This window comes from Sciurus carolinensis, chromosome 3, assembly GCF_902686445.1.
Source record: "Sciurus carolinensis chromosome 3, mSciCar1.2, whole genome shotgun sequence".
Lineage (NCBI taxonomy): Eukaryota > Metazoa > Chordata > Mammalia > Rodentia > Sciuridae > Sciurus > Sciurus carolinensis.
The window spans coordinates 128,605,675-128,749,853 of record NC_062215.1 but is presented as its reverse complement, the minus strand read 5'-3'; the positions used below and the strand labels follow the sequence as shown (position 1 = coordinate 128,749,853).

The window sequence follows — 144,179 nt, the reverse complement described above, 5'->3', positions numbered from 1 at the left end:
ACTTTCAAAACATCCCATCAGTTAACATGTTAGCAACCATCGAAAGTGATCATGCTCACAAGCACAGGCTGAGAAAGGGGAATTCAGAACAGACCATACAAGTTGGACAGGAAACCTCCATGGAATCATGAAAGAGGAATCATTTGGGAAGAAGTTAAAGTCATTCTAGAAAGTTTACAGTTTTGAATAGGTTCCAAAGCTTTTTTTCAAATCTAATAATTGCAACCTATCTGCTGAATTTTCTCCTAAATTTGTTTATAAAATCCTTCAGTATTGTTTAAACTAGTTCAGATTTCTATACCATCCTCCAGCATTAGGAGAAAGAACAAGACAAAAATAAAAAATATACATAGGAACAAAGGAAAAACAAGAAAAACTCAAAGGTGCTACCCTCAGATTTTTAACCCTCTACTTTAATCTCTCTCCACTATATTGCTCTGTATTTTGCTACTCTGATAATGGAAAAATAAACAAATGGCATGTCATTGCCTTCTGAGGTCTATCAACCACTGTACTTGGCTTTCAAGCACCTTCATTTTATCTTGCTCCTGGCTGAATCACTGTAGTGCATTTCAATGTTCTGTTAATACTAAGGTGCATGTACCACGCTTAATCAATTGACTCTGAATTTTAAAACATGATGGTTTCAGGTGACAGATACAGAGAATGAATGAAATAGTTATGTAAGCCCCATTATATGGTACTAATTGATTTTTAGTACCTCTTCTAAGCTAAAGAAATTTAAATGGGTTAATTTGAGATAGCTGTTAGCAACACTTAATCTTTTCATGCCTGAAATTCATACTTTATCTATGGCTAAAATTAAGAAATCTCTTTGAAATACTTAATATCAAATAGAATTTAAAAAGATAAGCTGGACTTTGTTTTAAATAGCTAATTCTCTAATGGTGATTTGAATCTTTTTGCTAATAAAAAGGCAAGATAATTAGTTCACAAATATAAGATCTATGAGAGCTGGCATTAGTATCTGATGAGTTCACTGCTGCATCCTCAATGATGAGAAGAGTGCCCAGCCAGTCATACAATTAATGTGCACTGCATAATGAATGGATACTTAAAGCTCAACATAAGACAATGGAACAATTTAAATATTAAAAATATGGTCAACTTATTGAAGGTACTAAAAGGCAAAATAATATCAAAATAACAATAAATTATTATTGTTTTTAATATTTTCCCTTTGCCATCCCAAGTTGGGTGTTTTATTCATCATACCTCATTGAACACTTACAAAGCACTCAATTCTTCTATAAAATATATCATAAGAATTCCATTCTCTATTTGAAAAATCTGAGACTTTTTGGGACTTCAACTTGGTGAACCTAGGATTCACATCCACATCTATCTGTCTCCAAAGTCCAACCACTTAACAAAACTATACCTGCCACTTGTAACATTTCACCTGGAATCCAAGACATCCTTTTTGCATCAGAAAACCTCTGATGATGGGCTCAGGCAGGTCTGAATTTTAACATCTGCTAGTCTACTTTCCTCTGGGTAATGAAGTCATTTAACATATCTTAGTTTCAATTTCTTTATCTGCTAGATGTATTTAATTATCCTACCTCATAAGGATTGTTGTAATAGAATTAGATGGGACATTTTTATGAAGGTTGCCTCATGTATAACCAATGGTTATTTGGGGGATTCTGTGACCCTACCCACAAAAGCAGGTAGGAATTAAATTAATAAATTGTGAACACAAATGTGTAGAATTGTGACCTAAGTATTTTCAACACAGAAATCACTTATTGTTACTCCATACTTTTTTTCTTTTGTTAGGTGGGGCGGAAAAGGTGTTTCATTCCAAGAATTCTAGTATAAACTCTCTGTGTCATTTTGAGAATACAGAAAACTATCTATTAAATCTTCAAGTTCTCGGGAAATACTAGCCACTGTTGGCGATTGATCAAAGAAATTTGAGAGGGCAGACTGACATTAAAATAAAATCATCCTTATTTCATTATTTATAGCTTTATGTTCAGGGTCCAAGGAGAGCATAAGAAAAGCAAAGAAGAGAACATTGCCTGCTAATTACTTTTTACTAACTCCTAATTACTAGCTGTATTTGTTTATTAAACTTCCCACTTTCTTCATAAGATCACAGACATTTTCATTAATTGTTTAATTTTTCCAAATTACAGGTGAGTATGAGGCATCCTCTGGGATCATTCTCCCTGCACTGTTTGTACTGAAGGGCATTTTTAATTACTTAAGCCTTTTCATCTTTCTGAGAATTATTACATATAAAAGTAGAACATCATCTTAAAATGAATATAATATTTAAGCCAATGTTTGTCTGAGTTACTCATTTCCTTGAGGTCTTCCCCTAAAGGAGGGCAAGCCACAATGGGCAGGAAAAACAAGATCAAGAGGAAGATCAAAAGGAACAAAGAGTAGGTGCAGGAACAAGAAGGTAACAGAGTAAAACATTTCAGTGATCATCTCCCCAGAGAGACATCAATTTGAACAGCCAGTCACAAACCAAACCTCCTTCACAAGAACTAAGGAAGCTAGATGAGAGGTCACAATCCCCGGATATAGTGTAACAAGAAAAGAAGCATGGATAAAGGTAGAAAGGAAAGAGTTGCCTGTACTGTTCCTCATCCAACTCAAAGCAGCCCAGAATTGAAAAGATAACTCCCACTTTGTAGAGAGAGAAGGAATTTACTCAAGACCTTAGCCTTGACACCCAGTACTAGACCCATCATGGTGGCAACTAGTGACGGCGAGAGTCCCATGATCCCGGCCCTAGTCTAGTACCTTCAGACTGAGCCTCTAGCCCTCCTAGGACAGACAGCCAAGAAAATGCCTCCAACATCCTTTCACCAAAGTTAGACAGCCCAGTAGGAGCAAGACTCCATTCAACAGGGAATAGGAAGACAGATCAACATAGAACTTTGCCTTGGAGTTCAGTGCTGAGCTTGCCATGGTAAGACCCAGTATCAGGTAGAGACCACAGGCTCCTAACTCCAGGACAATGCATCTGTATGGAGCCTGTATTCCTGCCCTAGCTCTAAGTGGAGCCCTGTACACTAGTGGGACAAATTTATGCTTTGGCCTACATCACTATTAGCCACAATGCAACATGCAACACCAAGACTGTGAAAGTCTTTTGGCTGTGAGACTTAAGTGGAACCCAGGCTTAGGATCATCTTGGACAGAAAAGGGAGTGCCTTAATCACCACTGACCAATTTCAGGTAGCACAGTGAGGAGCAAGATTTCTCCAAGTGGGGGAATAGAGTAGGAAAGTGAGCATACGATTGTGTCTTAGAGTTCACTGCCAGGTTAAAAAAGCAATACTGTACAGATCTTAGCAGTCCCTGTCTCCAAGCTGGTGCCAACAGTTGAAATCTCTGGATTTGAGAGTTTATAGATATCAATTCCTATATGGTCAGTTTCTGGTGCCTTATTATTTCCATTAAGTGAGGTGATGGTTCCCTGAAAGTTTTGGATACATATTGGCATATGACATTATTTGTACATTGGAGGATTTATCTCAGCCTTTGCAATCTAACTTTGTTTTTACAACTGTCCTTCCAGAAATTCAAAGCCATCTGTTGGTTTTCTCTGACCCTGTGGACACTTCCATTATTTCAAATGTATGTTGCAGGCAAGAAACTCACTCCATCTGTAAGGAAACAAGGAATGGAATAAAATATTCCATGCAAATGAAAGAAAGCAGGAGTTGCCATACTTATATCCGACAAAATAGACTTTAAATCAAAAACAACAAAATATACAAGGAAGGTCATTATATAATGATAAAGTGGTCAACAGCAAGAGGAAATCATTCTTAATATTTATGTACCTGATATTGGACCACCTAAATAAATAAAGTATTAACAGATGAAATGGAGAGATAGAATCAAATGCAATAAAAGTAGATAACTTTAACACCCCATGTTCTGCATGGGACAGACCATCCAGGCCAAGAAAAAAAAAATCAACAAATAAATAGGAAATTTAAACTGCACCCTAAATGAAATTAACCTATCTGAGATCTAGAGAACATCCTAGCCTACAGTTTCAGAATACACATTTTTCTTAACAACGCATGGAATGTTTTCCAGGATAGATAATATGGTAGGTCACAAAATAAATTTCAACAAGTTCTTAGGTTTGGTATTATATCAAGTATCCTTTATGACCACAGTGCAATAAAATTAGAAATCAAGGACAAAAACCCACACCTACATCAAAAAAGCAGAAAGAACTCAAATGAAAAAAAAAAAAAAACTTATTACTACTAAAGGAGCTAGAAAACCAAGAACAAAGTCAACTCAAAATTAGTGATAGAAAAGAAATAGTAAAGATAAGACCAAAAATAAATGAAATAAAAAGCTAAAAATAAAAAAATCAATGAAACAAAATAGTTCTTTGAAAAAAATAAAATTGAAAAATCTTTTGCTAGACTAAGAAAAACGAGAGAAGATTCAAATAAAATCAGATATAAAATGGAGACATTATAATTGACACTGAAAATATAAAGGACCATTAGAGATTAATATGAATAATTACATGACAATAAATTTGATAAATCTAGGAGTAGTGGATGGATTTCTAGACACATTCACTTTAACAAGATTGAATTATGAAGAAATAGAAAACCTGAATACAGCAACTGAGAAACCAGATTCAATTGGTAATGAGAAAAAAAGAAAGAAAGAAAAAGCCTAGGACCAAATTACTTCACTGATGAATTCTAATAAACATTGAAAGAAGACCTAGTACCAATTCTTCATAAATAATTCCAAAAACTTGAAAATGAGGGAATTTTTTGAAACTCTTTTTATGAAGCCAGCATAAAATGTGAACACAAAAGAGTAGGAAGACACCCCTTTTAATGTATTAGAATTAAGATTGTTAAAATGTCCATACTACCCAAAACACCCACAGAATTAATGCAATCTCCATCGAAATGCCAATGATATTCAAAATTAGATAATCATAAAATTGGTTTGGTATCACAAAAATCCCAATATAGCCAAGTCTTGCACACAAAGAGTAAAGCAAGAGGCAACCTACCTCATTTCAAAATATACTACAAAGTTAGTAGTTAAAGTAGCATGGTATTGTCATAAAAGCCTACACAAAGAGCACTGTAAACCCACACACCTATAGCCAACTGATCCTCAACAAAGTGAATGAGAACGTTGGATACAGGAGAATCTTTTTAGTAATTGATGCTAGGAGTATCGGGCATCTGCATGCAGAAGAATGAAACTAGAACATGTACATCAAGCAACTCAAAAAGGTTTAAAGATTTATATGTAAGACCTGACGCTATAAAACTACTAGAAGAAATATGGGAGAAAAGCTTTGGGACATTGGAATGGACAAGGAGTTTTTGGATACAACCCCCAAAGCACAGCTAGCAAAAGCAAAAGTAGACAAATAGGATTGCATCAAACAGAAGGCTCTGTACAACAGAGGAAACAGTAAAGAGCCGCCTAAAGAATGGGAGGAGATATTCGCAAACTATGCATATGACAGGGGTTAAGAACCAGACTATACATGAAATTCAAACAACTCAATAGCAACAAAACAAAACAAACAAATAATCTAAATTTAAAATGAGCAATAGACCTCAATGGTCATTTTTCAAAGGAAGACACAGACATGGCCAATAGGTGTATGAAAAAAGGTTCAACATCACTAATCATAGAGAAAAGAAAATCAAAACCACCATGAGAGGTCACCTGCAGTTAAAATGGCTATTATAAAAAAACCACAAAAGAACAAATGCTTGCAAGGGTACGGAGAAAAGAGAACCCTTGTATAGTTAGTAGGAATGTAAATTAGTATGGCCATTGTGGAAAATAGTAAGGAGTTTCCTCAAAACAATTGAAAATAGAACTGCCATATAATCCAGCAATATTACTACTGGGTTCATGTCAAAAAAAAAATGAAATCAATCTTTCAAAGGGACATATGCACTCCCATGTTTATTGCAGCATTATTCTCAATAGCCAAGAAATGGAAATAATTGTGTCATTAACTGATAAAAGGATAAAGAAAGTATGGTACATATATATGATGAAATAATATTCAACCCTTAAAAATAAAACCCTGTTATTTACAACAACATGGATGGAACTATAGGTGATTATGTTATGTGAAATAAGACAAAAAACAAATACTGCATGATCTAACTCATATGTGGAATCTAATCTAGTTGATCCCATTAAAGTTGAGTAGAATAGTGTTTACCAGAGTTGAGGGAAGGGGGAAATGATTAAGCTTAATTAATGAGGGCTAAGTTATATGTTGACAGGAGCAAGAAGTTCTGGTGTGCTATTGCATAGTAGGGTAACTACAGATGATGACAATGTAATTTAGAAAGCCGGGAGAAGAATTTTTAATGTTTTGCCATAAAGAAACAATAAATGTTTGGGGAGACAGGTTTACTCTGGTTTGAACATTATACAATGCATTTGTGTGTCAAAACATCCCATGGTATCCTCTATATATGTACGAGTTTTATGTCTCAATTAAGAATGCATAAAACAAACAAATAGGAAAGAAGATGAAAATTCGGCATAACCCCTTACTCTGTTGATTTTGGGAATCATTAGTTTCTTAAAAATCTCTGGCAGAGATCTGGCCATAAAAAAAAGGAAAAAAGAAAGTGATGACTTCAGAGAGGGATTTGAAAATGAAATTCTAATGAGGAAGAGATGGCATAACATAAGCTCCATAAGCTGCAAGGTGACAATTTTAGAATAGTATTTGGTGATGAACCAAGCAAGTGAAAAGACAAGAGAATAGTTTTCAGACAAACTTCTCAGACATTTTCAGAAAGCGAGTGGAATAATGCAGTGATTCTCATTTTTGATTGGCCATGACAATCAACTGGGAAGTTTTTTAACATCCTATTGTCTGTGCTGCCCCCACCCCACCAGACCATCAAAATCAGAATCTCAGAGTAATGTTTGGGCATTTATATTTGTGTAAGCTTTCAGTGATTCCAGTGAGTAGCCAAGGCAGAGGACTAAACAGGTAGATTTAGTTGCTGATTGCCCCTCACCACTTTGAACTACACAGAAGTCTTTTTATTGACAAGCCTTGTATATCATTAGCCCAGGAAGTGACAGAACTATGGGGAAGGATTGAACTAAAGCTCTGATTGAATGTCCTGGATGGCAAACTTTAAAACAAGGGGCTGCTGGATCTCTGCCCTTCTGTACAGCTGTTAGGAATCCAGAAAGACCTCTGCAACAGCTGTCGGTAGAGCCTGTACTCTTTCCAGCAGCCCAAAGAAACACTTGCCACTCCAAGCAACTGCCCAAGGCATGAATGAATTAGCCTCTGTCAGGGATCACAAGCAGCTGCTGAAATCAGCTGTGGCGCAAGGTGAAGGAGAGGACAGAAAAATCACTTCCACACCCTCTGTCAGCTCCTTGTTGAACCCCAGGATCACCCCCAATGTGATGTGGGTGGCATGAAACACAAAAGGGTGGAAGCTTACAAAACACAAACAATTATCTGCAAAAGGAAATGACTAACACACATACACTTTGACAAGAACCTATTAATAACTTTTCACTTCATTGGAAACTTAAATATGCTGCATGTTAAAAATGTCTTGAAATGCTAAAATATACTTAAAATTCGGAGAACTACCATATTGTTTCCTCATCCATTGTTCCCTCTCCCGTCTTTTTTTTTTAAACGATGCATTAATAACTTTCTTCTTTTATTTGTCAGGTTTTACAACTTGACCTAAAGTTATTGTTTTGTTTCTAAAGTCATTTTAAATGAATGAATTCTTCCTTCATTCCAAACAGCAGTAGTTTACATATTTTCAAAATGTATTTTTAGTGAATTGGAAAGTACATTTAAAGGTGTTAATAAATTATGGAGTCTACAACATATATTTTGATTTCTCTGGCATCTAGGGAATGTTGCTAAACAGTAGGAGTAAGCTGCACTCCAGAAAGCAAGGTCCTGTGCCCATTTTAACACTTAATTTTCACCCGTTACTCCTTTGCTCTCTTAAATAACTATGCCTCAAATGACTTTTGACCTGAGTTAGGTTTTTTTGTTTGTTCGTTTGTTTAGATCACAAAAATATGGTAGGTTATCCAACAGTGGTATATAGTAAAGGAGACTTTTGAAGCAATCACATAATAATTTCATGTAATTTTATAGTTTAGCATCTATAGATTTAACCTGATACCAATTGAGTCTTTCTATCTTAAAGCCTCAGATGTATCCATATGGTTGCAAATATAGCATTTTAATACCATCATCAAAGTCTTTTTTAAATCAACAATTTTCCTCAGGGTAAAATATATGTTCTATACAGTTTTTATAAGCATGCTCAAGAGGGAATATATACATTCAAATATACCTATGGAGTTGAGAAAGACAGATTTAGGAAGGATGTGGAGAGTTGGAGAAAGTTCAAAGGAGCACTGTGCAGATAGTCAAAAGGTGAACACTGAAACATGCTATGTTAGTCAGTTTTTCATTGTGTCACCAAAGTACCCAACAAGAACAACAGAGAGGAGAAAAAAATTATTTTAGATCATGACTTCAAAGGTCTCAGTCTATGATCAGCAAAATCCATTGCTCTTGACTGAAGAGGAGGCAGAATATCACGGCAGAAGGGCATGATGGAGCTGCTCAACTCACACAGTCAGAGGGGGCTCAGGGAGCCAGGGTCAAAATATATAATCCCCAAGACACACCCACAGTCACCCATTTCCTCCTGCCATGCCCCACTTACTTACAGTTGCCACTCAGTAAACCATTATTAACCCATCAAACTGATTAATCCACTAATTAGGTTATGGCTCTCATACTCTAATCATTTTGCCTCCTGTGTTAACACAGGAGCTTTGGGGAGACACCTCATATCCAAACCATAACACATATAGAGAAAAGGGGAGGAGAAGATAATATATTAGATGAAGTAACAGTCTCTGTTACAAATCACAGAATTCAGCTCAAAATAATTTAAGCAAAATAAATATTAATGTATAGAAGTAACCATTTTCAGTTGAATCCATGGTTTTGAAAGACTTCTTTAGGAATCTGTTTCTCATCTTTTATTTCTGTTTCCATTTTCAGGCTGTCACTCCTTGGCAGGATCTCTTAAGCAATGATAAAGGTCACAGGAAGATCCATGCTTATGTAGTACCAATTTTGTACCAATTTGTAAGAGAATTCCTCTTTCAAATGGATCTAGTCTGTGGACTGAGTTTCACTGAACCAAATAAGATCAAAAGAACTTCTCTGAACTGAACTGTGTTCAGGGAATATATCAATATACTTGAGTCCTTTGCCCAATCCTGGGTATGGAGAATGATAGTCATTGGTACCTACATCACACAGACTGAGAGTAGAAGAATTGTCACTCAAAAGAAAATCCGTGAGATGTGAACAGGAACACAAATACATATTCCTGCAAGCAAGCACACACATGTGCAAACCTTCTATCACTCAGCATCCTAGGTGATATCTTCATACCAGCATAATTCAAAGACTTGATAAAAGACTCTCACTTAATAAAGGTGTGATCATAAAATGGAAAAGACTCAAAGAATAGAAGTAAAAGGATATAGCAGTTTTCAGAATCTGAAAGCACAGAGTCTTTTAGAAATGGTCATTTTGAGAGCATCATTGGCCTTTTGTTAGGGGAAGAAGTCAGGAGAACATACTTCAGCCTCATTTTCTTCTTTCCTTCTGAAGCCCACCAGGGATCCCCACTAACCAAATCCAGTGGGAAGCCAAGGTGAAGTATCTCTCAGGGAATGTTAAAAATGAGGACTGTAGATCTACTAGACCAAATAGAAGGCATTCAGGACAAAACCATTGCACAAAGGTAGCTTATATAGTGCTCAATTACAAATGAATGACAAAACCAACTCTATTGCAATAAATGTATATTTTTGTAATAGCAGTTCAACAAACCCTCTACTGTCTCTTAGTCCATTCGCTACACAATTGCAAGTTAGCTTTTTCCCTCAACACTATATTACCAGTTTTCCAAATGTGGTTCCCCAGACCAGCAGAAACAACATTACTTGGGAACTTGTTAGACATGCAAATTCAACTAGCCCCAACTAAGCTCTTCTGCATAGAAAACTCTGAGAAGTTGGAGACCAGCAATCCGTGGCTTAGCAAGACCTCCCAGTGATTCTGAAGCATAACAAAATTTGAGAACCATTGTACTACAGAAACTATTAATTCTAAGATTATAAATGAACTCCACCAAACTAGACTCTCTGAAGTTTTCTGTCCTCATATTTTTTTAAAGTTTACTTTGACCTTTCTGTGGGGCATATGACATTGTCATCTCTTCTGTAGGAAGAATCATCTTCTGTCATCCCATATACTTGTTGTAGTTCATAAAACAGGAGTATCCATTCTCTTGGACATATTGGGAAGGAAAACTACAGTTCATGTATCCGCTCATCACATCCAAAGCTTCTTAATACTGATGAGCATCTGATTGATAATAAGCAGATTTAACAAAGTAAAGATCCCTGTTCTTATGTGAACTACCTCTTATTTTGTTGAGTTTATTGTGTACAAGCATCATTGGCTATTTTTCACTAGGGCACTGTGAGAAAGTGAAACTTACAGTTCACCAGTCATTGTATCTACTATTGAGAAAGGCAATATAATTTAGTGAGAAAATAAGGAATCATTTTTGCTTCAAGTCTGAGTCAAATTTTCCAGTCCACTTTAATCAACAAAACAATGCTAATATTTTCATCTTTATTTGACTCCTAAGTATAGTTTTCAATTCATAATGCATGAAATGAGTGGGCAAAGTGTGGTCACTTATCCTAAATCCCCAATACAAGATGTGCTGTCTAGAAAACTATCAGAATAAATCCAGGACTTATCAGTTTTGGATCAAAATGTGGTGTGGACAGATTGAATCTTCTAATATAGCTAAAATTAACAGCTATAACAACTGGTGCCTTCTGGGTTCTTTGAACTTTGAACTCAGCATAAACTCGGATTGTTGCTAGAGTCTACATGAGGGTGACTAGTATGAACAGGCTTAGATCATGTAGCTAAAAACTTCAGTACAAGTGAGCACATGGTTAGCTGGGGCTTTAGGCCAAACTTTGACTAATACACCTGAGCTCAGAACTAAGTAGGCTTAAACAAAAAAGCAGTTCATCTGGCAATCACGATGGGCATTTTTGAGCCATCACACAGAATAAGCAGAAATCTTGTCACATATGCAAATATGAGCTGGGTATGGTGGTGCACATTATGATCCCAGCTACTTGGGCGGCTGAAGTGGGAGGATCACAAGTTTGAGGATAGCGTGGACAATTTGGTGAAACCCTGTCTCAAAATAAAATTTAAGAAGGTCTGGGGTAGAGTTTCATGCTAGAGCCCTCCTGGGTTCAATCTCCAGTACAGCAAAAATAAACTTTAAAAAAATAAGTAAATAAATAAATGAATAAATAAATGCAAATATGAAACTCTTTCCTGAAGAAGCATTATCATACTTTCTGTGTTAGTCCCCCATGAAGTAAGACCTTTGCTGTAACTAGCAAAGGCTCCCACCAAATTGAGCAGATTTTCAAGTCATGAATCTTTTAGGAGTCTTGAATGTTCATAGAAGAAATCTAACATTGCTTTGTTTGTTCTAACCCTCATTCTATGTCCTTAGCTGCTGTTAAATGATCCATAAAAGGGGCAAAACAAAATCCTGCTAAACGAGGGAGGGAAAGTGGTGGAGAGACCGTACTATTGGAATCATAAAGATTAACCAGCACCAAGGAAATTTTAAAAACATTCAATGTAAATTTTATTTTTAAGAAGTGTTCTATATAGGTTCTTATTTTTCTTTTTTTAAAAAGTTATAGTTTATTTTGCTGATAATTGAAGTGCACAATTTTTTAATTTTTTTTACAGACTGCATTTTGATTCCTTGTACACAAATGGGGTACATCATTTCGTTTCTATGGTTGTGCACAATGTAGATTCATACCATTTATGTAATCATACATGTACATAGGGTAATGATATCTGTCTCACTCCAGCATTTTTCATATACCCCTAACTCTCATTTCCTTCTACTTAAAGTTTCTCCATTCTTCTCTCACCCCCACTCCCCCACACCCATTATTTTTTTTTATTTTTTTTTTTTATTTTTTTTTACGTTTACATAGGGTAATCATGTTTATTTTATTTTTCCCCTCCCCCCCACCCCTCCCACCCCTCCCACTCCTCTTTTCCCTCTACACAGTCCTTCTTTCCTTCATTCTTACTGCTCTCCTTAGCCTAACTCTAAACCTAACCCTAAACCTAATGCTAGCCCGTCCCACCCCCCATTATATGTCCTCATCCGCTTATCAACGAGATCATTCGTCCTTTAGTTTTTTGAGATTGGCTTATCTCACTTAGCATGATATTCTCCAATTTCGACCATTTGCCTACAAATGCCATAATTTTATCATTCTTCATTGCGGAGTAATATTCCATTGTATAAATATGCCACAGTTTCTTTATCCATTCATCAACTGAAGGGCATCTAGGTTGGTTCCACAATCTGGCTATGGTGAATTGAGCAGCAATGAACATTGATGTGGCTGTATCTCTGTAGTATGCTGATTTTAAGTCCTTTAAAATTCACTCTCTCTCTCTCTCTCTCTCTCTCTCTCTCTCTTCCTCCCTCTCTTTGACATATCTTCCAGATACCACTAAATACCTGATTCTTGGCTGATATTCACAGTAAGGGTCTAGCTACTGTTACCTTCTAAACCCTGGTTATATTATTTTACTATGATTGCTACTGAGGAGCTTATAGTCTTCTAAATCATATGAGCAGGTAGCATTTTGATGACTCAAGATTCCCTATTGGGTCTTGGGTCCCTTTAAAGAAACCTGTGGAAGACACTGCAATTTGCAGTTGCTGAAGAAATACTCACTAACTTAAAATCCCAACCCAACTCAAGATAAAACATAATGGAGCATTAAATTTTGAGTTTAAATTCTTTGGGGGTTTAGTGCTGGCGATATAGCCCATCACGTAGAGTGCCTGCCTGGCATGCTCGAGGCCCGGTTCGAGTCCCCAGCACTGTTAGATTGCGGAAATAACAAACAAACAAACGAGACTAATTCTTTGGGGGTTTAATTTAGAAGTAACTTTATTCTAGGTATTAATTTATCCTTAGCCATTTAATAATTAGAGTATTTTCTAAAGATGCACGTTTGGGTCCATGCTTCCATTGCTGGCATTGTGTTATCTGGAACATTTGTACTTTGTAATTGGACTGAATGCATGAAACCTTACCATTTGTGTGAATGAATACAATCTGCAATGTAGAATACAATAGGAACAAAATTATAATTAAAACAGTAGGTAGATTATTGAATGTACTCTGATTCACCTCAGATCATTCTGGGGCAAATTCTGGAACTCACTATGGTTCAGAAGAAGATAACAAGGAATGATAGATAGTGACAGGAGTGAATTCAAAGATAAGAACCAGACTGACTTAAAAAAATGAAGTTCGTTCCTGCATCCTAAATTTACCATAGGCTTGGATGTCAAGCCTAAGTGTCAAGAGAGGAACAAACTGGGGAGCATCAGAAAAGTATTCCCGACACTCCCAACATTCCAACTTCAACCCAGAACATGGGAACTCATGCCTTCCCCAATATCCTCTCTCACCATTCCCAAAGGAAGAAAGTGACAAGATTGTTGACAGCCTGTCCTCTCTTAAGGAGAATTAGTGTGATAGAAGTCTTTTTTGTGAGCTCCCTCCTTCAAAATACTCTATCTTTCTGTGGTTACTGTGACTCCATTGTCTTCAAATATCTATCCCAATCCTCCTCAGTAACTTCTATCAGCCCCACTCCTGTCCTACCTCCCTTCAGTGGGTTGTTCTCCAGAACAACAGCTGTGATCCATTCAAAATCCTAAGATATAAATGGAGACATGTTACTCTTTGGCTTAAGATCTTTCAACAGATTCCATTTTCAACATAAAAATTTAACTCTTTAGTCTATGAAGTCCTTCATGATATGGTTCTTGGTGGTCTCTTCTAAATAAGTGGGGAAGAAGATGATCAAAAGTGCCTATCTGAACTATCACTTTGATAGCAATGTTGAAAAATGTAACAGGTACCTGGTACATATTTGTTGAATGAATGAAGGGCATAAAGAATGAGGATGTGAGACCCTGACTGAAAAACAAGTGGGAGAAAGTAAAAAAGGAAGAGAGACTCAGGAGATTAAAATGGAAGTAAAATCTGAAGCCAGGGTGTCTAATTAAATGACATTGGAGATTGGAGGAGGGGAATTGAGATGCATATTTTCAGTAGAGCTGGTGCTATCACTTTTCCAAGAGGGAGAATCACAGGGAAGAACAATTTCAAAGAATTCACGAGGTCAGTTTTTTAAATTCTGATTTTAAGTTTTCAACCACAGCCAAATATAAATTCTTCATTCATTTAAGATCATTTACCTGAACATGCAATAGCATTTGATGTTTTTTCTGTATCTGTCATACCTATTTTTGACTGCCTTGAATGTCTTCCTCTCTTCTGATCCTTATAATTTTTCATCCTTTGAAATTCATTTTAACATCCTTTCTTTTTGGAAGTTTGCCATGCTCTTTCCCTCAATCTATAATCAAATTAGATCATCCATTTATGCAGCCACTCATCATTTAAACTACTCAGTATATATTTAGTAAGTACCTAATATGTGCTATGCACTGTCCCTACTCTGCTCCCTACCTCTAAAATAATACTTAGCACATTATATCAAAGTAATTGATTTATAATATATCTCCTCCATATACTATAAGCTTTTTAAATATAAGTACACTGTCTTATTTAATTTTCCTAGAAGTTAGACCATTAACCTTTGTGTTAGGTACACAAAGGTTGAAAAAGTTTGCTTACAAAATGGTTGTGAAGGAATTAATGCAAAAAACTTTCTGATGGAGATGTTAAACTCTGGGAGACAGTTCCTTTGAGAAACTCATCCTTGTAGATTGTACTCTCAAGCAAGACAAGAAAATAGTCATAATGTAATGCCAAATGTCATAAACAAAAAATAAGACTGTGCATCAAACTGAAATAAGTAGACATTAATGGATAAGCTAACAAGTCTTGCAAAAAACCAGAGTAGTAATTGCAATAGGGCACCTCATAGGTCAACTTCATAAACGCTACACAATTACATGTAGTACATTTTATGTATCATTAAGAGTGAAATTCTCAGAGCTAGGATTGGATTTAAAAAGGAGTAGAAGAGCTCAATGAAATATTCCTAATATTATCATTAGTAGGTCTTTAATGAATTGTGAATGAATCATCTATTGTCTTAAGAATGTCACAACTTTACTATAATTGCATTTCTATTACTTTGGTCACTAAATATTATTTTGTCTCAGAAATTCCTATAGGATTTCTGTTTCAAAAATCAAGTTATACTTATCCCTATTTTTCCTACATGTAAACAAGTCAAACAAAATTTGTCATTTGATTTTATTTCCACACTTAATAAGTTGTCCAAGTGTGTCTAACAAGATGAAGAATTTTTTGTTATTAATGACTTTAAAATTTGTTTAAACTAACTTTAAATGTTCTCTTTTAACTGAGATACATTTACTCATTCATTAACATTTCTTATAGCAAGTGTTCTTAAAATTTGATTTGTTCATACATGTAGCAACTAAAGAAAATTTTAAACACTATGTGCATTTGAGGGCAAGATGACAAACACGTAATATTATAATATAAAAATAGTAAAATTTAGTTTTAAATGTAAGTTTTTCCTACATGTATAAGTTAATAAAAAAGCATAAATGTGTTAAAAGGCTATCAGATTTTCCTCTGACCCCCCTGAATCAGAGGGACTTGAAGGATTAATAAGAGAAAAATTCTACAATATGACTGATTTGTTATCAGAGAAGAAAGGTTTCTGGTCTGGTTGATTAGATAAAAGAATATCTTGATAAACAGGAAAATAAGAATGAGGAAGAAACGAATTTACCAAAAAGGAGAATTGAGCTTGGCAATAAAGGTTTTGAATTGGATGCTTCAGTGGAATATCTAAATGACAGCAGATATTTATGCAGTACTTAGATATGTGAAAGGAAGTCAGGAAGAACACAATGACTGAAACTTGATTCTCCATTTCTGCTGACAGGTGGGGTCTGCACAAGCTGCAGGCCTCTGTAGTCAAAAAGTGATGTAACTCTTAATGGTGCCTTCCAGTGTTGCAGCAGACCCCAGCAGCTTACCATCAATTACTTCTAATTTCAGGGTTCTTGTCTTACGAATAGGAAGGATAAGACCCACAGACCAGAGTAAGTCTAGGATTTATTCATACATGCACAGAGACAGAACTCCCCCAAGGTGAGAAGGGACCCAAGAGGAGTTGCCATCTGAGTGTGCTAGTTTAGGGGTTTATATAGCACTTAAATCAATGCTATTGGCACAAATGTATGCTAATCAGGGTTTGGAAGAAGTACCAACACTATTGGACCAAAATTATGCTAATTATGGTTTGGAAAATTACTAACAGTATTGGTTAGCCCTGAAGCCCTTTTAGGTTCACCTTGCTTCTATTTTCTCCCCACTTTGGAAGCAGGAAGTCCATGAATCTGACAGCTGGGTGGGAGGGGGAATGAAGCTGTGGTGCTATGTGAAGTGAGTGTCTATAATGGGCCGGGCTGTGCTGGGCTGTGCTGTGATGACAAGTTGGTTTGCCTTGGCTTGCCTGTAGTGCTGGCCTGCAACACCTCAGGCCAGCAACTGCTGCCTGTGCTTGGACCAGCCCTTGCAGCCATTTTGTCACTACTCTGCTCCGCTGCTTCTCAGCAGGGACCAGTGAGCTGGCTGAGGAGCTTGGTGGATATGGAGCTATGTTCGTATGAGAGTTCTTTTTTATATAGGATAAGAATGTATGGTATGGATCAGAATTATAGAAACTTAGAACAAAAAGTCAGTAGAGTCAAGAAAGGAGCATCAATCAAAAACACAAAAGAAACATGACTCAAATGGCAACAAACAGTACAGAGTTCCCTCGCCTGGGTCCAGAGTCAGAAGCCACTGAATACCTGGATGACGGTGCAGTTGCTCAGCTCAGTTTGGGACATGGCTGCTACAGAAAACACCACTTTCCTTCCTAGAGTCAAAAACACAATAAGCAGGTGACCCTTTACTCTTCTTATTTTGCTTTTCTTCTGACACCTCTACTTGATGGCGAAAGGTAAAAAGTGTTCACTCCCGCAAACAGTCTACCCCCAAAAACTCCAAGGATGCAAAGCAAGGATTGTCCCCAGGGAGGACTTCTGGTCGCTGTCCTCTTCAAAAAGCCTGAGCTCTTCTCATGGACAGAGGGCATCCTCCATCAACCTCCAAACAACTGTTTGATCAATTTCTTCCCTTGCTTTGAGGAAGAAAGAATCAGAATAGACTAGAATGCTATAGCAAAACCTAAGTGAATTCAGGAAACAAAAGTGTATTCATCTTGTTTTCCACAGTCTTCTGTGGTTTGGGTGACTCTGCAAGAAAAGTGCCTTCTCTGCAGTCACTCAGCAATTCAAGAAATGTAGATTTTGTGACACCACTGTTTCAACATGTGATCTGTGTGCTCATCACTAGAGGAATAAAAAGCACAAGACGTGTGGTGGGTTTTATTCTATGCCAACTTGGCAGCTCTGAAACTATTTCTTAGAATCCCTTCCCTGTGTAAGTTTCCCAATTAGAGGTGGTAATAAAAGTTCCCACAAGATCTAGAAGACAGAGTGGAATAGCACTGATTTTACTCTGAAAGTCACCATGACTAGAGTTAGGCAGAGCTACTGAAGATTCTACCTTATGTTTGCTCTCCCCACACTGAGAGATTAATGCTTAGGTGCAGAAGATTCCAGCTGCTTTTTGCTCACGCTCAATCCATGTCCAGCTTTTTTCCCTAACTGCCAGCCTTTCAAATCAACAGTACTACCATTCTCCCAGGAGGAGCAGAGGCAAAACCTCCCATAGATTTCTCCAGCAGTTTTCCTTTACAGTCACACACTTGCAAGTGAACATATCTGGTTTCACATAGTCCTTGATGACCACCAATCTGTCCACTTTTGCCATGGCCTCAGAAATGCTCATCAGTGACTTTTCATTGATCCTTAAATCCCCTTTTATGTGCTTATTTCTCCAACATTCCCTAAAATTGTGTAAATTCTTGTCCAATAATAAATCCCTTGTTCCATAACACTATAGTGGTTCTGTTTTTCCTACTGATTAATGGTACCAAGAATCTCTTCAGGGCAGCAGAAGTTTTGGTTTGTTTTTTTGTTTGTTTGTTACCAGGCATTGAACCCCAGGGTGCTTAATCATAGAGCCATATCCCCATCCTTTTTTACTTCTTATTTTGAGATGGGATCTCACTAAATTGCTGAGGCTGGCTTTGAACTTGCAATCCTCCTGCTTCAGACTCCCAAGCTACTGGGATTACAGGTATGTGCCACCACACCTGGCAGGGGAGCAAAAGTTCAAGAATGAGAACACAGAATTTTCTGATATTAAGGCATGGATGAATCTTTTGCCAGTGGAAAAGAGAATTCTGGCATTCTATTACATGAAGTGTGTATGCACCCACATGCACACACATATACACACAATCATTTAAACTATAGCCTGTATTCAAAGAACTAAAAGGCAAGCCTTTGGGCAATCAAATATTTACTGTCATAGAAAATAATACCAAGTTTTAAAATCAAATAAAACTTTTAAAAGAAGCAAAAGTATAATGATTTTGATTTTTTTGATTTTTTTAAACTCTAAGTGCACTAGAAAACTTGAAGGAAAAAAACTATGGGCTCAGGAGGTTAATTAAATTCAGTGACTAGTAAAGAAACAGAAAGTTTCTCTGTCTGCCCCAAAAGGTATGCATATTTCCTGAGATGCAAGTCAAGATTTTGGCAAAAAAAAACTCAAACTCTAATTCCATGAGTAGCTTAATTACAACCACAGTTGAATCTCCAACATCATGGTTAATACATTAATTGTGAAATATATGGTGGGCAAATTTCAATGAAGTATAGAATAGTGGTTCCCTAGATTGTGCTGATAATCCTTTGCCAGTAAAAGCAACACTTTACTCCCTTGTGAAGCACAGAAATAGCCTCCCCTGAGGTAGTCAGCTTACAGGGGACTTCCCAGCAATCAATCTTGCTTCCAGATCAATAATGAGACCTGAGTTCTGGCAAACCCCAGATATTCAGGTTCAAAATGAATACCATATCCACCCAAAGGTCTGCAATATTTTTTGCCACTGTTTATCACCAGAAACCTGAGTAAATATGTGTGGTAATAGATGATAAAAATGTTGAGTTATGGTAAAAGGATCATTGTATTTTATTGGGCTGGTATGGTAAGGGTCAATAGAAACTCTTAACTGCCAAAGAGATGAGAAAAGCTGCTATAAAGAGTAGCAAAGTCAAATCAGTAATTAGTTTTCCCAACAGAGATTCTTGGCACTTGACAACTTACTATTGTACACGTAGGATGGGAAAACTACTGAGATCTTAACTGATTTGTACATGCAGAAAATATCTAAGAACATAGAAGTCTAACTTGAATTATTATAATAGAGACACATCATCTTAACTTTGGACATGTGCCAGTTTCAAACCCCAGAACATCTTGATTGAATGAGAGCCTGGGTCATTTGAGGAAGGACTCTGATACATAGCTAAATACTACATTAAATCTTTTTGTTAGTTCTTCCTAAGAGATGTATGGCCTTTTATCAAAATGACCATGCACTAAAGAAGAGAAATCAATGAGACTTTGGGAGTATTATAAGACACTGGCTCTGAAATAATACATTTTCTGGAGACCCAAGAAACCAATGAGGACCAACAACCATAAAGTAAGTTCACGGGTATCTGGTAATTAATAAAGTTCTGACTAGGGCTTATCTGATCAATGTGTCCCTTAAATTGATCCTTGATTCTTTTGGAATACATTATTAGAAGAGACAGAATAAACATCTGGCAGAATCTCCATGTTATTTCCTGGACTCATGGAGTAAGGGCATTTATGGTGAGGAAGCCCAGTTAGAAATCTCTAGAACCATCATTACCAACCACAATAATAAAATAAAGGTAGTTCTTCATTGCTGAGCAGATTTCAGATTTACGTGCAAATATTGAAGACTCAAAGGATACAGAGGTGGTGATTCCTATCACATTTGTATTCACTTGCTTATTTGGTCTTTACAAAGGACAAGTGGATCCTGGAGAATGATAGAGGATTGCTGTAAACTTATACTGGTGATGACACCTATAGAAACTTAATTTCTATATGTTATTTCTTTACTAAAGCAAATCAACACATTTCCTGGTTCCTGTATGCAACTATTGATCTTGTAAATGCTTTCCCTTGATACACCATCACAAAGCTATTTCAGGGTCACATCAATTTTGCTGTCCTATGTCATTATGTATCCTATATGGACCATCCTGGATCATCTCTCCATTGCACAGTGGACATTGCATGATATTCAGTGTCAGACATCATGATGTCCCATATTAGATGATATCATGTTAAATAGATCTGGCAAATGGGAAGTAGCAACTACCTTTAACACATTAAAAAGTTATACATGTGCAAAAAGTTTTCAGAAAAATTTCTAGGGCCCCAAGAGTATGTCATTATAGACCTTCTAAGGTAAAGAGTAGGCTGCTGAATTTGGTCCTTCCAAACACTTTGAAGAGGATTATGCCTACTAATCCTCTTTGAATGTTGAAAGTAACATAAACATCATTTATGCATGCTACAATTACTCAATTTCTGAGCAATCCATCAGGTTGCCAGCTTTGAGTGTATCTGGAACAAAAGGAGGATGTGCAAAAGACCTGAACTTCCACATAATTTTTTTTAATTGCCTAGACCATATAATTCAGCAGATCTGATATTTCTTAAAGTGTTTGTAGAAGTTTATTAGCTTTACAATGGAAACATTATGTGTTACTCAGCTTTCTGTCACCTGAGAAAACAACTTAAAAGAGGAAGATACTTATTTTGGCTCACTGTTGCAAAGGTTTCCATCTGTGGTTGACTGCTTCCATTACTTTGGAAAGCAGAGCATTATGGCAGGAGTGCATGGCAAAGAAAAACTTCTGTGAAGTAAGGAGAGAGGGGAAGAATGGGGCTGAAGACAAGAAACAGACTTCAAGAGCATGTCCCCACAGACCCACTCCCTTTAATTAGGTCCCACCTTCTACACCACCTTCCAATGGTCCATTAGCTATGAATCCATTAGTAGATTAATCCATTGATGAAATTATAGGCTTAATGATCCCATCACTTTCCAAAAGACCCACCTCTGAACATTATTGCACTAGTGACCAAGGCTTCAACACATGAGCCTTTGGGGGTCGTTCCAAATCCAAATTGTAACACATTATAAAACCAAAATAAGGGAAAACAAGCATAAAACATTAAAATTAAGGATATAAGTTGTACTTCCCTTTACAGATACCTACTCTGTTTTTGAGAAACAGTTTCTACATTTTCTTGGGTCCTAGCAAAGAATAGTTACTTACCCATAGGTCACCAGATTTTCTTGAAACTTATATTGACTGTGGAGAACTGCTTGTTGACTTAACCATCAAGTCATAAAATTGGGAGTAAACAGGAGTCCTCCATCATTAAGCAGAAACAGTATAAACAAGATTAGCAATTCCTAAAAGCAAAATAAAGTACATGAACAAGTGGTTCAGCTTCCTCTAGCTCCTGCTCTTGGTATGTTTTCTGCACTTTAGCAACCCACAATTATGAGAGTTCCTTTAATCAGTTTACTGAACAAAAAGAAAAATTTGGCTACTGGATTATAAGTGTTTTTGCATAGTACACTGGTGCTTCCCGGAAATGAAAAACTATTCTATTATAGCTCCACTCAAGGGTGGACCTGAGGATAGTGAAGGAAAATTGCCCTGACAGGCACAACTCTGAGCAGTGCACCTGGTTTATCATTTTGCTTAAGAATGAGGGATGACTAGAAGACAGATCTATGCTGTTTCTTAGGCAAGGGCTGACAGTTTGGGTGTTAAATAGTCAGGGACTTGGAAGGAACATGATTAGATTTGTTGAAAAGGAGTTCGAGGAAGAAGTATGTGGGTGGACCTCTGAAAATTGGCAGAGAATGTGAAGATATTTGCAGCCTGTATCAATGTCCATCAAAGGAAAACTCTAGCAGAGCAAATCTCTGCTAGAAATATAGGACATGATTACTCATTCTATAGATGGTAGTCACCCTCTTTTCCAAACCTCTCTTGACTTTTTTCCACCAGCTCATGAACAAAGGGGATATGGTAGCAGAGATAAAATTATTCCTAAGCTCAGAAACGTGGACTTCCAGTCACAGAGTACACTCTGTCACAACTTTATCTGGTTATTCAACCTGAGAATAACAAAGATTAACACTGATTCCCAACATGGTACACCATTCTCTGGGGGAACCAATCTGATTACATTGACCAATCTCACTCATGAAAGAGGCAACAAATCTTTCTTGAGAAGATATCTTTTCTGGATACAGATTTGCCATTCCAAGCCCATAAGGCTTCAGTCAAAATTACCATCTGTGGATTTATAAAATTCTTCATCCACAAACATAATATATCACATAGTATTGTTTCTGACCAAGGAACTTATTTTATAGTAAATAAAGATCAACTTCATTGCTTTTGCTCATCAAATTTGCTGATCTTACCATATTTCCAGGAAATAATAGAATGACCTTTTAAAGTTATAAATACTAGCTACAACCAAGAGACTATTTACAAAAATTAGAACTGTAGTAATTATCAGTGCTTCCTCCTTACTTTGATATTAAAACATATGTACACTTCCATATAGACATACATTCAGGAGAGGGGAAAATAATAAATAAAATGATTAGTTACCATGGTTAAGGTATAGATATATGGATTATATATTAACTGATCTTTTTCCTTTCTACCTAACATAATAAGTTTTAATAGCTATTAACCTCATATGTCAGTATTTAAGATGGAGGATATTAAAAGAGAAAACTAATTTCACTAGAAAGGGAATAAACATTACTCAAAGCCAGATTAAACGACTATGGGACTTGGTATTCCCTTTGATATTGGGGGTGGGAAGATATTAGCATGCTTACAGATGCATGGGAGAGACATGCCTCATACTAGGTACAATGATGATGAGTTATTAGAAGCAAACATGTTTGAAAGAGATATGAATGGATGACAAACTGACAAAAGTGTGTGTGCAGTTGTTTTGTTCTTGATCTATTTGACTGTTCTGGAACTATATGTGGTCCCTCTATGCAGTTCTCAGATAGGAGTGATCCAAAGAGAAATCAGTGTGATTTGGCAAGCAAAAGTGAAGCAGCAGTCATTAACTCTTTGATGGTCATCCTAGTTAAAAGTGGTAAGAAACACAAAGATCTTCAGTAAAATTTCAACTTGTGTTTTTTCTTCCTGATGTTGAGAGACAGACATACCAGCGGATTAGCATGTTCTCACCCTCCTCCACTCTACATCCATCTCAACTTCCAAATTACTGACTCCACTAGTGAACAAGAAACCCCTAACCATGAGCAAACCCCTAACCATGCGACAGTAAGCTTCCACTGCTTCTCCTCACACTCTCCTTTATGACCCTATTCTAGCAGCTTCACATGTATAGCTTCACCAATTCCCAGGCAAGTTCCAATTTATCACCAACACCAATGCATCAGAGGGGTTGTTTAGCAACTTGGTTCTGCAGCTTCTTCCACACTTGTGCAAGATCTTATTTCTACAACAAATTCCTACTCCACAGTACTCAGAGTGGCTTTGCTTGCCTTACTGATGTCTGACTAATGGAGGAGCTTCCTACATCTTCAGCCACAAAGAGTCAGTCACTGGGCAAGAGTAGTTCCAGTGCACATACCTACAAGGAAACTGGGAAAGCCTGGAGAACAGACAAGTTAGTGATAGTAATGTCAACCATTTCCTCCTCCTCCTCTTCTTCTTCCTCCCCTTCCTTATTCTTTTCCTCCTCCTCCTCTTCCTCCTCCTCCTCCTCCTGCTTCTTCTTCTCTTCTTCTTCTTCCTCTTTTCCTTTTTAAACATTATTTTAAAGAAAGAAATAATGATAACTGTGTTCCCACTATTTTTAAAACTGCCAGAAATATAAAAGGTATATCTTATAAAAGTCAAGATACTCTCTTTATTCCCCTCTCAACAATCCCACTTAAGAAGAGTACTTTCTTTCATACACAGGGTAAAGGACAAAGTCTAGGCTTCACACAGCTCTATACTTTATACTTCTATGACTGGTCAGGGGAGAATACAACTAGAGAGGTGAATAAGAGGACAATTTTAAAGAGCAGATTCAGCATCCTTAAGCGGGGGAGCAACAATGGACTAAATGATGAAGAAACAGCAAAAGACAGATTGTTAAGCTAAACAGTGCAAGGAGGAGAAGGAAGGGCAGAACACAGAGCAATACAATTCTTAGAAGTTTTTTTTCTTTTTTTTTTTCAGATGGGGAGAGACAGTTCCGTAATCTGAGTGATTTGCATAGACAAAAAAATGACTTATATATAAGAATTTGGAGGATGCAATCACTACTTCAATTTGATTTAATTAAATTATAGCCATCAAACTGTGTTTTCCAAAGGGGGGGGCATAATTAAGGAAAAAAAAACATCAAAATGAAATCTAATCTTGATGGTCCCCCTAGAGAGTCATAGCTAAGCAGTCTGTGGCCAAGTTTCTGAGGAAATGATGAAACTTAGTTTACATCTGAAACTGTGTGTACAAAATATTAAAGAAGAGTTATTGCAAGAAATATATAATACAGTGCATTCATTCACTTTTACTCCTGAAAATCTTCATAAGGTCAGTTATATACTATTTCTTAATATTAGCTGACATTAATAAGAATGTATTATGTGTTAGACATGTTAAACTTACTGTGTGTTAGTAAGTATGAGTGCTATACTCATCTCATTTAATCCTCATAATTCTGGAAGGAAAGCATTATTATTATCTCCATTTCACAGATAAGAAAAGTGGAGTTGAGATACTACACAAGAAAGGAAAAATTTAGAACTTAAACTCACAGCTACCTGGCATACAATTCCGTGCTTTCAAACACTAGTTTATGCCACCTTCTTACATTTACAGACCCACAAAAACATTCATCCAACTTTAAACACTAATGTTTAAACAAATATGTATTTCTAGGAAAAGATTTTTCCTAGATATTTTACAAAATTTTTTGAATGCAAATCTTCTATGAATCTTCATATAAAAAATAATTATTTTGGTTGTTTTCTTGGCTTATTATCTTTTGAAACCACAGTCTTTAAAAAGTCTAGGTTTAATTTAAATTCAACTCTAGTTGGAAAAGGTTTGCCACTCTCCTGAGTACCACTATTTCTGGTATGGAATTGCTGACCTAGTTCTAAAGTGAGGGATAAATTCACATGGCTCACATGTAGTCTTCAGGGAAAGAGTGGAGTTATTGTTCATGTCCCATTTATATGGAATGCTGACCTTTTGAAATAATCCACTGCTTATTGTAAATGTTTAATGAATAAAAATAATTGAGCTTATGCTTTAACAACGATGATTCATGCTACTTTGGTGGTTCTTTCTTAATGCCCCACTGAATATCCAACTTGCATTCAGTCTTAGGGAACATGACAATATTCCATGTGTGTAAGGTAAAATACCACATATTTAACTTCATATACATTTAACTGGAAGATAAAGTTGGCAAATAGAAAACAACTATCTCCACTTACAGTGAATCTGATAGAGGAGGAGGGGAAAGTCCATTAATTATCTAAGAATATGATGTTAAACAGGCATGCATTATTGACTATTGTATTGATGGTACACAGACATTGACTTTTTGCCCATATAATGAAGTGTCAGCAACACTAAAAAAAATTGCTGATTACAGCTGTAGAAATTATAGCCTGTGTTACTGTAATGTATCTCAGTTACCAATTTGACTGGACTGAGAGATGCCTAGAAAATAGATAGAGTTTACTTCTGGGTGTGTCTGTGAGGGTGTTTTCAGAGATGATTGGCAGATAGGTCAGTACACTGACTGAGGAAGACCCACCCCGAAAATGGGTGACACCATCCTAGGGGCTCAGACAGAACAAACCTGGAAAAAGAGGGAAAGAATTTCATGGAATTGCTCATGGTCAACCCCTCTTGATTCATTCATTTTTTGCTCCTGCTGTCCCCTAGACATCAAACTCCAAATACTTAAGCCTTTGAAAGTGAATGTACACCTGCAACTTTCCAGGGAGGGCTTCCAGGCCTTCAGCCCCACAATTGGGGCTGCATCTTGTGTCCCTCTTGTTCTGAAGCACCAGCTTCTTGGACTGAGCAGCAACTAGTTCCCTGGACTCTCCAGTCTAGAAGTCTTCAGGAGACCATTGTGGTACTATTCAACTTCTACCTTAGAAAGTCATTCTAAAAAATTCCCCTCTTATAATTACACACTCACACACAGACACACAAACACACACACACAAACACAGTTGGTTCTATTCCTCCACAAACTCTAATATAAATACTTAGAAGCTTCAGAATCATAAAATGCTTGTTTGCTTATTATTGTTTCATATTATTTACAAGTAAAAGTGATTCAAAGCAATACTATAGAATTTAGCAACTATTACAAAATATGGTATTAAACTTTAAAAGATAAACACTAAATGGTAAAGAAAATAGTCAAGGCGATCCAAGATGGCGGCCTAGAGGGTGACTGCACCCCCAGTCGCTCCAGAACCCAGGAGTTAAGAAGGGGAGGCATTGAGAGACTTGGACTGAAATAGAGCCACGGGTGAGTCTGCCCACTGGGTAAAGCTCGGCCCAGGTGGCAGGCCCAGATAGAGGTGGCTTATCGGAGCCGGGCAGGGCAGCTAGAGTCTTCCACAGGCAGCCCTACGCACTCCGGCGGTGGGCCCCACCCACACAGCCAGCTTCTCCAGGTTCTCGGAGCGGCCCGCTAGTGAGAGCCTTTCTGACCAGAACAAGCTCCAAGTCCCGGAGCCAGCGCAGCGTACTCCCAGCGTACTCCGGCACGCAAGCAGCTTCAGGGACCAGGATAGGGCAGCCAGAGACTTCCCCAAGCAGCCTGGACCCCTGCGGTGGGAGGTGCCTTTCAAGGCTAGCTTCTCGGAGCAGACCGCCCAGTGAGAGGCTTTCTACATAGAGCCAGTCACAAGTCCCCGAACCAACGAAGAGCTTCGATCCGCAAGCAGCCTCTGGGATCAGGGCAGGGCAGTCAGAGACCTCTTCAGGCAGCTCTGCCCACTCCGGCCGCAGGCTCTTTCCACGGGGCGATCCAAGATGGCGGCATAGAGGGTGACTGCACCCCCGGTCACTCCAGAACCCAGGAGTTAAGAAGGGGAGGCATTGAGAGACTCGGACTGAAATAGAGCCACGGGTGAGTCTGCCCACTGGGTAAAGCTTGGCCCGGGTGGCAGGCACAGATAGGGGTGGCTTATCAGAGCAGGGCAGGGCAGCTAGAGTCTTCCCCAGGTAGCCTTCCACACTCCGGTGGTGGGCTCCTCCCACACGGCCAGCTGCACGGTGCAGGCCCCCAGTGAGAGCCTTTCCGCACAGAACCAGCTCAAAACCCTGGAACCAGTAGGGGGCTAGGGGCAGCTTTCTTCGGATGCACTGCATTATCAAATTCCTCCAAGACATCAGACTACTGAAGGCTGGGAGGTGATACACTAGAAATCTACCGGGACACTATAAGCCAATAGCGGAAATCTGCAATATCTCAGGGTCCCACTGACAGCTGACCAATATGAGAAAACAAGGGAAGAAAATGTCCCAAACAAACCTAGATACTACATCAATAAAACCCAATGACAGCACAGCAGAAGAAATGTCAGAAAGGGAGTTCAGAATGTACGTAATTAAAACGATCAGGGAAGCAAATAAGGAGATGAAAGAGCAAATGCAGCATTGAAGGAGGAGATGAAAGAGCAAATGCAGGCATTAAATGATCGCATCAATCAATAGTTAAAAGACCAAATATGGGAAGCAAGAGATTATTTCAATAAAGAGTTAGAGATACTGAAAAAAAAACAAACTGAAATACTTGAAATGAAGGAAACAATAAACCAAGTTAAAAACTCCATAGAAAGCAGAACCAATAGGATAGAACACCTGGAAGACAGAACCTCAGACATTGAAGACAAATTATTTAATCTTGAAAACAAAGTTGGCCAAAAGAGAAGATGGTAAGAAATCATGAACAGAATCTACAAGAATTATGGGATATCATGAAAAGGCCAAATTTAAGAATTATTGGGATTGAGGAAGGCTTAGAGAAAAAAACCAAAGGAATGAACAATCTATTCAATGAAATAATATCAGAAAATTTCCCAAATCTGAAGAATGGAATGGAAAACCAAGTACAAGAGGCTTATAGAACTCCAAACATACAAAATTACAACAGACCCACACCAAGGCACATTATTATGAAAATACCTAATATACAAAATAAAGACAGAATTTTAGAGGCCGCGAGAGAAAAGAATCAAATTACATTCAGAGGGAAACCAATAAGAATATCAGCAGATTTTTCAATCCAGACCCTAAAAGCTAGAAGGGCCTGGAACAACATATACCAAGCCCTGAAAGAAAACGGATGCCAACCAAGAATCTTATACCCAGCAAAACTTACCTTCAAATTTGACGATGAAATAAGATCCTTCCATGATAAACAAAAGCTAAAGGAATTTACAAAAAGAAAGCCAGCATTACAGAACATTCTCAGCAAAATATTCCATGAGGAAGAGATGAAAAACAATGATGCAAATCAGCAACAGGAGGCGCTAGCCTAAAGGAATAGCCAAATAAAGGAGAAACCAAATCATGTCAAAAACAAATATGAGTCAATTGACTGGGAATACAAATGATATCACAATAATAACCCTGAATGTTAATGGCCTGAACTCATCAATCAAAAGACATAGACTGGCAGATTGGATTAAAAAGAAAAATTCAACAATATGCTGCCAGCAAGAGACTCATCTCATAGAAAGAGACACCCATAGACTAAAGGTGAAAGGATGGGGAAAAACATACCATGCACACGGACACAGCAAAAAAGCTAGAGTATCCATCCTCATTTCAGATAATGTGGACTTCAAACCAAAACTAGTCAGAAGGGATAAAGAAGGACATTACATGCTGCTTAAGGGAAGCATAAATCAGCAAGACATAACAATCATAAATATCTATGCCCCGAACATTGGCTCATCCACGTACGTCAAACAAATCCTTCTCAATTACAGAAATCAAATAGACCACAACACAATAATACTAGGCGATTTTAACACACCTCTCTCACCACTGTATAGATCGTCCAAACAAAAATTGAATAAAGAAACTATAGATCTCAACAACACAATCAACAATTTAGACTTAACGGACATATATAGAATATACCATCCAACAAAGAACGAAAACACTTTCTTCTCAGCAGCACATGGATCCTTCTCTAAAATAGACCATATTTTATGCCACAAAGCTACTGTTAGCAAATACAAGAAGATAGAGATACTACCTTGTACTCTATCAGATCATAATGGATTGAAATTAGAAATAAATGACAGAATAAAAAACAGAAACTTCTCCAATACCTGGAGACTAAATAATACACTATTATATGATGAATGGATAACAGAAGACATCAGGAGGGAAATAAAAAAATTCTTAGAGGTAAACGAGAACAAAGACACATCATATCAAAATCTCTGGGACACTATGAAAGCAGTACTTAGAGGAAGATTTATTTCATGGGGCGCATTCAAAAAAAGAAGTAGAAATCAACAAATAAACGACTTAACACTACAGCTCAAAGCGCTAGAAAAAGAAGAGCAGACCAATACCAAAAGTAGTAGAAGACAGGAAATAGTTAAAATCAGAGCCGAAATCAACAAAATTGAAACAAAAGAAACAATTGGAAAAATTATCAAAATAAATAGTTGGTTCTTTGAAAAAATAAATAAAATTAATAAACCCTTAGCCACACTAACAAAGAGAAAGAGGGAGAAAACTCAAATTACTAAAATTCGGAATGAACAAGGAAACATCACAACAGACACGAGTGAAATACAAAACATAATTAGAAGCTATTTCGAAAATCTATACTCCAACAAAACAGAAAACCTCGAAGACATCAACAAATTTCTAGAGACATATGAACTACCTAAACTGAACGAGGAGGACATACACAACTTAAATAAACCAATTTCAAGCAATGAAATAGAAGAGGTCATCAAAAGCCTACCAACAAAGAAAAGTCCAGGACCAGATGGGTTCTCAGCCGAGTTCTATAAAACCTTTAAAGAAGAGCTCATTCCAATACTCCTCAAACTATTCCATGAAATAGAAGAGGAGGGAACCCTCCCAAACTCGTTCTATGAAGACAATATCACCCTGATACCTAAACCAGACAGAGACACATCGAGGAAAGAAAATTTCAGACCAATATCCTTAATGAACATCGACGCAAAAATTCTCAACAAAATTTTAGCAAATCGCATACAAATATATATTAAAAAGATAGTGCACCACGATCAAGTGGGTTTTATCCCAGGGATGTAAGGTTGGTTTAACATTCGGAGATCAATAAATGTCATTCACCATATCAACAGATTTAAAGTTAAGAATCACATGATTATTTCAATAGATGCAGAAAAAGCATTTGATAAAATACAGCATCCCTTCATGCTCAAAACACTAGAAAAAATTGGGGTAGTGGGAACATTCCTTAACATTTTAAAGCCATCTACGCTAAGCCCATGGCTAATATCATTCTAAATGGTGAAAAACTGAAAGCGTTCCCCCTAAAAACTGGAACAAGGCAGGGATGCCCTCTTTCACCACTTCTATTCAACATCGTCCTTGAGACTCTAGCCAGAGCAATTAGACAAACCAAAGAAATTAAAAGGATACGAATAGGAAAAGAAGAACTCAAACTATCCCTGTTCGCTGATGACATGATTATATATTTAGAAGAACCTGGAAATTCCACCAGAAAACTTTTAGAACTCATAAGTGAATTCAGTAAAGTAGCAGGTTACAAGATCAATGCTCATAAATCCAATGCATTCTTATACATAAGTGATGAATCTTCAGAAAGAGAAATTAGGAAAACTACCCCATTCACAATAGCATCGAAAAAAATAAAATACGTGGGAATCAATCTCACAAAAGAGGTGAAAGACCTCTATAATGAGAACTACAGAACACTAAAGAAAGAAATTAAAGAAAACCGTAGAAGATGGAAAGATCTCCCATGTTCCTGGATAGGCAGAATTAATATTGTCAAAACGGCTATACTACCTAAAGTGCTATACAGATTCAATGCAATTCCAATTAAAATCCCAATGACGTACCTTGCAGAAATAGAGCAAGCAATTATGAAATTCATCTGGAAGAATAAAAAACCTAGAATAGCTAAAGTAATCCTCAGTAGCAAGATCGAAGCAGGGGGTATTGCAATACCAGATCTTCAACTCTACTACAAAGCAATAGTAACAAAACGGCATGGTATTGGTACCAAAATAGACAGGTAGATCAATGGTACAGAATAGAGGACATGGACACAAACCCAAATAAATACAATTTTCTCATACTAGACAAAGGTTCCAACAATATGCAATGGAGAAAAGATAGCCTCTTCAACAAATGGTGCTGGGAAAACTGGAAAACCACATGCAATAGAATGAAATTAAACCCCTATCTCTCACCCGACACAAAACTCAACTCAAAATGGATCAAGGACCTCGGAATCAGACCAGAGACCCTGCATCTTATAGAAGAAAAAGTAGGTCCAAATCTTCAACTTGTTGGCTTAGGATCAGACTTCCTTAACAGGACTCCCATAGCACAAGAAATAAAAGCAAGAATCAACAACTGGGATAGATTCAAACTTAAAAGCTTTCTCTCAGCAAAGGAAACTATCAGCAATGTGAAGAGAGAGCCTACAGAGTGGGAGAATATCTTTGCCAACCATACTTCAGATAGAGCGCTAATTTCCAGAATCTATAAAGGACTCAAAAAACTCTACTCCAAGAATACAAATAATCCAATCAACAAATGGGCTAAGGAAATGAACAGACACTTCACAAAAGAAGATCTACAAGCAATCAACAGATATATGAAAAAATGTTCAACATCTCTAGTAATAAGGGAAATGCCAATCAAAACGACCCTAAGATTTCATCTCACCCCAATTAGAATGGCGATTGTCAAGAACACAAGCAACAATAGGTGTTGGCGAGGATGTGGTGAAAAAGGAACACTCATACATTGCTGGTGGGGTTGCAAATTAGTGCAGCCACTCTGGAAAGCAGTGTGGAGATTCCTCAGAAAGCTTGGAATGGAAACACCATTTGACCCAGCTATCCCACTCCTTGGCCTATACCCAAAGGACTTAAAATCAGCATACTACAGAGATACAGCCACATCAATGTTCATTGCTGCTCAATTCACCATAACCAGATTGTGGAACCATCCTAGATGCCCTTCAGTTGATGAATGGATAAAGAAACTGTGGCATATATATACAATGGAATATTACTCCGCAATGAAGAATGATAAAATTATGGCATTTGTAGGCAAATGGTCGAAATTGGAGAATATCATGCTAAGTGAGATAAGCCAATCTCAAAAAACTAAAGGATGAATGATCTCGCTGATAAGCAGATGAGGACATATAATGGGGGGTGGGAGGGGTTAGCATTAGGTTTAGGATTAGGTTTAGGGTTAGGGATAAGGAGAGCGGTAAGAATGAAGGAAAGAAGGACTGTATAGAGGGGAAAGAGGAGTGGGAGGGGTGGGGGAAGGAAAAAATTAATCAAACATCATTGCCCTATGTAAACGTATGATTACTCAAATCGTATGCCTTTACTCTATGTACAAATAGAGAAACAACATGTATCCCATTTGTATACAATAATAATAAAAAAAAAATAGTCAAGGGTGGAGTTGTAATAATGTTAATTTAGTGAGAATTATTTTAGCACAAAGATATTCAATGTGGTTAAATAAAAGCTTTAAATTAAACTAAAGAAATAAATATATTCAGAAAAATATTCAAGAAAAATGTGAACACCTATGTTCTAGAAAGGATATATTTGTTTGCAAGGAATAAAACTCTTTAATCTAGCTTAATGAAGACAGAATGTAAGATAAAAGTAAACATGCAAACTCCACTGGCGTTCAAAGACAGGAAGTGAAGGATAGCCAGACCACAAGGATCTCAGTAAGGGATCTAGAAGGTCAGAAACTGATCAGCTCACTCATCTCTGTGATCACTCATGTCTACTCTCCTTCTTACCATGTCAAAATGTGGCCACATTGTCCTCAGTTCTCCCTTCAGGCTTCAACTCTAAGTATCCACCATCACCTGATGACCACATTTCCCAGCTCCTCAGCTGTGTGTTCTTTGCTCCTGAGTTGGGTATCCATGCCAAGGCACATCAGCTGTGGCATGGAATCCAACAAAAGGCTGTGTCAATGAAGAAAAGTTTGATAGGGGAAAAAAAAACCAACCTGTACATCCATCTCCACCTTCAAAAAGGGAAACAAATTAGTGCAGCCAATCTGGAAAGCAGTGTGGGGATTCCTCAGAAAGCTTGGAATGGAACCACCATTTGACCCAGCTATCCTACTCCTCGGCCTATAACCGAAGAACTTAAAAGCAGAATACTACAAAGATGCAGCCACATCAATGTTCATAGCTGCTCAATTCACAATAGCCAGATTGTGGAACCAACCTAGATGCCCTTCAATTGATGAATGGATAAAGAAACTGTGGAATATTTACACAATGAAATATTACTCAGCCATAAAGAATAATAAAATTATGGCATTTGCACGCAAATGGATGAACCTGGAGAATATCATGCTAAATGAGATAAGCCAATCTCAAAAAACCAAAGAAAGAATGATCTCACTGATAAGCGGATGATGACACATAATGGGGGGAGGGGACAAGAATGGAGGAAGGAGGGACTGTATAGAGGTAAAAGAGGGGTGGGAGGGGTGGGGGAGAAGGAAAAAATAACAGAATGAATAAAACAACATTACCCTATGTAAATGTATGATTACACAAATGGTATGTCTTTACTCCATGTACAGAGAATCAACATGTATCTCATTTGTTTACAATGAAAATAAATTTTTAAAAAAAGGAAACAAAAACAAAAAATGAAACACAGGCATTTTCCTATATATTTAAAGTTCAAAAGAGAAAAATAGAAAAATTCATGGTGGCATATCAGGCCTCCCCAAATGCAGAAAAATAAGGACTCTCAAACAATTTACTTTGTCAAATTTTCTACCATTTTTAATTCAGACAAAACACTTAATTTCATTTTTAGATTACTGTAAGTTAAAAACAAATGTTTAATAATGCTTTTGATTTTGACTTTTGAACCCAACAAAGGTTATTTGAACTAAGTTCAACAGCTTTGACTTGAACATTTTCAAATAGCCAATTTTCTGAACAACAGGTAGAAATAATGAATACTGAATTTATTCTGCTATTTACAAAAGAACTTACAAAATATCCTGACAGTAGGATTTCAATTGCAGCTAAAGAAAAAAAAAACTTAGCATTTAATGCAATTTATATTAAATTGAATTTTATTAGATGAACTCATAAAATATTCATTATTAATTAAAAACCAAAATTTTCTAACATCTTGTTAAGTATGCCTTCCAGGTATATTTCTAATATTCAACTATCCAACCGTGTATCTATAATATATGAGCTACCTCATAAAACTATATGAAAACATTATAGATACTGGTGTTCATCCACTGTAAAATCATCTTTCTTTCCTTTTTTTTTTTTTTGCTTAGAATCTACAAATTATTTTCTCCTTTCTTTGGAATTCTTAGTACCATGCTTTCAATGAAGGAGTAATCTTACATTCACTGACTTTTGTTTAATCTTTGGTGGTCTATCTTTCCTTTATCTACAATTCCATAAGTTTTATTAAGTGCCCACTTTGTATAAAGTACCATGCTTAGTAATGCAATTAAGTTTAGACTGGCTTTAATCAGTGATTAAACTCCCATTTTGCTCTCTTTTTCTACAATTCCCTAGCAGATGAAGAAATACATACACGAACTGGTTAAGTCCTTAGATAATTGAGGATTGATTACCTTTCCTAATAATTTACCAGCTTTAATTGGTTCTCTTTTGCTTCTACATTCACTTTACTGCAGGATTCCTTCCATAGCAGTCTTTCTTTATCACCTTGAAATGACAAGTTAATGCCAAGGAAGAAAAAACTAACATTTTGGTACATAATTAATCACTACACTGATCTTGAATCGATCTCCTTTCTTTAAATGGAATTAATTATAGAAATTTGAATTCTTTTTATTTTCTAATCTTGTAAAGCTGAATTTAATGCTATTTCAGTTAAGAAATATTTCTGTGGATAGGAACACTACAACTAATACGTAAGTGACAGTGCAGGGTATTTGGAATTTTAAAATTATGTTCATTGTTGTTCTTAGTATGAAAATTTCTCCAGATCTTATTATCTAAAATTTATGTTCTAGTTTTTTTTCACTCAGTATTAGTATGAACCCTACTTCCAATTTTCCTCTTGCAATATTAAAAAGTATTGTTTACTAAGCATTAACCACATTTTGAAAACTTTTTCACAATAATAAATCTACAAATCAAAGCCCAGGTATAGCACACTAATAAAACATTACTGCCTACAACTTCAGATCATAAGGGGCAAGAACAACAGCATGAGGACCAGTAAGTTAAGGACAGAGTGTCTGAGTCTAGAATAGGAAAGCTGCAGACTAAAATTCTAGGGTAGCCTGATTTAGAGAGCTGGGAGGAGAGGACAAGTCAGGTGCTAAGGCCACATGGGGCACTAAGGATCCCAGTTCAGGTGTGAGACAACCGAGACCATTATGAACTAAGAAATCCAAAACCAAAGAGTAAGGCCAGAGGTCAGTTCTGCAGCAGGAATTGACAATAATTCTTCAAAACTAAGGTTGGTGGCTGAAGAAAGGTAGGGATAAAGGGAGAACAGGAGAGGTCTTCAGGGTCAAATAGGAAAATAATACAATAAGAAATACTACATCCAAGAAAGTCAAAAGTAAAGGCCTTGAAGGTAACAAAAAAGTAGGAAGTGACAAGATTCTCTGAAGAACCATCAAGGAGACCCTTCTGTGATAAAGGAGAGTTCAGTGTCCAATACAGTGGCCTTGTCATATATAACTTTTGAGCACTTGAAATATGATGAGTTCAACTAAAGAATTTTGAATTTTTATTTCATTTAATTAATTTTAATCTCTATAACTTTGTAGCTACTATATTGGACATGAACAGTGTACCCTTACGGAAGTACAAATATGATTGGATGGTAAAATCACATGAATTGTGTTTCATTGCCATATGACCTCCTGCAAGGGCCAAATCACACATCCCTGAACTTAAAAAAATGCAGCTCCTGTCACTGATCATTTGATACTACTTATTCTTCCTTATTTCCCCTGACAGCTATATCCACCTAGGATAAGATTTTGGTATCATGGGAAAGTGAGATCATAATATTGGGTTGGTGAATATAAATTTCCTGGACTTCCAGGAATGTCTCTTGTGCCCCTCCCAATTTATATATCCCAATTAACACACTGCCAGAAGATTCCACTTTTACTGACTACACACCTGGGGAGAGGTATAGAAGTGGTACTCCTTGTGGAAGTGGTGCTGAAATGGAGAAATGAGTAGAGAATTGGAAGTATCCTAAGTGATGGTGGGAATAGAAAATGGAATGAAACAGGAGACAGCATTTATGAAGAACTGTCTTTGGAACATGTTTCACAGCCTTACAAAGTAAAAAGATAGTTCCTGATACTTGGCAGCATTCTTACATTTCAAATGCACCTGATGGAAGATACCCTAGAGAAGAACCTACGCTCTGCAGAGTAGGTAAATTGAATATTAATGAGAATCCATTCTTTTTTGCTCTAAATAGTGTGATAAGATTATAGATATGAGGATCCTGCTCTTTTCAGGTCTCTGAGGGCTTGAACTTAAAGCTCAGAGTAGAGCAGATGTCTGAACTCCTGAGAGAGTACACTTGCAAATTCTAGGTTAGGTATTGTGGAGAGGTATAGATTGTTGTTCCACCTTATATACTACTTACATTACATATGACACTAATTCTAAATAACGTAGAAAGAGCAAGAGGACATCATCTATTCCTGTGGTATTATCAGTCCCTAAAACAATCCTGGCCCACAGCTGACACTCAGTAAGCATGAGTTGAATGCCAAACCGTGGTTTCCCCAACCTGAATTGAACAGGTTGAATTTAAAATGGTATTGTCAGGTTGGATGCAAATGTCACCACCCATGTGGTCCATCTGTTGTGAGTTTCCGTGTCTTCCCAAAGACAAGGAGGAGAATTAGGTGATGCAGCACATTTTTTCTGTCAAAATGGAGCACAGACTTCTGCCAAGAACATGAAATGAGCATACCTTTTCTTTCTTCCCCTATGTAAAACTAAATGTTCTGGAAATTATATATACACACACACATGTATATATGTGTACATATATATATATATATACTTTTTTTGTAATACACAAATATACTCAGAAAGTTGGAAAGAAGGCCATCTAAATTGGGGACAAGCTCAAGACCCAAAGAATGTCATAGTAGTGAGTTCCTTGGATTTTCTTTTTGCCTCCTTTATCCCCAGTTTGGAGTTAAAGAAGCTAACCACCTGGAAATGTCCATAGGCTCAGCAAGAAAAGCGTGCACAAATGCTTTCTCTCTTTCTAGCCAAATAATGAAGAAATTGCCTGCCTAACAAGACAGAAAACTATTAGACAATAATGTCTCTACTCTCTACAAACACCACAGGAAAAAACTGTGGCTTCACCCTCCCCAAAGTCTCCCATAGAAGGATGGGCCAAATACAGAGTTTAGATTCTACCTTCATGAGGCCACAATGGCCTGTCCCCAAATTCCAATAAGAGTTTGGGGGTGATACCAGAGAAGGACAAGTAGAAAACTAGGACTTTTATCTCCCCCAACTTTAATGAGGTAACCTTCCCTGCAGGATAATTGGAAATCATTTGGGAAGTCAGAAGTTCTCCCCAGACAAGAGTAATCAGGTACATCTTCGTATCTTGGCTGGGGTGGTAGCTGCAGAGGCCTGATGGAGAGTTAAGATGTCCATCATTGCCCAGCAGTTCTGAGGCCACCAACATTGCAGTGCCAGTGGAGACCACGTGGCAAACCAGAATTCTCACCCCCACCCAGCAATGACAAGGAACTCTCACTTCAGGTGCAAATGAAGAGAACAAATAAGAAACGTACACTTATACCTCCATAGGCAGCCATCTTCTCCTCCCTTTCCAGGCCAAGGCAGTAGCAGAGAATGCTTGCTAAAAAGATTTAAATAATATCCAGAGTCTCAAAAATAATATGAAAACATCCAACTTTTTTAGCAAGACTAAATTGAAGAGAGAGAGAAAATTGAATTTGTAATTTTAAAACTCCCCAAAAAGAAATTTTCAAGCCCACATAATTCCACAAAAGATTCTTGCAAAACATTTAAAGAAAAGTTAACATCAATTCTATGACATCTCTCCCTGGATACAGAAAAAAAAAGAATACTTCCCAACTCATTTAATAAAGCTAACACAACCCTGACACCAGGAACACAAAAACAGTACAAAAAACTACAGACAAATACACCTCAAAGATATAGACATGAAAATCCTTAACATTTTATCAAACAGAATTTAGTTACATTTAAAAAGATTTATATGCCATGACTAAGTGGAATTTATTCCAGGGTTGCAAAAATAGTCCAATCTTCAAATATCAGTTAATGTGATCCACTATGTTAACAAGCTAAAAACAAAAAAAAAAAAACACATGATCATATCAAGTGATGTAGAAAAAATCATTTGATAAAACTCAATACTCATTCATGATAAAAACAGAAATAAGTGGAAACTTCTTCAACTTGATGTGGATCCACCAAACAAGTAGCATTATGCTTAACTGGGAAATACTGAATACTTTTCCTATACAATTGGGAATAAGATAAGAAAGTCTGATTTCACAGCTCTTATCCAAAATAGCACTATAAATTTTAGCCAGTGTAATGGACCAGGAAAATGAAATAAAAGACATACAGTTCAGAAAGAATGAAATAAAACTGTCCCTATTTATAGAGGAGTTAATTAAGTACATAAAAAATCCCTAAGTGAGCTACACAAAAACTCCAAGTGAATTCAGCATGTTTATAGAGAACAAGATAAACATACAAAAATTAACTATATTTTTATATACTATATGTACATATGTGTGTGTGTGAACCTAACAAGTTGTGCAAAATGTCCATACTATTACTATACAACACTGATGATAGAAATCAAAGAAAATCTAAATAAATGGATCAAGTATTGGATCATATGCCATGGACATACATTGGAAGATTCAACATAATATCAATTCACCCAAAACTGATATGCAAGTTTAAACAATGTCTTTCAGAATCTCAGGATTTTTATAGATATTGACAAAATTATTCTAACTTTATATGAAAAGTCAATAGAACTAAATTAGCTAAAATAATTTTATAAAAGAAGGAAGGAATGTAAGATTTCCTTAACCACTCTGGTACAGATGGCATTTTCTTAAAAAAAAAATACCCAATTTTAAGACTTGGTTTATAACAATAGCAATCAACATTGTGTGCTCTTGGTAGAAGGACAAATACCACGTGAACAGAACAGAACAGAGAAACCAGAAATAGACTTGCACTAATATGCCAACTGATTTTTGGCAAAGATGTCAAAGGAACTCAGTAAAGATAGCCTTTTCAAACAAATGGTGCCAGAGCAATTGGACGTCCATGAACAACAAAGAAGAACCTTGTAAATCTCACACTCAATACAAAGATTAACTCAAAATAGATCACATACTTAAAAATAAAATGTAAAGCTATAACCTCCGGGAAAAAAAAAACCATAGGAGAGCATCTTTTTAGATACAGGACTAAATAAAAAGTTCTTAGATTTAATGCTGAAAGTACAATATTTAAAAGAAAATCAATATATTAGACTTTAATAAATTATAAAACTTTTGCTTTGCAAAAGACCCTGGTAAGAAGATGGAAAGACAAGTTATAAAGTGGGAATGGACATTTGTAAATCACATGTCTGACAAAGGACTAGTATTTAGAATATATAAAAATTCTCAAAATTCAACCATAATATGCAAGACACATGAAGAGACATTATTCCAAATAAAATATTCATATCAATAAACACATAAAAAGACATTCATCACCATTAGTCATTAGGAGAATGGAAATTAAAAAGATAGCGAGATACCACTGTACCCATATCAAAATGCCTAAGATAAAAAATAAAGGAAGGAAGGAATAAATAAAGAAATTTGGCAACACCAAGTGCTGCTGAGGCTATGAAAATCTGAATCACTCACACACTGCTGGAAGGAATGTAAGATTTTCTTAACCACTCTGGTAGAGATGGCATTTTCTTAAAAAACTAAATAGTATACTATCACAGGACTCCACAGTTGCATTCTGGGAATTTATCCTGAAAAATTAAGAGGTATGTTTACTGGCAAATCTATACACAAATGTCTATATCAACTTTATTCAAAATAATTAAAAGGTAGACACAACCCAGATGTCTTTCTGTGGGTGAGTGCTAAAACATACCATGGTGATTCCACCCATACCATGAAATTCCACTCAGCAATAACAAGGAAGGAACTATTGACACACCACAGCCTAGATGAATCTCCAGAAAATTATGCTTAATAGGAAATAGCATTCTTGAAAATCACAAAGCTGTAGAAATAGGAAACATTAGTGATTGACAGAGAGCAGGTAGAAGTGGATGCGAGTGTGAATATAAAAGACATCCTTGTTGGTGGTAGAAATGTTCTACATCTTAACAGTGTCAATGTCATTATCCTGACTTTGATATTCGACTGCACTTTTACATGATATCACCATTAGAGAAAATTGAGTAAATGGTACCGTATAGTTTAAAAAATATTCTCATCAGGTGAAGTTGGGTAAAGAATCACAGGGTCACTCTATCATTTTTTATAACAGCTTGTGAATTTCTAATCAAATCAAATAAAAATCTACAAAACAAAAAATGTAGAACACAAGTAATGTTTAGGGTGAGCACAGAGAACAGAGTTTTCTTGAAATCAGTATTTTTTGATAGCTACATGTATTTGAAGATATAATACAAGAAGGGAGAAGATAAAATGAGAGGAAAATCATACAGTTAGAAGAAATAGGTGGAGGCCAATGTAGGGAAAGAGATTTTCAGTAACAAACAAGGAGATGTCCAATACTAGAATTGGCTACCTAGAGAAGGGAGCTTCCATGTATATGTGTATTGAAGTAGAAAAAAATGTGCACCGAATGTTCACTCTTAAGTGTGAATGCTAACACGCAATGCTCCCCAGTGGAATTTCACTGGATTAGACAAAGGGGAATGAAGGGAAGGGAGGCAGGATGGGACTAGAAAAGACAGGAGAATGAATTGAACATAACTTTCTTACGTTCATATACGAATACACCACAGTGAATCTCCATATTGTTTTCGACCATAAGAATGGGATCCTAAACAGAATAAGTTATATTTGTGTATATATAATATGTCAAAATATGCTTTACTGTCATATATATCTAAAAAGAACAAATTTAAGAAAAGAATATTTTAAAAATGTCAAAACTCAGTACTACATTTGGATGAGGTTGGACCTCACCAGGGAATCACAAATTCAAATGTCACGGAAGCTAGATAATGAACTACTGAAGCACACTGGAAGAAAAAGTAAAGAGGTGATAAGGTGCAACGGGGTTATGGAGAACTGGAAAGGCCATCCGACACTCAGTGGTGGGTGACTGTTGCCTAATAAAGACGCTGACCTGGTGAAGCTAATCTTCACATATTTAAGACACGTTGGAAATTCAGATTTTTATATGAAATTTGCCAACAACGAAAATGTCTTCAACAGATTGTCTCTTATGCACAAATACTATGAGATCTAAAACTGTGTAGTCCAAGTAAAACTCATCTATAATTTATCCTATTGTTTTCAATTCTACTATTTTAAATGAATAATGAACAATGGTTTCTATCATTGCATCCCTGTATTGTTGATTTCCAGAAAAACTTTTATAGTGACATGCCTTCACAGGTTGCTGTTTCCATGAAAACATCTTAAGAGTGCACATCTCATTTGCTGCTATTTGTTTTTGATATCAAGTTTGCAGTTAGAGCAATCTCTTTCAAGCCCTGCATATGTCTCTCCTTCACACCTCCATACCACTATACTCTGGTTTTTGAAGGTCATTTATATAAGCTTTAATTTTCTTAAAAAATAAATCATCTTTACCACATATTCAGTCAAATATCAATGTGTTACCCTCTTTGTTCAAATTCCCTTCATGAGAGCATGTCTTTTTTTACTGGCATGATTGAAACTCTTGAGGGAAAGCATCAAGTCTTGTTTTGTTTTTCTGTCCTTCTATTATAGCTCACCACAGTTTGCCTCACAAAATAAGGGCTCAAACATAGCAGGGTGGGCTGAGGATATAGTTCAGTTGGTAGAGTGCTAGAGTGCTCACCTTGCATGCATAAGGTCCCGGGTTCAATCCCCAGCACCACCAAAAAAATAAAAAAATAAAAATAAAGCTAGGTCACAAAGACTTACTGATCAGCTGACCTTGTGTCAAGTAATATAATTTGATATATTCCTAGCCTAAATGGGGAAAGTTAGGACAAGTGGGCCAGAAGATTGGTTCAGTTCTCTCTCTAGACTCCACGTCAGCAGCATCACAGCCTCCTAGCTTGTCAACAGTTCTCTCCCTTTTGAATTTTCAGCATGATTAGTGTTTCCCCAGGAGTCCTCAGGAGCTCTCCAACAGGCTTGGTTAAGGATATCTGTTTACTGCTTTGAATTTCAAAAAGAAATAGAGAAAACAATCAAACTCTCTCTGTGTAACTGTGGCCTTGGGAGGAATTTGCATTGTAGGGCAACTTGGATGGAATTGATCAACCAAGCAGGGGAAGGCAAAGGCACATATTCATTATTTTTCTTTCAATTTCAAGTAGTTGTATTGATGTCTACAATGTCTGTGGTAATTTGAGTGTCCTGTGGCAGACAGGGTTTCTATGGATCAGGTGGAGTAATTGAAAATATGACAGGTAGGCATCTGACAACAGAGATAAGTAACAAACCTTAAGCTAACAAGATTTTTAACTTTCCACTTAACCTTAGAAACTGAGATTTTGAACTGTGAAAATACTTTATGGTTTAATGAACACAAAATTGCCAGAATTCAGATAATTTTATTCTAGAAAGGGAAACACACACACACACACACACACACACACACACCCTCTTTGCCCATCAAAAAAGGTTAAAGGGTCATCTGCAGGTCTCTGACAATCATAGTACTCTTAAAACAAGTAGCAAAAGATAAAGTTCACTATAATCGATCAATATATCTCAAGATAATTAGAAGAGAGGGATGTGGATGTACTCACCATAAAGAAACAGAAAGTCAAGGCGATAGATAAATTATTACACTGAGTTAATTCCCAATGTCTACCTGAATAGAAATAATCATATTACACCTCAGAGATATGTACACATATTAGGTCAATTTAAATTATTTTTTAAATTCTTAAATCTATCCTTAAGAATGTTTACTTCCACAAGAAGGAGTCTGAGAAGCAAAGCTCACTTTCAAAATTCCCTGTGTGCCAAGGGTAAAGAGGTGATAAGGTGCTGTGCTCTGGGCACTGGGTGGCACAGGGCTCCTGACTTTGCAGGCAGCAGCCTTCCTTTCATATTTTCCACAACTGGTTGGGTTGTGTTCTGCCTCTCTCCCGGGAAGTTTCCTTTCCTTTAACTTTTTCTTTGAGTCTATCCAACTTCACACTTAGGACATTAACACTTACTTCCTTCACCCAAACTGTTGTTTCTTTTTTTCTTTTCCACTGATGTGGTAACTGTTATTGGCCTTATTGAATGTGTTGTTTTGTTGAAAGAAAAAAGAAAGAAAGACTGAAAAAGGCTTGTACCCTACTGAGTATTTCAGCTTTAAAACTCAGTTCTGAGGGGCACTGGGAATGGTTGATCAGAATTCCCGGTGTGACAGAACGTAAACCTCAGTACTAGAAGAGTCTTCTCAGATCCTGAAATGCCACAGAGCAGTACAAAGGAGAGAGATGTGCTCCCAGTATTTCATGTCACCTTTTAGTCCTGAAATAACAGAGGTTACCAAACGATAGACAATCTTTCAAAGTACAGTTTCTGTGCTAACTTTCAGCGTTAGATCTAACTTCAATGAGAGCAGTAGCAACGGTGTTACTTAGGCTTTTTATTTTTTTCAATCTATAACAAAAAGACAGGCAGTTTCTTGTTTACCTGAATTACTAGATCAACTTCTTAACTGGTCACCTCCTCTGGTCTTACTTCCCCCACCTGCTCCAGTGTATACTCCAGATCAACCAGGGCATGGGGAAACTCCTCTACTCAAAACTGCAAGGGCTCTGCCTTTCAATCAGGAGCAGAGTCCACATTATGTACTATCTTTCTTTTAACCCACTCACCTCCTTACTGTGTGGATCTCATCTGCCACTCCCTCAGCCCTCCCTCTACTCCAGCCACAGCAGTCCTTTCATTGTGCCTAGTATACCAGGCAAGCTCTTAAAGATATCCTGAAAAGAAAGAAAAATCACGTACATAATTTTAATGAAATAATTGCAATTCACAATCACTGGAGAATCAAAAACTATATATTTTGTGAATTTAAATTCACGAAGTTCCCCACCCCAAGATTCATGGAAGAATCTCAATATCCATAGAATAAAGGTAAGCTGTAAAGTCCCAGGTGAATTACACCTAGCAAGTGAATTGAACAATTGAAGAGTATTTTTTAATTGCCTGCATCTAGAAAATCAGACCCACCTGCCCTCTCAGGTAAATTATCAGATTTTGTTTGGTTTGGTTTGGTTTTTTGTTTTTGGCAAGATGTTCTGGTTTGGATCCTAGACCCATGTCCTTGACTCATGTTTGCTGGTCCCTTGAGATGCATTTTGGCTCTTGTTTTCTAATCTCCTTGTTCTCTGTGTCTCTTGACTATGCAGACTTGGGCCCCCAACTTATTTCTTGAGGTTGGCTGATTTTCCAAATCTTGACTGAAGCATGGATCCAGAGGTGCATCACCTAGAATTCAGAAATGCTTCTTGAGCAGTTGTGGCAAGTGCAGTCAGCAGACAGCCTCCATCAGCCCCTTCTAGGACTACCTCAGCTTCAAAGTGCTGTCTGGTCAAATCCTTCCTTGGAGCAGCATGCATCCAGCAATGGCTCAGTGATGGACCCTCAAAGGAGCAGTACTTGATCCAGAGCTCCCTGCTAGCTGCCATTGCTAGCCATTTATCACAATCCAGCTTCTCCATTCTTATCTCCACCTTTTTTGTTTTGTTTTGTTTTTTGTTTGTTTACAGATTCTAATTCCTAATGAACATCTTTTATTCCCCAATATCATTATCTGCTTTAGAGAACTCATCTGACAACAACCTCCAGCATGCCTAACAGAAATGTCAAACTTGAGAAACTTGAAAATATAGGAAACAAGTAGAATAAATGTGAGCAACACTGATACTTAAGAGATGGACCTACCCCTGAGGAAATGCTCAGAACAGTAAGGCGTCCCGGTTATACTATGTATTCTTGATGTCAGATAATAAAATAAAGAAAGCTACTTTGCTTTCTTAAGACATTAAACTAAAAATCTCTTCTAGCTCACTCTCTGGAAAATCTCCATTTTAAATTGGTAATTTACAAAAGAAATAAAAACATCAATTCTGGAGAAATGATCAAAATCTAGTTTAGGCTCTGAATGAGCATCTGGGAGATCTGAATCACTATATCATAGAATTTGTAAGAATTTCATAAAATCTGCATATTAACAACTTCCATGTGTCAGAAATTCACCTTCAGGTGTCTATATCCCTGAGTTTTAAAATATTTTTAGAATCGAGTGGGTTCTTTTTATTGTGAGATATAATAAACTTACTGTTAATATCTCTGCTGCTGGTTGGTATTACCATGTGTGGGCTGAAATAATTCACCCCTACTTTATTGTGATATTTCCTTATTTTTTCAAGGTAAGACCGTTTTTAATTCAATGCATCTAATACCTAGGAAACACCTTAACTAGATCCAAAACCAAAGGCATAGGGCTTCTCTCCCTCTGCCTGAGGGTGCATAGAGTCAGCACCTTCCAAATCCCCTCTAGTCACCATGTGATGCTCTGAGTGGCTGATTTCTGTGCCAAGTTCATTCGGTTGGCCCCCTGTGAGTGGTTCTGAATTCCAAAGGCTGCTTGTTTGAAAATTCATGAGCTTCTCAATGATGCAGTTCCATTTTTGGCTGCCCCACTGCTCAGTTAGTTCAGACAACAAGCTGCTTAGGGAAGGATAATTTTTCCCTTTAGCTGCCAAAACCTACAGGGGGGTTGGTATTTTACTGTTACTGTGGAATTTTCAGAAGTTTGGAAAACAGAGGATTTTATTTTTTGTTTTGTTTTGATATAGGACATTTTGACAATGGCTTTGGCAGTGATACAAAAATCTCCATGCTTGTAAACCAGAATAACATTTGCAGCCATCTGGCTTCCATGTAGCACCCTCTGAGTGGGATAGATATAAAAACTGTTAGCAATTAAGAGGTTTAAAATGACTTTTCCATTAGTTTCTGAAATGAACTATCCCATAATAAAGATATGAGGCAGTGAAGGAGTTGCTAAGGCTCTGTTAGCACACTTCTCACCGTGATAATTGTCTGACACCTCCCTGATTTCTTAATTTCTCAGTTTCCCTCCACTATCATCACCACCATTCACCCAGATTTCTGAACTCAAATTTTTCCTAAATATAACATCCTCAATTGTGCAAAACTAACTCGGGCTCAATTCCAAGGAATGTAGGGAAATTTTTAAAAACCACATAACAGGAATCGTTGCCTTCTACCTTTGCATTCCAAGGCTTGATCTTTATATGAGAGATACTAGATATTTTATTTTAGGGAGATTTTTAAACAACAAATCACAGATGAAGTTTTTGATTCTTGAAATACTGGAAAGACATAGTTCCTTTAAATCAGCACCTATACCTTTTGATCTCTTTAAAATTGCCCAAAGTTATTTGTTATGATAATCTGGACATACCAAAATAAATGCATTGCACTTCCAACTTGGTCTCTTATCAATTTCCAGTACAAGAATCAGAAGCCAAAGTTATTCACTGTCCTAGAAATAAATTTGAAGAAATTATGCTACTGTGATGAAAGAGTAAACATGAGAGAGTTTGGGAAGAGGTTTCTATTTTTCCCTATTTAACTTTCCCCCAGAATCCTTTCCCACCTACCTAAAAGCATGATCTACTAGTAATCTGCAAAAGAAGCTTTGTACTGTCACTTATTTTGCACTTTTCACAGAGTAACATATTTTCATCCAAGACTCTCAGAGATTTCTCACTTAAGCTGTCAAGTTTAGAAAATCCAGAGCAAGAAGAAATCAGACAGGAATTTTTCCCAAACAGATTAGCATGTTGAAGGAAAATGATGTAAATAGTAGAGTCACTGGCAACATGAATTTCCCCTATGCTTGAGCACGTTTTGCAGCACAGCTAAGCCATTAAGAAGTGATGGTTTCATGCACTTGGACCAGTGATTTATGAAGTTGTTTCCTGATTTAATAGAGTGCTAGAAAGGATTGTTGTTATACCAACTAAAAAGAATCATAAAATGGTAATGAATGTTATGAAACTTCATGAATATTTCATCTGAAGGCAGGCTATCAGATTTATTTTAAGGTTAAAGAGCACATAGACCATAAATCAAGTCCAAGATGTAGTTGCTTGAAGTTCATAGTTGGCGAGAACTATTTACATGTTAGGCAAGGCTAACTGAGGGTGTTTATTACTTCGGTCACATGTTATAACCCACTTAACTTAAGATGGGGAGTGGAATCAGTTTTAAAATAAATCACTTTTAAAAGGATCAGTAAAGTTTTCTAGGGAGGACTAGAAATGTTTTTTAGAAACAAAATTGACTTTATTAACATTTTCTCATTGACATTACTAAGTATTCAAAATTATAATCAATATTCAGTAAAAAAAATCACAAGGCAATTACGGTACCATAAAATGGGATAATGAGCATAGCTTATTATTTAGCTGTGAATATTGCGTATAAACATCATTTACATTAAATGTTTAATATATCACCAGTTTCAAAGCAATTTCTCATTTGAAAGTTATCATTAACTTGAAATTTACTACTTGTTTTGTTCAATTAGTATATTTTATTTCTTCAGTAGGACCTCAGAAAATTATTCTAACCCAATCTACATAAATGACATAGAAGTGAAAATTATGAAATTTTTCTCCTAGTTTTACTGTTTAGAGATGAAGTGTCCCCCAAATCTCATGTGTGAGATAATGCACAAATGTTCATAGGTGAAATGATTAGATTATGAGAGGTTTGAACTAATTAGCAGATTAATCCACTGAAACAGATTAACTGGGTAGTAACTGTAGGCAGATAGGGTAGGGCTGGAGGTAGAAGGTCACGGGGTGTGTGCCTTTAGGTTTCTACTTTGTTTCTGGGGAGCGGGGCTTTCTCTCTGCTTCCTGGTTGCCATGTCCTGAGCTGCTCTCCTTCCCTTCTTTCCACCATGAGGTTCTGTCTCACCTCAGGTCCAGAGCTATGGAGATGGCTGACCATGAACTGAATCTCTGAAATCATGAACCAAAATAAACTTTTTCTCCTCTAAGTTTTTCTTGTCAGGTCTTTTGGTCACAGCAACAAAAAGCTGACTAAAACACTTAACTTGGCAGCTAAGAGCGAGCCCATTAATTCCTCCAGATTAAGTTTTTCTCCTTTCTTATGTTTGGCAAAGTTTAAAAAATGTGTGTTTAAATGCGGAGAAAAGCTTTTGGCAATTTTTTTTTTTTTATCTGCCAGTGGAAAATAAAATCTAAGTGCACATTCATTTATTCGATTAGTCACTTAGTATTTGGAGTGCTTACTATGTGTCAGGTCCTTGGTGAGTGATGGGGACAAAATGATAGATAAGTAAAACATGTTCTCTACTATGTAGAACATTTTACTTCAAGAGAGGACATAAATAAGTAAATGAGCAATTATATGAAGTGCGATGGCTGACATAATAAGGGCTATATGAGCACAGGGATGGAAACTTGCCCTGGAATGTAGGTCAAGGATGGCATCTTGGAGAAAACCATGTCTAAGGCCAAAGCTACCTGAACGATGAGCAGAGCCATGGGGAATTAAGGTGCAGACCAAGAGGGAAAAACCCCTTGATACACCAGAGGAACTGAGAGAAGCTTGCACTGGTTGAACTGTGTTGAATATGTGGTGCTGACTGTAAATATGAGGAGGGAAACAAGGAAGGTATAGCAGGCCTAGGAACCCTCAAGGAACTTGGGTCCTACCTCAGGGCAATGAAATTCACTGGAGGGTCATCAGCAATGGAACAGCATAAGTAGATTCCCATTTTATCCTGTTTAATGTCACATCCCTTACTTGGCAGAAAAATCATTGTATACTTCTATACTTGGTATTAAAATGAAAAAAGTCAAGAATTTTATCAGATGTAAGTCAGTGAATGATGGACTTTAAAGTAATTTTCCAAAGAGAGTGAAGGGAAAATCAGATCATTTATGTAGAAAATGTTGAACATCACCAATGCTCTGAATGGGAGAAAGAGAGGGATCAAATAGATATACTTCCCTAGAAATAAAGTCAGATTGGAGTTCATTACCCTAAAGAATTTCCTGATAAAAATGGAGATTCACCAAAGTTAGGTCATGAGATCTCTTTATGAAGGTCTTAAAAATAAAAAATAAAAAAATTATTCTTCATTTTAAAGAAAAAAAAGTAGTTTATATTCTAAAGAAATCATTTCCCAAAGAAGGTGTACTTCCACATTTCAACATCATCATTTAGTTCACTGCTTAGCAAATGTAGTTTTGAAATAATAACTAATGTTGATTAAGGAGGTACAATATTCCAGTGCCTGTCTTAAGTCATTTAAATGTATTAGCTTATTTAATCCTCATTTAAAAATATACTCAGTAAATAATATAATCATCCCTATCTTACAGATGAAGTAATAAGATACAGAGAGTCAGACAATTTGTCATAGTTAGACAGCCAGAGAGTTGCAGAGCTGGGATTGACAATGATGTGTTCCACTGTTCTCTGTCATGGTATACTACACAGTTTACACAGATTTTATAGTTACAGTCATTGGAAGTATAAGTGAAAATTACAATTGAAAAGGACAAACTTCTACCATTTATCCTTGAATACTGTTTTATCTATTTATGAGGAAGTTCACATCTAGAAGAGGGAGAAAATTCCAATTTTATTTTCTGCAAGGCAAACACACTTTTGCAGATTTGGCACTCAGATCAAGGCATTTACTCACTGATTACTGAGGAATAAACTTGATATTCTTTTTGTGGTCTTATTGTGGTACTCACATAAAGTAAGTGCACCCAACACATGAGATCACCTCTTGTGGGATCATCTTAAAACTTTGCTTCACAGAAAATACATTAAACTGAACTGTCACCAACATTAGCCTAATGTCACATCTTTCATTCAAAATGGAAATTGTGTTTTTAATCTCTTCAATGTAAAGCTCCACATGAAAACACCCTACATATTTAAGCCAAGGTATAAGGAATAATAGGAAAACTTTCCTCATACAGAGGGTCATTTCTTCAATTTTCTGACCGGCTCCACCCTCAAGAACAAGGAGAGCACTGGATGACAAAAGGTTTACAGCAGAAACAGATTTATACTCAGAATCAGTTTTCTCTGTTTTCATTCATTTTGAATGAACACAAAGAATAATCTTGCTGCTATTACAAATGCAGCAAACTGAGCCATTAAATCGACAGTGTGATCTATCCCACTTCACACTGCTTTATAAGCAAAATGTATCATTCCTGGGAGCTTTCTCCTGGTTAAATAATTGTGAGAAATATATCTCTTGCCATTACTTTTATTGATAAAACACAGCATGTCATCTTAATTTATCCTTGCACTGCTCTATTTTATCATCTACCCTGCGATTGGGATTCTGATCACCCTGCGTTCTGCTGTCAGATTGAAAGCCTCTGTCTACTCATCTGTTATTTTTCACAAATCCAAGCTCCAGTGTAACATCTGTTTTCTCACTGACTCTTCACCAGAAACTCAGATTCCAGAAAGCAATAACCTCAGGGTTCCCTTAGGCCCTTGAGGGTTCCTGCTATGCTAATGCTTGAAGCTACCTAACAGAATTAATGGGCAAGGTCCTGTTATTCTATTCTCACTTTTCAGTCTAATTTGGGACATATAATCTTGGTGGAATAATAAAATGTTTTACTCATTTTTTTAAAGTTAGTCATCACTTGTTTTAGAAGTGATGGAAACTTTAACTCCATATCATAAACTTTATAGCAATAAAGTTACATTCTTTTTTTTTCAATTGATGCCCAGCTATGCTCATTTCTTATTTTAATCTCAGAACACAAAGAACATTTGTTGTTCATCTCATATATTTTTATGAAGTTTCCTTTTTTAATAACAACAGATAATTATTGACAATTTCTACTCTAAAATTGGCATCTATTTGAATATCATTTCTTGACGAAATTTAGTGAAAATTAATTTATCCACTTAGTTAAAATTACTGAGAAGAGATAATGAATGAATACTAATCAGAAGTTGATTTTGATCATAATACAAGTGGAAGAAATATAGAACCTGAAGAGTCTGTAGATGTTAATAATTTTTACAGTTAGTCATAATTTGTACCAAAAGCCAGCCACATAAACTTGTACATATGCAGGTTGAGTATCTCTTTTTCAAAATGCTCATGGCCAGAAGCATTTTGGATTTGGGATTCGGGAATATTTGCAGATATATAATGAGATATCTTGGGGATGGACCCCAAGTGGGAACACAAAATTTATTTATGTTTCATATATGCATTATACACAGTCTGAAGGTAATTCAACACTCTCAGTGCATCTGTGTTGTGACTGCAACCTGTCACATAAAGTCAGGTGTAAAATTTTCCACTTATGGCATCATATCAACACTCAAAACATTTCAGATTTCAGATTTTAGGATTAGAGATTGTTTTAGTCAACTTTTTCACAAATGTGACTAAATGATCTGACCAACACAATTATACAGGAGGAAAGGTTTATTTGAGGGCTCACGGTTTCAGAGGTCTTAGTCCATAGAAGGCTAGCTTCATTCCTCCGGGCTCAAGGTGAGACAGAATATCATGGTGGAAGAGTGTGGCAGAGGGAATAAGTTCACATCATCAGGAAACAGAGAGATTCCACTCACCAGACACAAATATATATATATATATATATATCCCAAAGCCACAACCCAATTTCTACCTCCTTCAGTCATACCCTACTTGCCTCCAGTTACCACCCAGTTAATCCAATCAGTAATCAATTCACTGATTAGGTTAAGACTCTCAAAACCCAATTATTTCTCCACTGAACCTTCTTACATTGTCTCACATGTGAGCTTCTGAGAGACACCTCACATCCAAACCGTAACAGAGATGTTTAACTTATATGCTTTTAAACATATTTACATATCTGTATACCATGTTAATAGAACTTTAAAATCAATATCAGAAGCAATGAGTTGCCTACTGTTTCATTATCCTTTTCTGTAAAATCATCCACCCAAAATACAGTGGCTTAAAATAATGATTTGTTATTTTTCATGATCTATCAGTTTATTAGGACTTGACTCGGAAGTTCTTCCTTTACTCAGCTACATTCAACTGTTGGTTAAGCTTGACCAAAAAAATCCAAAAAGGTTTAACATATATGCCTAGCACTTGGTACTCTTCCACCTGGCTCCGCCACATGCCTAACCTAAACTCCCTCATATCAAGGTGGTTCAAGATAGTCAGAGTGTTACACAGCAGCCATCTTTAAGAGAAAGATCACGGAAATTACCAAAGGGCTTGAGGGCTGGGTCTGGAATTGGCATAGCATCACTTGAGCTGCATTTGTCTGGACAAAGCAAGTCACAGGATCTGCTCAAGTTCAGGAGGAAGGGAAATAGACTTCCTTATTTATAAAGCAACTTGAATGCCAAGGATAGAAATAAATCAACATACATCTTTGGAAACTATCTAGCATACCTAAATTTAAATTTCAAATCAGAGGTACTCTTAATGTTCATTATACTAGATAATCCTACCTTATTTTTTCAAGAGCATTGGCATGTCTAAGTCAAAGGTAACTTTGTGTGTTTGTGAATGAAGATTAATCTGCCTGTGACGCTCTCCCAGACATTTACTAATCTGAACATTGAAACTGACGCTCAGATTTCATCTTTCCCTCACTAAGCTTCCAATTTTCACTATTCTTCATTATTTTAAATTTTCCCCTTGGACGCTACTTGAAACCAAGTGGAAAATGAAAACTGAAAGCAAGCTTTTAATGTGTTTACACATATGACCCACTCAATCTCATCAAACACGTTCATCCATCCAAAAGGGCATCAGGGACAACCAGATGAGAAGTTGCTAGGCATTGTTTCTCTCCATCCATCTCTGTCCATCTTGTTCAGACAAAGTATCTCTATTTTCTGTTGATCCAAACCAATGGTTTCCCCTATTGACAAGAGTAACTAAGAGATGACTTCACATTTTTAGCAAGAGTTTAGTAAACAGTAGTTACAAAATATCATTTCAAATATACCAAAAACAGTTATCTCAATTCCTTTGTTTGAAAATTCTTCATGATCCCAATATATACTAGGCATTGGTAACATAAAGGTAAATTTTCTCCTTTTCAAACTTTCAGAAAGCTAAGAAGACACAAAATACTTTCCGAGATTTCTAGCATTTTTAATCATCAATGTAATGATAAGACAAAATAAGTCCTGTAGAATGTAACAACAAAACTAAATGCCCACTAATCAAAGTTTCTGTTCATAGTTCTTACAGTATCTTCAAGTGAGATTAAACCAAGAAAAACCTGCTATGTTAGAGACATAAGGACATTTAACAATAAAAGACTTATAAAGCAGACAGAAGGATGTCTGTAATAGTTTTTTGGTTGTTTGTTTGTTTATTTGCCAATCAGAGATTTAAGAGACCTCACACTGAAAATCAGTTCCTACAAGGCAGGGATGATATTTGTAGGATTTGGCTTATTGAGTCTTTCAATACCTATTTTTTGAGCAACTACTGTGTACCAGGTTGGTGCTGAGTGTACAATGCAAAGCAGAGAAGATGCAATCTCTGCTTGCACAAAGCCTCCTATAAGGTGGCAAATGCAGACACACATACACACACACACACACAGCTACCACCCAGTGAGGAGTGAGGAGGCTCAAGTCCCTAAGAACACACCATAGGATCCCTAACTCAGAGACAGGTCAGGAATAGTCTCAATAGAAAAGGGCTAGCAGAAGTAGGTGACATGAGTGTTTGAGGGTGGAAAAGGAGAATGTTCCAGGCAAAGGGAATAGAATGTGCATAGACCCAGAGTTAGAGAGGATGTTCTCTTCTGGAGATGGAATACCCTTTAGTTTGGTGGGAGCCCTACTGAGAAGGAGCTGTGGAATGAGAATTCAGCCTCAGCAGGAGTGCCATTGCATCCCAGGGAGGGGGAAAGGAGAATTTGGGTTATATATAAACCCATTTACATCCCTACTCTTAAGATTTCCATTTATAGAATTATCAGGTGTATTTTTGGCTTTTAACACAAATATATATGTGTTTGAGCATATCATACATATTTTTAAATGGGGAAAAAATACATCAACATGTTAACCAGATGATTTTTATCTAAATTTGCTACTTTGTACTTTTTTTTAACTTTCAAAATGTTATACAATACTATGCACAAATATATTTAACAGAAAAAAAAAGTATTGTTAAAATGTAACAGCTTCTGGATATAACTAAAAATGATATGCTTCCAAATCTTTTTATACTTTCTCTATTTCTAAGGGACATTTTCCATGCAAGTATGTTTTCTGTTTTTTAATAATAAGTGCTTTGTATTTGGAAGATAAGTCCGATGAATTTAATAACTTTAGAAATGAATCCTTTATAAGAACAAATGCAATATTAAGAAATACAAAAAAGGTTAGCTATAGTGGCACATGGCAGTACTTACAGCTACTTGGGAGACTGCAGCAGGAGGATCACATGTTCATGGGCAACTTAGATGCCATCCCATAATAAAAATTAAAAGGCCCCGGATGTAGCTCAGTGGCAAAGTGCTTACCTAGCATGCACAAGACCCGGGGTTTGATCTCTAATACCACCACTAAAAAAGAAAAGAAATACAAAAATATAAAGTCATCCCTCAGTATCCAGAAGATTGGTTCCAGGACCCCTGAGAATATCAAAATCTGCACAGGCTCAAGTCTCTTATATAAAGTGGCAGAGTATTTGCATATGAACTATGCACACCTTGCCACAGACTTTTATCATTACTGATAAGCATATAATATCTAATATGATGCAGAGTTGTCACCTCATATTATTTAGAAAATAATGACACAGAAAAAGGTCTATACTTGTTCTGTACAGACACTTTTTTCCTAAATATTTTCAGCCCATGGTTGTTTGAATCTGTGGATTGGGGAATCCAAGTATATGAAGGGCCAAGGTTATATATTTTAAAAGGATCCCAATTCACAGAACATAATCCTTAAGCCCTGTATATGTGTTCTGTATGTTATAGACATGATATACATTACATATATATATATATATATATGATTTTAATCCAATATAGTCCAAATAGTATTGAACATGCTATCAATACCCTGAAATTTGCATTTCTATAAGAAGGGCCTCTAAGTTTCTATAAGACATGAATTTGAAGTTAACATCTTCCTGATTCTAACTGGCCTTGCTCAATTTTTTCTTTGTTGATTACTCCACGCATTATTTTCCCCACTTTGTGTAAACTGTTTATTAAGCCCAAATCCACAAGCCCATCATGTGGTTCGGAATATAAGCATTGAGGAGATTGACAAGACAAATCCTTTTTTAACCTTGTGTGTATGGGTGAGGTCACAGAAGATGCACACAGAATAAATGCATATAGTGACGACAGCAATAAAGAGGGCAAGAGTGATGGTGCATCCTCAAAAAGTAATAAAAATAAAAGTGCTTTGTCCTCCCAGTTCCATTTCTCAGAGCTGAGTTTAGGCTATTTTCCATATTTCCAGACCTGACTGTCTGCATGGAAAATGAATGATCAGGTTCTCAGCTCACTCACAGACCTTCAGAAGCCCCTGGCATATTCAGAACATCAAAATTCATAACTTAATTTGTTTACTTTAAAGAAACTCTCACTTGGTTATCAAACATGAAGTGTCTTAGAGCTAAGATTAAAAAAATAAAAACGTAACATGTCTGAATTATTAATTATCAGTTTACAGTTTAAGTCTTCACTTGGCAAAACAATTCACTTTTCAAAGATTGTTGTAATGAGTCTTGGGCACAGCTAGAGCAAACATTTGTGTTTGTAGCAAATCTGGCTATTTCCACATATGCTCACTGTGACTTTAGGAACAGAGCCATCCGGGAGAATGGAGGGCCAGCAGTCATTCGCATTGTGTGCTGATAAAACCAATTCAGTTTGGTGGGCTAGCTGTGTCAAAAGGAACTAATATTAATATTTATAGCTTGCCCTTCTCCTGCCCTAAATCTACTCAAGATGTCATCATATTTATCTTCAAGCTATTCTTATAAGGAACACAGGTACCAATTTAAAAAAAAAAAATAAGGTTTCTGTAACCCTAACTTTTAGTATAGTCTGGTTCCAAGTCAGGAAAAAAAAAAGAGAGAGATACTTGAAGTTCCCCAACTGACATACCCTGATTGGAAAAAGAAATGATGTTCTCACTATGTATTTCTGTACAGTTGCCCCCAAAATCAAAAGTGCAACCTACAGGTTGAAGAAAGGAAAAAGGATGGCCAAATCTAAATAGACTGATTAAATCTGCAATCTGCACCACAATCATCTTCTCCCAGAATCGGACACCTTGATCCAGTCCTTTAGAGGGAGACAATGAGGTCACAGCTCAAGGCCCATGGGGTACCGGGAGAAACTGAAGGAGCCTGGGGATGGACTTTACTATTTCCCTGCCTAAGCAGACCATCACACAAACCTTGTTGGGAGCAGTACAATCCACAAGTGGTAGAATACATCTGCTTTATGGTGATTCTAATGTATCTTAACTCTTTGTAGTCAAGGAATGCTTCTTAGTAATTAAAATTCCACATACATATGCATACTGACTTGAATGCCATTCCTACAAATTGAAAACTGAATGACTCCTAAGACATCCTCCTTCTTTCCTAATTTTCCGAACTAAATATATTTTGTTCCTTTGTGAAAATCTTCACAATCATTTCTCAAACAGTCATATTTTATGTTCATCAACCCACTCACTTTCAAGAAACAGAACAGGCACAGGGTCCACAGGAAGTGAACTCAGATATTTTCTGATTGAGAGTGGCAATCTCCATCTGGTCATGAGAACCACTGGTAGTTAGAGAGAGGCAGCCTGGAAATTATAAAATAACAGATTGACTATTCCAAATAACAGACTGAAGAGAAATATAAATAATATACACAAGAGACATGAGTTATAGAAGACTCTCACATTTTTGTGTGCCTCAGAATCACCTGATGCAATTATAAAAAATGCCATTTCCAGAACCCCTATCCGCAGTGATAGATCCTAGGAATCTGCATTTTTAGGTAGCACCAATGTAGTTCTGAAACAATTGATCGGTGGTCTATACTTTGAGAAGCGTGAAGTCAAAGTATGTATTCTACTCCTAAGAAAATCAGTAATAGTCTTTATTTTATTTTATTTTGGTACTGGGAATTGAACCCAAGGGCACTCAAAAACTGAGCCACACACCCAGTCTTTTTTATATTTTATTTAGAACAGGGTCTTGCCAAGTTGCTTAGAGCCTTGCTAAATTGCTCAGACTGGCTTTGAACTTGAGATCCTCCTGCCTCAGCCTCTCAAGCCACTTGGATTACAGGCATGTACCACTGTGCCCAATAATAACAGTAATTTAAAGTAGTCATTCAACTACTACATTCTACCACCAGGACCTAGCAAAAGTAGGGGGAGGACACAACTCGTATATTCCTTCCTGTTGGATACAAACAAGAAGAAGAAGGAAAAAAGAAGTCTGTATATAAGAAGCCTATTTAATTCTTATTAAATCGTTTATTCCTGATTTTGCCTTTCACTAGCCTCTGCCCAGTATAAGCTTTAATAATGAGAATTAATTTATAAATGAAGCTAACTTCAATATTTTTAATTTGTATGCACTGATGTCTCTACTGATGAGATGAAATATAGTCAAATATTTCATTAAGATCTCGTTAGCAATTGTTTTGGGGATTTGAGTTCTACTGAGATACAGAAGGCTAGAAAAGCCCAGTGCCCTGCATCAGGCTGCACTGAACTGCTTCCCTGGGATTTATTTCATGTTGGGCAAATTTCCAAGGGTGGAAAACTCAATCTGAACTAGAACAAGAAAATACATACAAAATGACTTTATTTCCATAATATTTTATATATTACACATAACATACCTATAAAATACATGGTATATATATTGTGTGTGAGAGATCTTTTTTTTAATTTAATGACATTTTCCCTCCAAAGAAAATGAAGAAACAAACATGACAAATCCTCAGTAAATTTTATTTTTTAAATGCACCTTTATTCATATCACCATTATATATCATCTGACTAGAGAATTATTCATTATATCAATTGGTCAGACATTGACCCTCATGTTTATATCCCTGTTTGACCTTGAGAGAGAGCTAAACGTTCATGTCTCATCTGTGAAAGGAAAAGAGGAGAGTATCAGGATTTATCCTAAATAATTGCTGTGAGCATTAAAAATTTAAAAGAGCAAGAGCTTTAGAGTCATAAGACCTGCCTTTATGTAACATATGTAGGATTTAGGGCAGTGTCTGACTAAATAAATGCTAGTTGTACTGGTAGTGGTAGAACAGAAATGATAGTAATAACTTCTGACTGCTCTCAAAACTCTTATCAAATTCTTTCTTTTTCTTGAGACTAGATCTTGCTATGTTGCCCAGATTGGCCTGGAAGTTCTTGACCCAAGTAACCCTCTTGCCTCAGCCTCCCAAACAGTTGAGATTACAGGTGAACATCATCACACCTGGCTCAAAAACTCTTATCAAATCAGGTGCTCAATTTATGTTGATCTCCTTGGCAGTTTCCTACTTTATTCTTAATTTACTTCTGTGCTAACACACACATACTCATTTTCCTGGTTTCCATAGTTCCTTAAGTTCTGGTTGACTATAAACTATTTCTTGTGTCCACACCATGGTGTTAAGGCTGTGATTTGTCTTCACATGAGCAATCATAACAACCTGCATTGGTGCGGTTCTTCACTGCTACAAAATCCTTAATATGTTCATTCTCATTCAGTCCTCGCAATTCTTCAGATAAAGTGACTGAGACCTAAAAAATTTGGGTTTTCCCTCATAACATGATCAATAAGTGAAGAGTGAAGAGTCAAACCCAAATCTTATGACTCTAAAGCTTTTGCTCTTTTCAATTTTTATAGCTATTGTCAGGTTGATTTTTCAAGTTCAAAAAGCATGGTGAAGATCTGGTGTCTTTTTTAAAAGGCAGTCCTTTGAGATATGATTATGATATAGTTAATGTAATTCTAGCATTGGATTTTCAATCTCATCATTTTTTGACTTCATGTAAGTCCTGGGAATGCAAGCATAAGATCATGAGAAAAAAAAAAAAATCTGTTACATGATAGACAAATTCATTACAAGTTGTCCTATTCTTTGGCTAATACAACATTCATTTTCTTATAAATGTTCCAGGGCTGAGAGAGACATTTTTCTGTTACCGTGAGCTAATAAAGTTTTCCATATATTAGAAAGTGCATTTGTCCTTACAAGTACATCTGCTTATACATGAGGAAATCTGAAAAGCCAGTGAGCACATCCAACCATTTCTGACAGAAAAATTATATAACTCTGACATCTTGCATACAAATTCAAATGTTTAATGCCAAAGCAATTGTATTTGAATTTCATATGTTTGAAGAGATGAATACCTTGTGTTCACAGATTCTTTTTATGTTTTCAGAGAATAAAATGGCTTGCAAATCTATCCACACAGCTTAATTCTTACAAAAGGGATTTCTGGTAAAGATAAAAGCCTCTATTTTGCCTCAGAAGTTACAAAGCAAAAGACTTTCATCCGATTATAAACTATTACCAAATGTTTCAAGCCACTTTCTTAATATAGGGCCCTAAGTTAGATAACGAGAGAATGTAAATAGTTACACATGGACTCTATCTTAAAAGAACTTATTGCTCACAAAAGAATTAATACACACACACACACACACACAAATAAGGTAAGAAACAATGATTATAAGGTGAAGCAGGATATTGCACTAAAATTGTATGGACTTTAAAATCAGTCAACATTGGATCTGATTTTCAGCTGTCAGTGTGACTTTGGACAAGTTACTTAATCACTGAAGTTTATTTTCTTGTTTGATATAGAATGACTATAATGTGCATATTTGCTTAATTACTATGGTGTCTAGAGTGATATGTGTAAATCACAAAGCTCACTGACTGAGCCAAAAAATCTGCTCCGTAATGGTGAATATGGTTACCTTGAGAAAAGAACAGCTGAGCGACCACCAAATTTCAAAGGATGGCTGGGCATGGTGGCACATGCCTGTAATCCAAGCTACTGGAGAGGCTTAGGTGGGAGGATTACAAATTCAAGGCAGCAACACTGTGAAACTCTATCTGGAAATAAAAAATGAAAGCGCTCAGGATGTAGTGATGTAGCTCAGTGGGGGAGCATTTGCCTCGTAAGCACAAGGCCCTGGATTCAATTCTCATATCACAAAAGATAAAAAAATAAAAATTCAAAGGGAGACATCATTTTAAGACATATCACTGAGGTACAATTTGTGAAACATGTAATTTTTAGAAGTGAGGGGAAGGAAGCCAAGGTTGATGCAAGTTTTCTAGAAAGTTGAGTTGAAACATGGTTCTGCCATTAGTAAAACTAAAGATAAGGATGCAGGAGGACAGAATTAAAAACTGCTGCCTACAGAAAAGAATTTTAGTATATTTTAGCCCTCCTGCATTATCCAAGTATTTTCCAGATGTTTAGGAATATGAAGAACATGAAAGTCCTTTTCCCATGGGTCTATTTTAAGCAATTTAAGTTACATGTTTAGCAAAAGTGCTTGACGTTGTAAGAGACATACTTTTCTAACACTTCTTATACTTAAGCCTCCTCAGACCACACAACTGGCTCAGAATTACCTGACTTGTGTAAGTAAATTATTTTGACAGATTTGAAAAACCTGGCAGTTGAGGAATAAACTTGGCTCCACCTACCTTAGCAATGGATCACATTGAAACCAAAAATGAATCCAAAATTTTGAAATCCTCTATGATAAAAGAAAAAAAGAATGTCGTCAAAAGCCAGATGATGTAGTAAGCTTAGTTCGGGAGATGCTCTGAATGATGAAATCCTATATTGCTTTAAGAAACCTATAGTAACAAAAGAAACCTCAGGTGGTTTCACAGAGAAAAAGCGACTTTCAACTCAGTATCCTATGGGAACACATATAAAGGTAAATTAACTGGGTAGAAAGATTTCACTATTCCCTGTGAGTAGGCTCTTGCTATTCATGAAAACACCTCACGTATTTTTCATTCTTAAGGTAATATGTCTTCAGAAATTATTAGCATGATATTTTGAAATTATTTAAAATACAAAACTACTTTGAAACACTCCTTCCACAGTGTTAATGTAGAAAATGTTCATTATGTCTGAACTGACCTTAATACATCCAGGAAATAAGTGAACAGACCATAAGTGTATGGATACTATTTTTCCCACGGGAAGTGGGTTAACTCCACTGACCTTGACTGGTTACAGTAAATAAAGGCAGATCCTACATCAGACCATTTTACCCTGGGAAAGAGAACACCCTTTTAATAAAATATTGCATTTGCTTAGTCTTTGTATTTCATCCCAAAATAAATAACTATGTCTTTTCAGCTTTCATAAAAATAATATACATAGCTCTTTCTGTTTTTTTTTTTTTTTTTTCTGCCTCAACTTCTAAAGCTGTTTAGAACCTGACCTCTCATTCTTTACACAATTAAAAATGAAGTAACATCATGATCATGGAGCACGCACACATAAAACTATAGGATGTACACCTCCAGTAAGTGTTAAATGCTCCTTGAGAATACAACTCTGTGGGAAAATTCTAATTGACAAGAAATCTCTTATCTCCAGCTACATGCTGGAAGGAATCTTTTTGCATTTTTATTTAATATTCACTGGTCCCTTTTTTTAATACAAAAAGCATAAGAACAAAACCAAAACAGTCCATAATCCCACAGCACATGTAAACTCTTGTTGACATTAAAACCAGAAAAAAAAGAATAATATGAATAATATGAATAATATGTGCGAATGATGAGAAACTTTAAACACTACTAAAGGATACAACATTAAAAGTCTCCCTTTCCAGATCCAGCTCCAAGCTATTTTGAACATTATTTCAGATAACTGGCATATCTAGTATAATAATCTTTCAAAATTTTACAGGAAAAGAATCATACAAAGCTGGGTGATGTGTTGCATGCCTTTAATCCCAGCGACTGGGGAGGCTGAGGCAAGAGGATCACAAGTTCAAACCCAGCCTCAGCAACTTAGTGAGGCTCTAAGCAATTCAGTGAGACCCCATCTCTAATAAAAAATATTTTAAAAGGGTTGGGGATGTGGCTTGGTGGTTAAGGGCCCCTGGCTTCATTTCATGGTATCAACAACAACAACAAAAAAGAATCATAAAAAATTACTCTATGCCTTGCATTTTTTACTTAATATGTCTTGGAGATGATGTCTAATGAATAAACATAAACCTATTTCATGCTTTAAAAAAATCTGGTAGTTTTCCATGTGTGGGTGACCCATAAATAACTGGTGAACATTTAAGTTATGTCTGGTTTGTTTTGTTTTATTTTTCTCTTACAAATAATGCTGCAATAAAGTCAATCTCTTGTGGGCATATCTATAGGGGCAATTTCTTGAGTGGAATTGCCTGGACAAACTGTATGAATATTTGAAGTTTTCATAAATATTTCACAGATATTACCAAAATGTCTTCCCAAAGATAAGATCAACTTATACTCCTCACATCTATATGAGAATGTGTGCTTCCTCCCACTGCACCAATTTTTGAATGTTACAAATTGTCATGGATTAAATCATGTACCCTCCCCCAAATGTTGATGTCCTTAGCCCAGTATAAATGAATGCAACCTTAGTTAGAAATAGGATCTTTGCCGATGACCAGTTTAAGATGAGGTCATTCGGGTTCACCCTAATCTAATCTGTGTTCTTATAAAAAAGGGGACTTTTAGACACAGATATAGACATACACAGGGAGAACACTATGTGCAGATGATCAGGGTGATGTATCCATAAGCCAAACATGCCAAGGATTGCCAGCAAACTATCAAAGGATGGAACAGATTCCCCCTCACAGCCCATTCCACTTCCACTGACATCTTGATCTCCAACTTAGAGTCTCCAGAATTGTGAGGCAATAAATTTCTGTTCTTTTAAGCCCCCTTGTTTGTGGTAGATAAAAATATTTGATTCTTTGGTTTTCTTTTTTTTTTCATTCTTTTGTCTTAACCTACCCTCAAACTTTTCCTTTCTTATATGTATAAACATCTTGTATTCAATAAATTTAATGATAAATTCTTGCCAAGTGAAGACCTATATACTATAGTAAATAGGCTAGTTAAAATTCATAGGACAAAAAATTATAAGTGAAAATGATACATTATTGTCATTTTGACTGGCATTTGTGAATTAAGTTGATCATATAATTGGATTTTTTATTTTGCTTATTTTTCTGTTGACTTGTGCATTTGTTATTATTGGTTTATACAAGTCCCTTGTAAATAAAAAAATCAATTTGTCTTATATATTGCAGATATCTTCCCAACTTGATTTGTGTTTAACTTAATGAGTGCATTTCATAGCAATTATTTTATATTTTCAAAGATATTTTTGTTATTAGACTAATGAGTCAATCTTTCCTATATTTTGGAATTTACATTTTATTAAAAAAATCTTTCTACCTTATTGAAAAACATCTTTATACTTTTAAATTGTGAATAATTTGAACCTATTTTTTCATTTTATTTTTCATAGTTAGATGCTAATAACACTAATGTATTATTAGTGTATTTAGATACACCGTATACAATGTATTCTAATAATGTATGTTAAACCATACATTAGGTCAAAAGCATTTCATATCAGCATTTTTATAAAAAGTGCAACATAATCACTTATTTCTCAGTGCAAATGAGGTAGTGCCCCTGGATTAATTTTTTTTCCTAAATGGCTAACCAGGTGTCAGAATAATATCTGATGTATAAATTAATTTTTCCCTAATGACTTTTAAATGATCTAAACTGAAAAATTCTTAAGTTCATTTCTGTTTTTTCTTATATGTCTGTTCTGATTTCCAATATATTCTATTTTTATAATATTTATAATATTCTTGTATTATTAAAAATAAGTTTAGGAATCAGTTGGACAGTTTTCCTTCCCTCTTTTTCTAAAACAAGTTGTATTTTGATCAAAGTGTGCAATAAATGTATATGTATATTAATATTGGGAAACTGATATCTTTAAAAAACTGATCCTTCTTCTTCCAGAGAAGAGTATTCCTTTCTGTATAAAATTCTTTTTAAATTTTCCTCCAAGTTACTTAATTATTTTCTACATTTTAGATTTATTCCTTGGTATTTTATGATTGCTTTTTAATTGGCATTACAAGTGGTATCTTTTGCCCATTGAGGCATACATCATTTTCTTGTACTTCTCTTAATGAATTTCACAGATATTGCATTTTTATTTATTATTATTTTTTTTTTTTTTTTTTTTTTGGTGCTGGGGATTGAACCCAGGGCCTTGTGCTTACAAGGCAAGCACTGTACCGACTGAGCTATCTCCCCAGCCCCGATATTGCATTTTTCACAAATTGAAAGTTTGTGACATCCCTGTGTTAAGCAAGTCTATTTCCTTTTCTAACAGCTCAGATTATCTTTATCCATTTTAGGGAAAAAAAAAAAAAAAAACCCTGCTTGTTTTGTTTGTTTTGGTGCAGAGGATCGAACCCAAGCTTTCAGCATGCTAAGCACACACTCTAACACTTGAGTTATACTCCCACCCCTAAAAAAGTATTTTTAAATTAAGGTTTGTACATTGCTTTTTAGACATAATGTTATTGCACACTTATTGCGCTATAGTATAGTATAAACACAACTTTATATGCACTGTAAAACCAAAAAGTGTTTGTGATTTAGCTTTATTGCCATATTTGCTTCATTGCAGTGGCCTAATACCAAATAGGCAATATCTTTAGATATGCCTATATTTTCTTAATGTGTGCTGATTGAAACTTGTACTGATTTAGATATATCGATTTTGTGACTGCTTTGTAGAATTTTCAGATTTATAATAGTTTTTGTGTCAATTCTCCTATGTGGTTCAGGTCACAGTCACATCATCTGCAAACAATTAGGCTTGCCTCCCTTTCACTATTTGTGTTCATTTTCTTATTTAATTCATTACCTTGCACTGCTGAAAAACACTAAATCATAGTGCTGGTAGGTATTCTCTTTGTTTTATTTCCAATATCTAAAAAGATTCTTTCATCATTTTGCCATTAAGTCCTAATTTCAGGCAGGAAAGAGGATTGATGAATTATAACATTTGAGCCTCCACTCTACAACCTTAAAAGCAGTCTTACAATGCTTGTCTCCATGGTTGTTTGAGATTAAATTCATGATACATCAATGCACCTCACCAATGGTAAACATTTAATAAATGTTATGTAACCTGTTTTTCTTGAAAAACTTAAGGTGCTTTTATCAAATTAAGTCTCTCTTGAAGGAGAAATACTATTTTTACTTAAGCAAAATTCTTTGAACCAAAAATATTTAGGAATAATCAAATCATAACATATTTTTGATGCAGCTACTGTAAATAAGATAGCACAGGTCAAGCTGGCACTGCCACTTCTTCACTTTCTTACTTGTTCTCTCAACATACTCTACTGTCCCGGAGTAGGCTCTCACTGCAAAAACTACCCTGTAGCCACCTATTTTATTCCACAAAATCATAACAGTAAATGCATTTCTACAGCTAACTACATGCCACAAATTATTCTGTGAGTTCAGGGATGAATAAGAGTATGATACCCCAAAATATGGCAACTCATCATACTGAGTATTTTTAGCTGAAGGAAATTGAGAAAACACACATAAATGGGAAGGTCTCACTGACATTCTCCATCCTTTGTCCTCTGACCTTCCTCTCCTGAAAGTAGGTCATGAGACCCTCATGTCAGAGGGCTCCTGCCCTATAACCTGAAACCAAGAAGAATCTGAACAGGCCCAGGTAAGTCCTCCTCGTTCATTACCATTGAATCATATCTGCATCCCCTCCAACCACACTTCTGTATGATTGTCCATAAAAACAAAGTTTTCCTTGGGTGTTTGGTTCATTTGAAGGCTCTTGTGTCACATAACTTATATTAAATAGATTTGTATGCTTTTCTCTTGTTAATTTGTCTTTTGTTATAGTGATATCAGTCATGAAAATTGCAGTAAGTAAGGGAAATGTACTACTTTTTCTCCCCTATGCATTTAATTCTCACAACTTTATGCCCAGATTATAGATGAGGAAATTGAGTTGAAGAAGTTTGCCAAGGTCTTTCAGCTTGATAGTGGTCAAGGTGCAAATCCTGGCAATCTGATTCAAAATGCATACTCATAACAAACCTGAAAAACCCCCTCGAACTGTGAAGTTCACATTTCTATTCATTCTTTCATTCATTATTTGATGTTGATTCTTTGTCTTTCACATTTGCTCCTTCAACTCACATCAGTACTTTTCTTTATATTCTTCTATGAAGCACCCTAAAATAAGTCCTCACTAGACTCTCCAAATGACTGCAATTGTCTCATAATGAAGTCATCCCAGCTCTGCTCAGCTCTGCAACATACCCTTCATTTTATCTGTCACTCTTCTGCCAGATTAATGTTTTTGCAATAGAGTTGAAGTACAAATATCTTAGCTTGACATTTATAATATCCATACAATCAGGATCCAATCTGCCAAACACCTTAAAATATTTCTTCCAGTGTATTTTATTCTTTATCCAAGAGGAAGTTTTCACCATTCCTTGAAAAGACCATACATTTTCCAAGCTTTCATTTGCTTCATATGATATTTCCTCTTTCAAAACCACCCCTCCTTATCTCTGTGGAAACACTAAAACTATTTTTCAAGGGCTCTTCCCTATGGTCACTACTATCAGATTCTTTCCTCAAACTCCATCTACCTTAGTAGATGCTTGTGGCGTGAATCCTATTCTATTTTAAACTTAGTTATTTATGTATATATGGTCACAGCGCGGTGTACTGATACAATTCTTCTAGAGAAGACTATGTTAAAATCTATTAAGGATGGATTTAAATTAAGTTGAGTTTGGATAGGCGAAAATAAGGAAAGCATTATAGGATGAACTACAAATAAAAGTGGTGGGAAAATAAGGACATGAAACAATTAGAAGGGAAAATTTGTTTAAGGGAGCAGTTGGGAAATGGAGCCAGACTGTTGAAGATGTTTAATTACTTGTTAAATAATTTAGCTTTGATCTCCTATGCAACAGAAGACATCTAAAGGTTTTACATTCGGGAATGGAGTACATATAAGTGGTGCCCTGGGAAGGTTAAGCTGGTGCAGAGTCCAGGATGAATTTGCAGATAGGAAGACTAGAGGCAAGGGGATAACCAACGGTGGAGCCTGGATGAAAATTCAATTATCCTTCTGGTTAAACTTGAATCAATTCTTAGATGCGATTGGCCAGAGTATATTACTGAATCAAAGAAATTGTCCCAAAGCAGCTACTTAACAGCAAGATCTTTCAGGTCAAAAGGACAATATCCCTCTTGGCAAACTATTTAATAATCAAGTTTTCTCTAACTGCAAGAAGAGTTTCTAGACTGTTATCTATTGTTAATAAAGGTTTGCACTTCCAGAGTTCTCTAATTCTTTTCATCCTAATCCCTGGGAACACATTTCTGCATCTCCTTAATAAGGAAATGGAACCAATATTTGTAGAGGGATTATTAGGTTTCACATTTAATCTTCATAAGACTATAATTTAGATATTATTTTCCCCATTTTACAGTTGTAGCAAAGGAATTTCAAAGTGATTGGGTAATTAATCCAAGGTCATAGAGTTGGCATATTGCAAAAACAAGAACTTGATTGCCAGTCTGGTCGCTCAAAATCTCATCCCTTTTCAAGTATGAAGTCTCCTGTAAAATAGGACTTTCCTTAGACACACTGGTTAGTGTGTTTGATAGAACTTTCTTAAGTTCTATACTGTTGGTGGGAATGTAAATTAGTACCACCATTGTGGATAGTAGCATGGAGGATCTTAAACTGAAAACTGGAATTAGCATATGATCTAGAAATTTCAATATTGGGTATGAAGTACAAGGAAATGAAATTCATATGTCAAAGGGACAACTTTATGCCCATATTTACTGCAGCACTATTCACAATAGCCAGGAAATTGAAGCAATCTAAATGTACATCAACAGATGAACAGATAAAGACCATGTGTTACATATATGTCATAGGATACTCTTCAGTGACAAAAAGGGTAAAATCCTGTATTTTCTGACAACATGGATGGAAGTACAGATCGTAAGTTAATTAAAATAAGCCAGATGCAGAAAGACAAGTAGCACATGACCTCATTCATGTGAAATCTAAAAGAGTTCTTCTCATAGAAGTTGAAAGTAGAATGTGGTTACCAAAGACTGAGAAGAGTGGAGGGAAGGGAGAATGAGAAAAAAGTTGATTGATGGGTACTAAGTTATTGTAAGCTAGGAGTGAGAAGTTCTGATGTTCTGCGTAGAGTAGGATAACAATAGATGATGATAATGTACTGTATTTTTTTAAACTAGAAGAAAGTATTTTGAATGTTTTTACCACAAAGTCATAATTGAGCAAAGAGATATGGTTGCCTTGATTGTAACATCACACAAGGTACACATGCATGAAAACATCATGAGGTACTTCACACTTTTTAAAAATTAAAAAAAGAGTTCCATATGATACTGATTCTAGAGAATCAGTCCCAGTATTTACAATTTACCAAGAGCCCTTACTCGTTATTTGTAGAATTAAAGACTGAGTAAACTCATTGGCTGTATAGAGGTTTGCATCCTTATGAACAATGAAAAAGAAATAATTGTTACTTTAATTTTTAAAAACTCTGTGGGTAATTCACCTTTAAAAACTTGGATATTTATTTTCAGCTAATTTTTAAACCATGCTCCAACTTTTAAAAATGAAGTCTTGTCTAGTGGGTATCACAGTGTTTTATGAAGCCTTAGAGACCTCCAAAATAACAGAAAATATTCTTTCTCAGCATGATTTGTATGATAGCCACCCTCTAGGACAGCCCTCTGGTATCCTCACCTTCCACCATTCATGCCCTCATGGAGCTCCCTCTCATATCATAAGAGGATTGGTCTCTGTGACCAATGGAATATGGTAGGTATATACTTCCAAGGCTAGGGTACAGAGACAGCATGAATTGTGCCTCTGTTTCTAGGATAGCTTGCTTGGAGAAAGTCAGCTGCCATGTTCTAAAACCTCCATGAAAAGAAGTTGAAATTTCCTGCTAACAACCATATGCATGAGTTTGCAAAAAACATCCTTCAACCCAGTCAAACCTTCAGATGACTGATGTGCCTATTACTATTTGGACTGTAACTTTGTAAGAGATGTTGACCGAGTCTACGCAGATAAGCCATTTCAGAATTCCTGATCCAAGAAAACAAAACAATTTCCCAGTTGGTGGCCTTGATATCCTTTAATTACTGGAAACAGAATTGCTGGATGTTAGTGAGCAAAATTGCAAGACTTAAAAATATTGTTTAATACTTCATCATTAGAAGTATGTATAATGTATGCATGTGCACACATGCATGAGGGATTAACGATGTAAGTTGCAGGGCCTACTGTGAAGTGAAAGCACAAGGCCTCATGTTTAAAAATCATTTTAGAATTTCAAAACAGCAACAGAAGAGTACTAAACCATGCACGAGGCATGGTTACTAACCACAGAGCCCTGTGCACAGGTTACATACCTATGAAGCCTATCTTGTGTATGTGTTTCATAGTCAGAGCTATTATTTACAGATGCTTACAATGTATCAGGCACTCCACAAGAATAATCTAGTTTAATTCTCATTCAAACCTAGGAGGTGGGTCCTATTATTGTCCCTATTCCAAAATGAAGAAAACGATATTTACAAGTGTTGATTAATTTGCTGAACTTCAAATAGGTATTAAGTAACTGGACTGATATGCAAACTAAGAGTAGAAATTCTGAGTCCAGACTTAAAATGGTTTCATTGCTTCTTTAAAGATATTGATTCAAATTAGTAAAGCATTATAAAAAATTAGCCCCAAATTATCAGTTAAAACAACATTTGGCACAGATTCAGCTTCTGTGCCCTGCCCCCACCCCACGAATTCAACTGCCCCACCTGTGCAGTGTGCCCTGGCTTCCCATCTACCAATGCATGGTAGCTTCTATCTTGGGACACTGTAGCCCACTTCCATACCTGCCTCCATGTGGTAGCCTCTACCCTGGGACACTGGACAAGGCCTAGAGATAGTCACCTGCCACAGTACTGCATCCCTGAACAGGCTACCCATCTCTGCTGCATGACTTGCAACCATGGCTCCATCTCTGAAAGCAGTTGCCTCCATCTTCAGACACCTCCACAGTCATTTTGGGTTACCTCCACTGCAGCCACTGCCATCTTTATTTGGGGCAGCATTTATCTTGGACACCATACAGAGGTTAGAAGCCCAACATCAAGGTACCTACAGGTTAGCTGCCACCATCACCACCAACTAAGGATGTGGTCACTTCCATCTAGGAATAACAGCAAAAGTCCCTGCAGGATTGGTTACATCTGAGGTATCCCTGCTAATTGTGCTAATAGCTGCCATCCTGCTACAGAGGCAGGACAGAGCCTTGTAGGTTGGAAGAGGTTGTGAGGGAATCTTGATCCCAGCTCACTCAGCCAACCAGCCCAGCACCCACTGGAATCCCAGAGAAAATTCAGGCAGCACTTGCTGGAACCCAATATCAGCCTGGTCCACAACTTCCTCCCCAACATGGCATCCACTGATTACCTGGTCACAACAATTTGACAATTAACAGGGCCCTCCAGCTCCTCAATCTCCAGTCTCCCAACCACTCCCTAGCCACCAACATAGCCCAATGTTTGCAACTATGTGACTGTCCCACAGCTCTCAACACCTGGTCCTGATCTGCCCATACAGAACAATTTTCCATGACAGGCACACAGGTCCCAGCACTCAGCCACCTGGACTTATGGAGAGAGAGGTTCCTGATTGGGAAGTTGAAAGGGCAGGGGCAAGAGAGATACAATTTACAGACTAAATTATAGACCAGGAATTGTGGGGTCCACAAGTGAGGTAAGGGGCAAAGACCAGGCTCCTGTGTCACACAAGTGGACCCCAAAGGAAAGTCCTGGGGTACAGTCTTCCAGTGGGACTGGCAATTTCTATACTCCACCTCCAGAAGTCCTGACTCTAAGATTAATCTTCCCACCTTAGTAACTTTCACCATCCTGAGGGTGGAGTTACCAGCAAACTCAGAACAACCCCACTTAGCAGTTGAGAAGAGAAGCAGAGAAGATGTTGATCTCCAACATAAACAATTGTTCAATTTTCCTTCAAGATTCCTTCCCCCCCAATTTTTTTCTTTTTTCTTTTTTTGCTGCCCACTCTCGCAATCCCAACATTTTTAAATCAAGTTATTTTCATGCATCAGACTACTGAGGACAGGGAGGTTTGAATAGTGTTATTAGAGTTTAGTTGTAGATTCTCTTTTCTTTTTTACATTTTTTTCTTTTTACATGTTTTTTTTTTTTCTATTTTGTTTTTCTTTTCTTTTTACTCACTCTACTGTTCCTCTTATTTATCCTTGGAGTCTCTTTCTCTCTTTTATTCTGCTATCAACCAGCTTCTGTTGATTTCTCTTTCACTCGACCTATGATCTAACACCTCCTACCTCATTAACAGCACCTCCTACCTCATTAACAGCACATCCTACACCCTTCCCCCAGTCTCTTTCCATCCACCATTAGAAATTGTAGACCTTATTGCAAACCTATGTTTGCATATGTTTATGTTGTAGATAATAAACACATCATCTCTGTTTATTATGACAAAACTATTAACATCTTAATAGGGACTATTTGGTTTAAGGCTGTATATTATTTGCATTGGGTGCTGTTAATATTTCTCTCCCCCTTAAAGGTGAAGTATTGGAAACCTGAAGGGACCCTGTAAATTTCTAGGGTGGAAACTGTAATATCTTGGATCCTCACGGAGGGGAAGACACATGAACAACATGAAAAAACAAGGAAAGAAAACACTCCAAACAAACCAAGATGCTAATTAATAGAATTCATTGACAGCACAGTAGAGGATATGTCAGAGAAGGAGTTCAGAATATACATAATAAAAATGATCTGCAAAATAAAGGATGATATGAGAGCAAATGCAGGTAACAAAAGAAAACTTCAATAAAGAGTTAAAAGAGAAAATGCAGAAAGCAAAAGATTATTTCAACAAGGAAATAGAGATTCTGACAAAAAAACAAACAGAAATCCTTGAAATGAGCAAATCAAATTAAAAACTAAATAGGAAGCATCACCAACAGACTGGATCACTTGGAAGACAGAACCTCAGAAAATTAAGATAAAATATTTAATCTGGAAAATAAAGTTGACCACAAAAGTAGATGATAAGAAATCAGGAAAAGAACCTCCAAGAATTATGGGATAAAATTAAAAGATCAAATATAAGAATTATCATGATACAGGAAGGCACAGACATGGAAACCAAAAGAATGAAAAATCTATTCAATGAAATAATATCACAAAATTTCCCAAACTTGAAGAATAAAATGGAAAATGAAATACAAGACCCTTACAGGACCCCAAATGTACAAAATTACAATATATTCACACCAAGGCACTTTATAATAAAAATGCCCAGCATACAAAATAAGTATAGAATTTTAAAGATCACAAAAGAGAAGTATCATATCACACATAAGAGGAAACCAATTCAGATATCAGGGGATTTCTAAACTCAGACCCTAAAAGCTAGGAGGTCCTGGAACAACACATACCAGGCTATGAAAGAAAATGAATGACAACCAGGAATCTTATATCCAGAAAAATCAAACTTCAGATTTGATGATGAAATAAAAACATTCCATGATCAACAAAAGTTAAAAGAATTTACAAATAGAAAGTCTACACTATAGAACATTCTCAGCAAAATAGTCCATAAGGAAGAAATGAAAAACAACAATGAAAGTCAGCAAAGGGAGGAACTACACTTAAGGAAAAGCTCATCAAAAGAGAAGCCAAGTCAATCTGAAAAACAAAAATAAGCCAAAATGACCACAAATACAAATCATATATCAATAATAATCCTGAGTGTTAGTGGCCTAAACTTATCAATCAAAAGACATAGACTGGCAGATTGGATTTTGAAAAAAGACCCAACAATGTTTTGCCATCAAGAGAATCATCTCATAGAAAAAGACATCCACAGAATGAAGGTGAAAGGATGGGAAAAGACAAATCACACATATGGACTGTGTAAAAAAGCAGAGGTTTCCATCCTCATTTCAGATAAAGTAGACTTCAAGACAAAGTTAGTCAGAAGGGATAAAGAAAGACATTTCATACTGCTTAAGGGAATCATACATTAATGAGACATAATAATCATAAATATTTATGCCCCAAAGAATGAGAATCTATGTTTGTCAAACAAACCCTTCTCAAATTCAGGAACCTAATAGACCAAAACACAGTAATACTGGATGATTTTAACACACCTCTCTCACCACTGGATAGATCTTCCAAACAAAAATTGAACAAAGAAACTATAGAACTCAATAATACAATCAATAATTTAGAAATAACAGACATATATAGAATATTCCATCCATCAACAAGCAAATATACTTTTTTCTCAGCAGCACATGGATCCTTCTCTAAAATAGATCATATGTTATGGCACAAAGCAACTCAGCAAATACAAAAAAATTCTATCAGATCATAATGGAATGAAATTAGAAATCAATGATGAAATAAAAAATACAAGCTACTCCAACACTTGGAGACTAAGTAATATGCTACTGAATGACACATGAATAGCAGAAGATATCAGGGAAGAGATAAAAAAATTCCTTAGGAATAAATGAGAATACTGATACAACATATTCAAATATCTGGGACACTATGAAAGCAGTACTAAGAGGAAAGTTTATTGCATTGAGCTCATTTGTTAAGAGAATAAAAAGTCAACAAATAAACCACCTAACATTACATCTCAAAACACTAGAAAAAGAACAGATCAACACCAAATGCAGTAGATGACAGGAAATAATTAAAATCAGAGCTGAAAAAATGAAATTGAAACAAAAGAAACAACTGAAAAAATTGACAAAACAAAAACCTAGTTATTTGAAAAAGTAAACAAAATTGATAAACCCCTAGCCACACTAATGAAGAGAAGGAGAGAGAAAACTCAAATTACTAGAATTCGTGATGAAAAAGGAAAAGATCATGACAGACACCATTGAAATACATAACACAATTAGAAGCTACTTTGAAAATCTATACTCCAACAAAATAGAAGACATCGACAAATTTTTAGAGACATATGATCAAGACATACGCAATCTAACAGATCAATTTCAAGCATTGAAATAGAGGAAGCCATCAAAAGTCTTCCAACCAAGAAAAGCCCAGTACCAGACAGATTCTCAGCCACGATCTACAATGCCTTCAAAGAAGAACTAATATCAATATTCCTCAAAGTATTCCACCAAATAGAAAAGGAGGGAACCCTTCCAAACTCATTCTATGAAGCTAGTATCACCCTGACACCAAAACCAGGCAAAGACACATCAAGGAAAAAAAACTTCAGACCAATATCCCTGATGAACATAGATACAAAAATTTTTGACAAAATTCTGGCAAATCACATACAAAAACATATTAAAAATATAGTGCCCCATGATCACGTGGGGTTCATCCCAGGGATACAAGGTTGATTCAATATCCAGATATCAATTAATGTAATTCATCACATAAACAGACTTAAGTTAAGAATCATATGATTATTTCCATAAATGGAGAAAAAGCATTTCTTAAAATACAACACTCCTTCATGTTCAAAACACTAGAAAAACTAGGAATAGTAGGAACATACCTCAACATTGTAAAGGCTATCTATGCTAAGGCCAAGGCCAACATCATTCTAAATGGAGAAAAATTGAAAGCATTCCCTCAAAAAACTAGAACAAGACAAGAATGCCCTTTTTCACCACTTCTATTCAACATAATCCTTGAAACTCTAGCCAGTGCAATTAGACAGACAAAATATGTGAATAGAACTTAAACTATCACTATTTGTTGATGGCATGATTCTATATTTAGAGGACCCAAAAAATTCCACCAGAAAAGTTCTAGAATAAATGAATTCACCAAAGTAGCAGGATATAAAATCAACACCCATAAATCTAATGCATTTCCATTCATAAGTGTTGAATCCTCTGAAAAAGAAATTAGGAAAACTACCCTTCACAATAGCCTCAAAAAAAAAAATAGTTGGGAATGAATCTAACAAAAGAGGTAAAAGACCTCTCTACAATGAAAACTACAGAACACTAAAGAAAGAAATAATTGAAGGAAATCTTAGAAAATGGAAAGATCTCCCATGTTCTTTGAGAGGCGAATTAATATTGTCAAATGGCCATACTACCAAAAGCATATACAGAGTCAATGCAATTCCAATTAAAATCCCAGCATCTTTTCTCATAGAATTAGAGAAAGCAATCATGAAATTCATTTGGAAAAATAAGAGGACCAGAATAGTCAAAGCAATACTGAACAAGAAAAGTGAAGCAGGAGATATCACAATACCAGACCTTAAACTATACTACAAAGCAATAGTAACCCAAACAGCATAGTGTAGGCACCAAAATAGACAGGTAGACCAATGGTACAGAATAGAAGACACAAAGATAAACTCACATAAATACAGTTATCTTATACTAGACAAAGGTGCCAAAAATATATAACAGGAAAAAAATAACCTCTTCAACAAATGGTACTGGGAAAACTGGAAATTCATATGCAACAAAATGAAATTAAACTCCTATCTCTAACCCTGCACAAAACTCAATCCAAAATGAATCAAGGACCAAGGAATTAGACCAGAGACCTTGCACCAAATAGAAGGAAAAATGGGCCCAAATATAAATCAGGTTGACTTAGAAACAAGACTCCTAAAGCACAAGAAATAAAATCAAGAATTCATAAATGGGATGGATTCAAACTAAAAAGTAATTTCTCAGCAAAGGAACAATCAATAATGTGAAGAGAAAGCCTACAGAGTGGGAAAAATTTCACTCACTTCAGATAGAGTACTAATCTCCAGGACTTTAGGGAAGCTAATGAGGAGATGAAAGAGCAAATGCAGGCATTGAAGGAGGAGATGAAAGAGCAAATGCAGGCATTAAATGATCGCACCAATCAATAGTTAAAAGACCAAATATGGGAAGCAAGAGATCATTTCAATAAAGAGTTAGAGATACTGAAAAAAAAACAAACTGAAATACTTGAAATGAAGGAAACAATAAACCAAGTTAAAAACTCCATAGAAAGCATAACCAATAGGATAGAACACCTGGAAGACAGAACCTCAGACATTGAAGACAAATTTTTTAATCTTGAAAGCAAAGTTGGCCAAACAGAAAAGATGGTAAGAAATCATGAACAGAATCTACAAGAATTATGGGATATCATGAAAAGGCCAAATTTAAGAATTATTGGGATTGAGGAAGGCTTAGAGAAACAAACCAAAGGAATGAACAATCTATTCAATGAAATAATAACAGAAAATTTCGCAAATCTGAAGAATGAAATGGAAAACCAAGTACAAGAGACTTATAGAACTCCAAACATACAAAATTACAACAGACCCACACCAAGGCACATTATTATGAAAATACCTAACATACAAAATAAAGACAGAATTTTAAAGGCCGCGAGAGAAAAGAATCAAATTACATTCAGAGGGAAACCAATAAGAATATCAGCAGATTTTTCAATCCAGACCCTAAAAGCTAGAAGGGCCTGGAACAACATATACCAAGCCCTGAAAGAAAACGGATGCCAACCAAGAATCTTATACCCAGCAAAACTTACCTTCAAATTTGACGATGAAATAAGATCCTTCCATGATAAACAAAAGCTAAAGGAATTTACAAAAAGAAAGCCAGCATTACAGAACATTCTCAGCAAAATATTCCATAAGGAAGAGATGAAAAACAACGATGCAAATCAGCAACAGGAGGCGCTAGCCTAAAGGAATAGCCAAATAAAGGAGAAACCAAATCATGTCAAAAACAAATATGAGTCAATTGACTGGGAATACAAATCATATCACAATAATAACCCTGAATGTTAATGGCCTGAATTCATCAATCAAAAGACACAGACTGGCAGATTGGATTAAAAAGAAAAATCCAACAATATGCTGCCTGCAAGAGACTCACCTCAAAGAAAGAGACACCCATAGACTAAAGGTGAAAGGATGGGGAAAAACATACCATGCACACGGACACAGCAAAAAAGCTGGAGTATCCATCCTCATCTCAGATAATGTGGACTTCAAACCAAAACTAATCAGAAGGGATAAAGAAGGGCATTACATGCTGCTTAAGGGAAGCATAAATCAGCAAGACATAACAATCATAAATATCTATGCCCCGAACATTGGCTCATCCACGTACGTCAAACAAATCCTTCTCAATTACAGAATTCAAATAGACCACAACACAATAATACTAGGCGATTTTAACACACCTCTCTCACCACTGGATAGATCGTCCAAACAAAAATTGAATAAAGAAACTATAGATCTCAACAACACAATCAGCAATTTAGACTTAACGGACATATATAGAATATACCATCCAACAAAGAACGAATACACTTTCTTCTCAGCAGCACATGGATCCTTCTCTAAAATAGACCATATTTTATGCCACAAAGCTACTGTTAGCAAATACAAGAAGATAGAGATACTACCTTGTACTCTATCAGATCATAAAGGATTGAAATTAGAAATAAATGACAGAATAAAAAACAGAAACTTCTCCAATACCTGGAGACTAAATAATACACTATTATATGATGAATGGATAACAGAAGACATCAGGAGGGAAATAAAAAAATTCTTAGAAGTAAACGAGAACAAAGACACATCATATCAAAATCTCTGGGACACTATGAAAGCAGTACTTAGAGGAAGATTTATTTCATGGGGTGCATTCAAAAAAAGAAGTAGAAATCAACAAATAAACGAGTTAACACTACAGCTCAAAGCACTAGAAAAAGAAGAGCAGACCAATACCAAAAGTAGTAGAAGACAGGAAATAGTTAAAATCAGAGCCGAAATCAACGAAATCGAAACAAAAGAAACAATTGGAAAAATTAACAAAATAAATAGTTGGTTCTTTGAAAAAATAAATAAAATTGATAAACCCTTAGCCACACTAACAAAGAGAAAGAGGGAGAAAACTCAAATTACTAAAATTCGGAATGAACAAGGAAACATCACAACAGACACGAGTGAAATACAAAACATAATTAGAAGCTATTTCGAAAATCTATACTCCAACAAAACAGAAAACCTCGAAGACATCAACAAATTTCTAGAGACATATGAACTACCTAAACTGAACGAGGAGGACATACACAACTTAAATAAACCAATTTCAAGCAATGAAATAGAAGAGGTCATCAAAAGCCTACCAACAAAGAAAAGTCCAGGACCAGATGGGTTCTCAGCCGAGTTCTACAAAACATTTAAAGAAGAGCTCATTCCAATACTTCTCAAACTATTCCATATAATAGAAGAGGAGGGAACCCTCCCAAACTCGTTCTATGAAGCCAATATCACCCTGATACCTAAACCAGACAGAGACACATCGAGGAAAGAAAATTTCAGACCAATATCCTTAATGAATATCGATGCAAAAATTCTCAACAAAATTTTAGCAAATCGCATACAAATATATATTAAAAAGATAGTGCACCACGATCAAGTGGTTTTTATCCCAGGGATACAAAGTTGGTTCAACATTCGGAAATCAAAAAATGTCATTCACCATATCAACAGACTTAATGTTAAGAATCACATGATTATTTCAATAGATGCAGAAAAAGCATTTGATAAAATACAGCATGTCTTCATGCTCAAAACACTAGAAAAAATAGGGGTAGTGGGAACATTCCTTAACATTATAAAGGCCATCTACGCTAAGCCCATGGCTAATATCATTCTAAATGGTGAAAAACTGAAAGCGTTCCCCCTAAAAACTGGAACAAGGCAGGGATGCCCTCTTTCACCGCTTCTATTCAACATCGTCCTTGAGACTCTAGCCAGAGCAATCAGACAAACCAAAGAAATTAAAGGGATACGAATAGGAAAAGAAGAACTCAAACTATCCCTGTTCGCTGATGACATGATTATATATTTAGAGGAACCTGGAAATTCCACCAGAAAACTTTTAGAACTCATAAGTGAATTCAGTAAAGTAGCAGGTTACAAGATCAATGCTCATAAATCCAATGCATTCTTATACATAAGTGATGAATCTTCAGAAAGAGAAATTAGGAAAACTACCCCATTCACAACAGCATCGAAAAAAATAAAATACTTGGGAATCAATCTCACAAAAGAGGTGAAAGACCTCTACAATGAGAACTACAGAACACTAAAGAAAGAAATTCAAGAAAACCTTAGAAGATGGAAAGATCTCCCATGTTCCTGGATAGGCAGAATTAATATCGTCAAAATGGCTATACTACCTAAAGTGCTATACAGATTCAATGCAATTCCAATTAAAATCCCAATGATGTACCTTGCAGAAATAGAGCAAGCAATTATGAAATTCATCTGGAAGAATAAAAAACCTAGAATAGCTAAAGCAATCCTCAGTAGCAAGAGCGAAGCAGGGGGTATTGCAATACCAGATCTTCAACTCTACTACAAAGCAATAGTAACAAAAACGGCATGGTATTGGTACCAAAATAGACAGGTAGATCAATGGTACAGAATAGAGGACATGGACACAAACCCAAATAAATACAATTTTCTCATACTAGACAAAGGTTCCAACAATATGCAATGGAGAAAAGATAGCCTCTTCAACAAATGGTGCTGGGAAAACTGGAAAACCATATGCAATAGAATGAAATTAAACCCCTATCTCTCACCCTACACAAAACTCAACTCAAAATGGATCAAGGACCTCGGAATCAGACCAGAGACCCTGCATCTTATAGAAGAAAAAGTAGGTCCAAATCTTCAACTTGTTGGCTCAGGATCAGATTTCCTTAACAGGACTCCCATAGCACAAGAAATAAAAGCAAGAATCAACAACTGGGATAGATTCAAACTTAAAAGCTTTCTCTCAGCAAAGGAAACTATCAGAAATGTGAAGAGAGAGCCTACGGAGTGGGAGAATATCTTTGCCAACCATACCTCAGATAGAGCGCTAATTTCCAGAATCTATAAAGAACTCAAAAAACTCTACACGAAGAATACAAATAATCCAATCAACAAATGGGCTAAGGAAATGAACAGACACTTCACAGAAGATGATGTACAAGTAATCAACAGATATATGAAAAAATGTTCAACATCCCTAGTAATAAGGGAAATGCAAATCAAAAGTACCCTAAGATTTCATCTCACCCCAATTAGAATGGCGATTATCAAGAATACAAGCAACAATAGGTGTTGGCGAGGATGTGGTGAAAAAGGAACACTCATACATTGCTGGTGGGGTTGCAAATTAGTGCAGCCACTCTGGAAAGCAGTGTGGAGATTCCTCAGAAAGCTTGGAATGGAAACACCATTTGACCCAGCTATCCCACTCCTTGGCCTATACCCAAAGGACTTAAAATCAGCATACTACAGAGATACAGCCACATCAATGTTCATTGCTGCTCAATTCACCATAGCCAGATTGTGGAACCAACCTAGATGCCCTTCAGTTGATGAATGGATAAAGAAACTGTGGCATATTTATACAATGGAATATTACTCCGCAATGAAGAATGATAAAATTATGGCATTTGTAGGCAAATGGTCGAAATTGGAGAATATCATGCTAAGTGAGATAAGCCAATCTCAAAAAACTAAAGGACGAATGATCTCGCTGATAAGCGGATGAGGACATATAATGGGGGGTGGGAGGGGCTAGCATTAGGTTTAGGGTTAGGTTTAGAGTTAGGCTAAGGAGAGCGGCAAGAATGAAGGAAAGAAGGACTGTGTAGAGGGAAAAGAGGGGTGGGAGGGGTGGGGGGAGGGGAAAAATAAAATAAACATCATTACCCTATGTAAATGTAAAAAAAAAAAAAAAAAGTATTAGATATTTCATGTGTGCACCATCGTATGCATCCTGTCTCACTCTTTCTTATGTCAACTTTAGGATGCTTTATATTACATTTTATATTTCACTATTATTTACTCTTATTCTTATAATTATATTTACTATGTAAAAATGGTTTATATGGTATGAGTGAGGGGTAAAATAGTATATTTATTATCATATAATATTCCAATCCTAACACCTTTCTTTGGAAAGAATGCTAATTTACTCTTCCCTGCACTACAATCTCTAAGATTTAAAACTGTCTAAATAGAAGAGACTTATTAAGAATTTTCTCTTGAGTTCGGCCATGTATTCACTTTATTATGAGTTCTGCACTGGTTGTTCTCACTTCATAATATCAGTCTTTTGTTGCATCATGTATTTGGTCACTGGTAGGTTTCATGTATAACAATGGAATGGATATATCAGATAACTTTGCCTTGTAATAGTCTGTACCATCTAGATTGTTGTCATTACACTCAGACATTTGGAAAATAATTGAATCATCTTAGAATGAGTTTTCCAGAATATATTCACTTCAAGTGAGACATCATTATATACATGCATATATACACAATTGCATAGTATATAATTGATATGGTTTTTACATGTTGAATTTTTGAAATTTACCAGAGCTCTTTCAATTTCATTTTCTTTGTTTTTGTCTTGGTGTTGGCAATTGAACCCAGGGACACTTAACCACTAAGTCCCATCTCTAGCCCTTTTTAACATTTAAGTTAGAGATATGGTCTCACTGAGTTGCTAACTGACTCACTAAGTTGCTGAAACTGGCATTGAACTCTTGATCTTCTGCCTAAGCCTCCTGAATCACTTGGGTTACAGGTATGCACCACCACTTCTGACACATTTGCCTTTTAAAAGCACCATCTTTGACATTGGTGATTCTCTGTTATGTTTATTTTCAATAGTTTGTATTTTACTCTTTTGCTTAGGATTTTTTTCTCTACTCTTGCTTTATAAAATTTATTTTTTAAACTATTAACATGGATGATTTGCTAATAAATTCCTAGTCATTTTATGGTCTACTAAAAAAAAAAAAAAAAAAAAAAAAAGAACTCAAAAAACTTTATACCAAAAATACAAATAACCAATCAATAAATGGGCTAAGGAACTGAGCAGACACTTCATAGAAGAAAATATACAATTGATCAACAAATAAATGAAAAAATGTTTGACATCTCTAGAAAATCTCTAGCATTCAAAATGCAAATCAAAACTAAGATTTCATCTCAATCCAATTAGAATGGCAATTATCAAGAATAGAAGCAACAGTAATTGTTGGCAAGGATGTGGAGGAAAAGGTACACTCATACTGCTTGGATTTGCATTGAATATGCAAAGATTCAAATTGGCATAACCTCTATGGAAAGCAGTACTGAGATTCTTTAGAAGATTTGGAATAGAACCACTATTTGATACAGCTATCCCACTCCTTGGCCTATACCTAAAGGACTTAAAATTAGCATACTACAGTGATGCAGCTATATCAATATTCATAGCAGCTCAATTCACAATAGCTAAATTGTGGAACCAACCTAGATGTCCTTCAACAGATGAATAAACTGATGGATAAACTGATTCAACAGATGGATAAAGAAACTGTGCACAATGGAATATTACTCAGTCTTAAAAAAGAATAAAATTATGGCATTTGCAGGTAAATGGATGGAGTTGGAGAATATCAAGCTAAGCAAAATAAGTCAATCCCCCAAAACAAAAGGCCAAAGGTTTTCTCTAATAAGTGGAGGAGGATACATTATGGGGGCAGGGGCAGGGGTTAGGGAAGATTGGAGGAACTTTGGGTTGGGCAGAGGGAAATGAGGGGAGGGGAGGGGGGGAGAGGGGTGGGAAAGACCATGGAATGAGATGGACATCATTACTCTATGTACATGTATGATTGCACAAATGGTGTGACTCTGCATCTGTACAACCAGAGAAATGAAACATTGTACTACCACTTCTATACAAGAAATCTAATGCATTCTTCTGTCATGTATACCTAAATAGAACAAGAAGAAGAAGAAGAAGAAATATATAATTTCTGTGTAAAAAATAAAGAAAAGAAACCCAAATATATCTTATTTCAGACCATTCTGGAATACAACCAGGATGTCTTCATTAGGATGCTGAAGTATCATCTCTTAAACTCTAAGGATATCAGTGCAGCGTTCTCCTACTTATAATAAATTTCATTATTGTAAAATTTAAAAAATTCATTTTGCTTACCATTGTGTGGGTTAGGAACTTAGGAATGGCTCAGTAGACAGTTCGCACGTGGAGCTCTGGTATGGTTGTAGTCAGGATTAGGCTGGAGATGTAGTCACCTGAGGGATCAATGGGACCAGACATCTAAGATAAGCCAACCCATACGGCTGTCAGTTAGCCCTGGCTGTTGGTTGGAAATTCAGCTGTCAATCAGGGCACCCACACCTGAATCCTCCAGTGTGGTAGTCTCAGAATAACTGAACTTCTTATATGGTAGTCCTTTCCCCCAGAATGAGTGTCACAGAATAATTAAACACAAGTAATTGTTGGACAATTTCATACTTCAGCATCCTAATGAAGACATCCAGGTTGTATTCCAGAATGGGCTGAAATGAGATATATTTGGGTTTCTTTCCTTTATTTTTTACACAGAAATTATATATTTCTTCTTTTCTGACATGCTCTTGGAAATTGTACTGCAACATATACTTTGCATTGGTTACATGTGACTAAGTAGGTCTTTGTTCAAAGGAAAAGGACATAAATATATTGTATGGGAATACATCATTCTCACATCTCAATGAGAAAAGTATCAAAAGATTTGTGAATATATTATTTATTTACTTATTATGTGGTGCTGAGGATCAAATCCAGGGCCTTGAAAATGCTAGGCAAGCACTGTACCACTGAGTTACACCCCCTACCCCAATTTGTGAATATGCTTCAAAATACCACAGAAATTAGTTGGATAGTTCTTTGGAGTCTATTTGAAATTTGTCTCCAATAAGTATCTACTTACTGTAATGAAATTTAAAGTAATTCTGGATCATTGTCCATAAGTACAGATAAGATTTCATGATTAACCAGTTTTTGTAGGTAACCTCTGATAGAAGAAAAATTAAATTCACAATTCTGAATGATTTTATTAATTTGTCTAATTTATAAGTATGCATGTAGCAAAACCTTATCAAGGACACATGATTTAACCTTGACTCTGACCTTTAAAATTAATATTTAAATACAAAAGCAATAACAGTATAACTTATCTTAAGGACATTAGTGGTAATTGCTATGTTTATTCATCATTTCTTTTATACTACAAGGTTATATTTGTATTTTTGAGGGGAAATGAATAGTTTAATGGGTTGCCACTGTTTTTTTTAATTGCACAAAATAAACTGAAATAGTTCAACATCATACAAGAGCATAAGAGAAAGAGGAGAGAGAGAAAGAGAGAGAGAGAATAGCATAGAGAAATGGATGAGTATTAACAATAAATAATTTGAACAAGGAGTTAACAAATTATACTGGTCAAACTACATAGGCTAAATCTGAACTACTCTATTTTTGTACAGTCTGAGAGTTTAGAATACTTTTTTACATTTCAAAATCTTTTCTAAGAATCAAAAAAAGATAACATTTAATGATATAAAAGTTAAAGAAATTAAAAATGTAATGTCTATAAATAAAGTTTTATTGGAACACAGACATGCTTATTCATTTACATATTATCCATTGCTGCTTTTGCACTGCAATAGCAAAGTTCAACAACTACAACAGAGACCAGAAGACCCACAACAAGTTAAAATATTTACTGTGTGCCCATTGACACAAAAAAATTACCAATCCTGTTTTAGACAAAATGAGAATTTTGTTTTAGGCAAAATGAGTAGAAGAGAAGTGAAATGATGGATGATGTTACTCTTATTAGCATAAGACATAAGAGTTCACACCAAGTCAATTAATAATGCCAATAGAAATAAGTTTATGAACATTTTAGTAAATTATTGGAAATATAAAAAGGTTTTTTTCCAATTGTTTATCTATGACAACTGGGATATTTGCCTTGCAAGCTCTTTGCCAATCTGCCAACGTAAAGTTGCAAGTACAAATACACATCTTCAATAACAAAATTTAATTTTATGTAGTTACAAATCAGTGGCTTTAACAAGCAGATTTTTTTCACAAATGTGTATGCCACCCATGTGAGAGTTCAGAGAGAATAAAGCTGGGAATGTTTTTCTATTTTACTCTTTTATTTATTTAGTACCATATTGTAAATTATTAAAGAGACAGGTGCTCCTTGCAACACAGTTTCTATTGTTTTGCTGTCACTGGCAGAGGATCAATGTGCTGACATGTATCTCAACTACAAATTACAATTTCACCAGAGACTCATGGAGCTGGAACATTAGAAAGAGCTGAATTCTGTACATCTTTCTTTAGTCTAGCTATGGAAATAGATACCCCAAAAAGAACAGCTCTAATGACTAGGGTCTGAATCCTTCTCCAATAGGCATATCCAATTACAAGTTAAATGACACAAGAACGACAGCTTAGATACAATAAATGCAGTCTTTCACCTCTAGATTGAATTTAATCTACTCTAAATGACATTCTGACTTCATATCCTATGGAAAATCAATTATTCAATGTCTTTTCAGGGTTGGTTGTTGACTGCATGAGAATGGTTGGGATTATCTAAGCTAGAGACAGAGTTAGAATATCTCATGGATCACACCTGAGGCATGACAGGCATGGGAAGTGACCTGCAAGCCATGGAGCAAAGAGCTAAAAAAAAAAATTCCAAAAACAGTAGCCAGGTGGGAAAACCAGATATCAGGCACCTCCTGATGCAATGAGCCCATGGAGAAATGTTTAAACTAACTCTAGTTGAGCCTTATATATAACTTAGTGATGAGGAAATACAGAAAATAGAAGACAATAGACATCTTGAGGAAATATCTGACAAAATCAGAATATGAGGTTTTTCTATTAAAAATAAAAATTCTGAGATAAAATGGTAAAAATATGAATATGGACAGATTATTAAATGGTATTAGGGATCCATTTCTAAATTTGTTTGATAAGATTATAATGGTTTGGCTATGTAACCTCATCAATGGATTAATCCATTGATGGATTCATAGCTGAATAGACTATTGGGAGGTGGTAGAAACTATAGGAGGTGGGATCAAATGGAAGGTATTGGGTCCTTGGGCATGTGTCTGTAGGGACTATATATTATCACTGGACCTTCCCTCTCTCCTCTCCCCGACTGTCATGATGTGAGCAACTTTCCTCCACCATGATTTTTAGCCATGATGTTCTGCCTCACCACAAGCCTAAAAGCAATGGAGACAGCTGACCATGGACTGAAATCTCTGAAACCATGAGTCCAAAAAAAAAAAAAAAAAATCTTTCCTTGTTTAAGTTGATTTTCTCAGGTATTTTGTCCACGGTGGAGGATAATTGACTAATGCACATATATAGAAAGTAATATTAAAACATACATGCTCGGTATTTGTGTTAATTCTATTTTCATATGATCAGAATTTTTATTTAAAAAAAAAAACTTTACTGGGCAGAGAGGTCTTGCCATTCCTTGGATCAATCTTGTCAATGGCATAGGTAACACTGATAACATTCCACAGAAACTCTGAAATCTTGTGGTCTTTGTCCCCTGAACCTTTTCCCCTGTCAGCAGATTTCGGCTAATTCTACCCTTGACCATTTTGATAATGTTTTTACAGGACCATGTTGATTTTTTTATACAAGTCTTCAGTTATGCATCTCCTTTACCTTTTAAAAATACTTAAAATTGTTATCAGAAGGCTCCATGAAAACAGTATTGCTTTCTCCATTTGTCTTCAACCCTTTTGGACTCACATAGATGTTTTATATTTGGAATTTTTCCCTTGATAAACTTTGGAGACTTTTCTTTCTACACTTTAAGGCTACAAGATTCTTCCTAAAACCAAGGCAGCTACCTCTGCCCACTGCTCCCCTTCAGGATGGCATGACAAGGTGGAGTACAACAGTCAATCAATCCCAAGTTTTAGAACTTCCAGTTCATGAACGAATTCTTCCTTATAGCCCAGGATTAGGTGCAGAGTAACGGTTTCCAAATTTCAGCTCTAATTTCTGAAAAATTAAATAGTCAACAAAAGAAGCAATAAATTTAGCATTGGGTACTTTTTAGCCCAGATGATTCAGCAGATATGTGAATACCTAAATTCCCCAGAACTCTGTAATCTGCGAAAAGTCTAAGATGCCCTTTCCCTCCATTTGGCCATTTGCTCTTACTCTTTTATTCTAACTTAAATGCTATACTCCCTGTCCTTAATTTTCTCAGCTAGTCCTTAAGAACATTCATCATTAGTCCATTTTATCTCTTGCCCCTTTTGCCCAGGATTTCCAAGCAAATGAGTAACAGAGTCACAATTATAAAATAAAATTCTCCTAACTTCCTGGGAGAGCTGACTCCACTATATTATATTTTTCTTCCTTCTGACCAATGTGGTAGAACAGGTTAGTAAGAGAAAAACTCTCATTAGAAACAGACTGTTAGGTCCTATCTTTTAGGACGACCTGCAGGATCAGTGAAGGGTTCTCCGAATGCAGGCCCTGGGCTAGATTAGGAAAATTAGAAATGGTAAAAATAAAGACAAAGACTCAATTATGAATGGAAGCAGGACACAGTAGGTAAATCAGCTCTGATGGAATCCCGGTTTAACAAGGAGCAAGGTCCCACATGTTTATTTTATAGGTTTTAAATGTCAAAGGGATTCACTGTGAAAGCCTTTTTTGAGGTAAACAGGCTGAAGTTTAAACAGCAAAACAGCTAGTTGGGGCTTATCAGTTTGCTCCCATCTCTTCTACCCCCAGGTGACTGGGATTTGAATTCAAGGCTTTTGAACTAGTAAATTCCATGACAAGCATGGAATTCTCCCTATCAACAGGAGTCATCTGCCCTTGCACCAAGGATTCCCAGGAGAGGTGTCTCACTGTCCATAGTTCAAAGCAATGATTCATTAGCAGCTCCTGACACCTATCAGTGAAGAAAGGGAAGACCAGTCATAAACATCTCCTCTAAAAGATCAGGTTAAGTAAGGGAATGATGAATTCAATTCCAGCCTCTAATAGAGCAATCATAGTAGAAATACACCAATGAAGAGACTTGAAAGAGAAAGAAAGAAAATTTTATGTGAACTAAGCCCTAATCACAGATATGACTGCTACATGGTTGTGGAAATCAAACCTAATATATCTCTTTGGCTTTTTCTTGGGTTTGTGTGGTCAAATCAGTGTCCAAAAGGAGTCACTACTATCATACTGAACACGAGGCAAACACATTCAAAGGAGGAAAGGGAGACAAACAGTATTCTGACTGAGACCAGTGCAGTTTGCACTATTTACTTGTTTTTCAGTACACCTGTAATAAATTCAAATCTACTTTTAAAAGCCTGTGTGTTCAATGGATTTTTATTCAGTCATGAAGAAGAATAAAATAACATCATTTGCAGTAAAATGGATGAAACTTGAGAACATTATGTTAAGCGAAATAAGCCAAAATCAGAAAGTCAAGTGCACTATGCTCTCTCTCAAATGTGAAAGAGAAGAAAAAGGGGAAAGGCGGGGGGAGAGAATCTCATGAAAATCAAAGTGAACCGAAGGAAAAGAGGAGGGAAGGGAAAAGAGAGGTACTAGGGAATGAAATTGACCAAATTATGTTGTGTGCATGCATGAATATAAAACAACAAATCCCACTAATATGCAAAATTATAATGTGCCAATAAAATAATTTAAGTCTGTATTATTACTGCTCATCATATTAATCCCTTGGGTGGAATAATGAAGAGTCCCCACAGATGCCCTTTTTTATCTGGAGACCATTTGGAGTACAAAACTGTAGAACAGAGAGTGGGACAAGCACATTACAAGAGTACTAAAACATGTCATAAGTGAGGACACAGGGGGAGAGAGCATGCAGCTACTCTAAATGAGTATAAAATACTAGGTTCATATTTGTTCTGATTTGAGGAATTAAGGAATTTAGAAACATGATCTCAGAGCCAAGGTAGTGGTTTGGGAAAATACTGAAAAAGAGAGGACCCAGTTGTTTAGAAATGTTTCAGTCAAAGAAAAAGGAAAGAATATGGAAGCTACAGATGTGGACACTTGGTCAAATCTAAATATGCAATAGCTGGTTATTATACACTGACCTTATAAACATTTATTTAAAATAAATAATGTAGTGACTGCTAAAGTAACTGTGTCTCTTGAACCAATAACTGAATCATACTTGCCAGTGAAACAAGACAGAAGAGATCATTTAGAAACATTCAATCTGGAAAACTGCACACAAAATATTTATTGTTTCCAAAAGATAACTAAATGATCAGAAAATGACAGAGAATCAATTGAAAGCCCAGCTGATTTAATAAGACAATTCAGTAAATAGACTAAATAAAAGTTAAATCAGGAAAATCAATAGCATTTCTGTTTTGCCAACAACTATTAGAATGTTTAACAGAGGAAAATCCAGAAAATGACATCTAGCTGGTAATGCATGAATCAGTCTTGTTCAAGTTTCCAAGGAAAATTGCTATGAAATGCAGAGAAGATGAACAATGCTAAAATTAAGTCAATCAATCACAGGAATAAGGAAAATTGGCAATAATAGTAATACCTATGCATATCAAATAGCCATTACAGACACATATTTTGTATTATTTATCTTTTGTGACTGAGCAGTCAGTAAAGAGCGATTTATTTTCCACCTAGAAAAAAATAAAAAACTAAAGGATAAAGCATTTATTAAAAGTAAAGATCAAAAATAATTAAAATTTAAAGCAACGTAAAATTAGAAAATAATTACAAAATGAACATGAGTAAAAACAAAAATTTATCCATATAACATAAAATAAATGAAAAAAGATGAGGAAGAATGAGGGGTGATAATAAGGAGGAGGAAAAGGGAGAAAAGAAGGGGAAATGTTGAGAGAAAGAAAAGTGAGTCCTAAATAGAAAGTAGAAAACAACATGGATTTCCATATTAAGCAAAATACATAATTATGGCAACAATTGAAAATGTGTTAAAAGCAAAGGGATCACTAATTGACCATTAAAAAGAATATAACCAGACATTGTTTGCAAGGATCACACTAAAAAATGTGACAAAACATGTTTAAAATTTTAAACATGGAAAAATGTTTATTGAAAGAATGCAAAAACTAAAGAATATCAAACGTGCAATTGCAAAGATAATTAACCATATGTAAGAAAAATATACAAAGACTAATAAGAAAAAGTATAACTAGCATGAATCATTATGTATTAAATAACAGCAACAAGCAGCATAATATTGATATTTTCTAGAAAAGATAACAAGAAATTAAGAGAAACATAAACTTATAGAAAACAATTTCATCCCTTATCTTTAATCAGTTAGAGAAAAAATAGAAATTCTAAATTGAACAATAATATAGTTCTAATTTTAGACCTACATAGATCTTTTTGGAAGTGCATGGTTAACATTTATTTACCAGAAAAAAAAACTTCTTTCAATCAATAAATAATTATCAATATGTCCACTGGACATTATCAATATGACTCAAAGATGATGCAATCAAGTGTTAGGACATAAAGAGAATCCTAAGAATCTCCCCACAGAAATCGTTCTGACTGTACTATCTGAATATAACTAACAAAACTAGAATTCAATATTTATGTGCACACACACACACACACACACACACACACACATACACACACACCATCTCTTCCTCAGTCTTCCTAGGGAGATTTGAAGTCAAAACTGCCATTTAAAATATGTAGAAATTAATGACAATAAAAGCATTTCATAAAAATTTATGATGTACTCAGATGCCAATCCATGGTTTTAAATGAGTTCATTATTACACAGGAAATATTGTAATTTAATGATCAAAGCATTTGACTCTAGAAGGGAAAACAGCATTAAGTCCAGCACAGGTCCAGTTAGGATACAGAAAGTCAAAATAGGCCATACCTCTCACTCTAACAACCAAAAACAGATCAAATAAGCTGAAAAATCATAATTTTAGCCAATTAGAAATCTGAAGATAGAAAGAAACGTAAGCAAATTAACTCAAGAAATCAACAAAGCCCTTCATAAGAAAAAAGAGACCACAGCTGCTTACAGCCCAGGCCTAGTGACAAGAATGAGGACAAATGGACCACAGGTGGGTATAGGGAGGAATGAGCAGAACTTGTCACAAACTTCTAACCACCATAGTGCATTACACATTAGAATTCAAAGGAGGCAGCAAGAGAATGTGCCCATACTCACATGCCAGCCCTAACCCACAGTTTTTTTCTAGTAGCAAACAATTCCGCACCAACCTGAAGACTGGCAGTCAACACACAGAGAGATCACCCAGGGATAAGAAATCTAGTGGTTTCCCTGTAAAGCAATAAGAAATTTTAATTATCTTTTCAGTGTTGAATCTCCAAACACCACTAATTTTGAAGCCAGTGATGAAATGAATCAAATGAAAGGTGAATAAATGAATGAATGGCAAGATTAAGAATAATGTATGGCTACATTAACTTAGATGCATTTGTAACTACTTGACAAAATACGAGGCAAGTCCTTTTTAGGAGGTAAATGTGAACTTCGTGTCTAACATCCTTTTATGCAAAATGTTCTGTGCTCTATCAAACACTATAAGACATACAAAACAGCACGAAAATGTGGCCCTAGTTAAGATAGAAAAGTATTAATAAGAGAAGAAGACCCAGACATGGCTCAGATAATGGAATGACTAAATATGAACTTCAAAACATAAATACTATCAGATCCAGGAGAAAATATGGACGACATGCATGAAGAGATAATTTTAGCAAAGAACTGGTTCATGGATATATGAAACAAAGGAATTCTAACAATGGAAAATATGACATCAGAAACATTGAAGGGAAGTAACAGAGCAGACATTTCCCTCCTTATAATTGACCATTAACTAGGAGGTTAATCGTAGAGTGGAGGTGGTTTCTATTGTTGTTTTTCTAAGATATCCTCAAATTGAAGAAATTATTTTTCTAGTTTTCTGGGAGTTTATTTTATTGTGAATGCAAATTTAATTTCATCATTTTTGCAGTAATTTTTAAAATGCAGTTAACTTCAAAAGTGAGATTCTGTAGCATGACTCTGACTCACTTAAGCATGGTGAAATATTATTTGGGCAAAGGATGAGGGGATAAGGAATGATGATCCCAGGGGGACTGGGTAGCTACCAAGTCCCCCGGAGTGTGAGGCAGCAGCTGCATTGGAATCAGTTGCTAGAGGTGAAACTTATCAATGGAATTTAGAAATTATAAACCCAACTCCCCAGGAGTTGGCTCACTGGATACAAATGCAAAATAATGATTTAAAAAAAAGCTAAATATACAGTTCCTTGGTTATTTTTATCTATGATAGCTAAAAATCAAAGTAAAACAAAGTTTGGGGGTAGATACCAGGACTGCATCATGCTCAGTCTGTGTTACAGCCTCTAATCTTACAGTCATTACCAAAGGAAAAGATATTCTGAAAAAGCAAATTCTTTCTACTCATATTTTTCTATCCCTTTCCTTACCAAGGAAGTATTCAGGATAGTGGAGGAGACAAAATCTACTGTTAGTATAATGGGAAGGAGTTTCTCATATTGTGGATTTGATGTAGCATCAGCTTCCTGAAGACCCTTTATTAAATGAATTGGGAGATTGACAACTTTAGAAGTCTCCGTGGTTTGGAATATTACAGAATGGAAGAACGTGTTTGAGTTGATGCAAGATATGCAGTCACTACAGAACGATGACAGATGACTGCAGATTCCTTGGGCAGAAGACCCCACTCATATCTGGCAAGTAGATGTTTCCTAGTCCTAGGGAGGTCGTGACAGGAGCAGATGCTCTGAAGAGGGCTTGGCTTAACTGTGGTAAATGCAAATGCTCAAAACACCGTAAAAGGACTAGAACAGAATACATGAATTTTTACCACCAAATTACCTTCTTTTAGACTAAGGACTACAGTTTATAGTCAATAATATTAGAACAATTTAATGATCATTCTTAAAATGTTAACAATGGCTCCTGTGTCTGCATTTTCTTCACTGTCTGCAATTACTTACATAACTATGATAAAGAGCTAATATACTATATTATTAACCTAAGCACATACTTCACATTTATAAGATCATTTGTTTGCTCTCAATGTTCTTTTTCAAACTCTCATAGATTGGCATCTTCTCCATAAATGACTAAATGTCTAGTAATGCACAAAAACCTGCAATGATAATGAGCCTGATAATGTCGATAACAGTAACTGATATGCAGATGAGAAGTATACATAGCTAGTTAAGAACTTAATTTCATTTTACTATAAAAGAATACCTAGGAAAACTGAGAACAAAAGAAGGAAAGTTACTGGAAAGAAATTAATTATAGGGATTTTTTTAAAAGCAAGATTCAAAAGGTAGGTGGGAGGGGAAGCAAAGAAAGAAATCACTTAACAAAACCACTTTGTGAAACATGTAATAGGAAACAGGAAATGCTTAAGGCACAAATACGGCAGCAATTATATCTATATCTCCCATTAACTTTGCATTTGCTGCCTCAGGGAGTCTCAACCAACATTCCTGAGGGACACAGGTCTTGAAGGTTGATTATTTATTACTTTGTCCTTTTTCTCCTAGAATTATTAAATTCTCCATCAATGGTATTAAAACAAAATATCTAACATGGACAAGAAATTGCTAATAGTAGAAATTTTATTATTTTGTGGATGGATCAAGTATTTTGATTTTTACTGAGTATAAAGGGAGATGGCTGGGCCTTACCATTTTACATTATTTCACTAATGATAAACATTCATTCTTTTATATTTGACAAATGCTCTCATTTGGTACATATTTCCCATAACTCACAATACAATGCTAGCAATGGAAGAAGTACTAGAGAAACTACTCTCCTAGGCCAAGAGCATCCACTCTTGTAACCACCTGTGTTAAGACTGGAAAGGATACTGGAGTTTATCTGCTTGAATATCCTCATTTCGATCATGGAGAAGCTTCAAGTCCACTGAGATTCACCCAAAACCACACAGATGGTTAGCTGCAGATCTAGAGTGATGCTCCAACCTTCTCACTGCATTCTCTTTGCAACTCTCCAGTCTGTGTTTCTTGATCCACCATATCCCATTAAACTGGAAATCAATATGTATTATAGTTCTTCAGTAAAAGAGAATTAATGGGATGTCTATGTGTATATAGAAAGATTTTATTATAATAAATTGGCTCACAAGATTATGAAACCTGACAAATCCAAAATCTGCAGGGTGGGCTCACAGGTTGGAGACCCACTAGAGTCAAATGGTGCAGTTTCAATCTAAAGGCCTATGGATTGGAGATGCAAGACAACTGATGGTAAGGAAGAAGTTCAAGGGTGTCTTCTGGAGAATTCCTTCTTTCTTGGAAAAGCTGGTTACTCCCCACCACTCATTCAGGTCTTCAACTGATTGGGTAAGTCCAGTCCACATTTTGGAGGCAATCTGTTTTCCTTGATTTGATGAAAATGTTAACCTCATCCAAATATCTTCTCTAAATTGATGCATAAATTTAGTAATTACATAATTCCTCCAATAAATATCTTCCTTGTGGTATTTTGCCATTATTTCCTGCTAAGTAGGGAAATTTAAACAGAAGACAAAACTTGGTTTCATTCCTTTTTATTCTTTCCTCGTACTAACTAGAATAGAGGCATGGAAGGAAGAAGTGGTGAACATCCTCAGAAATGTTTAGGCAGGAATACTACAAGACAGAGGTGGGGACTGGGAAAAAGTACCAAAAAGTTGAAGACAATAAATGTCTTCAAAACACAGAGGTGTTCCCATTCCAACTATTATCTGTAGCAAGTGTGTGCAAATTACATAAATTCTCACATCTCTCAGTATCAGACTTAACTGTATTTGAAAGCACAATTGCACCGTATTTATAGAGCTGATGGGATGACCAGTTTTGCTAGAAATAAGATGGTCAAGCACAAGCTGTTGTAACTTTAGCTGTTTCCAGGTCAGCAGTACCAGTGGCCCACAGACAAGCAAAATGCAAGTCTGTGATGAATGCAGTGAAGATCAGAGACTGCCGTAAGTTTTAGATGCAGATGGAGAAACTGCATTCAAGAATTAAAGGAAGTTCACACAAGGATCCCAAAGACATATCTACCTCAACTAGTCACACAAGAAACCTTTGTTCATTTTCAAATTACATGGACAGGGGATGAACTTAATGATACCAACATTCTACCTCTGTAATCAGGACTGAGGTTTATAACAAGGGTGAGATCACTGAAAGGCAAGATTATTTATTATCTCTCATTTCTGCTTCTGGTTCATTTGACTTTCTGTTATGTATTCAAAAGCATTAAGTTTACTTATAATACAATTCAAGGACATTGCTTTATTGCAAAATAACTTGAATATGAAACTAGTCTTTTTAGGGGCACCATCTGTTGTTCATGACACTTTAAATGAAGGAGATTTCAGTTGCTAAATATTCCACAGAAACATATGAAGAGAATTCAAAGGTTTCTAAGAAAATACAATATCCCTTACGCATGAAATGAAACCTTTTCTTCAAAGAGTTTGCACTAACAAAGAAGTATTTAATTAGATTTGATATATATGGATTTTTTTCTAGGAAAGCAAAATAATACATAAATTAGATCAATTGTTCTTTAAAACAAGAAAAATGATGAAAGTCAGTGATATTTTTATTTATAGTCATATAGAAACAAAAACAAATGGAGATCAAGTCATTTGCCCAAAATGAAATGGCTAATTGCTTTGGTTCCCCTCACTTAAGATATAAATAGGAGTCAACCGACCAAGGACAGAGTTGAGCCTTGAATACCAAGTGGTCTAATGGCATTTCTATGGAGGGGTTAATCATACTCCCCAAGCTTTAGTGTCTTATTTTTAAATGACGTAAAAATGCTAGAACTTCTTACAGGAACAATTAATGAATACTAATTAAGATTCCAAAGTCCTTGCAAGTAAGAAGTTATCAGATAAATGTTTAGACATAAGACTGCCTATTAGTAATGTTTCATGCTGCTGGCATGAAGGGTTTTCAGGAACAGCTCAGTTAAACTATTACAAAAGAATTGGAGCTGCCATCTTTTGTGAACCACTCTAATCTGTAATAATCTATCCTGTCAATAAACCAGTTAAACTGTGGCTTTGTCAGAGAGCTGGGGTCAGAAAGTATTACTGTAGATTGTCATTTTGCTCTCTACATGGTGCACTACACATCATTTTAAAATGATATGCTGTGTTCAATATTTTATATGACTGAAGGATAACTCTAGACTTGAATTTATTGCCACACACAGTTACAGCTAAATCATATAACATTACTTCAAACACACTTTTCAAGATATCAGCTAGCATAACTGATGATAAGCCATTTTATATATAAATTCATTTTTGTCTCATTTATCAGTAGCTACTTTTTTGCTTTATAGTAACCTAAAAAATTTTATACCTCAAAAAAATTTTGACATCTTTACATACCATTGAATTCTGTTGGTGCTGAGTAAGTAAAAAAGAAAACCAGGACTTGGTCCCTTTAGAAAAATATTTTAAGCCTTCTGTTTTTGGTTTTAACTTGCATTTGCTATGACTTAGAGAAGAGCTCTTTGACTTGGAACAAAAATCAATGCCGTCTTATTGCAAACACTTGTTTTCAATATGACTGAGAAAAAAAATCCAGACAGAAATAATTTATTATATTTATCTCTGAACTACTGCTATCTTGTGTAAATACCAATTTATCATGAAGTTCAGCCAAAATTTTATTTAATTGTCCTCAATGCTCCTCACAGTGACTATTTTAACACTTAAATTTCAACGATAATCTTATATTCCAAGGTTTGAACCAATAAACTCACTCAACAAAAATCAATGTGGTGCTCTCCAAGACCTTGTATCATTTAGAATATAGAAAAGTCAATAAGCCAAGAGTCTGCTTATTTAAGGGAAAGAAAAAAATTTAGCTAATATGGGCAAAGATCACATAATGACTACAGAAAGCATTTATCCCTTGAAATTAAAATATTAAGTGATAAGCATCTGAAGACAGATTTGGTCTCAAAAGGTTTTTTTTTTTTTCTTTTTCTGAAAGAATGTTGATTGTCTGGCAAAGTAATTAAGAGAAGAGGGACCTAGTTTATATGTGTAGAAACTGCTGTTCTATTTATTTTCTCACAGTTGTAATGTGATATGTGATACAGGGCCCACTAACTAATTACTACAGTTTCTAAACTTCCTATATCTTGGGGTCATTCAGACACAATGATGGCTTTAACATACTAATAAATTATCAATGTAATTCTGCACAATTACTTCATACAATGTATGTTTGATCCATATGGCAGTATATTTTGATATTAAGGTCATATGCCAATAGATTATGATTAATAAGATATCATAAGTCTCCATAAGAATCATCTACATAAATTAAATCCATGATTTCTTACTGGGCATTTACCTAAGAATAACCTCCAATGGCACAGTATGTAATATTATAATCTTAGGCAGACATAAGTCATGAAGAAAGATGATCCAGAGAACAGAGGAGACACTTTTGTGTCTATCTCACTCAGGTAAAGATAGAGTCCACGTAAGACAAACTAATTGACATGTACTTCGTGTCCTCACTTCCATAAAATAAAAATGTTAACACTTGTCATAGCTCACAGGAATGTCAGCATATTCCAACTGTCTTGTTCATCTACACACAAGGAGTCTCAAATGAAATACTCCATATAAATTGTATTAAAGTGGTTTTGTTTTCCTATATCAATTTATATTTACCTACAAATTTAGCTAAAAGGAAGTCTTTAGTAGTGCATCAACTTTCTAAGACTAAAGAGGAAAATGATCTTAAGAATGGGGAAGGAATAGTGAAAGGCAAATAACCCTCCAGGCCTATTGCTTTTATGTAACACTAATGGTTTGCATGTGAAGAGTAAAGTGATGGTAATTATGTAAAAGAATGAGCTTGGCTTATCAGAAAGGGGAATTAAAGGCTTCCAGGAATGCAACATGTTAAATTATGGTAATAGCAACATTAATGATTAAAATGAAATCAAGTACTTAAATAAAATATAAAGAAATATTCTTTCTTCAGGTGAAAGGCATAACATCTTTGCAATTTTAAGACCTATAACTAAGATTTTCACAAGAGCTTCTGTTCCCCGGAACAGATATATAGACTAGTTTTATAGCTATCACTAACTTACATATATAATAAATCATCTACCAAATTGTCTATCAGCCCTTCTTAAAGTCATGTGATTTTAGCTAACAGCACCTACTATGTGTTCGGCTCTAAGTTAAGCTCTATCAGGAAAATTCTTAAAACAATTTATCGTTTGAATATTTCAAAGAAAAAAAAACTATGATCTATCAGAGTTCTGCATAACAGTTATTTTGATCTTAACTATAAATTCTCTTATTTAATTTCTTAGATTATATACAAATATTGAGAGAGAAAAGGATGGGCAGTGGACAGTAAAGGTCAATAAGAGGGTAAGTAGGACAGCAGCCTTTTTTAACCCGACTGACACATAGTAAAACAGTTTCTCAGAAAGGATGTAAATCTCCATCTTGCCCAAAGTGATTGGACTGCATAATCCTTAATCTGGCCCTCAAAATAATTGAATATCAAAAACCAACCAAGAGGAGCTGTCAGCTGCTCCTTCCAGGCCTTTAAGAGGAGGAGTACTGTAAGACTTAAACAGCACTCTTGCCCTTCCCAGGCACATAGTGTTCTTTCTGCCACTCCATGGAACATAAATCCCATCCCAACTCCTGCAGGACCAATATCTAAATAGAGGAGAAAATTTTATTTTCAGATAACATGATTTGTAACTACCTGTGACACATATTCACCCTTTGAACACATCACTACACCTAGAGAGAGGTAAAGAATGATTGGTAGTCCAGCTTGGGCTACAGTAAAGGTCCCTCTCAGTAGGTATGATTGGAAGCTCCACTAGAATTCTATGATCAAATAAGATTAGGTCTCCTAAAGGAAGTGTTGTTGTAGAACATGGGAAAAAGAATTCCAGGTATTTTTTAAGTATCCCTCTGGGTTGCTATGAGCCCTTATGTTTACACTAAAAACTGCTTTGCACAGTGCCCAATACATAATAAATGCTCATTAGATATTAGTTATTAAAGTGGGATCTCTCTCTCTCTCTCTCTCTCTCCAGATGTTTCTACTTTTACCTGTGAATAAGATTGACTGCCCTTTCAAAACTATTGAAAAGAGTTTTCTCTCAGTTTCCTTTCTTGCAGAGAAAAAAATGACATATGATTGGTAATGTTTAGCCAACCTAGTATAGCAACTCAGGAGCTAAGGCAGGAAGATCATGAGTTTGGCAAGAATCATATCAAAGTATCTTAATATGTGATTAAATATATATTAGGATTAATTAAGCCCCTTTGAACATATTCTTAAATGCATAAAATAAAGCCAAGCAGAAAGGACGGAAAGGAATAACAGCGGGAGATCAGAATAGAGACCGCATTCACAAGAAAAGTCTTTTATGAAGAGGCAAAATACTCAGTGTTTGAGGAAGGATGGGGGGGTGTGCATGGGAAGATATTATTTTGAAAAGAATTAAGATACACAAAGAGGGTATAGATGGATAATACATTTTCTACATTGTGAGTGACTATATGGGATAACTACCGAGGTCTCCACCAGCACCACAAAATCATGAAATTCTTTAAAACAAAGTCTCTTGCTCATTTTTAATAAAATGAAAGGGAATATGTATATTTTGGTATTTTATTTTTGTTTTTACCACTCAGATTGCACCCTGCCCTCTTCCTCTCCCAAAGGGAGAGAAGAATGACCCTCATGGGCAAATGGAAATTCAAGCAAGACAACACCAAAAGCCAGCTTCCCACTCGGAGACTGGGACCTCATCCTGATATTTTCTAGCACTCTGCATGCAGAGGAGTTTTCCGGGGGTGGGGGGACCCTATGGAAATGAACCCTGAAAATACAGCTTCAGGAAGGGGTTTTCATTTCATTCACACTTTATTTTGCTAATCCCTATAGAATTTCAAAGAATTTATGTAGAAAATCATTGAGCTATGTAACCCAACGTGTTTTCCTCAGAAAAGGGTATCAGACTATAGTAAGAAATCTGAATCTACAAAAAGAAATAAACAAATCAAGCCTTCACTACCACCAAGATAAAAGTACCCTATTTTCTGCTCCTTCAAGAATCCTGAAAATCACTGGGCACGGGGTGCACGACTACAATCCAAGCAACTCCGAAGGCAGAGACAGGAGGATCACAAGTTCAAGTCCAGCCTGAGCAACATAGAGAGACACTCAGTAACTTAGTAAGACCCTGTCTCAAAATGAAAAATACCCTCTTTTTCCTTTGCTGATTTTGGATTGTGTTTTTCAGTGTAATAAATCTTAACAAAGAGGGTGACTAAAAAAAAAAAAAAAAGAAAAAAAGAAAAAAAGAAAAAGAAAAAGGGCTGGATACTACTCAGTGGTAAAGTACCCCTGGGTTCAATCCACAGTAACAAACAAACAAATAAACAAACAAAAAGAATCCTGAAAATATAGAATTTAAAAATCTAAAATTTATTGAGGGAATTCTATTGATTGAAAACAGAATTCTACATTCAATGAAATTTTAAAATTTAAATATGTCAATCTATTCACACCAAAATGATATTTATTTACAGATAAAATTTTGCAATGTTCACAGCTAATATGACTACTCTTATATAATATATGAATAACAATTACAGGGATAATTATTGATAAAAAAAAAAGAGTCAGGGGTACACAAAAATTTTTGTGAGAGTTTCCAGGAATATGCCAAAATGCAAATATACCAAAAATGAAAGCCATGGAATTAAATGGTTTTCATTTTTACATATATATAATAAAGAATGGGAAGTGGGGATGCTTAGATTTTTCTCTGCTTAATGGGAGAACAAGAACTGCCTAAGAATTTGAACAAGCATATGTTAATGCAATGTAATTTTATATCTCACTTCAAGGCCTTTGCAAAATTTTAATTATGATTAAGAACAATGTACTGAAGAGTAAAAGTCATCTTATTAGCATAGTGTCAGGCAAGGGTCCAGGAAAGATAATCATATAGAATTTCCAAGGCAGAAATGGCCAGCAAATGCAAGAACAAGGGTTTTAGGTTATCTTCTGTTGTCTACTATGCTATAAACTATCACTAGGATTTCACTGTTCAGTGAAAGGGTGATTTATGTATGAGATGTATTGAGAAATAAAGCAGGCACATGGTCATTGATTGGCAAAGTTGGCAGACGTCAAATAGAAGTTTCAAGTGGGATATGACAAGCAGATTTGAAGTATTCAGTATGAAATCCTAAAGGAAGGATCTTGGTAGAAAAAGAGACATCCTTGGACCACTTCTCCTACATCTGGAACCTCCCAAGAAAGCCATGAAACTCTGGAAAAGGATATTTTTAGACTTCCCACCATAAGTGAAAATGGAATCATAGTTCATTCTATTAGGATATTAAAGAAAGATATTAATTGTATAACAAAAGGCTACTAAGGGGGTTTTAAGTTTATTGGATGTACTGATAAAGTAAAATTAGCACATTACTAGAATTCAGTGAGATTGAAAGATAATATTCTGCTGTGAAATCTGACTGCCACACAATGACCACATTTTCAACATGGTATGATTTCATAGAAATTTATGACTGGATTGTCCACTATTTCATATAAGACCATTTAATTTATCCATGCATCACTCATTTTGCTTTGAAGCAATTAAGGTTCTCAGTCACTGCTGTTTTTGCTTTTCAATGATAAATTAGAGTTATTTTCATCAATTAAGTTTGCCCAAAGTTATCATTAACCCCACAGTATGAGCTAAGGCACACATGCATCAACAGTACTTTCAGGACATATCTTTCCAATAACCAGATTTTAGAGATCAGGATTTACGGATTCAGCTCATGTACATAATTGTCCAGTATCCTGCCTCTAAAGAAAATATAAACCTAATGCAATACAGTGAAACTTCATATTTTGCCAACCAAAAGTGGGAATAGATTATAGTAGGTGGTTCCCAGATTTGCTAGCTGAACCTAAGAAGAACTCTGCAAAACATGTCAAGAATTATTGGTCTAGAGATACTTTTCAACTAAAGAGAAACATAACATTTTTCTGCATGATGGAATGAGAATAGAACAGGACTTGAACCATTATATTCTCACTTGGTCCTTCATAATGACAGGCAATTTTTTTTAATAGCATGACCTTTATTTGGGTTTGCTTTTGATGTTTCCTCCTGATTAAATTCAGTTTTTACATCCCTCACTGCACATTATGTTAGTGAGTATTGTTCTTTTTAGGGAATCACATTAGGGGGTATATGATATTGAAATGTCCCTTCATGGGTGACGTTAACTTTAGTTATTTATTTTTTAGTTATATATAACAGTAGAATTCATTTTAACAAAATTATAAAACCATGGAACATATCTTGTTATAATTCAGTCCCATTTATTCTCCTTCCTCTCCCCTCCCCCTACCCTGCTTCCTTCCCTCTAGCCTATTGATCTTTCTACAACTTACCCATAATTATTTTTTTTAATTAATTTCTTGTGGATGTAAAAGTGGTGAGATTCACTATGGTACGTACATATAGGTACATAGGAATGTTATATCAGATTCATTCCACTGTTTTTCCTTATCCCATCTCTCCTTCCTTTCCCTTAGTTCCACTTTGTCTACTCCACTGATCTTCTTCAATTCTTTTTTTTATTCCCTCCCTACCTTATTGTGGATTAGCTTCCATATATCAGAGAAAACATTCAACCTTTGGCTTTTGGGGACTGGCTTGTTTCACTTAGCATGATAGTCTCCAGATTCACCCACTTACAAATGTCATAAAAATCATTCTTCTCTATGACTGAGTGTTGGGACTAATGACACGTTAACTAACTCAGGCTGACTCCTTACTCCCTGGCAGGTGAGCAAGATCAAGGCCTCAAAGGCGGTTTCAATAGTTAATGACGATAAACCGGACCACCATCAGGGATTGGTTAACAACAGTTCTGCAAATGTGATCAGCTCGTGCTTACCATATAGTCCTATGGGACTCTCACCTGTGTGAACCCCCCATGCCTTGCTGACCTTTAAGCTAATTGGTTCCCGCCTAGCCTTCACCCTACATAAAAGCTGTGTGACTTCCTCAATAAACGAGTTCCTGTTGTGACTGGTCTCCCTGACGCGTCTGATTGTCCTCCACTTGGAGGGCTGCGTGCGGGCCGTCAGTCGGCCTTACCTATCCCGGTCTGGCCTTGTTGGGGAGTGTCCCCTTCCCTTGTCGCTGGTCAAGAAGAGCAAGGGGGCTTAAGACCCCGGCAACTGAGTAATACTCCACTGTGTACATATGCCACAATTTATCCATTAATCTGATGAAGGGCACCTAGGTTGACTCTAGAGCAGGTGGCATCACAATACCAGACCTTAAACTGTACTACAGAGCTATCATAACAAAAAAGGCTTGGTATTGGCACCAAAATAGACAAGTAGGTCAATGGTACAGAATAGAAGACACAGAGACAAACCCACATAATTACAGTTGTCGCATACTAGACAAAGGCACCAAAAGCATATATTGGAGAAAAGATAGCCTCTTCAACAAATGGTGCTGGGAAAACTGGAAATCCTTCTGTAGCAAAATGAAATTAAACCCTTTCTCTCACCCTGCATGAAACTCAACTCAAAGTTGATCAGTGACTTAGACACTAGAACAGAGACCCTGTGCCTAACAGAAGAAAACAGTAGGCCCATATCCCTATCATGTTGGCTTAGGCACGGAATTCCTTAACAAGACTCCTGAAGCACAAGAAGTAAAATCAAGAATCAACAAACGGGATGGAATTAAATTAAAAAGCTGCTTCTCAGCAAAATTTAAAAAATCAATAATGTAAGAGAGAGCATACAGAATGGAGAAAATCTTTATCACATGTACCTCAGATAAAGCATTAATCTCCAAGATATATAAAGAACTTAAAAAACTTAACACCAAAAACACAAATAACCCAATCAATAAATGGACAAAGGAACTGAACAGACACTTCACAGACAGACGAAGAAATACAATTGATCAAAAAATACAGGAAAAAAAAAATACATGAAGCCGGGTGCAGTGGTGCGTACCTATAACCCCCAGCTACTTGGGAGATTGAGGTAAGAGGATCTCGAGTTCAAACCCAACCTCAGCAACCTAGTGAGGGCCTAAACAACTCAGTAAGACCCTGTCTCTAATAAAATATAAAAACAGGCTGGTGATGTGGCTTGGTGATTAAGCGCTCCTGGGTTCAATCCATGGTATCAAAAAAAAAAAAAAAAAAACTATATGAAAAAATGTTCAGCATCTCTAGCAATTAGAGAAATGTCAATCTAAACTACACTAAGATTTCATCTCACTCCAGTCAGAATGGCAATTATCAAGAATACAAGCCTCTTTAGTTTTTGTTGGATGATCTATCCAGTGGTCAGAGAGATGTATTAAAGTCACCCAGTATTATTGTGTTTTGGTCTATTTGATTCTCAAAATTGAGAAGGGTTTGTTTGATGTATGTAGATGCTACATTGTTTGGGGCATAAATATTTATGATCATTATATTGTTGATGTATGATTCCCTTAAGCAGTATGAAATGTCCTTCTTCATCTCTTTTTAGATTAATTTTGACTTGAAGTACAATTTATCTGAAATGAGACTAGTAATTTCCTCTTGTTTATAAGATCCACATGAATGGTATAAGGTTCTGGAACAGGTCAAAGAATTGGTTATTAAATTTGGTAAATTACTATACCCTTAAATGGAGTGAGGAAGAAATTTTGAGGAAATAGGAGAGGGAAAAGGAAAGAGAGAGAGAGAAGCTGTAAAGGGATGATTTACCCCAAGGTAGAAAGGAGAGATAGACGGATGGTTGTTATTTGAGGTTGTAGCAGACAGTACAAGGGGGTAAGGAAGCAGGTATAAATTAGAACTAGGAAAGCAAAGGTAGGAAAATTGATTCCAAATAATGTTTTAAAACTTTAGATGAAATACATCAAATGGGATGGAGGTACAATGTTGGCTATTGGGTTAACAATTATTGTTCAAGTTAAAAGTTACTTTTATGATCAAAGTTGAAGTCTGAGTTATTAATAGTATATCATGTTGAATCTTGGTTTGGATTTTATTGGGGTTTGGACAATTAGCAGATGTTCATCAGACTTTGGCTGTGGATCTCTCGTGAGTTGTATGGTAACTGGGACAAATTTCCTAGTTACGATGATCCTCCTAACAGCAGCTTCTAATTTGTCAGCTTAGGAACCTGCAGCGGATCAGATGGTGCAGTGTTTCTATTGTATATAGTAGTTCAGGATGCAGGCTCTGGAGTGTCCCTGTGATTGTTATGTGTCACTAATACCTGATTCCCTCTTTTGGATCCTTTTCACAGTAGTAAAGGTCCTGTGTCTGTGAGCACAGGAACTCTGGTTGTGGATTTTCCTTGGGTGATCTGTAGTACAGAAGTACTACACCGCTGCTCTCTGAGGTATGAGAGTGAAGAGTCTCCAGTAGTTCACCTGGACTCTAGTTTCCACTGCCCCAGGTTGTAAATGTCCTATGCTGATTCCCTCTGCTTGCTAAGTCTGATGCAAAGTCCCACAAGTATCCACTGTCATTTCATTTGCCAGGTGCGCTCACAATTCAGGCTGTGTACCTATTAAGGCTGGTATCAGCCCCTTTCTGCTGCATAGCCTCAGGCAATTTCCTGCTGGGTTTATATGCCACTGGATATTCAGGCAATGTTCCTCTGGTCCAGCCCTGTGATTTGGATTTCAGGAACTGTCCCTAGTCTTCCTACAGTGCCTCCCTCAGTGTCAACGGTCAGCACCTGATGAATCTGCTTTCCTTTCTTTGGGGTCAAAGATGCTTTATTAATGCCTCAGGTTGAGCAAGCAAGCCCACGCAGGGCAGCACTTTTCACCCTTGCCTGGACCACGGAGGCTGAACACGGCTGGATGCACACTTCCAGGACAGGTCCCCTCAAACCCACACTGCTCCCTTTGTTCACGGGGAGGGAGAGGAGAAGGGGAATTTTAGTGATTTAGGGCTTAGTAGTGGTCCTTCTAGAAGTTCTTTCTGGCTGTATTCTTAAGAAGTCCCACTGCAGGGAACTTCCCTCTGGTTTAATTTGCAGCTGTTCAGGTGAGGGAAGACCCCGGGCTGATTCAAGAGGGTGAACTCTCCAATGGCGGACTCCAAAAGATGGCGGCGGACCCAGCTCAGCTTTCTTCTCACTGTTCTGTTTTGAGCTGTTTGCACTGCTCTGAGGAGCCTTCTATGACCCTTGTGAATTAAGTTTCATCTGTCTTTCTAGCCATTTTCAAGTGGGTGAGCTTAAGAGAATGCCCACACAGCCCGTTGCGCCCATTCTTGCCCACCATTTCAGGTCTGTGACGTCTACTCTGACATCCTGTCTTCCAGTCTCTCCAGGGCTCAGACTACGTAATATCAAGAACATTTATTTTGTCACCCACCTCTCCATGCTGCTTTCCCTCTGCTGCTTCCTTTCTGTGTTGTGAGGAGATGGGTTCTGCTGCCTAGCTGGCTTCTGCCATCTTCCTTAATGGAGGGGCAAATTTCATATGTGACAAACACCAAAAAAAGAACAGAATTACAATTGTCACTCTCGAATAAAATATAGGTAAATAAAATCTATTGCTTAAACTTTTGTCTGTGTATTAGTTATAGCTGTCATGTCGGATCCAATTTTAAACTATCTTTAATGAGCCAGTTGAAATAACAAGAAAGTGCAATAACAACCATTTACACTGCACCTGGTGATCCTCATGCAACTCTGATGTAAAATTACAGACTTCTTACAGATAGATTGTTGAGAACTAAAGACAGTGATCTCAAACCTTAAAATTCTCTTTGGTCCTCAAACTACCTTCACATAACTATGTGAAGGTCACCAAAAGGCATAAATGAGAAAAATGCAAAAAAAAAGTATCTAATACTTCAAATCATATGTTTAATATTTAATAGTAGGAAACTATAATTCTGGCCTTATACTTCCCACATTGATCACCCAGATAATAATACAGTGAAAACAGAAGTAAAATACATCTTCTTAATTTATATTGGTTAACATTTAGAGCATATGGATACCACAGAAATACATTATAATAGTCACAGGAGATGGTGAAGAATTCCAAATAATTAATTCATGTCCCTAAACTATGGATGCAGAATTTTAAAGGTTTACATTTATAGTGTATAAGGAAAATGTAACCTGGGATTACACAAGAGTGGGCTTTTATGTGACTACAAATTCAGAAAATAAAATTATGAAAAATTAATGAAGGTAAAGTAAGCTTAAATTTGATATTTCTCCTCACAAGGCAAAATAAAAGAATCCTCAGTATCCATGGAGGATTGGTTCTAGGACCCCACAGGGATCCCAAACTTGGCAAATGCTCAAGTCTCTTATATAAAATGGCAAAGTATTTGCATATAACCTATGCACATTCTCCCGTATATTTTAAATAATCACTAGACTACATACCTAATTAAATGTAAATGCTACATAAATAGTTGTACTATATTGCTTAGGGAATAATGACAAGAAAGAAACAATCTGAGGGAAAAAAAGAAAGAGAAAAAGTAAGCAAGTGTCCAGTACTAAAGCATATTTTTTTTCAAACTTTAAAAGATGTTTTAAATTCACTTTTTAAATTTGTACATTACAATTTTAAAGATTTATAAGGTATAGGGCAGCGAATATAGCTCCAAAGTAGAGTGCTTGCCTAGCATGTACAAGGCCTGGGTTCAATCCCGAGCAGCACACACACACAAAAGTTCAGATTAGTAGAGTACAATGTGCTGTATTGATACATGTATACAATGTGCAATTATCAAGTCAGTAATTAGAATTAGAGTGCAGATGTCTTTTCAACAGACTGATTTTGCTTTATACATCCAGTAGTAAGACTGTTGGATCATAAGGTAGTTCTATTTTTAATTTCTAGACACCTCCTTAATATTTACCATAATGACTGTACATGAATGTTCTCACCAAAAGTGTGTAAGGGCTCCCCTTTCTCCACCTCTTCAGTGGCATTTTTCTTTTGTCTTTTTGATAATAGCTATTGTAACTAGAATAGCATAATATCTCACTGTGGTCTTGATTTGCATTTTCCTGATGATTCGCAAGGTAGAAACATTAGAACCTTTTTCATATACCTGAAAAAGAGAGCTTTTTCCAAATACCATTTGCATTTCTTGCTTCAAAAAAATGTCTGTTTGGATCTATTGCTCATTTTTAAATTAGATTATTCGGTTTGCTATTGAGTTTTTTGACTTCCATGTGTAATTTTGTTATTAACTCCTTGTCAGATGAGTATGCAAATACAATTTCTCATTCTATATGATATCTTTGCTCTGTTGGTTATTTCCTTTGTGGTATACAAGAGTTTAAGTTTCACATAATGCCATTTGTCTCTTTTTCTGCACATTGTCGATCTGTGGTTGGTTGAGTCCAAAGATGCTGATACAGATGGCTGACTGTATTCAACTGTTGCTATTATAACCCTAGAGAAAGAAGTTTATAAATTGAAAGTACAATCGGCATTAGTAAACTCCCATGGGATAAACAGTACTCTTCTCAAAGACTGGCACCTAAACTCTCACAAAGGCAGAATAAGTTGAGTCACATCAGTAAAGTAGATTGTTTTGTCTTCTTGCAGAGAATCCTTACCCTGAGGAAGAAAGGATGAATGAGAGAATCTTGGTTCTGATAAGAGAATTCAGGTTCTGATTTATTAATAAAAACTCATAAAACATGGGTACCCAGAGCATACTCCTTTCAAACCTCTTCAACTGAGAGAAAGCATAACTTCTCATGGTTTCTTGCTGATTACCTTGTTACATATACATCAAGGACTTCAGAAAGAAAGCCTGTCGTCTCCCAGGCAAGCTCACCTCTTGAGATCCAGTCTGCCCTGTGTGTGGGGATAGATTGCACATGTGCTTCCCCTGCCTTCTTAACTCTGCCGTTCTCCACTATGCCAGCTGATGACTATCCTGGTAAGCATGCTGGCATCTCACATGCAGGATTGGCTGAACCTGCCTAAATAGCTCCTAATCTGGCTCCACAAAGAACTGTTCTAAGTTGAACGAGCTGTCATTTTCATTTATTTATTTTTTTAATTTTTTTAATCTATTGTACTCAAATAGGGTACAACTTTTCATTTCTCTGATTGTACACAATGTAGAGTCACACTGTTTGTGTAATCATACATGTACATAATGACATTTGTCTCTTCCGTTATCTTTCCTTCCCCCTAACCCCTCCCCACCACTCAATTCCCTCTACACAATCCAACGTTCTTCCTTTCTTCCATTACTCCCCGCCCCCCATTATGTATCATCATCCACTTATCAGAGAAAACATTTGACTTTTGGTTTTTTGGGGATTGGCTTATTTTGCTTGACATGATATTCTCCAGCTCCATCCATTTGCTGGCAAATGTAATTAATGTCATTCTTCTTTATGGCTGAGTAATATTCCATTATGTATATATACCACAGTTTCTTTATCCATTCATCTATTGAAGGGCATCTAGGTTGGTTCCACAATCTAGCTATTGTGAATTGAGCTGCTATAAACATTGATGTGACTGTGTTACTATAATATGTTTATTTTAAGTCCTTCAGGTATAAACCGAGGAGTGAAATAACTGGGTCAAATGGTGGGTCCATTCCAAGTTTTCTAAGGAATCTCCATACAGCTTTCCAGCCAGGCATGGTGGTACTCACCTATAATCCCAGTTACGTGGGAGACTGAGGCCGGAGGATCAAAAATTCAAGGCTAGCCTTGAAAACTGAGCAAGACCCTGTCTCAAAATAAAAAATAAAAAGGACTGGGCATATAGCTCAGTGGTATAATGCCACTGGGTTCAATCACTAGTACCCAAAAAGTAATAATATAATTAAATGGCTAGAGCTATATTTTTAAGCATTTAATGAAGTTGCAACTGCTCAACTTCTTTTCCTAACCAATTGCAAAGCAAGGAAGTGAATTCATGAATTCTGAAGACCTTATGTGTGTGTTTGTATGTGTGTGTAAGTCTGTGCATGGTAGGACTTTCAAATATCTAGTATAGTTAATAGAAAATAAAAAATGACTGCTTACGTTTGTGAGAAAATTAGAAATGACATACAAAATAATACTTTTCTTCAAAATTATGATCACCCACCGCCCGAAGGCAGTGGGCGATCACAACACGTACACTCTTCTTGATCACAGGAACCAAAAAGAAGGGCTTTATTCCGCAAGTCTCAGATTTATATTGAGAACATCAGCCTATCAGAGAGTAGACTACCAGGAAAGTCAGCCTATCAAGGAACAGTCTCCAGGCAGATACCAGGATCGCCTCATGTACAACAGCCAACCAGAGTTACTTCCTAAAACTTGAATATGAGTGCAGCTATGTCTGGCAAGCTGCCAGGCGCCATCTTAGAGATCAGGCCATGGTGCAGCTCTGGGGCCCTCAGAGCCTGCCCCTGACACAAAATATTTTGTTCATTGAAAACTCATCTCATTAAGTTAGATTTCAATTCTAATGGCTTCCCCGGCTCTTTCCTGAACGCCTATAACAATTTGACAATATTAAACTTTCACCAGTCTAGGACTGCTTAGGAGAGATGACAAGATTTTATTTCTTACCTCTTGTTCAGTTTTATGATGGGTAACTTTTTTTTAATTACTTCAAATCATTTCATGGAACTTGTATTTCATTTGGAAGGAAAATAAGTGTTTCTTGACAGTGCTTTAGAAATTGGGATAAACCTGCCAGTAGCCTTGATGCCAGGCCATTGAGCAAGGAATAAAATGATAAAAGAGGAAGAAACACCATATCTGGGATTAGGTAAGTCCCGGTCCTATCCATCAGATTCTACTAAATTTTGCTATTTTATTTATTAGGTAGCTTGTACAAAAATAAGAATTTGTCTCTTTCATTCTAAATCTAATTTAGAAATTACATAATCTTGATCTGTTGCTATTTTCCTTAATTAATAGGCAGAAGAGATATCCTGTGCTATTGCTACTAGAAACCATTCAAGACATAGAACTGGCCCTGCTAATGGTCCTATTATTTTCACTCAACAGGAAATCTGGAAATTTTAGAAACTGCATTTTACCTGATAGTTGGTGATTTTGTTTCTTTACCCAGAAGGATAAATTTCTGTCCTCAATTTTCTCTTGCATTTGGCTCAAGAGTCCTGAATTACAGTAATTCTAATTACTAATAAATAAATCATCTAAGCCATATCATTTTAATTTTTGGGTCTCAGGTTTCCCACATAAAATGAAGATTAAGCTAGATAACTTTTAAGATTGTTTCTAACTCTAAATTCTATTATTCCAGGTATTCTAAACTAGTGCTAAATACTTAAGCAACAAATTGTGGTAGTCCTGACAAGTTATCCAAAATGAGCTCTTAGTAGGACATCTAACAACAAGGTCATTACCATGTACACCTGAGGCCCTCATTCCTTGATAACAGTGGAAAGAGAAAAAGCATTTCAGAAATCCTGAAAGGTGGAGTCTTAACCAAAATTCCTCTTTCCATACTACCCCCCCATTTTGCAATGACCTTTAATGCAACATTAATACTTTTTCAGTGTTAATGCTAACACTACATCTTGATCAAAAAAAAAAAAAATGTAAACTAATATCTCCCTAAGGAGCCCTGTGGTGACTGTCTTTACTCCACTAAGAATATTCCTCTCCAAGGAAAACTGTGCACTAGTCACTCTTAACCTTGATACAGTGTAAAAACAAACTCAAATTCATTTGTGAAATGCACTCATCCAGTTACTTTAATGTTTTGCTCTTAGATTCTGTTGAAGGTTAAATAAACCAAAGGCCATATGAAACCTATTACTGAATATTCTTTAAAACCTTTTAAAGAGATTGTCTTTATGTTGTTCAGGGCCCTCTGCAAAAGTATTCATGGAGATTCAGCATAAATAGGGATATATCACTCTTAAAAATTTAGGATACAGCTCATTTCTCTTAAAAATGTATACATTAAGTTTTTGTCACTTAATTAAAATTTATATCCTATAATGTTTCCTCATAGTCTTTGTAACCCAAGAGCTCAGACCCAAGTTTAACTCTCAAAATTGGTACTCTTAGATTAGGGGTATTAAACAGTTCTTTGTATAGACATTCAGAATTATGATACATGAAGATTAAGAACGAAGAGTTCAGGGTCCACATCAAGACATTCTGATTAAGCAGATCTGGGTTAATGCCTCAAATTTGCCTATTTAACAAATATCAAAAATAACTCATACGAATGGCCCATTGACCTTGTGTTGAAAAATACCAGCTTACATACTTTAAAGTATTGCCTCTAAAGTATTTGACATTTCAAAGGCATCTATTTTTATAGCAAACATTATATAATTATTTTACTACAGATCATCTTAATTATTTTTGGCATTAAGCAGAATAAAAATAATTAGTTATCTCTCTGCATAAATGTAAACACATATAGTATAGCTGATGATTAATTTGATACCAATAAGAAAACCAACCTTTGTATCTCCAAGACAAGAGAGGACATAAAATTGCAAAGATAAAAGAAAAAAAAATGAATTTCATTGCATTTACATTAAGGATTTCTATTGTGTGAAAGATATCACAAAATTATTAATAGTCTACACAATGGAAGAATATATTTGCAATTTCTAAAAAACATCAAAGAATCACACAAGGGTATGCTATACTAGAATCTGTTCAGAACTTATTCAAATCAATAGGAAATTAGTGATTATAGTGGAGTAATGGGCAAAGAATATGAATAGGTAATTTAAAGAAAGATATCAAAATGTCAGCAAGCATTTAATGCTCAAGTTTATTGGTCATAAGATAAATCAAATTAAAACAAAACTAAGAGATTTAATTTTAAAAAACCTGGCAAATATTAGGAAACTGGACACTGCCAAGGACTGGCAGGGATAGGTGACATAAGAATGCAGCTTCTTTGAGGGCAACATGGCTGTCAAAGAGGCTTGCCAAACCTTCTCTTGCCCATGACATTTTCCAGGTAGATATAATACACCCACCCATTGTATTCATCAAACTACCAGAAGTCCATATTAAGAATTTGCTCTCTTAAATTACAACTTGAAGGTAGGTAAAAGCATGTCAACCCTTTGTGGAAGGATGTGAGTCACTGAATACCAAGAGCCCTCTTTGAAAATCAGCCTTCAAAATGCAGCCCTTGACCCTTTTGTATGCTTAAAACCAGTGAAGAGTAATGAGTCTCATAGCCATCTTCACATACCCCCCAACATCTCCCTTGAAAATCCCGCATCTCATACTTGTTCAGAATGTGGCATTCTGCTGTTGACTCAGCAGTCAGCCAAATTCTCCATTCTGTTGATGTTGCAAATGTTGCAAGTCCATTTGCTGTTGCTATAACAAAAACCTGAGACCTGGTAACTTATAAAGAACAGAAGTTTATTTGGCTTACAGTTCTAGAGACTGGGAAGTCCAAAAGCACAGTGTCGACATCATTCTGGTATTTGACGAGGGCCTTCTTGCTGCATCATAACATGGTGGAGGGCATCAGAGAGAGCAAACATGCTAGCTTTTTTTTTTTTTTTTAAGGTGTTAAGTGAATTTTTATTGGGAAGAGAAGTTGTTGACTTAAACAGCAGCAAATGAAGAGTGAATCAGTAAGCTCCCTAGTTTCACAGTTGGACACAGCTCCATAATATATGATACAGGAGGCATTTCAATTTGTTACCCTTAACCTAGAAACACCAAGTGCTTTTCCATTTCCAAATTCCTACTAAAAGGGAGTGCATTCAGAGCATGGAAAAGTTGTTTACTGAAAGGAAAACCCAAAATAGGGTAAGGGAGGGAAAATGTAGACATTAGAAGTTATGTAGAAACTCCGTAAACTGTAATTAAGTCACTGCAAGTACAGTCACTTGTAGAACTGGTTCAGGTTACTTAAATACCAGATACATTTTTAGTCCTCTACCTAACTGTTTGGAAGTTACCTACATTTATATGAAATGAAACTAGTACTACTTTTCCACAGCAGTAAGTGTACACTAGAAAGGACAAGACAAACACAAATCCAGGGATGAAGTTTTCCCAAAGTGTGCAAAGAAGAGAAGCTGTGATTCCATACACACAAACAGGCTCCTTTGCTGTAGGAAATCCAAGTGCAATGAGAAATGCAAAGGTGTAAAAAGATTTCTCTCCAAGGAAAGAAGGATGACACCTTTGCGTTTATTTTGCAGCCCCTTCTGCAGCAACGCATTCTTCTCCACACTGTTTGATGTCCACATGTTAAATAGTCTCCAAGCACTTGCAAGATGAGGGTGCTATCTTTCTATGAGTCTTCATTCAGTATATCAAGATCATGGCCAGTATGATCCTTGTTCTGCAAGGAACAAATCAGAAACCATTTTAGTTGGTGTGCAAGCAGGTTCTGCGTTATTATGGATCTCACAGTACAATCAGACAAGAGCCAACCCAGGTAGACTGGGTACGTGGGTTTCTTGCTTATGTCAAATGCCTCTTTTTAAGCTCCTTGAGAATTATCTATACTTTGTTTGTGATCACCAAGTGCAACCTCAGCAAGGTTCTGGAAGTAATCTCCCTCCATTTTCAGATAGATTCTACTCTCTGAATTAGCTGCAATGGTCATTAAATACTTATCTGTCAATTTCAGAACAATGGTGTTGATGGATCTCAGCTCTGACTCCATGGCCTCCTGATGATTCTTAATCAGCTGCAGCTTCTTGTTGGAGGTGTCCTTTCCTCTAAGCAGACCTCTAATCTTCAACCACATTCTTAAAAAATTGAAGAGTGGGTTGAGCTCCTGGCTGGATAGCTCAGCATCCTCCTGGGTCACAGTCTTCAAGCAGGTGGCCATGTTGTCCTAGCACTTGGCCTGCTCAGCCAATGTGGCCCTCTGGATCAGCTCCCTCTGGTCCATGGAGCACAGATGGCATACAGGTACCCAGCCAAGGACAAGGAAAGCCAGGGCAAGCACCAACCAGAATCAGGGTTCTCTTCCTGAAGAGCTTCAAATCTTGGCAGGGACCAGGCAAATCACCTCACTATTCCCATCATGGGGTCTGAATTTATCCAATACTAATTTCCCTGATGACCTTCTCTAATGCTTCCTTATAACATTGATATATGATTTGGGGGATTAAGTTTCCAACATGTGAAATTTCAGAAACACATTCAAAGAATTACATGGGTCCAAGTGTAAAGAAGCCAAAACCAAGTAAAAAAATCTTTGTGTTGATTTCTGTCTTGGAAGAAAATTAATAGATTCATGCTCCCAGAATCAAGTTAACATTTACATTACAGCAGATACCTGAATCTCTTTAGTGTCCCTTATATGTCTGAAAGTAAAAGACTCTAGAATCTGGCTACCTAAAGCCTATGGAAAGGGACCATTGAACCTCAAGAGAAAGATAATGCACGTGATAATTTTAAAAAATCATTATAGTTATGTTTCTGAAAGTATGATTTAAAAATAATTATGTATAAGTTTTTAACTGATTTTAAATAAAACTTATGAATAAGGCATAATAATTTACACTTATGGATTTACCCTTCAAAAAATTGAAGAAAAGTGTTATAATTCAGACTTTTATGTAATACAGAACATCTTTCTCCAAAGAAATTATTTTAACTTTCAGAAAGTGGGTCAATTTCTGTCTTACTAGTATATTACTTGAGGCTTGTAGAGAAGTAACTCAAAATGTGGGAAAAACCACCGCCTCAGAATCACCTGTTATATTTAAAATATGCAAATCCCTAAGGCCCCTCTCAAACCTGTGAAAGCAGAATCTCCAAGGATGGGGTTCTGGGATTTTGCATTTTAAAAACTCCTCTGTATTCTTAAGCAATAACCTCAAAAGCTAATAAACTTGAGGGTTCAAATTAAAATGTGAAAACCTCTGTTTTGTAAATATAAACTGAATAGAATCTCCTCTAAATTTATAAACATCACTTCCTGCAAAAAATCAACTTAGCTTAATGACTAGAACTGTGGACTAAAACTCAACAAATGTTTTATTCCCTGTGCCACCATTCCCCCTTATGAATGATATCAGTAAATTATTTAAATTCACTGTGATAAATAGGATATACGGTAATTCCTTTTTCCTGCCTCAGAGGCATAGAGTGAGGTTAATTAAATAACAGCTGCAAAATACTTTGGGCTCCTTAGAGAAAGACATTATATAAGACATTGTATTATATATGCAGCATTTTTTTCTCTGCTGTGAAAATAGGACTAATTGTTCTTGAGAACTCAGCCCATGGCAGAGAAAACAACCACGACATGGCTTTCACAAGCATTAAATTCACAAGGGTAAGATTTTGTCACAGACGGTATCAGACCCAGTGAATGTTACGCTTCTGTTCTTTGCACAAAGACCACTGCCATCTTGTGGAAGACAGTCGCTGTCCTTATCTTGGGCTTATATTTCATTTGTGTGAAATGGTGACAAGATAATTTGGGTTTTCTGCTCTCGAATCAAAGATTTGTGGCTTATAGACTCTTGGTCGTCCACAGGCGTGTTATCTGTGGTGTATGAAGGCTGAGGAAAACCAGGCTGAAGGTCAGGTAGTGCTAATGGGAGGAAGAGTTCCACAAACAATATGTCTCCCTGGCCCCAAAGTAAACAAGCCCTCAAATAGGGCCTGCCACAAAACTCTGCTTTTTTTTTTTTAATCTTTTAATTTTTTACAGACTGCATTTTGATTCATTGTACACAAATGAATCAAATCATTTCATTTCTATGGTTGTACATGATGTAGCTTCATACCATTTGAGTAATCATATTTGTACACAGGATAATGAAGTCTATCTCAAAACTCTGCTTTTGTGCTCCATTATATTCTGAAATTAGGGCCAGAAAAGATGGGAAAAAATCATCACTGGAGATCATTAAATCCAATGTTGATTGCTCTGGGAAAAATATGTCAGTCTGTAAATGTTGTTTGTATTCATTTGTCAAGAGAAGAAGAGGGATTGCTTACAGAAAATAAATAAAATAAGACCATCAAACAGTCCTCAAGTCTACCAAACTTTGATAAATAATTGTCATATTTTGACACACATGATGAATTTTTAAATCAATCCTATAAAAATAGGTTTTCATAGAAGGACAGTTCCTTTCTAGCCTTTCTCATATTTTTTAAAGGCTTAAAATTGATAACAAACTATAATTAGAGAAAATGTGGCAAATGTCTTCCATTTATTCCAGAAAAAAAATTAGTCTTAAAAAGTAATATTATCCAAAAGAACATAGTTTTCCTGTCACAAGAACTGCCTTTTACTTCCATAAAACATGAATTCCTTGAAAAAGACATTTTGCTATTATGCATTTTTTAAACATTTGTAGCTAAGTCAATCTTGGGCAAAAAAGTAGATAGGTGAAACTTATTTTGATATCATCCTCTCTCTACTTCTATATTTTTACTTGACCCTTATTTCTTCCCTCAACTAAGCTTTCTCACTTCTGTCCTACAGCACTAGTTTCTCCAGTCACCAGAATACTGAAATCTATGTCAACTTACTCTAAAATGTTAGAGATGGAATAAGTCATACAACAGAAGCAGATCTATGAAGAATCAAGTCACTGCTTGATCCAAAAGGTGAGAATACTAAAAGGTAGATTCTGTGAAACTGAGCAGAGGAGAGAGTTTGGAAAGTGAATTTTATTTTAGAACTGAAGATCTGATTATATAGGTAGACATCTATTCAGCTTATTCCTTTTCAAAAGTCAAAAAAATATTTGGAAAAGAGTAAGATACTACGTTCTTCAAATAAAATGGTGACTTCTTACCCTGGTTTCTAATCTTAGCACAGTGTTGTATCCAAAGGAAGTAAAAATCATATGACCCAAACCATAAAAGAATAACATAAAGTTTACCAAAACATTTTAAAGAAGCAGCAAAAAGAAGAACCAGGAATACAACAAATATTACAGAGATGTTTTCTATAATCTCTTTTGGATGGATATCTTAAGTACCATGAATTAAAGCAATTGATCCCCTAAATTTTCCATCTTTGTGTTTCCAAAAGTATCCTCATCCCAGAGTCTTCTGTTCCAATACTGACCTCCAAGAGAACAATTTTCTTATGGAAGCAGAATTCTTCATATTGTATTTCTATCCAGTATCCTGGTCAGTATATCAGAAGTCCAGGAATCTGGCAATGGTAACAAAGAATTCCCCTTAGAGAATGAAGAGAGGGTCAAAGGCTATCAGCATGTACCCTTTAATAATTTTGCACCTCTAGAATCAGAGCAATACCACATTACCAAAAAGATGAAGAGTTCCTGTTTGAGAACCATTTTTTTTCCAAATCTGTGCTGGTTCCTATTCAGTCCTTTTAAGGGTAGCAAGTATGCAAATAACCAATGCACTGGGGGACACTTTCAGGTCTGAACACATAATCTTAAGGAACATGCTTGTCCTTCTGCCTGGAACCACATTTCCCATGTTGTTGGCCTGAAAAATTTCAATGCATGCTTGAAGAATCATCTCTTAACTCACACAGAAATGGGTTCTCTGGCAGGGATTGTTATACCTTCTCCCCAGTCCATTATTTGCAAAAAAATAATAAAACTTCTCATTTTTATCTGAAAGCATGGTCTCTCATCAGAAAGATTCTATTTCTATTTTTCACTTATCTTTCACTTGGGTATAGCCGTAAAGCAATTTCTGTCCAATGGCAGGCTTACAGGACATGTTCTTCTGAGCTGTGCTCTTAAGAGAATTCTCAGTGCCTTCAACTTTCTCCTTTTCCTCTTCCTGCTGGATAGAGTGAGGATGGGGGTCAGAACCATCTAGGACCATGTGGATGAAGTAACAACCGGTGATGGCAGATAGAAGGAATCTAGTGCCTTCTGTCTACTGTGAAATCACCACACCCGCCCTGTAATTTTTCATCAGAATGTTAGGTATTAGAAAACTGATTTAATTTATACCACATCGATTTTGGGTTTCAGTAGCACCCTATGCAGGCTTCTCTTGAAATGCTACTCTCTCTGTATTTAATAAATGTGAGATTTCCTATCTATGGACTGTAAATCGGGACAGGCAGACTATCTTATTAATATATTCATTCCAGTGTCAGGTACATTGTACACCTGAAATAAAAATGTGCTCAGTGAATGAATGTATGGATGAATGGATGGTTGTGTGTATGGATGTATGGATGGTTGCATGAATAAATGAAACAGACAACTGATTATGTGACCAATTTGTGTTCTCAGATTCAGATATATTTACCTTAAAATTTACTGGAGTTTCTGGACTTGAGGTTTAGAGGATAATATTTAAACTATAATAGCAAAGTAAGTGTTACAGGAAAGTGGGGATCTGAAGCTCCAAAGCTTGGTTCTAATATTCCAACAAAAGAAAACTTGAAGTTAGACACCAAAACTCAAGCAGGAGAACTTTATTATAAGTGAAAGTGAAGTAAGGCTCAAGCAAAGAGCACTCCCAAGTAGGAGAGTGGGTCACCTCTGAGCAGAGAGCCACAAAGGAAACAAGGCTGCTTCTGAATTTATTGCTCTTTAATATTGACCAGAAGAACTAGGGTCCACCTCCTCCGGTTTTACCAATCAGATGTTCAGCTCCTTCATGTTGTGCAGTGGACCAGTCCTAGTTGGAGTTGGTCTTCTTCAGAACTGTCATGGTGGCCATTCTATTCTGGCTTCAACTACAAGTCAATCTTATGTTAATGTGGGTGCTGAGGTCAATGACCAGGCAGAGTTCATCTTAGTGCACCTATGCTACCAATGAAATTTCTCTTTAGAAATAACGTTGAGAAACCCATGACCATAAATCCTAACTATACAATGTCTTCAATAGACCCTGCCAGGAGTTAACTCCATTGAATTTTCTTTCTTGACATATTTCTTAATTTACTCCCTTTGTTTCCACCTTTGTATTCTCCTGATTAGTGCACCTGTTGTTGTTCTATAAGTTACTTGATTGTTCATTAAAGACAATTTCAAAGAAACCCCGTGACCCTGCTATGTTATTGGTTCACATTTCACTGTTCATTTCTAACTACTACTTAACAAAAGAATAAACTTGAAAAGAAAAAAATGCTATTATGGGTAATAGACAGTGATTTTCTAAAATTATTCACCCATCCTTTACTCAAGCCTGGACCCTTCCTCTATTGCTGTCTTCAAATACTTCTAAGGACTGCTCCTTAACTGTTCCAGGAAGTAGCTCTCATGCTCAAGATAGCTCTGCCTCCGTAGCCTACCTGGTCCAGTTTTCCTGATCTTTCTGACCACTAGTAGTGACATCACCCACTCTAGCTTCACAGTCTGCTGGTCTGTTCTGGTTTTTGAATGTTTTCTCTTCAGCATTTTTCTTGACCTTCAGTTTCCACAGACCTCTGTTTTCTTGCTTTTCAGCAAGTTGGACATTGTTATTTAGCCTACCTGCAGAATTCAGACAAAGAAATTCAGCCAGGAGAAATACCTCTGGGAGTATTTCTTCTACTCCATGTTCCTTCCCAGTTTCCATTCCTCTCTTGGTGTATACATACACACACACACACACACACACACACACACACACACCCCACACCCTCTCTCCATGACCTTTTCTATCCTCCTTTCAAAATCTCTCCCTTCTACAAGTGCTATGGGACAAGGGTCAAGTGGTCATGTTTATTTTGCAAAAGCTGCAGCTGGCATTCAGCTTGTTGCTGTACTTGCAGAAAAGACATTCTCAATATTTGCTCTTCTCTAATTCTTTCACAATCTACTTTATGTGGTTATTCTAATTATTAAGCAAGACCCACAAAGCACAGTCCTGTCTTTCAGAGATTTCATTCTAAGAACAAAAATATATAATCCAAAAGTCCTATAACCATGTACTGCTTTTAAAATTGTTATGGCCTAAGTTTATGTTTCCCTATATTCAATATGATTTGACATTGTGCTCAGCATTTAAAACCAAACACTGGTACTTATTGATTAAAAGTGGATCTGAATAAGTTATTTTACTTTGTTTGAAACACACAATTTACTTTAGATGTGACATATATACAAATTCCCAACTATTTGTGCTTAGGCAGAGTTTATCTTATCTGATGAATTTTCATTTTCACATTAATGCCAGCAGGGTTTAATTATTGTACTAGATTAGCAATGAAAATATCTTACGCCCCTCATATGGAAAAAACCAAAAACATATGTTCTCCTTTTTTCCTCAGCTAAACTACATCTTATCAGAGCCAAATTCTGATAATTGGGTTTTTCCTAAACCTTTCATACAATAATTTGTCAAACTTACAACTTTCTTGTTCTATTGTCTATTAGTTCAGTTGAAAAATAGTACTGTTTACTAGTCTTTATTCAATATAAGTCTCCAAGTTTTCCCTACTGAATTTTAGGCTTCATTCCTTAAAAATTCTTCAAACCTCATTTCAGGTGGACAGTACCAATTCATTTCAAATTGATAGGCTTCAATTCAACAAAAATAAATAGCAGGAGTTTGAAACATTTCTTGAGAAACCATTTACCAAGATCATTTATCAGAAGACTTGAAAAATAAACTGTGTGTTTGACTCCTTTTTATTTTCTTTACAACAAACCCAAGGTAAGTATCTCAGACATGTGCTGTGATAAAGCATCTTCTTAGAGTGGGAGTTATTAAAGTACTTCAGTTTAACAAAAGTGCTTTCATCACGAAACTTTAAGGCAAATCTAGATGATGTGCTTTCTGACATAAAATGTTTAGACATAGGACATAGCTCCAGATATAAATAACCACTTTCCATGTTTTATTATATGAGTTAAAGTATTGTTACTTTCATCCTTTAGAATCCTCATTAAAGCTGATGAATAAATAAAATAGCCTATATAATAACTGTTTCGTAGTATAAGCCATAAGATAAAAACTTGAGCCCTAAGAAACAGAGTTCAATGCTTAAAAATGTAAAAAGTGGTGAACTCGATAGCTGTGAAAGACTATTTTAAAATCCTTGAAATGGGGTTGGAGAGTGTAGCTCTGTGGTAGATCATGTGCTTACATGTGTGAGACCCTGGGTTCAATCCCTAGCAACTCCCTCCCTAAAATGATGAGATGATGATGTACATTTACTAATAACCTATTTTAAACACATGTATTTCAATTTTGAAATTAAATTGTTAAAGTTATTTAAGATGTATTTTTATTAAAAAATTGAAACCAAACCCTAGTGAAGAAAGAGTGAGCAAATGTTTTCCTTTCTAAACTGGGTATTTTTAAGCAACAGGCCTCTCACAGACTGCAAAGGAAGTGGAGACCATGAACTGTACAGAAACACCAAACCAGCTTGACTCATGATGGGATGGTCATATTGAGCAAGGAACTAAAACCAGACAAATGAATAATTGACACATTTATCAAATGCATAAAACAGCAGGTCAGAAAGAATCTAGTCACTAAATTAGGAACCAAGTCTTGAATGCTTCTATCTGCCTCATTTGCTTTTTCATCATGGCTAATTATCATTTTTATTTAGAATTTATAAAGTATTTAAACTTAGTACAATAAATTAGAGATATTTTCTTCATTGATCATCATTCCCCCCTCCGATATGCTGTATACTACACTCATTTTCTATTAAAATTAAAAGCTCAGTAAAATCACAAGGGAATTTCAGTTGCTTTACATATGGCACATTCTGAGTGCAAAAAGGAGAAATCCATTAGGTTATTGTGGTAGTCAGCATTCTATCCCTGTGACAAAGCACCTGAGATGATAACTTATAAAGATGAAGGATTTATTTAGCTCACAGTTTCAGAGATTACAATCCACCAAGGTCTGTTGGCCTTATTGCCTTCAGACCTGTGGCCAAGCAGAACAACGTGGTGGGGAACATATGGGAGAGGAAGCTGCTCACCTCATGGCAGCCAGAGAGCAAAGAAGACAGGAAGAGATGGGTGTTCCAATATCCCCTTCAAGAACAACCTCCCCCAGTGACCTAACTCCCTTCCACTAGGTCCTATCTCCTAAAGGTTCCACCACTTCCCAATAGCACCATAGACTGGGGACCAAGTCATCAACACACATACCTTAGAGGAACAGTCAAAAGCCAAACTGGAGCACTTATTTAATAGTTCACTTATTCATTAACAAATATTTCATATATAATTTATTTAGTTCTAGTGGCAAAAAAATTGTCTTATAGCCTAAGCTAAGTTCTTTGACATAAGACATTATATTTATTTGTATTTTAACTAGAAGCATAGTGATGTGTTTTACTTTAGTTTGATGTCCTTAGCTGCTGTAAAATGTAAAAATGACACTAATATCTAGTAAGATTTCTAGAGTTAATTTTATGTGACTATTTTTTTTTTTTTTATTTTTTAGAGATGAAGCTTTTATTTTAGATCCTTTCTCCTTCCTTTGGATCAAAAGGTCTCAGGATTTTTAAAACACCTTTGGGACTTTTTTGACACTTTTCTTTGGGGGAACTACATAAAAATTTTCACATATGTTAAGTACCTCTACAGGGTTTTTTATAAAGGTAGTTTCTAACCTCCTACATAGTATTTCTACTTTGATATTAATGTGTCTTTTAAAAATTCTGTTGGCCAGGTGTAATGGCACATGCCTATAATCCTAGTTACTTTGGAAGTTGAGGTAAGAGGATTGCCAAGTTCAAGGTCAGTCTGGACAAAACTTAGGGAGATTCTGGGGCTGGATGGGTTAGATCAGCTAAGTGACACAGCACTTATCTAGCCTGCAGGTGGTCCTGGGTTCAATTCCCAGCACAGATAAAAAGAAAGAGAAATAAAAAAGGAAGGAAATGGGGTCATTTGGTAGGTGAGTCCATTTACCAATATGTACCTTAGTAGAAACATCCCAAAGGGAAAGGCATCCTACTGAAGCCTCGAAGTACATTCAATGAGCAATTATTGAGTGCTTTCTTTGTGTAACACACTGCTAGTGAATGAGGATAGGAATGTGACACCACCAACCAGCCTTCACTTAGGTGCACACCTTTATCATAATTTCTAAGTATTACATATCCATATCCAATCATTCATATAATAGGTACCACACTATATAATAACAAGGGCCAGGGATGTACTAGTTCAGAGTTAGAAATAAAAATATCATATATATCCAGTCATCCAGGTGCTCATGAAGTAGTAGGAGAGAGGGAAAGTACACAGTGGGAAATCTCCATGGTAAGTACATTAAGGTTAGCAAGTCAAAGGTTCTGTATTGTAAAGGTGATTATTTTTAGGCAGGAGAATAAAGCATATTCACACAAGCAGTGGTTATGCTCCAAGCAATAGTGCTAGACAGATAAAGATGGGGTCCTTGATTTTCTCATTCATTTGGACAGCAAGTTTGCTGCCAATAGGTCTCAATTCATCCTAAAAGACCATCACCCTCAGACCACCCACCAAATGGCTCTGTCTCTGGGCACATTTACTCTTGGCATCTGCTGAGATATGCAGCAAGGGTATTAATTACTGCTCACCATGTGATTAATGTGGCTGATAGTTCTTGATGAGGTCAGTGTGTTTTGTGGATCTTAGATTAATGATTCCAATTTGACAGACAGCGAGTCACTAAATAGTTACCAGGTGGCAAAAATATCATGTTACCCTAGGTAGAACTGAAGAGCTATGAAATCACCTCAATTAGCAAGATCAATTACTCAAAAGTGGAATGTTCTCCTATTTTCTAAATAATCTTAAGCAGAAATTCTAGTTTGTTTCTGTTCTATATTTAGGAAATAAATTGACTTGTGGACTCTACCAAAAAATGCAGAATTTGTTTGAAGACAAAATGCAGATTTGACATCAATGAAGCATGGTAAGGGTTATCAGTTTTAGACAGCACAGCAAATATTAGCCTTCAGATGGGAGGGAGCACATAAATGTTATGTCATCTAACTTTACCACTTACATATGTAACCATTTAAATAGCCTAAGAACATTTATGAGAAGACATTTAGCAGAAAATATTTCCTGAACTGCTTCAGGAAAATCCTAGTAGTACATTATCTTAAATGAAAGTACTTACTAAAATGGAAAGAAAAGGAAGTCAAGAGAAAAAGAGTTTGATAAAAGAAAATTTGATGAAACAGATATATTTCTGTTTTTTGTCTAGGAAATAAGCAACAAGAATCCAAACACATGACACTCTTACACTTCACCCGGTCATAAGTCCATTGAGAAAGAAACCATCCATTAATTATTCTTATATTCTCAGTAGCTAGCAAAGGGTCCAACGAAAGGATGAATAATTTTGTTGAGTCATTTACCAACCAAGTTTGGACTATGAAGACTCACTGTGGCACGGATGCCATTGCATGTATTACCTCGGACCCTCATATTCAGAATCGACCTGCAGAAAGGAAGACAAGGCTGGTCACATAACACACATTGGCACAATGGGTGAAGCTACAACAAAAACACAAATTACCACCATTTTCCTCAAGTACCTTACTATCACTTTTGAGGGAGGTCTGACTATTTTGTGTCCCAAAGACTAGAACATTTCAATCCAAAATTCCTTGTACATATTTCACTCCAAAATCCTGGTCTAACTTATTTGATCTCTCCACTCATGCAATATTTATCATCACATAAGATTGCTAAGTAATAACAAAATCTCATATTACTAGCCAGAGATGATTTTAAAAGGTCAGCAGATCATGTCATTCCTTGCCTAAAACCCTACAAAATTTTCCCATCTCCCTAAAGTCCAAAGCAAAGTCCTTGTGAAACCTGCCTCCCAGACTCTCCCCAGCCCAGCTGGAGTACTCGAAGCCCTCCACTGCCTGTTTTTGCATCGTACTCTCTGTTCTCTGGTCCAGAACCCTCTTCTCCCTTTCTGTGAGAAAGTCTTTGCACAAAGTTACATTCTAAATAACTGATAAAAATCAAAATATGCCACCCCAAACTACACCAGTTTGGCACAATAATTAGTTTGAATGGAAAGCAGTTAAGAAAGAGCAAATGTAGAAAGGTCTCTCTCCCCTTTCCTTTTCTACCTAAAATCAGGATATTAAAGCCAGGGCCTCATGGATGCTATGCAAGTGATGAACTTTCCGTTTTTTAAAAAAAAATTTTATTTGTTCTAATTTGTTGTATATGACAGTAGAACGCACTTATGCATTTTGATAGATCATACATAAATGGAGTATAATCTTTCATTTTTCTGATTTTTCCATTTTAAAAGTATTCTCCCTCCTCTTCCCCGTACCAGGAAAAGATGAATCTTACAACTAGAAATGGTCTACTTGAGTCTACATAACAAACCTCATTAAACAACCCTTTTTTTCCATTCCTTTCCTCCATATATTTACCTTCTCAAAATTTACTGTCCCTAGGAACCCAAACTTCCCCTTTCCTTTGTTGAGTCACTTCTTCACAATTTAGCACACTTTGTTAAAATGATATATAAACCCCAAATAAGCCCCTTTGAGTTATCCATCACTAAGTTCTGCCACACATATGCATATAAGCAAAAGTAAACTATTTTTATTGTTTGTTTGCTTTTTCTTTTCCTTTCAGTAATCTGACTTTTATCAGTTTAATTTGCAGGCCCCAGGTAGAGGAAAACTTTTTTTTCCTTCCAAACAAAACTTTTCTTACCATCACTTCCCATCTTCTTTATTCTGTTTTATTTTCTGCATAGCACCAATATTATGTTCTAATATACTATAGATATATATACATATGAATGTGTGTGTATATATATTCCAAGATACTGTGTGTGTACATATATGTATGTATACTAGAATATATGTGTATATATCTATATGTGTACACACGTATATAAGCTGTGTGTGTGTGTATATATACATATATATATGCATATACATATGTATATACCCCCGCACACACAAACATGTGGTTTATATCCTTCTACTAGAAGGTAAGCTCCATGAGGACAAGGATTTGTGTTCCTTACTCTTTGATGTATCCTCAGCTTATTAAGGGGTACTTAACACACAGGACACATTCAGTATTGTCAAATGAATGACTCAACCAATCAATTGTAATCAATGTGGCCTTGCACATAGGAGTTGCACATAAGTAATTAAAAAGTTAGAGTTTAATTTCTTCTTGGAGTAAAAGAGTAAAGGATCACCCAGGAAGTCACACTAGAAATACATCTTCCCCAATATCTATTATAAAAGATTTTTATAGGCATCCAACAAATATTGTATTGGCAAGGAAAAAAATCAAAAAGAAACAGTCCTTAAGGTTTTTGGAATAATTATGATTTTCTGTATATATTACATGCAAATTTACCAGCAAAGAAAGATCATATTCCAGTTCAGATACAGTTCTTAAAGTTTCAGGCAGTCCACCCTTGCAGAGAAATTCCCCCTTCAATGAAATATACCTGCAAGTGAGTATCTATAAGTCACTATTCTAACCCTATATTAAGTGACAAGCCCAAAATCATCTAAAAATTGCTTTTGTAAACCCAACACTGAGTTTTAAAGTCCTACAAATGAAAGATTACTTCACTTATTTTCATAATTAGTTTTGTTGCTTAATGGCTTTAAAAAACAGATCTCCAGAAATGGAACACCAAATTATAGTCTTGTGCTTATGAAAATAAAAGTTTGACTAATAGCAATTAACTTGGGAACATTGTTTAAAACTTGTAACTTGTTCAAAACAAATTAGGTGAAACCAAAAGTGGATGATATCCTCAGCAGTATGCTAAGACTGCTTCTAAACTGTGAAAAATTATTATTATCTATTTCCTCACGCTGAAGATATTTTGGGCTTTTGGTGTGCAAAAATGACACAAAAATCTTAAATACACACTTTACCATAAAAGCAAACTGTTTTTGATCTTCTCAGAAACATAAAATTGTTGAATAACTGTTAAATTCACATTTAACTTAGTTGAGTTCATATAAACTTACAACTGATTACATCATTATTCTATATATCACTAAGAATAAAACACTGTCATTTATAACCAAAAAATGTCTTTGATTATAAGATACGTTCCAAACTCAGATATTTTTAAACGGCAGAAATATCTACCTGAATCTATGGCTCATTTTCTAGTATGTAGGGGAGGTAAAACAGGACAGCCTGTTTACTTCCCTTTTACTGTAAAGGAAACAGAGTAAATTAACTCTTTCAATAAACTGCCATTGCGTAAGGATATTCTTATAATCCATGGCAGATTATCAACTACACTAGGCTCAAGAAAAATTGTAGAACATTCTGGAATGGAATAATTCTGGCTAGCATGAATGATGTAATTAATCATGGTTTCCAAGCCTAAGATTTAGAAAAAAATTCCCTGGATCTAAAAGAAATTACATCTTAGCTATAATCTTTTTGAAGGAAATATTAAGCTTCAAAAATGTTACATTATATGGGAATGATATCGGTCCTTCTTAAATTCGTGAAGGAATTGATTTTCTCAAATTGTTTCTATCAAAATCCTGAATTTGTACAAAATGACTTTGTCTGATGATTATATTCACCAATATGATCCTTTATATCCAGTTCTTCTTCATGCTGTGCTCTAATGGAAAACTAAAAAATGTCATTCTAGAAATTGTTTTGACAAATAGCAGATAAATCACAAAACATAAACAAGATAATGCTTAAAACAGGGGAGGATTTGGCAGCCAAATAGCAGGGTGGGGGTTGGAAGGGAACTAGTAGAATAAAGACTGAAAGCACTTTATAAAGTTTCAAGACTGCATGACTAGATCTTTCAAAATGGGAATTATAAACAATAAGAAATGCCATGCAGCAATTTCATTTTACGAAGAACAATGTAAGTAAATGTACCAATTGATTTAATAATGAAGATAAGAAAAAGATAAACTGTTAACAAAATCTAGTCTGTAGTAACTTCTTTCAGTAACCGTGAGTACATTTTAAAAAGAGCGAGTCAATAGATGTAAGATTAAAAAACATTATTCATCTCTTTCTCACAGCAGGGTGACTAAGCCTGCTGTCACCAAACATGTTACCTCACTGTTCCCTGATGAAGTTTCTTTAATAGGATGAGATGAATGCAAGTGTTTAACAATTTTAACATATCAACAACAGAAAATAAAAGCAGCTCTGGAAACAAATGATCTGGCTTCCCACTAATTAAATATGTTTATGTCTAGACAGAAAGGTACTGAAGTCTAACATTTTCATTGTGCCATAGAGAAGGGGCCTTACCAATTAAATGACAAATTAGTCCAATACAAAATAGTTCTTTAAGCTCTTTTCCAATCCCTCAAAATCAGAAGTATCCAACATCACTCAGGGAGAATGTGTTTTAAATCTAAACTAAATGTAAACAATAATTTCAAAAGTTCACACATTCCTAATGAAAGTTGGGCTGAATGCCACGAGATTGCCTAAATTATTAATAGGTCATACTGCTTTGGATAGTATGTCTATAGTATGGGAGAAGTCTCCAGAACCCGTAAGACCTCTCTCAGGAATGCAAGACACCTTCCTCCCTATAACTTTCATTACCACAGTTATTGTTATTGTTCCATAAGACACAAACAAATCAATGAGGTATCACCAAAAACAAAAAAAGAAGAAGAAGAAACTCATTTGGAAAAAGAGTATTCACTCCATAAATGAATCACTTGCAAATTTTCATAGTTTTGGTCCTGACCTACCATTCAGTCAAAATGAAAAAGAAAATGTCCTGGACCTCCCATTTCTCAGTTGCTTTCCTTTTCCCCTGTTCTGCACTTTCATTGGGCTTTTTATTTTTTTCTCCCAAGCCACCCAATTGTTTCATCCAATCCCTATTCGTGGGGAACTGCTTGACAAATTTTATATTTCTAGTCACATTTGCATTTCAAAAGGGATGCCTAAAACAGGATTTGCAATGTGTCACTAACAGTGGAATTCCTGGATAGATGTGGTTTTCTAACTCCTTTTAGTGCAAAGAACTAAGTCAATCCTCATTCACTTACTAAGTTTAATCTAATTTCATATTTCACATGTATAACTGCATTTTCTCCCAGTTTTTGTTCTACTTAGTATTAAAAGTTTTACAAGGATATATGCAGGATTTTCCGGAATAAATAAAAAAGGAAATATTCACATATTTCATGAAATTCACCTTTGTATCATAGAATAATTTCCAACTCCAGTGAATAGTTTTGAGTTTTCCAAGAAATCGTTATAGAATGTTTTAATTCTGTCTGATCAGTATGAGCTAATGAGATGAAAGTAATGCCCTTTTATCAAGACTGATGGCAATTTTTTACTCTCATATCCTCTAAAACAGAGACTATTATATAATATAGCCTGAGGGTACCCAAGAATATGTGGCCAAAGGCAAAAATGAAAAAGGTTTTTGTGGTTTAGAATGTTTAAACTCAGAACACTGACTGTATATAGCAGAAACGTGTTCAGTTTGTAACCACAATCTTGGATTTTTCAGCCTTCACCCCCAAAAAAGAACAGAAAAAGAAAATAAGAAGGAGGAGGGTGGGAAGGAGGATATGGTTGGGGGAGGGAGGGAATGATGCCCTCCTGTCACACAACAAACTCTCTTCATTTTGAATATCAAAACTGGCCCAAACAAAAAACCCATTGTGGAAATTGTCTGGGGTACTAGACAATAACCAGGATTTCACAGTTGAAACCACTATGCTACAAATTTAACTCCAATGTCTTTAACATAATGGTTCCAGTCTAGATGCCCATTGGAATTACCTGGGAAGATTTAAACTTACAATGAAGGAGCTACCCTAAAGATTCTGATGTGATTGGCAGAGGACGCACACGGGGCATCAGGAGAGGTAAAAACTCTCATTCATATGTGCAAATACTCAGTTAATCCAAGGACAGAAAGCAGAGATATTCCAGACACCTGTTTGAATTGACCAAAGCCCAGTTTCACTAGGTATCTTACCTAACCAGTGTTGAGCCTTCTTAGCACCCCCCACAGTAAATGGAAACAATAATGGATCACAGTCTTGCAGGGTAGCTTTCTGACTCATTAGTCAGAAGAGAGGTTCTCCCTCTCTCTCCTCTCTGTGTGTTCTGACTCATACTGCAGTAGAGAAAGAGACCAACAACCCAGCCAATAAATGACCTCTGCTGTTGGATTGCTTTTCTTTGACTACAATGAGAGGCCAGAAACTGCCTTTCAGTAATGCAGACAGTTTACGAAAGAGGCTGCCATCTGGCTGCTTTCCTGGGTGTCACACTCTTCCCCAAATACAAATGTAAATGACGAATCATACCCTCCTACTTTATTTACACGCCAGGCACAGACTCAACTATTCTTGTGCAATGGGGGCTCCACAGTGACAGGCAGAACTCAAAGGCAGAACAGAGCCAATCTTCTGCATAAGCCAAGCAGAAACCACACTGACCTTTAAAATTTCTTTCACCCACCTGTATGCCTTTGAAGCTGTTTTGTAAGGACTTTCAAGAGGGAGGTTAGTCCAAATGGCATAGGCAGTTTTGCCACTAGGAAGGATCTAACACAGTTAAGTTTATGCACATCAGAATCACCTGGAAGGCTTGCAGAAATGCAGATTGCTGGGTCCCATTCCCAAAATTTCCACAGCATTGGAGGTTGGAACCTAAAAATTTGCAATTCTACCAAGTTCCCAGGGGATGCTGCTTGCTGGTCCAGCAACTACACTTTAAGAATCAATGGATAAATCACCACGAATTAATTCATTGCTAATAGTAATCTAATAGATCTGTCAGACACCCCCCACACACACACACACACGCACACACACATACCAGTCAGACGAGGAGGCAAGACTAGGTGAAGAGACTACAGCGAAGCAGTGACCAGTGTCAAAAGATATTGTCACTATGGAATTGTTCCTAGATATCCGTGCAGCAGCACAAGGGCAAGCAAAAACACCAGGGAAGAAGTGATTTGGATGAGGATTGGATTTAAAGAAGAAGAAGAAGAAAAAAAGCCTCTTCATCATTTTGCCTAGAGTGTTCTGGGGACGTCAGGGAAACATTGCGTGGTCTCTTACCTAAATATTAAGGCATCCCAATCCATTGGTTTAGCAAGAAGCAGACCTACTTCACAAGCCAAAATAACACACTGGGATGGATTTCAAAATGAGGATTTTACAGATACGCTGTGACCAAAGATAAATGAAAAAGTTTGTATTCTAATAGCACCATCTAGTGGAAATTTTGAGTATTTTTGTTTTACATCAAACAGATGAAAATGGAGACGGTTTATATTTTTATGACAGGAAAAGAGGGCCTCATCATTTGCTAATTGAGGTATTATGCAGAAGGACAAGTAAACAAAACCAGCAAATTTTGGCTATGTGAAAGACATTCTTTCAACCATTCACAATATGTTCTATGAAAACAAAGCAAAGCCATCAGCTGGGGAACTTGTATGCATAGAGGAATGTGCACAAATAGCTTTTCCCCAGTAGGCAGTAAAAGCAAGAAAATTATATTACACCAAAATATATTATATTTTGTGCTGTGTGCATATACTAAAGCCTCAAATTTCTTATAGCAATTGATAAATTATATGAAAATACAGGAACAAAGATCATATTCTACATGAATGCACTAAGATTCAAATAAACCCCACACTTTATAAACAGTTTAGTAAATTGAATTCTCTTTTCTCTTGAGTTCAAGAAGACTCTGCATAAAGAGGAAAAGGGAGATGCTAAATTGCTGCTCCTGGGCCTAAGAAGGGATCAGAGAGGAAAAAAATCTGAAATGGTAAAAAATCTTCTTCACTGACCCACAAAATGTCACATGTGAAACTGTTATAGGTGAGCTGATGGTTTAAAGGCAACCATCCCACTGAACAATTTGAATTTAGTGGAATATTAATGAGAAGCGATTTAATTTTTCTAAGCATGTAATTGGTCAACTTCAGCCTTCCTGTCTCTAAATGATAGCTCTGGCCGATTCTATTGATGTCTGATCATTTTCATAGTCATTTCAAATCACCTAATCTTACCTCGTTCAGGTTTGTAACACAGTTAACTCAAGGTGGCTAGCCTGCCCTTCCTCCTCTGATTCCAACATCATGACACCAATCTGGTTGCATGATATAAGTTCAGCATACTTAATTCACAAATCTGAAATGCTCCTAAATCCAAAACTTTTTGAGTGACAACATGATGCCATAAGTGGAAAGTTCTACACTTGACCTCATATGACAGGTAGTTGAACATATAAAATTATTTTAAATATTATATAAAGTTACATCCAAACTATGTGTATAGGGCTGGGGTTGTGGCTCGGTGGCAGAGTGCTTGCCTAGCATGTGTGAGGCACTGGGTTTGATTCTCAGCGCTGCATATAAATAAATAAATTAAATAAAGGTCCATTGACAACTAAAACAATTTTTTAAAAAATTATGTGTATAAGGTGTATATGAAACCAAGTTTCCTTTAGACATGAGTCCCATTCTCAAGACATTTCATTTATACATGCTAGTATTCCAAAATTTAAAAAAGAAACAAAATCTGAAACTATCCTGGTCCCAAGCATGTCAGATATACATTCTGATTGTTCCTCCCCTCTCCGCTATTATGAAAAATTTATCTTTTTTAATAAGTTGAGGTAAGATTAGAGGAGTTAAATAAAACAGGGTCTCTAGCCAACCCCTTGTTGTAGAATTCCCAGTCAATTGTTGCTACTTACCTGGATGGCACCAGCCCAGCAGCTGTCCTCCATGTGGCAGGCGTGTACAATATTGGTTTCCTTGGGGAACACTATGTCAATTCAGAAGACTGTGATGGTGTCCCTGACGTGGTAGATCCAGCTCTAGGAGTCTTCTTTACTCCCCCTACTCAACTACCCCCACTAGCCTCTTTCTACTGGTGTCCCAGCTACCAGTAAATAGAACCCTAAGGTGAAGTACTGTCAAAATGACTCAAGCCCAGCTACCTTTCCCCACATCCACTCAACCTATGAGGATCCAGCACACTCTTGTCACTCAATGTAGTCTCTGTTCCCATGTCGGGAAACTTTTCCCCTTTAGTCAGTCCTTTTTTGCCGCTGTGACTCAAAGATCCGACCAGAACAACTGTAGAGGAGGAAAGGTTTATTTAGGCCCTCATGGTTTCAGAGGTCTCAATTCATATACAGCACATTCCATTCCCTGGGGCTCAAGGTGAGGCAGGACATCATGGTGGAAGAGTGTGGCAGAGGGAAACAGCCCACATGATGATCAGAAAGCAGAGAGCAAGGCCTCCACTTGCCAGATACAAATAATATACCCCAAAGTCACGCCCCCCAATGACCCACTTCCTCCACACACTACACCTGCCTCTAGTTACCACTCAGTTAATCCCATCAGGGATTAATTCACTGATTAGGTGAAGGCTATAACCCAATCATTTCTCCTCCAAACCTTCTTGCATTGTCTCACAAGTGAGCTTTTGGAGGACACCTCACATCCAAACCATAACATCATCTCTGCATAGGCTTCTTCTCCCTGGCTCAGAGAAGAACTGACTTAGGAGACATCCAGCTAGAAAATAGGATACTGACTTCCTTTCTTTAGCAACCCCCACCACACCTTATTCCAGCAGAGGAGAAAACTAAGCCTCCCACCCCATAAGCACTGCATCCACAGGGTTCTTGGCTCCAATCTCTTCCTTGTTGTCTCTCTATAGCCTGCCTTTTCTATCCCAAATCCACCAAGTTGTACTAGTCAGGGCCCAAGTGGGAAACTGAAACATCAGATTGACAACAGAAAGTAACTGCTGCCCACAACCAGGAGGAACCAACAGGTTCAGGATCCAGAGCTTCTTGGTGGAAGCTGGATCTCCAGCAGGCCTGTCTGATGGGAATGGAAACTGGAGCTGTAGAGAGTGTGCAGTTACAGTCACCGGAGGCACAGTGGAAGAGACAGAAATACCCTTCTTCCTGTACCCTCCAGTTTCCCACTATTGTATCCCATGGGCTCAAAGCACAGCAAGCCGACTGACTTGGAGAACCTGTATAATATGTACCCCGAAGGCTTTGGCTCTGCTGCACATCAGAGCAGGAGTTGAGAGTCAGCAGGCCTTGAGCAACACTCCAGTCTTTGAGAAAAGAAAAAAATGACTTGGTTGATTCATACTACAAATTTTTACCTTATGTACCTAGATCACTGGTGTCTTTGAATTGCTATCTACATGAAGAAAGAAATCTAAAATCACTTAGTGCTTTTTGGTTCTCATCTTTGTGTTCCAATCATCACCATATTTTGGTCAAGAGGAAAAATCCTGTAAAACAAAATTATAAGACACCATGGTTTCACAAGACCAGGCTAACAATCAAAATGGAGTCACCCATGCCAAAGTTCCACATCACCAAACTGAAACTAAGTTGTCTAACCCTCAGGAGAGAGAGGTGACAGTCTAGTCCTCTAAACAGGTCAGTTTCAATAAACATGATAATAAAGTTCCTTCTACTTTAATCCTTAAAATAAAGGAAACTGAGGTAGCCTCATATTAACCCTGTTACTTTCCGATTGGTCTGTCTCCCTGTCCCTGTCTTACAAGCAATTAACTTTAAAATATCGTTCTTTATTTCTGCTTTTATTCAGCCCTTCTTTAAAACCACTGTCTTCTGCTCTGCCCATTGAAATACTTATTCTACTTTATGGAATGAAGTGTTTCCTAATTCTAGAATCTCAAAACAAAGGCAATCAAGAACTTTAAATTTATTGTAATATTGGCTTTTGACCATTCCTGTCAATATCCTGTCACAAGAGATTAAATAGACTCTACCATTGTGATACAACAGGCAGTTGCTTCCATACCAAACTGCATTTCAGATTTTTTATAAATACTGTTGATAAAATTTTACCTAGCTCATTATTTCCCATCCTAAGTGAGATTTCAATATGTCCAGGATTTTTCTATTACATTTTAAAAGTACATGTAATTCTATAGACAATCCCTGAATATTTTATATTTCAGTAACTTCAACGAAGCTTTTATTAAATTTCGTTTCTATTTCTTATGTCAAGTTTTCTTATTCTAATAAATCTTCATTGAATTTTATATGTGCTCAGTACTATGCTTTGAAGGAGAGATAGGATCTTAGGTTGGGTTCCCAAGAGGCAGACTCTGAAATGAGGGTTGGTTAGCAAGTGATTTATTAAGAATGTGCTCTCCAGAGAAATAAGGGCATGGGAAAGCAGATGAGGAAAGGTAAGGTCAGCCAGGGTGTGTTTCCAATCAAGTCCTATGGAGGGTCACCTCAGCCTGGTCCTAGGGGAACTTCAGATTTCCTGATGGCAATTTGTCTACACGGAAAGCTAAAGAACTGAGCTTTCATGGTCCAAAATATATTGTCATTAGATAAGGAGTCTGAGGTGGGCTAGAAAAGAGTGTGCACAGTTGCAGGTCACTGGAATCAAAATCATGCCAAGACTGCAGGGTAATGAACAAATGGATGAAAGGAGTTGTGAAATTAATAGGAAATGTATATTTGGTCTTATCCTCAAATTCCAGTGAAGAGTTTCTAAACCCTTGGAGTTTCCTGAGTGACAGGTGTGAACAGCGTGTCTCCTTTTGTTCATAATAAGCCTTTCCTGAGTTTGTGTTAATGAGGTGACTCTTGATTTGTCCCTGGATAGATTCTGAATGGGGGTTGTTTTCCAGAGGAACAAACTATGTGCTTGGAGGTTGGAACTTTCAACCCCAACCCCACCCCCACCATTACCCACCCCACCTCTGGGGAGAACAGAGGGGTTGGAGATTAAGCAATGCACATGTAAGAAAACCTCCATAAAAACACTAAATGAGGTTCAGAGAGCTTCTAGACTGGTGAACACATTGAGGTACCAGGAGGATGGCATGTCAGAGAGGTCAGGGAAGCTCTGCACACCTGTCCCCATACCTTGCCCTATGCATTTTTTCATGTCTGTTCATCCCTATTCTTTATTATATCCCTTATAATAAATCAGTAAGATAAAATAAAGAGATAAAGGTGAAAAATATAGATGGATCAGTAGTCATTAGCATGAAGGTGATAATTCAGACCAAGGCAGATGTGGGAAAATCTCTGAACCTCTAAATCACTCCTGTGGGCACAAAGGTAAGCTTGATATTTTAAATTTTGATGACATTATTCCAGCATATAAAAGTGCATGACATAAAATGTACATATTTTCTGTCTTTTTCATCATTTGATGAATCTGAAATCCTAAGAATTGAACAGGCCTATATTTTTTCACCTATTCAATAGATTTAACATATAATAAAGGTTCATAGAGTAGCAAAGAGATCTGAGAAATGAAAATATATTGTTAAAATATATGAGAAAACCTGAAACATAAAGTTGAGAAAATCTTCCAGAATTAAGAGCAAAAAAAGAAAATCAAAAAAATGTGGAAAGTAAGAGATGTTAAGAAATGTAAAGGGGTCCCAGGAACTCCAACATGCACATAATAGGAGAGAGGAAGAGTGAGGAGGGGGGAATTGAATAAGAAAGATTATCAAAAAATGTAAAATTTCCTTAGTAATAATACAGTAAGTGATGTTCACATATTCAGTATATAGTAATCTCTGGTTACTGATCTTTATTTCACAGAATCAAAACATTGACAAGTCATAGAAGGAATAAATTCTATGAGCCCTAGTAATGTATACATTGTAATTTATCCCTAATAATTTGGAAGACATAGGGTGAGACCTAACAGAGGTGTAAGAACCTGCTGTTGTCACATTAAATAGCACAGAAGAAAGATAAGCTGTTTTAAAGTGGTAGACTACAAAATAAATTTGGAAATACAGTTGTTCCTTGGTAGCCTCAGGGATCTGGTTCTAGCCACATGACCCCCCACACACACATACCAAAATCTGCAAATGTTCATGTCTATAAAGTATATAGTATCTACATATAAACTGCACACATCTTCCCATTTACTTTAAATCATCTTTAGATGACCTAGAATAATACAATGCAAATGTTATATAATAGCTATTATACAGTATTGTTTAAGTGATAATGACAAGAAAAAAATGCCTATACATATTCTGTGCAGATGCTGTTTTCCAAATATTTTCTATTCATCACTGGTTGAGTCCTAAATGTGGAATCTATGAATGCAGTTGACTGTGTCATTTAAAGTCCTAATAGTAATCATCAGAAAACCTAAAAATAAGATTATAGCTGACTAAATATGGAAGGCAAAGAAGATAGGGGTAGGGGAATACTGTGTGAATGAACAAAATTCTTGTGGTAGGCAGCCTTCAAGATGACCCCAATGATCCCTGCCTCTGGCTAATGTAAGCCATTGTGTAATCTCAACCCCTTGATCACAGGCTCAATTTAGTAACTCGTTTCTATCAGATAAATACAAAAACTTTGAGATGTCACTTCCTCACTTTGCCTCCATCTGGGGACTCTCACTTGCTCTTAGGGAAGACAACTGCCATATTGTGAGTTGACCACGTGACAAAGAACCAAAGGAGGCCCCCAGTCACTAGCCTACAAGGAACCGAATCCTACCAACAACTAGGAGAGTTTGGAAGCAGATCTTTCTTTAGTTGATAGTTCAGATGAAAAAGCAGTTCCCACTGACAAATTGACTGCAATCTCCTGAGAAACACTGAAATGAAAGATTTAGCTAAAACCTTGGGATTTCTGACTCAGAGACAGAAATATTATACAGAAATTTGAGTTATTGACTTAGAAAAACCAAAGAAGTTGCCTGAGATGAGAAAAATACATGCAGAAGTTGGAGCATTATTAATACAAAAATAGAGAAAAGAATCCAATTTAAGAAAACGGTGTTTATTACTGAACAATCTCACTTAGAAGAACAAAGAAACAGCAACAATCATGAGCACAATTCTTGTGTGGGTCTTTGATTGTTGCTGGAATTGTCTGAGGACACCAGATTCTAACTTATTTACTCTTCCAAAGTGTCAGTGACCAGTGACTCTCCAAGGATTTTAGAGGCATTTGGTCCTGAGCTGGGCTACATCATTATCCTTTTTGTTCTGAGGCTTCAGCTTCTTGGACTGCACAGCTACTTGTTCCTCCAAATCTCTAGCCTTCAGATGGCCACTGTGGGACTATCTAGTTTCTGGTCATGGAAACCAATCTAATAAGTCCCCTTTTTATAATCATATCTGTATGTATGTGTATGTGTGTATATATAATATCTGTATGTATGTGTGTGTGTATGTGTGTGTGTGTATGTGTATTATATACACACACTATATGTGTGTCTCCTGTTGGTTCTGTTCTTCTAGAGAACCCTGACTAAAACACAGTCACTCCCATCCAAACAGACAAGGATCTAAGGTACTCATATACACTCTAATGAGAACTTGAATCGTATTAAAAAAAAAAAAAGTCCTTTATATGGAGATAAAATAAGTCAACAGAAAAAAACAAAGATCAAGCAAACCATTTATTGCAGAAAAGCAAATTTCAAATGTCACTAGCAACATTTCTAAAATGACACAATAGAGAAGAGTTCAAAATAAAAGGGTAGACAGATAAGCATTAGGCAAATACAAACAAAAGGAAAAAGAAAGCATTTTTATATAAAGACCCAAATCTTAACACATATTAATGGTCTATTTATTTTTATGAAGGATAAATCCATAAGAAGTGCATGACTATTATGAATTATTATCATGAGTGTTATCAAAATATGTAAACATTATTAAAAGTTCTAGGAAAAAAACTGATAGATGTTTTAAAATTATTGAACTTGAATTTTATTAATAAGATTTATTTGTTTAGGATTCTATATCCGAGAAAAAGAGTGACTATGTACTGTTCTCAAGCAACTCTAGAGTATATGTAAAACTTGACCACATGGTTGATAATGAAGAAAATTTTCAAGAAATTCTCAGAAATCAAAATTTTTAAGAACTCACTTTCTGACTATACAACAAGATTCTTAATAATCATGAGTCCATGTGGGATTCAAAAGAATCCAGGAACTTTTCAATACATTATTTTTGTGCTTACATGCATTTTCTCAGTATTGAGTATATGGTTTTCCATAATTTCCATCAATTTTATCTCTCATAATAATGAAGTTGGGAATAAATACAATTTCAAATGAAAAGTTAAAACTGCAGTGGCAAAATATTTCTCAAGAAAAAACATTGTAAACATCAGTATTAGATTTAATATGATTCAGGCATTGTGGAAACTACTGTTTGCCTTTAATGAGCAAAGATAACTGAAACTGCTTTGAGTTTGGCAGTGGACATAAATCATCTTATTTATTAATCAGTAATCCATAAATGAAAGTTTATCATTATAGTGAGTCCTGTAATATATAGTCAGCTTATTATTCCAGCTGTATAATTTTTATCAATTAGAACTTTTTCCTTGCAAGTGAGAAAAAAAACTAATTTAAAGTGGCTAAAGCAAAAATAATTTAATCATAATAAAATAAAAAATTCTAGGGATAATCGTCTTTTTTTTTTATTATCGTAAACAAATGGGATACATGTTGTTTCTCTGTTTGTACATGGTGTAAAGGCATACCATTTGTGTAATCATAAATTTACATAGGGTAATGTTGTTTGATTCATTCTGTTATTTTTTCCCTTCCCCCCCACCCCTCCCACCCCTCTTTTCCCTCTATACAATCCTTCCTTCCTCCATTCTTGCCCCCCTCCCTAACCCTAACTCTAACCCTAACACTAACCCCTCCCACCCCCCATTATGTGTCATCATCCACTTATTAGCGATATCATTCGTCCTTTGGTTTTTTGAGATTGGCTTATCTCACTTAGCATGATATTCTCCAGTTTCATCCATTTGCCTGCAAATGCCATAATTTTCTTGATGCTGAAGCTCCAACTGTGTTACCAGGTCCTGGCTTACTTCCAGCTGTATTTCTTGGCCCATTTGCAGACAGCCTCCTCCCTAAGAGAAGCAAGAGAACTAGAGCAACTCCAGAAGCTTATGTGATCTCAACTTTCCAATACCTCCCTCTTTGATCTCCTTCCCTTCCAAAAAGCCTCAGGATATCCCATTGGCTCTGAAGGCATCCATTGGGGATATCTAAACTAATCACTGAGGACAAGGAAAAAATGGGGATCTGATTGGCCACATCTGATTCACATCACCCTGACTCTTCACCTAATCACATTTACTGAAAGTGATGAGTAGATTCCAAGTTTAAAAGTTGAAGTGTTGCCTAAAATAGCTGAAAGAATGACAGAAAAGAGTAAATGCCACTAGTGCTATCAGATGTGCATTCTATTAAATATAAGAATTTTGTACTTACATGTTTACTGTTCTTTCTTTTCATTCTGTGCTTGCTTAAGATCAACAGGACTAGGGTAATACCTAAATGCTTTACACATACCCTTCCTTTTTCTCATACCTCTCTATCTTTAAAATGAATAGCAATATTAACTAGCATGTGGTAGTCCCAGGTGATTAGGATTCATGGAATAAAACTACCTATGTTTACATTATCTTAGAGTTAATATATTGAAACTAAAATTAAATTCTCAAATTTTATCTATTTAACTAAATCTTGAACTCTTCTAATCTTTATCATTCATGATTCACACATTTCAGTAAAATCAAATCAGGGTCATTCATTGTGCATGCTCCTGGAAGATATTGGGATCTAAGAATATTTGCATTTTTTACTTGGAAAGATATTGTCTTATTTATAGCTGAAGTTACAACGTATGGAAATTCAGTAGAGATAATTAATGGGAGATAAAGATTCTAAAAAAATGAAGTTCAATAAAATGGAAAGGTCATGAAAGAAAAGGCACAACGTGAAGGTAAAAAAAGAAACCTAGCACACTGGGAGAAGACAAGGGACCAGGAAGTGTTCAAAGAGCATCTAAGAGCTTAACCTCCCTGACCTCAGCAGAGCAGAAGAAAATAAAACTTACTTAACATTTCTTGGGCTTTGGAATGTATTGTACGTTGACGGAACACAAGATAAATTATTTAGACTGTTTCAATTGAGGTTGGCAAAATCCCAACCTGTCATAAACAGGGTTTTAAAACTTGATACTACATAAATAATTTATAGTTTCTAAACCAGAAAAGTTCTAAATTTGAAACCCTGCATTAAATAGAAGCCGCTGTATCAACCACAGGGCCCTCATCTCCCTTCAGGAGCTGACTGAGATACTTTACAAAAAGGTCACCATCATAAATAAAAGCACACTATTTCATCTTTAATTTCCAATTTTTGCAAATGTAAACCAGAGGCAGTATCTTTAAGACATAGAGCAATTTTTACGTAAATGAGAACAACCAAAAACTACCCATATGCTCTATATTTTTTATATAAATTATCCCACCTTTTCTTTTTTCATAGGAGAAGCAGGTAGGTTGCATATTTACTCAAGTTCCCTGTGATAAAGTGAAGCAAAAATTATAAATCCCTTAGGAAGATATATGAGTATAGAATCTTTATAGATGTTTATAAGAATTTCTTATCTTCTAGTTTTTCTTGCCTACAACTGATTTTACATAATTTTAATGCCTTAATTTGTCAAGCAAATCCAAGGCATTTAACTAGGTTTATATAGAAATATATTTCTTTTCACATTTATGTTTTTCTAGTTTATATAACAACTCACTTAGATTACATAATGAAAATAGCAGGTATTTGGGACCAATGGGTTTGAGAACAAGCACAATTAATTTTCAGTAAGCATACAGCACTCAGGGCACCTAATGAGAACTCATAGTGTTGGCATAGCCATGCACTTTGTGGGTATCTGTCAAAAAATTTTGTAAGGTAAATGGAGAGCAGTGGATAATCTGTTAAGTGTCTTAAGTGAAGGTTAGATAAGAACACTTTCTCAGTATAATAAGGAAAACAGTTACTATCTGTGTACAATTTGCTATGGACGTTGGCACTGTGCCAAGTGCTTACTGACCATCTGTCTAGATTAACTAAATCAGCAGACAGTAAGATGTGTTCAATGTGATAACGTCCCTAACATGTAAGCAGATTTTTTTTTTGAAGAGTGATCAAAGTAGACTATTAAAGAATTCCTGTGCATTGAAAACCCTACAT

At 36.1% G+C, this 144,179-nt stretch overlaps 1 non-coding gene and 1 pseudogene across 1 annotated transcript; both read right to left on the bottom strand.

The window, feature by feature from the left end:
* Nucleotides 1-46,339: 46,339 nt before the first annotated feature.
* LOC124979490 (14-3-3 protein theta-like) lies at nt 46,340-116,157 on the bottom strand (annotated as a pseudogene).
* On the bottom strand, nt 100,895-101,107 carry LOC124981601 (small nucleolar RNA U3). The gene has a single exon (XR_007108099.1). It is a non-coding gene; the product is annotated as a small nucleolar RNA U3 (small nucleolar RNA).
* Nucleotides 116,158-144,179: the final 28,022 nt, after the last annotated feature.